Source organism: Dasypus novemcinctus, chromosome 17, assembly GCF_030445035.2.
Source record: "Dasypus novemcinctus isolate mDasNov1 chromosome 17, mDasNov1.1.hap2, whole genome shotgun sequence".
NCBI lineage: Eukaryota > Metazoa > Chordata > Mammalia > Cingulata > Dasypodidae > Dasypus > Dasypus novemcinctus.
Window position 1 is genome coordinate 55,195,283 of NC_080689.1, and position 144,179 is coordinate 55,339,461.

Consider the following 144,179-nt stretch of genomic DNA (forward strand, 5'->3'; position numbering starts at 1 on the left):
TTTTGAAGTCAGGAAGTGTGATTCCTCCTATTTCGTTTTTCTTTTTCAATATGTCTTTGGCTATTCGGGGCCTCTTTTTATTCCAAATAAATTTCATAGTTAGTTTTTCTAGTTCCTTAAAGAAGGCTGTGTTGATTTTTATTGGAATTGCATTGAATGTGTAGAGCAGTTTTGGTAGGATAGACATCTTAATAATATTCAGTCTTCCTATCCATGAACAGGGAATATTCTTCCATTTATTTAGGTCTTCTTTGATTTCCTTGAACAATCTTGTATAGTTCTTGATGTATAAGTTTTTTACCTCTTTAGTTAAATTTATTCCTAAGTATTTGATTTTTTTATTTACTATTGTGAATTTACTATTGTGAATTTGTTTCTTGATTTCCTCCTGATCTTGCTCATTATTGGTGTATAGAAATGCTACTGATTTTTGCGCATTGATCTTATAACCTGCGACTTTGCTAAACTCATTTATGAGTTCTAGGAGCTTTGTTGTAGATCTCTCAGGGTTTTCTATATATAGGATCATGTCATCTGCAAATAATGAAATTTTGACTTCTTCCCTTCCAATTTGAATGCCTTTTATATCTGGTTCTTGTCTCAGTGCTCGAGCAAGTACTTCCAAGACAATGTTAAATAGGAGCGGAGACAATGGGCATCCTTGTCTTGTTCCTGAGTTTAGAGGGAAGGATTTCAGGATTTCGCCATTATAAACAATGTTGGCTTTCGGTTTTTCATATATACTCTTTATCATGTTCAAAAAGTTTCCTTGTATTCTGATCTTTTGGGGTGTTTTTATCAGGAAGGGGTGCTGTATTTTGTCAAATGCCTTTTCTGCATCTATAGATATAATCATGTGGTTTTTTTCTCTCAATCTGTTTATATGGTGTATTACGTTGATTGATTTTCTTATGTTGAACCATCCTTGCATACCTGGAATAAATCCCACTTGGTCATGGTGTATAATTTGTTTAATGTGTTGTTGAATACGATTAGCAAGTATTTTGTTAAGTATTTTTGCGTCTAGGTTCATTAGAGAAATTGGTCTGTAATTTTCCTTTCTTGTGGTGTCTTTGTTTGGCTTTGGTACTAGGGTAATGTTGGCATCATAGAAGGAATTAGGCAGTGTTCCTTCTGTTTCGATTTTTTGGAATAGTTTCAACAGGATTGGTGTTAGTTCTTTCCGGAATGTTTTGTAGAATTCACCTGTGAAGCCATCTGGCCCTGGGCTCTTCTTAGTTGGGAGATTTTTAATGACTGATTCTATCTCTTTGCTTGTGATTGGTTTGTTAAGATCATCAATTTCTTCTTTCGTCAGTATGGGCTGCTTATGTGTTTCTAGGAATTTGTCCATTTCCTCTAAATTGTCATTTTTGTTGGAATATAGTTTTTCAAAGTATCCTCTTATGATAGTCTTTATTTCTGTGGGGTCAGTGGTGATATCACCTTTCTCATTTCTTATTTTGTGTATTTGCATCTTTTCTCTTTTTTTCTTTGTTAGTCTCGCTAAAGGTTTGTCAATTTCGTTGATCTTCTCAAAAAACCAGCTCTTGGTCTTGTTTATTTTTTCAAGTGCTTTCTTATTTTCTATTTCATTTAGTTCTGCTCTTATCTTTGTTATTTCCTTCCTTCTTCTTCCTGTTGGGTTACTTTGTTGTTGTTTTTCTAATTCCGTCAAAAGTGCAGTTAGTTCTCCAATTTTTCCTCTTTCTTCTTTTTTGATATATGAATTTATGGCTATAAATTTCCCTCTCAGTACCGCTTTTGCTGCATCCCATAAATTTTGGTATGTTGTGTTATCATTATCATTTGTTTCAAGGTAGTCATTGATTTCTTTTGAGATTTCCTCTTTGACCCACTGTTTTTCTAAGAGTGTGCTGTTTAATTTCCAAATTGTCATGTGGAGTCTGGGTCTCTGTCCCTTGCAAATTTCCAGCTTCACTCCACTGTGGTCAGAGATATTGTTTTGTATGATTTCGATCTTTCTGAATTCATTAAGCCTTTCTTTGTGGCCTAGCATATGGTCAATCTTGGAGAATGTTCCATGTGCGCTTGAGAGAAATGTATATCCTGCTGTGTTTGGGTGTAATGATCTATATATGTCTATTAGATCCAGCTCTTCTAATATACTGTTCAAATGTTTTGTTTCTTTAGTGATTCTCTTTTGAGATGTTCTGTCCAGAGTTGATAGTGGTGTATTAAAATCCCCCACTATAATTGTAGATGCATCTATTCTTTCACTTAGTTTTTCCAGCATTTGCCTCACATATTTAGAGGCGCCCTTGTTAGGAGCATAAATATTTATGATTGTTCGATCTTCTTGACAGATTGTCCCTTTCACTAAAATATAGTATCCTTCTTTGTCTCTCACAATTGTTTCGCATTTAAAGTCTATTTTGTCTGATATTAATATAGCTACTCCTGCCTTTTTTTGGTTGTTGTTTGCTTGTATGATTGTTTTCCAGCCATTCACTTTCAACCTCCATGAGTCTCTGGGTCTAAGATGTGTCTCTTGTAGACAGCATATAGATGGGTCGTATTTCCTTATCCAGTGTCCCAGTCTGAATCTTTTGATAGGTGAGTTTAGTCCGTTGACATTCAGTGTTATTACGTTTAGAGAGTTATTTATGGTAGCCATATTTTGGTTGGATTTGTGTTTGTTATATTTTGTTTGTATTATTTTATTTTCCCCTTCTATTTTTGTGTTTCTTGTTGCTTTTACACTCTCCTCCATCTCTGACTGTCCTGTTTTTTCCTTTCTTCCTGCAGAACTCCCTTAAGAATTTCTTGAAGGGGAGGTTTCTTGTTGATATACTCTTTCAGTTTCTGTTTATCTGTGAATATTTTGAACTCTCCATCATTTTTGAATGCTAGTTTAGCTGGATAGAGTATTCTTGGTTGGAAATTTTTTTCCGTTAGTACCTTGACTATATCATACCACTGCCTTCTTGCCTCCATCGTTTCAGATGAGAAATCAGCACTTAATCTTATGGAGTTTCCCTTGTATGTGATGGTTTTCTTTTCTCTTGCTGCTTTTAGAATTTTTTCTTTGTCTTGAGCATTGGATAATTTGACAAGTATATGTCTTGGGGTGGGCCTGTTGGGGTTTATGACCAGTGGAGTGCGCTGTGCTTCTTGGATATGTACATCTGTCTCTTTCAGTAGATTTGGGAAGTTTTCATTCATTATTTCCTGCAACACTCCTTCTGACCCCTTTCCCTTCTCTTCTCCTTCTGGAATGCCTATAATACGTATGTTTGAGCGTTCTGCGTTATCATTCAGGTCCCTAAGTCCTATCTGGATTTTTTCTACCTTTTTATTGACCACTTCTACTATCTGTTTGATTTCCAATGCACTGTCTTCCACATCACTAATTCTCTGCTCTGCCTCTTCTAGTCTGCTGATATTTGCTGCAAGTGTATTTTTGATTTCTTGAATTGTGGTGTTCATTTCCATCATATCTGTTATTTTTTTGCGCATGTCTGCAATTTCCCCTCCAAGTGTTGTCTTCATGCTGTTAACCTCTTTCATTACTTCATCAAATTTGTCGGTGATAAATGATCTGAGATCTTTCATTGCTTGTGCGAAGTCCTGCCCCCCTTCCTGATTGGATTCAGCCATGTTTTCCTGATTACTGGTTTGGTTTGTAGATTTTTGTTGCTGTCTTGTCAACATTTTTTCTTGACGGGTTTAATCAGTTCCTTAGCTTCTTTGTCTAGTCTTGGAGATTAATTAGCTGTTGTTTTTGCGTAAGTGTTATATCTTCTCTTTGTCACTTTGTTCTTCTTATTCCAATTTCTTATTGCTAGTTAAGCTCACTTTAAAGGAAAGTATTAGTGCTGGGGAAAGGCAATTGTGTAAGGGAGGAAAAAGTGTGAAGTAGTATTGGTGATATATGTTAACAAAGCAACAATATGAGTTCTGGGAGGATGGAGGTTAGATCATGTAAATTGTGTAGAGTTATAGTAGTAGGAAAGTACCTATAATGAGGTAGACGACTGAATATGGGAGGAATGTGGTACGTACTAAGAGGCTATTGTTTCCGTGAGAGAGGGAAAGAGAAAAGAAAGGTAATAGTTTCAGGGACGAATACCAGATGGAAAACTAAACAAAGGTATTAGAAATTAAGAGTTAGACACTTTGCGGATCAAAGAAAGGGAGATGGAATATAGGAGAGATAGCAGATGGTGGAGGATATCAAGTTGTAGGGGAAAGGGGATAGTGTAGATAGGCTAAATCTATTCACAGAAAAATGAGGCAGTGGAGGGTGAGGAAACCCAGCAAATGTGAGGTATTTCCTGTAGGACCTATTGTATTGTTAAGATAAAATAGTATAAGAAGAATATTGGGGACAGGAAAGAGAGGATTAAAAAAAAACAACAACAACAACAACAAAAATAAAATAAAATAAAAAATAAAAAAAAAACAAAAAAAAAAACAAAAGAAAACAAAAAACAAAGAACAGAAACCCCGCCGCCAGGCTCGGCTGGGCTCCGGTCCCCTGCCCTCCGCGGCTGGGCTGGGCTTGCCTGGGCTTGGCTAGGCTCGGGTCCCCCGCCCGTCGCGGCTTGGCTGGGCTCGGCTGGGCTCGGCTTTCCCGCCCGCTGCCCGCCGCGGCGCAGCGTGGCTCGACTCTCCCGCCCGGCGCGGCGCGGCTGGGCTCGGCCGAGCTCGTCTGGGCTCTGCTCCCTCGCCCGCCGCGGCTCGGCTGGGCTCAGCTGGGCCCGGCTGGGCTTGGCTTCCCTGCCCGCCACCCTCCGCGGCGCAGCGCCACTCGGCTCTCCCGCTCGCCGCCCTCCGCGGCGCTGCTGGGCTCAACTGAGCTCGACTGAGCTCGGCTGGGCTCGGCCCCCTCGCCCTCCGCGTCTCAGCTGGGCTCGGCCCGGCTCGGCTCTCCGCCCGCCGCCCGCCACCCGCCGTAGCTCGGCTGGGCTCGGCTCCCTTGCCCGCCGCCCGCCGCGGCACAGCTCGGCTCGGCTCTCCCCCCGCCGCCCACCGCGGCCCAGCTAGGCTGGGCTCGGCTCCCTTGCCCGCCGCCCGCCGCAGCGCAGCTAGGCTGGGCTCGGCTCCCTTGCCCGCCGCCCGCCGCAGCGCAGCTAGGCTGGGCTCGGCTCCCTTGCCCGCCGCCCGCCGCGGCGCAGCGCGGCTCGGCTCTCCCGCCCGCCGCCCACCGCGGCCCAGCTAGGCTGGGCTCGGCTCCCTTGCCCGCCGCCCGCCACGGCGCAGTGCGGCTCGGCTCTCCCGCCCGCCGCCCACCGCGGCGTGGCTCGGATCCCCCGCCCGCTGCCCACCGGCCCAGCTAGGCTACCCTGGCCGCCGCCCGCAGGGGCTCGGCGCGGTGCTAGCTGCCTCGGCTCTGCCTACCCAAGGAGGGAATCCTCCACACGTAGCTGGGATCTCCGTGTATATTTCACGGATGGATCCTCTCTGTTACCTTCCCTCCAAATCGATGTCTAAACACCTTGGGACCAGGAAAAATCCCGAAACAGCCCGGTCCCAAGGAGTCTCCGACGCCTCCCAGCCGATTCCCTCCAGGAGCTAGTAACCGGGAAGTTCACTCAGCCGCCATCTTGCCTCCTCCCCGGAATCATTTTTAAAGAAGGGAGAGCTGAAAGCCATTACAAACTCCCCTTCAACCTTCTTTCCTTCCTTCCTTCCTCAAATATTTACTAAGCTACTACTATAAACAAAGCATTATGCTAAACACTGAGAACATTCACTCATTTAACAAATATTTATAAGTGAGGCACTAAGGATTCCATAGTGAGTGCAACAGGCAAAATCCCCGTTCTTAAGGTGCTTAAAATCTAATGTGGCAGTGGGATGAACAAAGATGACAATAAGCAAAGAAGTGTACAAGACATGAGCTTGTGGCATGTGATTTGAAGAAAACAGAATCAGAGCAAAAAGATGGAGAGTGACAGAGGGCCTGGTGTGTGGTGAGGGCAGGGCTTTTCTGAAAAGGCAACATTTGAGCAGAGAATTTCAAGAAGTGGGGCCAGGGCTTTGCAAAGATCTAGGGAAAGTGATTTCTGAAGTGGATGTTTGAATGAAGAATAGGAGTTTGCCAGTGAGCCAGATAAAATGGAAGAGAAGTCTTGCAGCCAGAGGGTATGACTTGTGTGAAGTCTGGAAGGCAAGAAAGAGCATGGCTCATCTAAGTGACTGAAAGAAGTTTGGTTTGAAATGTGATGTGGGAGCAGCAAAAAATGAGTTTGGAGATCAGCAGCGCCCAAAACGCAGACAGCCCGGTAAGCTGGGCTCAGGGCCTGGACTTGAAGGCTTTTAAGTAGTTTAGTGACATGATCACATTTCTATTTGAACTCTCTCTGGCTGCAATAAGAGACTGAGTTGATATGGACAAGAGGGGAAGAAGGGAGATCACAGAAGGGGCTGTGGGGGTAGTTCTAGTAAAAGTCATCGCTGGCCTGAATGAGGCTAGTGATAATGAGGCTTCAGAGAAGGCCGCAGATCAAGAGATATACCATGCGTTGTGGGAGGGAAGAGAGGAATGAAGGATGATGCCAGAATCAAATATCATTCCTTGTGGGTTGATGGTACATTCTCCCAGGAGTAGTAGCAGCTTTTAGAGTGGGAGAAGGAGTTTGGAAAGGTGAAGCATTCCATTATACAGTTTGAATGAGTTCAAAATATATTTGGGCAACTAGACAATAATGTCAAGTAATATATGAGTATGAAAGTCAGATGGGCAATGAGACTGAGCCAGATACCAGTCTATGTAGCGAAGACCAAAAGGCTGTTGAAATAAAGTGTTAAGGAGGCAATAGTGAGCCTCAGGAGATCTGGGTTGGGATCCCTGTTTACTCAAACTTTAAATGAGATGGCTGGATTAGATTCCATAATCTCTTTCAGCTTTAAAATCCAGTGGCAGGGATGAAAACTAAAGCCTAATGTGAAAAGAAAAAAATTGGAAAGATTCTATGTACAAATGGAGAATTTCCATGTTGTAGTAGATGACCTTGGCACTAAGTTCAGCTTATCTTTATGGAAGCAGAAATAGAACGAGGGTGAAGAAGGGCAAACAAATACTCTATGCACAAATCATGAGAAAAACAAATCTAAGTTCTGAAGGATATGGCCAAAAGAAGGGGTCATGAAGTGGAGACAACTGAAAAAAAGAAAGTATAGATTGCAAAATCTGCAGTGAAAAATGTGGGCATCATTTGACTAAACTTACAGGAATTTAAACGGGGAGTAAAAAAAAAAAAAAAAGAAGCGGATGTGGCTCACGCGATTGGGCTCCTATCTATCATATGGGGGGGTCCAGGTTCAGTTTTAGGTGCCTCCTGGTGAAGGCATAGCTGGCCCACACCATGGAGAGCTGGCTCACTCTGCAAACTGACACAACAAGACTCTGTGACAATAACAAAAGATAGACACAGAGGAAAGACAATGAGAGACTCAACAAACCAGGGAGCTGAGGTGGCTCAAATGATTGGGTGCCTCTCTCCCCCATTGGAGACTCCCAGGATCGGTTTCCAGTGCCTCCTAAAGAGAAGACAAGCAGATACAGAAGAACACCTACCAAATGGACACAGAGAGCAGACAGACAGCACAGATGGTGGTGCGTATGGGGGAGGGGGAAATAAATAAAATAAATCTTTAAAAAAAAAAAAGAAAAATGGGCAAGATTCCTGATCTAATGAATGAAGATCCTCAGAGGCAATAGAAATGCAAACATTTACAAACACGTAAAATCAATAGTAATAGCGGCTGTAAAAAAGGGAAGAACTGATCAGGAAAAGGAAAAGCTTTAAGGAAAAGGAGAGGGTGACACAAATGACTGGAGAGAAAGTCCATTTGAGGCTATGAGCTACTGCTGTGTAAAGTTTATAGAAACGTTGCTGGTTTGCTTGGTGGTGTTAAGATAATGTTAAATACACGTGACGTTTGTGGGCTTTACTGCCTGTGAGCAACAAATGTGACGACAGAGTTGAGAGCCCTTGGAATGGTATAAGGGTCTATGCACATGTAAGGAATTATTCCTGCTTAAGCTTTTTTTTCTAAGCGTAGAGAAGAAAAACATTCCTTTTGATCAGGATACTTTGCTTGTTCCTCCCCACTTAAAACCACAGGGGAGCAGTTCAAACCAGTAAAGGTGTGCTTGCTTCTCACACATTCCCAGAGAAAGATATGATCAGTTCGTGTGCCGTAAGAGGCAATGTCGGCAATTTTGTTCCAGGTAATTTAGGACTCCTCTGTGAGTCTTAGCACAGGGAGCTATTGGATCTATTGATTGTGTTAAAAATCTCAGTTTCAAGATGGCTTCATTCCTACAGGCCCCTTCGATCAATCAATAGGTGGCTTACTACTCTGTAGGCATCACCAAGTGGGAGAGAAATAGTTAAAGGGAACTAATGCTTGGAGGTAGGATTTGGGGAGAGGGTCATCCTCCTTCTTTAGGACTTTCCCAGCCCACATGGGGTTGGGCCAATCAATCGAGGCAGGAGGAGCAGAAACATTCCACTGTATTCTGCAGATGGCAGGCATGTATTTTCATTCTGGTATATATGTTTTTCTATTGGTCAGTTAATGTACCTAATAGATTCTTGATTTTTCTCTTTAACTGAGCATAAACTCTTTGAGGTGGAGCTCAGAAAACCTGAATGACAATCAACTTATGCTCTTCTTTATCACCATTCTCTTGGCTCCTGTCTAAAACAGCTTTTCCTAAGCAGAGTCCACCATGGCCATGTGACATTTTTTATGCGGAAGAGAAAAACCTACTCTCTCCTTCCAGGTCTTGCTATATATATTTCTCTTAGCTTCTTCTCACTTTCACAGTAATTTCTTTGACTCTTTTCACCTACGTTTTTTACAATAGTGATGTCAACATATTACCTTAAGAAAATACTTCTTAGAGGTGTCATTCTTAGAGAATGTGCTTCCCTTGCCTGCTCCCCCCCCTCCACTTCGCACCCCCTGGCTTTGCTTCTGAAAGAGTACATCCTTTCCCTCTTCTTTCTTTCCCATTCTTGATTTCTTTGGTCCTCTTTCCTTCTGTTTCTTCCCCACGCATTGTTGGATGGTCAAGACCACAGAGGTCAGGGTTAGAATAATTGAACTCTTTGCTGGTCCTTCTCTTCCCTCTCCCTTCACTTGGATCCCTAACATAACTGTCTGGACTTTGTGAACTTCCACGGAGGCATGTTGCTCCCTCCCTCCAAGGCAGATGAGTAACATTCTACATGTGGCAAGCACATGGCTGCACTTTCTGTCTGTGCATGGATTGGAGGTTGATTGACAAGGCACCAATACAACTTTATGTCCCCAGACCTCAGTTCACCTGTACTCCTCACCAGGTGGCAAAGGCTGGACTGAAGCCCTAGAGAAACTGGGAGTGTATGCATGAGTTTCAATATTTGACGTTGCTCTGATCCATTTGTGGGGCAGGAGGGACTGCTTCTCAGCTGCTCTGCAAGACTGTGGGTGGCATAGAGCCTCTGGGGTGTAAGTGACACTATGAAAGCATTATCTCCTTCCTCCATGGCTGGTCTCTGATCTAATAGAAACAGAGTGCCACATGGAAAACTCTTAAGCTTTAAAGTCTAAGTGGTGCATGTTGGGAGGTGAGGGAGGAGAGGTACTCTTTCAAACTATTAGAAAGACCCCCCCAACATGGAAGAAAAAAAATTTAATATGAATATACATCCTAATATAAATAAGACCAACTTGTCTTTTCCCTTTCTGACCAAATTTTTCATGTAGCCAGACAAGCATAATCATCATACCTGGGAATCTTGGGGACTGCACAAACACCTAATGGATTCAAGACACAGATTCAGATCGCAGTGCTGACTGGGGCTGAACCCCAGTGGAAAGATTGCAAGGAATTCTTGCATATTCCCATGTATTATAATCCCCCTCCCTATATATGCCATATGTTTTTGCGTCTAAGGTGTCATCAAGTGTAATGAATGCCATTATTTCACATTCCATTGAGAAAGAAAAAAACCCCACCAATTAAACTATTATATGATGTTGATTGTAAGATGCATCCTAATTTTGGAGATGTTAATATGCGAACAGCCTTAGAATAGATGTAATACAGTAATGAAAGATCTGCAAATGCCAGAAGAGATGAAAGACTTCCTTCTCCAATCCCCTTTATTGAAATGTTAAGCTGCAATGACTAGCAAGTCCTTGGGATTATCTTCAAAAGGTCAAGTGTACCTGAATTGGTATACTTACCCAGTTGGCTATTAGGAGTGACCTCTATATCTCTTTTCCACTTTGGAAAATTAGAGTAGCCCCCTGTTTTAGTTTGCCAGGGCTGCTGTAACAAAAGCCATAAAAACATTGGCTTAAACAGACAGGAATTTGTTGTCTCACAGTTTAAAGATCTAGAAGGCCAAAATAAAGGTATCAGCATTTGGTAGTTTCTCTTAGGTCTGTAGTGTTCTGGTGGTGGCTTGCTGGCAATCAGTCTCTGCATCTGTCACATGGTGGTCTATCCCCTCCTCTCTTCCTGTGGCTTCTCCTTCTGTGTCCATATTCCCTTTGCTTGTAAGGACTCCAATCATATTGGATTAAGGCTCACTCTGATTCACTTCAGCCTCATCTTGAGAGGATCATCAAAGATCCTATTTACAAATGAGTCCACACCCACAGGACTGAGGGTTAGGATGTGAACATGTCTTGTGGGGAACATGATTCAATCCCCAACATCCTCTAAGCCCAGGGAGAAGCAAATTTATGAACAGATGGTGTATGCTTTTCAGATGTCTCCACTTTGTGGAATCTAATTCATTTTTGTGATACTCCATTTATTTTTCTTCCCGATACTACAAGCCCTCACATCCCATGCCCAGGCTGTATTGTGGAAACCCATGTGTGTTTTGGGAAAGAAAACTTCAAACATTTTCTTTTTTGTTTCTCCATATCAACATTTACCTGTTCCATTCCCTTAGGCCCTTGTAAGTTGGCTAGTTAGTTACTCAGAAACTGAATAGTGATAAGGTAATAATAGCGTAAATCATTCCTCCCAAGAAATACATTTTCAGGTTAAGAGGGACTTTGTTGAAGATCTTTAGTATTAAGTGATTACTGAGAGATCAAAATAATTGGGGAAATACTTGACCTGAAGGACTTCTTACCATAGTCTTCAAGTCAGAGTATATAGCTAGCAGCATATGCTAAGGCCTTTACCAACTTAGCACACAGAATGAGAAAAGTATCTAGGACAGGTCTAGCAAATATCAAGAGCTGTTCATCACCCCCAAGTCCATAGTAGACAGCTATTTGATCACAGCCTACTTTCTTATTGAGTTTAGCTTTACCTCACAATCCCCTTTAACAGTACTCTTAAATGAGCAATTGGAGTTGGCACATGAAATGAAGCCTGTTTCCCAGGTCTGATATAAGTCATAATGGGTATGGATATTTATCATCCTGCATATCTTCACACACTTTGGGGACACCCACCTCCAGCTGATTCCATCAGGTAAAGGTGAATGACACAGTAAGAGAGTATGTGGAATCTTGTCTTTGGAAGTAACCAAGTCTTGACGGTCTTCACATGCGTGTTGGGAAGCACCAGGGCATTTGTCATCATTGAAAATTGGTGAAAGAAATTTTCGAGAATGGCATGTGCTTGTCCTATTTGGAACTCCCCTGGACAACATAGACTCAGAGAAATCTCTGGGCCAGGAGAAGGTGGTGATTAAATGGCTGGGAAGGTGTTCTGTGTGTAGAAATGTTGACTCATGGGTTAGCCTGGAAAGGAAGGACCAGATGGGTAATGTGAGGGTAAGCATCCAGTGCCAGGTGCCTTATTGTGGAAAGTGTGTTGACCAGCTGTTTTCCATCTCACTGAGACAATGGACATTTGGCCCAAAGGAATTGTAGGTTTGCTTAAAGGAAGAGCTCCGAGGCAGGGCCATATATGCATATGGAGTGTTTAGCATCTACCATGGTGGGGTGCCATTTGTGATGAAGTTTGGGGCTATGAATTTCCTATTCTCAAGCAGCTGACAACTGGTGTGGGAAAGCACTGTATTAGCAGTGAACATTTACATAGCGCTCAAATAGAGCTTGTAGGAACTGTTTCCATGCTATCTATATATTAACTGGTTGTACCCATTTTACAGATGAAGATCTAAGGCCTGGAGAGATTCCAAAATTTTCCCAGGATCACACAACTGGTAATGAGTTATGATTTACCCAGATGCAAGACTTATATCAGACAGTCTGGCTCCAGAATCTGCACAATGAAGCTTAATACCGTGCTGGTTCTCCAATCATTATCCCACTGGGAAGAATGACAATCCTGAAAAGGAGAAATATGAAGGAAAGAATATCTTCCTGACTTACTAAATCTGAGCTCACTGAGCACAATGGCTGCTGAGAAATCCTCCATGATGGACTGTGAAATCATCTTCTAAACTCTGAGAGCAGCATCTTGCTTTCATCCTATTTGCATCACTAGTGGAAAGCACAGTCTTTGATATGAAGAATGAAAGATTGGGATGATGGATGATCAGTTGGTTAGATGGATGTGTGAATGGGCAAACAGACGTGGTTTCTGAAAGCAAAAATTGGCCATTACACAAATTTTACTAACTCAATATCCTTGGAAATTTCATTAGTGCTAAAAATTTTAAAATATTAGTGCTAAAACACAAAAGCAGTTTTTGCCCCCAACTTCGTCCCATTGCTGTATGGTACTTCAATTGAAAAGAGACTATTAGCCCTTCCCACACTAACTTTATAGCTTCCATAAAGCTACCTGCCTGCCCTCTCTTTGTTGCTTTTTATTCCTCTCTAAAATAGGCCTGAAACTGTAACATTGATGTGGAGACAGTGGCCACGGGAGTTGCTGAGGGCCAGGAGAAGAAAGAAGAGATATGATATGGGGGCATTTTTGGGACTTGGAGTTGTCCTGAATGATATTGCAGGGACAGATGCAGGACGTTATATATCCTGCCATAACACACTGAATGAACTGGGGAGAGTGCAAACTACAATGTAAACTATAATCCATGCAGTGTAGCAGTGCTCCAAAATGTATTCATCAAATGCAATGACTGTGCCACACTGATGAAAGAGGTTGTTGATGTGGGAGGAGTGTGTGGGGGAGTGGACAGTGGGGTATATGGGAACCTCTTATATTTTTTAATGTAACGTTTTGTGTGATCTATGTGTCTTAAATAAAAAGACAATAAAAAAATAAATTTAAAAAAGAAATGTATTTTGAAACACAAAAATAAATAAAACAGGCCTGAGGATCTGCCCTATCAAGCTTCTAACATACTTGTATGGAAGAAATGAGATAACTATTATGACATTGTTTCACAAGTTAGAAGAGTTATATGGGAATTCCTGAAATCTTCTATAACTGTTACATGTTTTTAGGACAGTAGCCATTGGAAGAAAAATGAGAAAAAGCAGGAGTGACAGGGTTAGGGCTATAACTCATCCTCACTGTTTAGCTTTGACCCAGGCTGACTGGCCACTTTGAGGTCAGTCTATGTTTTAGTACATGGGTAAGTGAATCGTCCTGTATACCATTCTCAGGCATTTCTGGTCAAAGTTCAAAGTACAGTATCTTCCCAAGATTTTTTCTTTCCTCTTTCCCTAGGTTTTGAGTAGAAAACTCCAGAATGGTGTAGTGATTACCCAATGACACAAAATTTTCCAAAGTTTCCAAGAGCCAAAGTTAGTCCGATGAGAAAACAAAGAAAATACTAAAATAACACTGTAGGCAGAGGCCCCCACAGAACCTTCCAAAAAGATATGAAGTTTGATTAGAATAATTATTTTAATCAAATTATCACTTTAAATCAATTAAAGGGAAGGATTTCAATGGAAGGATGACAAATCCGAGGCATGGGATCCATTTGTGGGACAGTGTGTTGGGAGCCTAAATGACATGTTTGATTGCAGGGCCTGCTCCTGCACTCTGTAATAAACCTTCTCACTCTCACTCACAAAACCTCTCACAAATGATCTTCACACCCAAAGCTGAAGACCTCAGCTCTGCTGAGCCCTGTAATGGGATAACTCAAGTGATTATGTGGTTCAGTAAATATCCATAAATTAAATATAGTTTCTGAAGACTGCCAATAACGACCTCAGTTTCCCCGTATTCCCCAGAGGAGGGAATTAATTCTTCCTAAGAGTTCGGGGCAAAGGCAAGCCAGGACAGAGAACATTAGCTCCTTCTATTTCTCCCCTCCCATAATTGGTCGCCCTCTTGGTCCCTTTTGGCACTGGAAGCGTTTCATGCAATCTCTGGGTCTCGACAATAATGTACTTCGAAAAGGAGGTTGATTACATTGACTGAAATCTGAAATCCATCCTGGCAAAAGGCTTTTGCCGCAGCTGGTTCCATTTACATTTTGTATTTTTGGAGCTTGTGCCTGTTCCAGGGAGGGATGGGATAATTGATTTAAATCAAATTATGAAACGTGATACTCTGAATTCCTAAAAACATGTTTCCTGGCACTGCTTTCAGCAATGGAGCCCTCACAGGTACTGCGAATGGGATGGGCAAGGCTGAGGGGAGCCTCTCGTGAATACTGTGTCTCTGAGTGCGTGCCTGAGTGTGAGTGAGAGAGAGAGAGACTTCAGACTTCTCCTTCCAAGCCTGGGCCTGGGGTCTCTGTCTGAAACTCTCTTTAAGAGAGTCTGGTCTCTCTTGCCATACGTAGGTGAGAAACAGCCAGCACATCGCCGCTGTTCCCCCTGCCAAGTAGAACCATTGATCTTACTAGTGAGCCTCTCGAGTTCCAGCTCTTTGATCATGGAGCTGAAATTAAAGACTGTACATTGTGTAAATGACAAAGGAAATAGATGGGGGCTCAGCATAAGATGCTAATAATTTTAAGACTTCACTGCGTCACACATGCATTTCCATTTGGAAAGACAATTTGCCTCCTAGATTTTAAAAGCTATTTTAGAACGGTTTCAAAATCAAGATCCTTAATGTTGCTTTGCTCCCATCTGTAGCCGAAATTATTTGTAATTAAGTTAAATAGCTTCATATAAATAGTAGACCTGTGCAGTCGGGGGAATGATTGTTTCGCATACATCCATGCTTGAGGAATTATGAGCAGCAACAGAATCTTTGAAATGTAGCCCCACTCTATCTGGTGGACAGAACTTTGGTGTAGAATTTGGGCAAATGTTTCTTATCCCAAATATTGCCACGACTGCATTATAGGTCCTTGGTTCCAACATTATAATTCAAAAGCCAAGCAGTCGGATTTAAATTGCACCTCTGCAATTTACTATCCCTGCAAACTTGGGCAAGATATTTAACCTCTTGGTGCCTCAGTTTCCTTATTTGTAAAATGGAGATCATAATACCAACTGCATGAGTTCATACATAAAGCACTTAGAGAACATTTCCTAGTACATTGTAAATGGTATTACTTTTCTTTTTTAAAAAATTATTTTTGAAAAAATAATAACACCAGTCCTAACCATCCATAATTGCTGGAATGTTTCCGGCCATTTATTTTCATGACTTGTTGAGTCTTGCCATTTACACTCTCATGGGTAAGCATCCCCAAAGTTGATCTTCTTGTAACTCAGCTCAGCCCAGCCCAGGGGGCAGTCTGAGAGGGTTGGAAGGTCTTTGCAGGTTATTTTGAACTATTTGAACTTTGGGGCTTTACCTCATCGGAGCTATGAAGGCAGCAGCCCAACAGAAAGGGTGGGTCTTTTTGAAACCTTGACTTTGACTGACTTTGTATTTCTCTGTGGATAAACTTATGATCAAAGGTGGAATTCTCAGAACAGGAGTTAATGTCAGAAGACCAGTATTCGCTGTACTGTCAGGCATTATAATCCCTCCAGAAACATGCGTGGCTCCTTCCATCTCCTCCCCAGCAGCTGCCTCGGTATTTGTTCTGCAAGGGCGTTATTTTTCAGAGGAGTCAGACTTGATACTGCTGCACTCATGGGGAGCCCATACACCTTTGCTCAGGTCTGATAAACACATAGCCCCTGATCCTTGTTAATACCAGAAGCAACAGCAAAAAGAAGGCAGTCCAGGAGAGGGCCTAAGAGATAGGATGGGAAAGAATTTACATAACATTCCCTTCTAGGGCATGAACTCAATGAAATGGGGAGAAAACTCTACCTAATGTGCAACTCTTTTAAAATAGAAATGCTATGAAAATTAATTTTGATCTAAGTGATGCATGTATTTAAGATCAAATGGTACTAGACAACACATAAAGAGAAAGAGCAGTGCCTTGCCCCTCCTACTCTTATACTACATAGTTCCGTTATCCAGAGAAAATCTTTTAGCACTCTAAACTGTTTCTCCTGGTGTTTCTCTCCACATTGCTAAAACAACATATGCTAACTTATTAAATTTAGACATTATCTGCTGGACTCTTTATAGTAGATAATGATTAAGTCCTCTTAAACTGCCATCACCCTTATTTCTTCTTTCTCCATCCTCCCAAATTGTCATATCAACATTTAAAAATTAAATTAATAGTTAACATTACCATTATTATAATGAATTCATTATCACTGTGGAGGTAGCAGTGTACTATGATTCTAACAAGTGCCCTGTGTAGCCATTACGATGGGCTAGGCCATGTTGTAGTAATAAACACCCCCAAAATCAGTGGCTCAAAACAACAGAGATTTCTTTCTTGCTCATGTTTCATTTCTACAATAGGTTGACAAAGGGGATGGAGGGGGGACTGTACTCATTGTAGTCATGAAAGGTCCTGGGCTCTTGAAGTAGCCACCACCTTGAACCCTCTCTGTAGGGCAATGAGCCAGCATTTAAATACTGTGGCCCAGAAGTGATGTACACCACTTTTGCTCACAACCCATTAGCCAGATCTAGTCATATGACTGTATGCAACCATAAGGGAGCTTTAAAACACAATTCCACCATGTGTCTGGAAGGTAGAAAACTAAAAGAATTTGGTTAATAGTGTTTATGATGACCACTGAATCTTTTCTTAGCTTTTCCCAATTGAGCTCTCTGATCTATTATACATTTCTCAGTTCTTTGTTTACCTTCAATAATTAAATTTATCATTTAGCCAACTCTGTTTTGCTTTAAATTTGGAGGCTTCCTATACAGCCACTGCACAGCTAATACATTGGAGACATCCCTTGCCATTCTTTTTAGTTGGGGCTCTTTAGATCTTGCTCTTTGTTGGTTTATTTCTTTTCATCAGTGGGATACTATTTCAGTAGCTTCCTCAGAAAAGGTGTAGGGGAACTACAAGATGCAAAGAAGCTGAGTCTTTCATAGCAGCCTTCCCTGCTTCCCCCAGCTCTGCGTCCACCTAATTTTTGGTTTGGCTGGGTAAAAAAAATCTGGGTTGGAAGTTATTTTTCACTAAGAATTTTAAAGTCATTTTTTCATCGTCATCCAGCATCTTGTTGCTGTTGAGAAGTCCTATGTCACTGTGAATCTTATACCTTCTCGTGTGATCTGGCTTTTCTCAGTGGAATCTTTTTAGAATTTTCACTTTTCTCTTATTCTGAAATTTTACAATAATATGCCTTAATGTAAGACTTTTAAAAATAATTTTTCTGAATATTCTGTGGTCATTTGGGGTTCAAAAAGTATGTGAGCTATGGAAGGTTTATGATTTTAGTGCAGTGAAATTTTCTTGTATTATATTTGATAACGTCCATCTCACCATGCTTTGTTTTATTTTCATGGAACTTTTATAAATTAAATGTTGGATTCACCAGATTGATTCTTTATTTCTCTGTTTCTTATTTCACATTACTTTATCTTTTTTAAAATTTCTTTTTACAAGGTTTCCATGATTTTATCTTTCAAACCATCTAGAGTTTTTTTTAAAGACTTATGAATAATAATTTTAATATCAATGACCCTTTTTCTCTGATTGGTGTTCTTCTATGGCATTCAATTTTTGTTTTATGGGTGTAATATTCTCTTATCTCCGAGGCTATTAATTATATTTACGAAGCTTTACTTTTTTTCTACCTTATCTGTACTTCATCTGAGTCTCCTTTTCTCTGTTGGTTTGTTTTTATCTCTTCATTCTAGAGGATTTTCTCAGTTATCTGGTAATCTTCGAATATCTGCTCTTCTTTAAGAAGGGCTGATTGAGAGCTTTGTGGGCATTCACCTGGCGGGCTTCCCTGTGATGTAACTGTGCAGACGGCAGCCAAGTGTGTGCCGTTCAGCATGTGGAAGTCTGGGGCTGTTCAGTGTCTCTGGTAAAGAATCTGACAGTGGAGCTCTCAGGGTGGGGCACATGCTTTGCAATAGGAGGTCTGGGTACGGGATAGCTAAAGGAGGCCAGTTGATGGGCCTACAAAAGTTTCTCCAGTTTTTTGCTCTTCATCCTGCCTATCCCATTTTTTGCTGTGCCTCGAGTCTTTCCTGCTTATTCCCTTTAGTGGGATAAACCTCCAGCCTTCTTTCTTGGGACAATATGTTATGAGGGAAGGGATTTAGAGACTCAACCACTTCATACACGCATTTCCCCCTCCCGACCTCCGACCTCCGTATTTAAACCTGGGCCTCATTCCTGCCTCAAGTCGTTGTGTTTAACTCTTTTATTTCCTGAGCCTCTGAGGATTCTATATGGGAGAATCACTCTTTTCAGTTGGTTCTAACTTTTCCTGATCAGCCAGATTTGTCGCCACATGTCCTTCATGATTATTTTCCTTCCTTCTAAAAGGACATTAAAGTTTCTCATCTGCTGATGTCGTCTCTCCTGCTTCTTTGTTTTGATAACTTAAATCCTTTTTATTCCTTTATCATCATTTTAGTGGGGACTCAGGAAGAAGAAAGGACTGCTATATCTAACTGGACAGCTCTTCATGAAAGACATTACTTCATAGTTTTGGTGACAGATTCTGCTCCTTCGCATGCATTTCACAACAGTTATTTTCTCTCTAGGCAATCTGAGCCCTGAATGAGATGGGTTACGCCTTCCTCGGGAACCCTTCAGATTCCAGGTTTGGGGCTGTGACAAATTCCAGTGCTCTGGCTTACAAGCAGCATCACCTTGTGGTTTAATGAAGAGCTTTATTTGAGAAGGCTTGGGTTTGTGTTCCAGCTTCATTGCTTCCCAGATGTGGCCCCCTGGGAAAGTGTCTTATTCTTTCTAAATCTGGTATCTGGGTTGTAAAATATGGAAAATAATAGTGCCCACCTACTAGGATTGTATAAAAATTAAAGGATGAATTACATTATATGTAAAGTACTTAGCATGATGCCTAGCAAATGGAAAGTGTGCAATGATAGTGGCCATTATTATCCTTAATTGAAACCGTTGGGTATTTTTGGTTGCATTCTGCCTAAAAGGAAATTTTGGATTAATTAAAGAATTCTCAAAAAGTGGCAGGCTGAATCTTAGGACTTTGGCTCACTCTCTAGTGCAATTTCTGGAACCCATATTCCGCTTCATTTAGGTACTGAGCTTATTCTCATTGGCAAGTTTAAATTAAGGTTTGGAAATATTTTGAGCTAAGAAGAGCCAAAACATACCCTGGGAGGTTGAAGTGAGGTTTAACGCATAGTTCAGAGCAGGTGTTGGCAAGCTTTTCTGTAAAGGGCCTGATCATGAATATATTTTAGGCTTTGCAGTCCATATAGTCTCCTTTGTAACTACTCAACTCTGCCATTGAAGCACAAAAGTGGCCCTAGATGATACATACAATAAATGTGCCTGGTTGTATTTCAATAAAACTTTATTTAAAAAAAGTGATAGCAACCAGTTTTTGGCCTGCTTGTTATACTTTTCTGGACCCCTGGCTTAGAGCAATGGGGATATGAGAGAAAGAAGGGAGGAGGAAAGAAGGAAACAGAAACCTACTTATGAAGGATCATGCTTCTCAAAAGTAATTTGGTGATTTAAAGAAAGTTTAAGGTTGTTGAGAAGGCTTAAGGTTGTTGAAATCTCTCCCCTCTCCTCTACTGAGCTGCTCGATAAGGGACAGCCATTGGGAAAAGGAGCCCGAAGGAAACATTTTTGAGTTGTGTCCTGAACATCTTCATGCCCTGTCCTTTTTCCTTCGTGTCTTTTTTTGACACTTCAGACTATTTGTTACTATCAGGGTAAATTCCTTATAATAGCTTAGATCATTATTTCTCTCCTAAGGGAAATTGCACCCTAGAAAGAAAATAAAATGAAAGAGAATGCTATTTACTCCTAAGAACTAGTTTTTCTCTTTAAAAAACTTACCATGTAATACATACTACGGCCATACCTCTTTTTCTGAGCCTCACCTCATCCCTTATGCCATCTGGGGTGCGGTTCAGAGACTGGGTGGAGATCTGTGGTTTCTTATGCAAATAGTACTTGGTAATAAAAACTGTGCTTCAACAATTTGAGTTGTTTTGAAACAGTCATGTCAAAATGTCCTGTTTCACTAACTATATTAGCTTAACTTTATTATAGAAGGACTTGACTGGATAATCCTAGTGGGATATACTCTAATAGCAAAAAGAACTTCAAAGAAATCTTAAATTATTTTCAGTAATCAAATTATTGGTGATAATACTGATATTGCTATCTTGCAGTATAAATGCAGTAAGTCAACTGAATATTGGTTGGTTTAGAATTGAGGTTTTTCAGAGTGGTTAAAGGAAATAAAGATATATGACCAATGAGGAAAAGTAAAAATCTTACAGTTCTGAATTTGAATTGAGAGAACGCGTGTGAATTGATAATATTCCTTCTAAAAAAAACTCACATAGGTTCAAGCTTATCCTTTAAAAAGACATATATAATGACCACTCTAGTATCAGCATGATCCCCAGGTGTCTGGATTATGTTCATTAAATGTCACTTCCCAGTAAAGGACCACAACTCCTTGGAGAAATGGACGATTCCATTTATGGGGAAAGAAATATAAAGGGTGTACTGAAAAATCTTGTTAGACCAAATAGCAATAAAGCTCTTGGTATTATAGGAATTATTTCAAAAGACTCAAAAACAATTTAAAGATGCTCTTACTTAGAAAAAAGGACAATTTGAGCATTAATAAGGATGAATGCAATGGATTTAAACAAAAATATTTCTAAATCTGTGAGTTCATAAGGATGTTAACAAAACAACTGCAGCAAAACATATACATATACACACCAAAAAAACCTTTACTGGTCACCTTTGGCGAATGCAGGAAATGACCTCACTTTAAAAACTAGCAATCAGAGGGGAAAAAATTGGCATGCTCCTGCTTTTCCCATATGAACCACACCTCAGATAGGAAACTAGTTGATGAGAGAAAGTTTCTTTTTATACAAGTATTTCAGCTTAAAAAAAAAAAAAGAGAGATTGTAGAATTAGAAAATCACTGTTTTGCCATCTAGATGAATCTAGATCAAGGGCCAACAAAATTTTCTGTGAAGGATCAGATTGTAAATATTTAGGGCATTGCAGGCTATATGGTCTCTGTTGCAAATACTCAAACCTGCAGTTGAAGCACAAAAATAGCCTCAGAGGATGTGTAAACAAATAGGCATGATTGTGTTCCAATAAAACTTTATTTCCAAAAAACAGGGAAAGTTGGATGGATTTTACTCACAGGCTGTTGTTTACAGTTACCTGATCTAGATAATGATAATTAGTGTGTGATAACATCACAATAAAAAACAAACAAACAGATTATGTGCCTCCTAATAGACATATGCAACTCCATCTTGAAAAAATTAAATCCAACCAGAATCTGATGAAGCCTCTAGATTTACCTACCAATTTTCAAAAGAGGAAAATGTTAAAGACCCAGGGAGAGTCAATCAGCAAAATCCAGACATTGGGAAACTCTACAGAACAACCAACTTCATAAACAAACAAAAGTATTGTGAGAGGCAAAAATATATGGAAGAGTAACCTATAGATTAAAAATACCTTAAAAGACATATCAGGGAAGTGGCTGTGGCTCAAGCAATTGAGCTCCCATTTATCATATGGACAAACCCAGTTTGACCCCCGGGACATTGTGGTATTAAAAAAAAAAAAGGACATATCAAATAATTTCAATGAGTGGATAGGGAAGTTTTTCCACAAAGATGGGCATCAACTATCCCTCCCATCTCTACGATCATATTTCCCTCCTATCAATAGATGGAGCTCCTGGGGGTTTCCTCCTGACAGCCTTCATGTTACTCAAATGTGGCCACTCTCACAGCCAAACTCAGCGTGTAGATGTGATGCATTCCCCCCAGCATGGGACACGACACCCGGGGATGAGCCTCCCTGGCACCGAGGGATCACTACCACATACCAGCTGAAGAAGCAACTAGAAAATGACCTTGAATTAAAGATTCAATGCGGAACAGCAGAATATACCTATCTACATATAATAACATGACTTCGGGAAGCGGTTTGACCTAATGTAAGGGGGAAATGGAAAGGAGAAATGAGATTATAAGGCTGTGAGTCTCTAAAAAAGAGTCTGGAGGTTGTCAGAAGGAATACCCCTATGTACAACTGAACAGAGTCTAAGAGACAGATAAGGTAGATACAACCCCAGGTATTGGTTCTTTTGAGGGATAAAGAGACCCACGGGTTCTATGGTCATGGCAGAAGGGGTTCACTGCCATGACAGATAGCCCTTCTTTGGAGCTGGTGTTTCTGCGTGATGGAAATGGACTCAGAGGGGATCTCTTTTCACAAGACTTGCATGCTACTTTATTGGAATTGTAGTTGGTGCTGGGTTTAAGATATATGTAGGGGATTTGAATCTCTGGACTGATAATATGACACCCAGGCCCAGAGCCTCAACAGACTTCAGCTCCTACACTTTGACTTATTGGACTTACTCCACTCAGCTAACATGGAGTTGAAGAAGGTCAACCACCACAACATGGAGCCTAGAGTGTCTACAACTAGAAGCGGGAAGAGTGCATCCAGTACCCATGTGCAATCTAAGCCCTCACTTGACATAGGTGTGCAATGGACACAACCAATCCAATGTCCACAGAGAAAATGTGGAATGGGTGTGGGAACGGTAGCCATGGGGGCTGCTGGGTGTGGGGAACGGGAGGAAGAGATGAGATGTGGAGGCGTTTTCGGGACGTGGAGTTGTCCTGGATAGTGCTTCACGGACAATTACGGGACACTGTAGATCCCCCCAGGGCCCACTGGATGGAACGTGAGAGAGTCTGGGCTATGATGTGGACCATTGACTATGGGGTGCAGTGATGCTCAGAGATGAACTTACCAGGTGCAATGGATGTATCACGATGATGGGAGAGAGTGTTGCTGTGGGGGGAGTGGGGGGCGGGGGCGGTGGGGTTGAATGGGACCTCATATATATTTTTTTAATGTAATTAAAAAATAATAATAATAATAATAAATAAATATTAAAAAAAAATAGATGGAGCTTACTTTTCTTCCTCTTAATCTGGGCTGGCCTCTAAGTACTCTCATCAAAAAAATGTGGTGAAATGTGGTCTTAAGAAATCTGGCAGATTCTGATTTTGTTGTCTTGGAGCTTTAAGCCATGATGTAAAGGGGTCCAGCTAGCCTGCTGGAGAGATCATGTGGAAAGACAGGTCCCAGTCCTTTAGCCATCCTTGCCAAGGCCACAGACATGAGAGTAATGCCAGCCCAGTCAAGACATCAGCTGAATACAGCTGCATGAGATCAGCAAGGGAACTACCCAGTCAACCACAGCATCATGGGAAATAATAAGTGGTTATTTTAGGCCACTAAGATTTGATGTAGGGGAACAGCTGTGGCTCAAGTGATTGGGCACCCACCTCCCACGTGAGAGATCCCTGGTTTGTTTCCTGGTGCCTTCTAAAGAAGACAAGCAGACAACAAGCAGAAAGATGAGGAAGTTATCTTAGGGGAATAAGGGGAAATAAAAAATACATATATTGAAAAAAATTTGGTGTAGTTTGTCATGCAGCAATAGGAAACTGGTGCATTGAGTCTTATTTTCACTTAACAATACTCAGCTGTCCCCTGTACAACAGGAAACACACTAACTCTCTCCAGAATAGTATGTAAGTCCTGGGGTAATATTCACTCTTAAACATGATATCCTATAACTTAAATACTATGACATGAAGCTAATATAATTATGACCTATGATAAGAGAATAATATAGGGAAGAAAATAAAAATATTAACCTTACATATATATATACACACACACACACACACACATACACACAAACATACAACAAAACAAGGAAGAAATATTCAGAACCATTATAGTCCTAGGTACCAAAACTGTATTGTCTAGGATTCTCTAGGAAAACAAAGCCAGGAAGATACATAGATGATGTAAGTATTACGAGATTTTTATAAGAATTGTCTTAAGCAACTGTGGAGAAGGACAAGTCCAAACTCTGTAGGGCAGGCCGCAAGCTGGAAATTTTAATGAAGGTTTGTGGTGAATTCACCAGGAGAAGCTGGCTGGCTGAAGTGTAGATGGAAATATGCTTTTCTGACTGCTGAAATCATCACTTCTCCTTTTAGAGTCTTTAAATGATTGGATGATACTTCTCTCATTGTTGAAGGCAATCTCCTCAAATGACAGTGGATGTAATCAACCATAGATGCAACCAATTTACTGATGATTTAAGTCCATGAAATGTCCTCACAGTAACCATCACAGTAACCATTGCTTGAATAAACAAATGGACTCATAACTCGGCCGAGTTGACACATGAACCCAACCACGACAGTTGGGGTAGAGATGGAATAAGGTTGACTCGATGCTGATAATTGTTGAAGCTGGGTGATGGGTACATGGTGGCTCATACATAACCTCTCTACTTTTGTAATTATTTGAGAATTTTCTTATCAAAAATAATAAAAGGAAACAAAATAATGCATTGGTTTAAAGAACTTGTGTTCTGAGGGTAAAATTCCAACCATCCTACAGCAGGCAGAGAAGCAGAGCACTTGAGTAGCAGAACTTCCCTGATTATCTCAAAATGAAACCATGAGGGTAAACACCTATTCAACAAGATCAGTACTTGTGCTTAAATTGTCACCCTAAGAGTTACTCTTTTGGGATTAATTATATCTAGAAAATTAACATTAACTTCCATTTTTTTAACCCTAGAGATGACATGTTAACTTATTTTCACTAGTTCTAGAAGAGGCTGTATGAAAGTTAGAAAACCCTTTATCCTTCAACTAACAGAAGATTGCAGTCAAATCACTTGGACGTCCTGAGTCTCAGCTCCCCCATTGGCCTCACGTGGGGAATTTCATGACTTGTTTCCTAAGGACGTCTCTGTCCTATTGATGATTTCCATAGGAAGTAGTCAGGGAGCAGGTCCCAGGAAAGCGGCAGTTTCTGCCCATGGACAGATAGAGCTGAGAGGTACCTAGAACATCCTTCAAAGTCTTCCTCTTTCTACAGGGAATGGAAACACGTAATCGGAGAAGTTTAGTGACTTGGATATGATTATACAATTTTCACTATCTATACTTATCTTCATGCTCCTCAGCTTACCAGCTCTGGAATTAGCCTTCATGATTGAATTACTTCTCAAACTTTTAGGTCCAGCTCAAAGTGTCCCTCCCCCATGTAGTAGTCCTGGAAGCCCCCTGCCTAAATAGTAAATAGAGTGATAAGAAACCTGACAGTGAAGCCCAGAAAAGAGACTTCATGCTTTTATATTTTATCTTCTGGTTGTTATTCATGTGTTTTTCTTTCTTTTGGGATTAAAAGCTCTTTGAAGTTAACTGTCTTAATATTTATAGTCCATATTGCCTAGCATAGGATGCATTGACTGTTGACCTTCCAAAAATATGTATTAAAACATGTTTTTTTCTTAGAGCATTCAGGAATTGAGAAGCAACCATAGTCTGGTTCTGATATGGTGTTAAAAAAAAAAAGCTTCACCTCTTTATTTTACTCTATTTTATCAGAATGAATCACTATCAACCTCATATCCCTCTTCCTACAAAACAGCAGAAAGTATCAAGGGTTTGCTAAGCATTTTGGCTCCTTTCTTTTTTTCCTAGTCATCCTCTCTCTCGTGATTTGACTCATTGTCACCTTTTACCTACATGGTCAAGTAAGAAAACCTCATCAAACAGAGGGTCAGATAAAATTAAAAAACAAAACAAACATGTTTTCTTCATTCCCAGCAATCTCATCTTCTTGTTAACTTATTGCAAGCAAACTAGGGCAAAGAAATTCTCTCTTTTCATTTTTGTTCCTTATTTGTCTTTTATTAAAAAAATATAGGTGATTACCATTGCACAGCATCTTTTTCCTTGAGGCCCTAAGGATTTTGCATTTCACCACTTGCCACAGATTTCAGTATAAAATGATTCAACTTTGTTTTCCTTTCTGAGCTCTCCGAAATGTTTCTGATTGTAATATAATAGGCCAGTAATTAAATACTGATTTAGGGAGTGATTTTCTTTTGTCCCATTTCATCATCAGGGGAAGAAAACAGTCAAAGCCATCAATCTGTGAGGGCTTGCGGTGCTAATGAAAGTTTTGGATTAGAAACTTTTCATCTACCATTCTTGAACTATTTTATCTGCCCTTGGAATTTTCTCTAGCTTTGCCTTGGAATCCCCACAATGCCTTAATGGCTTGGAGACAGATAGGATAATGCTATACACCTCAGGGTTTCCTTACATCTTCACATGTGCACTCTCAATAGCCTCTGGGTCCAGGTAAAACGCAGGCGTGGGTGGCTGGTTTGAAACATGAGCTTCCCACACATCTGCTGAGGACACTGACTACAGCAGAGAAAGTGACCCTCTCCAAGTTTTATTTGGGTCATAAAAATTCACGCTGTGCACCGCCTCTTTAAGAATCTGTGCCATTAAATGTGGCTAGGACCAGAGTATGCTCTGGAGGAAGCCAAAAAGGACATTAAAATGCTTAGTCTATGACACACTTCCTTATTTTTGTCATTTTGACATTTATGTGTTGTTTCATTACGGGTTTTTAAGAGAAGACCCTTTTTCCGCAAGAAGTTTTCCCCAGATCTCTATAAGAATCAACAGTTTATAATCAAACAGCTGTCTGGTTTGCATTTCAACTGAGCAGGACCACCTGCCGGCTGTTAACCTCTGGAAGGTTATGATGATACAATTGTTGTTGTTGTTTGTTTAAAAAGTTTCGGAGCTCAAGGAAAATATTCGTAATGAGTTACTTAACCTGCAGTGTTTACTGTTCCTACTCAGCTTGCAGATGGCGTGCCAGTGGCCGGCGCGAAGCCGGCGAGAGCAGGGACTCATCTGCTGCCAGCACTATTTTGCACTTGTTTTGGAGACTAACCATAAAAACATAGGCTTGGCACTGAGGAGGCCTGCCCTTGAGGGAGGAGCAGGAGGCAGCTTTACCAAGAGGAAACACGACCGTTTCCTCCAGGCTGAGGTTTCAAGGCATCATCCCTTAGGTTTGGCACACGGTGACCTTTCGGGAGAGGTTGGGTGTGGGAGCAGATCTTTCGAGCACGTGTGATTGAGCCAGGCATCTTGAGGTTTGCTCACCATCTGCTTTCTTCACTTATCTGCACCCTCTCCCCAACCCCCTGACTAGTAGAAATGATGGCTGCAAATTCTCTCAAATGACTGTACGTGTACAATTTTCTAGGTCCCATAAAACCCCAGTCCCTGGACATCGTGTGGGCATCTGGTTACAAGGCAGGCTGCATTTCCTCTAGACATGGGTGCTAGAGAGCCGGAGTGTCGATTGGAGAGGTGGGGATCCTCTGTGGGAGTGGATGGGGTGGCCGTAACGAGGTGATAGGTCCCCAGGGGACCAGGACTGGAATAGAAACTCCAGAAGGATCGGGAGTTTTGTCTGTTTTGTTTCCTGCTTTATCCCCAGGGTGTAGAAGAATGGCCAGCATGCGGTGATGACAGATAGAAAGAATAAACTAATCAAAATCTTTGTATTTTTCTCTTCACCTACTCCTTGTTTATCCCCTAATCAGTGTGAGTAGTGGTCAAGTAAATGTTCTCTCCTCTTCAGCACTGATATCTTGAAACAGCCGGGATTCTTTCAGGCCATGTATATCAGAACTCAGAGTGAAGATTCAGGCAAAATAGCATTCAGGAGCTGATTTGGGATAATTTGTCAGGCAGGTTAGAATGGGAGAAATAATTCAGATTTTAGCCATGGACAGGCTTGGGTTTGGAACTGGACTGTGTCTCTTTCTTGCTTATGATCTTGGACAAATTAATTAGCCTCTCAGTTTCTTCATGTATAAAATGGGAAAAATGATAAGTATCTTACAGGTTGTTGTAATGGAAATTAAATGAGTAGAGCCTGGCAGAGGACTGAGAGGCAGTAAGTGCTTATTAGGACAATCATGATCTACTACCACCTCATTGCTTCTCTTCATTCTCATACTCGCTGTCCACCAAGAAATGGACTCCCTGGGGCCTGCACATTTTGTGGCAGAGACTATCCAGGATTTTACAGGTTTTGGTGCTATCTCCAGTAACTTGTTGTATAGCCCAGGGCAAGCCACTGACACCTTTTTTTTTTTTAAGATTTATTATTTATTTATTTTTCTCCTTTCCCCCTCCCCACCCCGCCCCCGGTTGTCTGCTCTCTGTGTCCATTTGCTGTATGTTCTTCTGTGTCCACTTGCATTTTTGTCAGTGGCATTGGGAATCTGTCTCTTTTTGTTGCTTCATCTTGCTGTGTTAGCTCTCCATGTGTGTGGTGCCACTCCTGGGCAGGCTGCACTTTTTTCGCGCTGGGTGACTCTCCTTACAGGGTGCACTCCTTGCACGTGGGGCTCCCCTACATGGGGGACACCCCTGCATGGCACAGCACTCCTTGCACGCATCAGCACTGAGTGTGGGCCAGCTCACCACATGGGCCAGGAGGCCCTGGATTTGAACCCTGGACCTCTCATATGGTAGGTGGATGTTCTATCAGTTGAGCCAAATCTGCTTCACAGCCACTGACACTTTTTGAGCCTCACTTTTCTTACCCATAAATTGAGGGAGAGAATAATGCCAGTCCTACCTGGTAGGGAGCACTCAGGAAAGTAGAGCTGTGGGCATGATTACTTTGCAAGGTTTTATAGCCCTGGGGTAATCAGTGTGAAGCTACTTGGTCAAATGTTAGCTCTCACACCGATGCCAGTTGGTTGGCTCAGTTCATTTCAGTTCTACATATTTGTTGAACACCACCCTATGCCAAGCATTGTGCTAAGAAGTGTTAGGTGAAGAAATATAAGACTTGACTCTTACTTCTGAGGAGCTTTTAATCTAGTGGAGAAGACAGTCGACCCACAGATCACAGTTATCCCTATGATTGTGAGGTTCATGTGTGTTCACTTTGTTAATTGCTCCACGTTGGCATCTACAAAAAGGATTTGGTGAGGACAGAATTTGGGACACCTGGTGTGGGTTTCTCTTTCCTCTTGGGTTTGTATAGAGAGTTGGCAACAGGTTGTGTTAATACCTTATTTCTCTGATTGCATAGATTCTTCTGTGACCACTTGCATTCTTGCCAGTGGCACGAGGAATCTGTGTCTCTTTTTGTTGCATCATCTTGCTGCATCAACTTTCCACGTGTGCGGTGCCACGCTTGGGCTTTTTTTGTACAGGGCCGCTCTCCTTACAGCATTCCTTGCGCGTGGGGCTCCCCCCCCTCAGGGGACACCCCTGCGTGGCAGGGCACTCCTTGCATGCATCAGCACTGTGCGTGGGCCAGCTCACCATACGGGTCAGGAGGCCCTGGGTGTGAACCCTAGACCTCCCATGTGGTAGGCGGAAGCTCTATCATTTGAGCCAAATCTGCTTCCCTTTAGGTTTCTTAATGAGACTTTAAATGGTTCTTAATGAACCATTAAGCTCTTGTTTGTCTTTCTAGCTTCTTTTATTGCTAAACTACCACCCCCATCCCAGCGTCTACTCTTCAACTACAAGGACTTTTTAAAGTCCTCTGCACCTTCTTCTCTCCTAGGCTTGGCACAAAATATTCCTTCTGCCCAGAATTCTCCCTTTTACCCCCTACCAGTCTTGCCCAGATAACTTCTATTCATTTTTGATGTTCCAACTAAGGTCTCCCTTCCCCTTGAAAGCCTTCTTTGATTGCACTAAGCCCCCAAATGCCATGTACTCTTCATCTGTGCTGCTTCTCCTGATTTTAATATGTATTGTTATGGATTATAATTGTCTTCCTGTCTGTAAAATACTGTAAGATCTTTGAAGACAGGGGTGCTTCTTGTGTATGTTTGTCTCCCTAGCACCTAATAGGACACCTGCTTCATGGTAGATAACCAATAAATAGTCGCAGAATTAGTACTGAATAATAAGATCATGACCTAGCTGAACCTTCAAAGTTGAGGCAAATGTAGGAGTGTGAAAAATCTATGGAAAGGGCAAGGCTTACCTAAGGAATAAAGTGGGCAAGATAATTCATAGGATAACATTTCAGGAAATGGTAGGAGTTTGTTGAGAAAATGAATAGAAGCCTAGAGAATTTTTGAAATTTATGGGATTTGGATTTCTGGATGCTGTTGTGCAGAATTTAACAATCATTTCAATGAACCAACGGATAGTTGCTGAATTGATGAGTTGTCTAATTAATTGGTCAGTTCAATGAAATAGTACAATAGGCTGTAGACCTTAGATTATAAACACCAAGTGACGGCCCAATCAATATTCTTAAAATAAGGAACAGTTAAAAAGCAGGGAATTAAATTCTCTCTTACTATCAAGTCTTACTTTAATTCTAGAAAAATTCTTAATTTGTAGTCTCTTTCAGTATTTCTTCTCTTCCAACTCCTCCTTTCTTTCTGAACCTGGGATATTAGTGCAGGGATCTGAAATTTTTTTCTGCAAAGAAAAAGGTTTGTCTCCAGTGCAACTATTCAACCCTGCCATTGTAGCATGAAAATGGTCATAACCAATACATAAACAAATGTGACTGTGTTCCAATAAAGTTTTATGTATGAAGACTGAAAATTGAATTTTCATCTCACAAAAACATTATTATTATTCTTTTCATTTTTTCAACCATTAAAAATTTTAAAAACGTTTTTAGGTTGCAGGCAGAGAGCTGAGCTGGCTCCAAAGGGCATAGTTTGCTGACCCCTGAGTTAGACCATCCTAGCCTATATTCTGTATCTCTTAGGCTATTCTTTCATGTTGTTATTTTTGTCTCTCTGTGCTTTGCTCTGGATGAATTACTCAATAATATCTTACAATTCAATAATTCTTTCTTGGTTGTGTCCAGTCTAGATTTTAACAGTCTTCTCTTATAATTTTAATGAATATAATTTTTGTTTCCAAGGTTCCTAATTGGTTAATTTTCAAACTTAGATGTTCTTATTTTAATTCAGTCTGGGTTTGCTTTGTAATTTCTTATGAAATAGTCTTTTAAACAAAGACTATTACTTCATTTTCAATTAAGTATCTTAAACATACTTATTTTAATTCTTTCGTCACATTGTTCTATAAAATTAATTTTCTCTGCTGTGAATTCACATTCCTATTTTTAATTTTTTGATGTTTTTCTTAGCTCTAGATTGTCTCATATAATTTGAAATTTTGTTATATAGGCTCATTTTTAATAGATTTCTCCCCTACTTTTCTCTCCCTCAGTGATCACCTCTCCTTGTTTAGTGGGGTTCTGGTTGCTTCTACCTTATCCTCCCCTCTCTCAGCCCCAAGTTTAGAACCAGATCTTACAATAATAGCATCCTCAAGATGATATTAGGGATGTGGCAGTTTCGGTGACTGAGTCAATGGATGGCTGAGCCAAGTTCCTGTTTGTGAAGCTAAGTATGCCTCTATCCAGTGCTGTAGACCAACAGCTGTAGCTCCAGGCACCATCAGGCGGGAGTGTCTTGGCCTCACTCTCAGTTTCAGTTCATTAAAAGAGGAAGCCTCACCTTGTTCTTTAGCTCCAAGCTCTCATTTTGTATGGAACATGTGCAGTTCCATCACCCTGCTGGTGCTGCATTCTTTACCCCAATGCCTACTTCCAATCATGGCTCCCAGTTGGCCAGTAACTCCAGCCAAGTTCACCACTTTCAAAAAATAGTTATGAGTGCTGTGTGCTTGATGCTGAGGATGGAGACCACCTAGACCCTTCCTCTAAAGTGCTTTTCATCATAAGCTACATCAGAGTTCCTTTTGAGCATTTACTCCCAATATCATGGTGTGTGCAAAAACTTTTGGGAGACTTCCAAGAGGAGACTGAAGTTCATTGCTAATTCCCTAAGCAGAGCTGTGAAATGGTGAAGGCATTAGCTTCATGCATCTCCTAAGTGGCTCTGTCAGCAGTAAGGAGGATGGTTTGGTGGAGGCAAGGCAGGGAGCAGAGGCTGCTGTGATATTCATGGCAAGAGATGGTGGTGAGTGGAACTTGAATATTGATGTGGAGGAGAAAGATGTGGACAGAGTTGAGAGATATTTGAGAACCAAATCAGTGACTCGGGTTTAATGGCATTACGAAAGTGGAATAGAGAATACAAGAAGAGAAGCAGGTTGAAAGGCGGGTAGTCTGGTGGGTTAAGTCTGGAACATGTTGAGTTGGAGATGTCTGTGAAATATGCAAGTAGAGATGTTAGATAGCAGATGGCTACATGAGCGGGCATGCAAGAGAGGGGTCTGAACTGGAGGTACAGATTTGGGAAGTGTGATGGTTCATTTAATGTGCCAATTAGATTGGATTGTGGTGTCCAGTTGTTTGGTCAAGCACTGACCTACATGTTAAGGTGAAGTAGTTCATAGATGGAATTTACATCTATAATCGATTCATTGCATCAGCAGTGTGAGGTGTCTCCCCATGCAATCTGTTGGAAGTCTTAAAAACTGAAACTGGGGATTTCAAGGGTCAAAAGAAGAACTTTTGCCTCAACTTCAGCATTGACTTTTGCCAGAATTTCCAGCCAAGCAGCTTCCCCAGGGGAGTTAGGACTGTGGACGTCAACAGACCTTTATTGGAGTTTCCAGCTTGCTGCCTACCACGTGGAGTCTGGACTTGATAGCTGCATGGTCACATGCGCCAATTCCTTACAATAAATCATATATACTCATTGTATGTGTGTATAAATCCTGTTATTTCTATTTCTCTGGAACAGAAACTAAAAGCATCAGCACTTGGATGGTAAATGAAGTCACGCTGTCCAGAGTATATGAGTATGTATAGAATCATGAGAAATACCTACTTTTTTGGTCTTTATTTTTTTTTTAATGTTACATTAAAAAAGTATGAGGCCCCCATATACCCCCCACCCCCCTCACCCCACTCCTCCCCCCATAACAACAACCTCCTCCATCATCATGAGACATTCATTGCACTTGGCGAATACATCTCTGAGCCCCGCTGCACCTCATGGTCAATGGTCCACACCATAGCCCACACTCTCCCACAGTCCACTCAGTGGGCCATGGGAGGACATACAATGTCCAAGAAATATCCACTTTTATGGACCCAGAAGAAGAAATAAAAATCCACAGAGAAGAGCTAGAAAGCACTACCAGAAATATATCAGATGAGCCAGGAAATGTAGTTTCATGAAAATCAAGAGAAGAGAGGAGCTTGTGGTGGGATAGGGGGATATCTACAGCTTCAAATAGTCACTTATGGCAAGTCATAGAGGAGAAGAGGACATTTAATTTAGTAGCAAGAAGACAGTACTTTCCAGGGAGTGGTGGGAGTAGAGGACTGTTTTCAGTAGTGCTGCTTCTCCTGATTTTAGCACTTACTATTGTGTGTTGTCCTTGCCTGCTTGTCTGTAAAACAGAGAAAGTGATTTAAAGGCAGGGGCTACTTGTTTACCTGTTTCCCCCGCACTTAGCAGAGCACCTGCTATGTAGCAGATACTCAGTGAATATTTGCAGAATTAGTACTGAATGACTAAGACCATGTCTGAGCTGAGTCCTGAAAGTTGAGGCAAATGTAGTAGCATGAAGAACTACAGAAGGAGCAGAAGGAGCAAGAGAGCTCGTTTCTTTGCCCAAGCCTTTCACTGATTACTAGACTTAGCCATGTGTGCCAAAAGCAAGGGTGAGATATCTGAGGTCAGGGAGGCAGAAGACAATGTTCTGAGGAGATATACACACATCCCAAGAATAACAGAGATTGGGCAAGACAGAGAGTGGAGGTGAAGAAAAGAGACAGTGTGGTAGCTAATCACCTCCAGCAGTTGGCTTTGAAGGCCAGGGGTAAGTGGGCATGAAGCTATATGGGGAAGTGTCACGAGTTATTGTTGTGGTAGTGTTTTGTTTTTCATGAATAATTGTTTGATTATTTAAATATTCATAAGAAGGAATTGGAACACAGGAAAGAGCAAGTTTCCTGAGGAGCTGGCAAGAGAAAGGATATAGAAGTGCATTATCCCATAAGATAGCCACTCACTAGCCACATCTAGCTATTTAAATTTAAAGTAATTAATTTGAATTAAATTTCAGCTCTTCTGTCATAATAGTAGCCATATTTCACATGCTCAATAGCCAATGTGGCTACTATTATATGGCTCAGATAAATTACTTTTATGTCACAGCAGAAAGCTCTGTTGGAGAGCTTTGGAGTCTAGACAACACAGGCAAATCAATTTTCCTCAGTAGGAAGAGAGAGCCTTCTCCCATTGTGACAGGAAAAATACAGAAACAAATAGGCTTAAAGCAAACAGGTAAGTCAGTTTGGTGGCGGGAAGCTGAGGGAGATACTATCTTATGCCTTCTTTTTTCTCTGTGAAGGCAGACACAAAGTCATCTGCTAGGAGAAAAAAGAAGATGGTTGGCTAGAACATAGAAAGATGGTGAAAGATGCTTTTAATATTAATAGCTGCCATGAAAAAAAACAGGAGAAAGAGATAAAGAGCTGACTGTAAAAATACATAACTGACTGGCAAGCAAATCAAAATTGGAGATTTTTAAATTAGTAGCAGCTATCTGGCAGAAAGAAGGCAGTTTCTGAGTCTAGAACCCATGGTTGGGATTCAATGTGCACAAGTGACAAAAGGATAATGAATCCAAAGAGCTGAAGACTTTCAAAAGAGTGATTGTATAAGTGATATAGTAGTAGTAATAATAATAATAATAATAGGCTGAGTTGGGGGGAAAATACACCACATGTAAGATACTTTGGTAAGTAGTAATATTTTGAGGATGCTCTTTAATCATTAGCTAAAAATGTTTTACAACAATGCAAAGTATTGGTGGTAGGGTGAGATGAGGTATGAGAGCCCTGCATGATGTTATGTATGTTTGTTTTGTAAGTTCACAACTATTACTATATACTTATTGTTTATGTATGTTTATATATGAGTGATATACTTCAATAAATTTTTGAAAAAAAGGAGTGATAGAAAAATAACCATGGAACTAGGATGAGTAGGGAAGTAAGTGATGACGAGAAAAATCAGACCTCTTGAGGTCTGGACAATGCTAAGTGACCTGAAAAAGAGCGACTTTGAGAGGCCCTGGGAGATAGGAAGACAAGGTCAGATTGTCGCATGGCAGCAGTTTCAGCAGTAGTGGGTGATGGTCAAGATCTACAGAGCAGCCATGGAAATGTATGGGTGAAGCCAAGCAAAGGCTAAAACTGGGAATTGAAGTGATCAAGGAACTGCATGGCCTGGTAATAATCATCCATGTGAATGAGGTTTCCACCCTGGTTGATGGAAGATCTTGGCCTTGGCTTTGCGATGGAGAGGGAGTCTGAGCCAGATGACAATGTCTTCAGGAAAAGGAGGGAATGGATGTGGAAGATCAAATGTTACAGTAAAGAGGGCAGTATAATTTGCACAAGCCTCCAACTTAGAAAGGTGATTATATAGACAGAGATAGCGATGTAGATATGGATATAGCTTTAGATACAGATATGTGCAGATATAGATATATAGGAAATGATAGCGGCAGGGTGATAGTGCAACCTTCAGCCGTCAAGCAGATGCTGATGGTACCTCTCAGACTGGAGTCAGGTCACAGGGTGTTAGAAGCTGGCTGCAGAGGAAGTGGTGCTCAGGGGAAAGGTGGGTATTTAGCTCAACTAGGAAGCAGATACCAGTTTAGGGAAAAGATTGAGAATGTATAAAAAAATCATTTACTCTAAAATAGGGATTCCAGGAAGCAAAGTGGAAAGGTTTAGAAGGGAACCCTGGAGAGTCAATTCGGTTTGTATTAGCTTACTATTGAGCTAACTTATGCACTTGTCTTATCTCTTAGGTATTTGATGAAAGGAACTGCATGAAAGTGTCACTCCTCTGAACTGTCCTGACTGGGAATATAATAACTTGTATATCATCTGGCTTCACTATAAGAAGACAGGTAACTTGAGGGCAAAACCTGTGCCTAATCTGTTGACCTCTGTATTACTAGTGCTAAGAACAGAGTGCTGCTAAATGAAAGCTTTTGAAAGAAGAAATATTGAGGAAGACATAATATAGATAGTAACACAGGAACAGCTAAGATGTATATTAAAATAAAGTCCTGTTCTTTATGCCAGTGGCAATTTCATTTGATGACAAGCGTAATTAGGACCACCCTCATCCATGCATTTATTCCATGTACTCAGTACTTCCAGGAGATATTTGTGGAAGTAGAGCAGGGCCATCTACTCATAAGCTATTTTTCTGCCTCTTATTAACATTAGTCTTTGCACCTGTGAACCAAAAGAAATACTACTATGTAAATACAGGGTGTTACATCATTATAAGCAGCGCTAAGGCAGGGACAGAGGCATTTCTTGAAGTGCAATTTGGCTGTTGTTGCCCTATGGGAGACTTATAATAATGAAGACCTTAAATGAAGTTCTAGCTCTTCTGTAGCTTTATAAAGTGGCTTTCTGCTAGTTCAAAAGCATTTGTGGAACATACATAGCCTGTCTACACCCCGACTTCAAGACGCCAATGAGTCCACTAGGGCTAATGGTCTCCTGCCATCTCTTGGGAAGGTCAGTCTTGTGGAATTCAGAATCTGCCCGGGAGATCTGCCCGGGAGGACCTCACATTATCCAGCGAAGGCCCTCTGTGGTCCCTTCTTTGTCTGATTTGACAAGGCTGCAGAGACAACAACCCCTTCTCCTGCTTTCTCTTTGCATCCCAGAGTATAATGCAGGGGTTCTTAATCTTTTTTGTTCCATGGACCCCTTTGCCACTCAGGTGAAAACTATACTGTGTATTATTTAATAAATACATCCTACCCACACCAGCACATCTCCACAAAAATAAGGTGGGTTTTTTTTTTTTTTGAATTTCAATTCAAGCTCACAGAGCCCTGGTTGAGAACCCCTGGAATCATGTTTCCACTTGTGCCAAGAACTTCTCAGCAAGTTGAGAGACAGCTGCATTTCCTGGAGAAGTGGCACAATCTGCCTGTGTTTGCATCTCTGTTGGATATGTGTAGAGCTTGTTGAACCCATCATGGGGAGATTTATCTGGCAGAGAGGCAATGAATATGTGTTAGGTACTATTATTAAGAGCTAGTTTGCCCTGGTTCTAAGCCATGCTAAGTGTCAGAGAACAATTTATATTGGCAACCAGAATAGTAATATCAGGAGCTTACTGAGATGACAGAGTAATCTTGTTAGCTAGACTACTTTTCTATGTTGAAAACATAAAGTATTCTGCATCAAATCATATAATCTACACGTTCCCTTTCTCTCTTTAATTTGATTATGAACTATTACTGTGCTTTGCCATAAAATATGAAAGTTTTACATTTTGATAGTTTTTCAAATGCTGATTTTACTTTCTGTGCAAATACTTCATATCTTTCAGCATAATTATTTAGCAGCCTTTTCGGGTTAATTATTGTCATTAACAATATGAGTCCTATGAGGGAATATCAATTAAAATATGCACAGCTGAACTTTCAAATGAGTAAATAATTTAGTTTTGGAAAATGACTAGAAACAGCAGGGTAACAGTCAAAAGGGGAACAATTATTTTAATGCTTATTTGACAAATGAGTCATTTTTACAGCAAATTAGATTCTTATCATAGCACCCCTACTGGTTACCACAGGAAAGCTGTTAACATGAGTTTTTAAAATAAAAGCTGTTAAGTTATGCATGCAAAGTTAAGGAAATCATTTGTATGAAGAAAAGGTGATTAGGATATGCATTGTTAGCTGATGGAATACTGCCACTGGGATCTAATTAGGGCCATAAATCACGCAAAATGATGTGTGTATATAGGGCTTGAAGCATCGGAGTGATGCGTGCCATTGACAGTGAGATGGATGCCTTTTTCCTCCCGACTTTCATGGCTGTCCTTGTCTTCTGCTGGCCAGACCCTAAAGTCCCACCTAATGATGAGGTGGAGTGGGAGCCTGAGCCACAGGAGTGCACCGCTGTGAAGGACACAAGCTTCCAAGACGGACCTCCCTTCCTTCCCATTCGGAAGAAGCTCAGAGAAGACGGGCTGGTGCCGTTCAGGGTGCACAGCCTTGAGACTGGTTCCAATGTGAACTTTGCTAACTGAATTTAGTTTGTTTTTTATTTTGAATTCAGTGATTTCTGAAGGGAGGGAAGGAGGGAGGAGAGAAGGGAGGAGAAGAAGGAAGACATTTAGGGAAACCTGTATTATTTCCAAGATACGAACATTCCCTACCCCAGCCCCATCTCTTGAGTTCAGCATAGGGTTGAAGCAAAGGCTTTTTGCAGTTTCCCAGAGCTTTGAAAGCAGGTAAGCTCAGACACCTTTTCCCCAACTTTCTTGCTCCTGTGTTTGAACTGAATGGCTTACCTAGCTCTGCTCGGTTCCATCTGGCCATGGATGTCATTCTACCAGCCACAGAGGGGGCTCCACATTCCCCACCCTCGGTAGGAAGCTGCCTGCACTCCTCTGCCTGGACAGCCTACTAGTCGCAAAATCAGACCCCTGGAAATGAGTGAGGGAAACTGACCACCCCACGGAAGGATCTAGGCCAGTCCCACAGCTGCATCAGCATCACCTGGGAAGGTGTTGGAAATGCACATTCTCAGGCCCCACCCCAGACCTACTGAGTGAGAACCTCTGGGCATGAGGCTCAGCAATCGTGTTTTAACAGGTTCTTCAGGTGACTCCGCTGTACACTCAAGTTTCAGAAGCACCGATCTAGGCTAGTTCCTGGGAGAACTGAACTGGCACCAGTTAAGGACTCCAAGCAGTTTCCAGGGTTTAGGGGCACTTAGAGGATGTGGTTGTAGCATCTTCACTTCTCCCCGTCATTCATTGCTAACTCTGGGAATGACTGTGGGTGCGTAAATTAATTTTTTCAGGGTCTTAGCTCTTTATGGGTAAATTAGACCAAAACTTTGCCTCCAGGAAGACCGATAACTACTTACCAGTTCCTAATTATTATTTTTAATATGGTTGGGAAGATTAAAAAAACAATATGACTACATATCAGGTTAAACTTCCATTATAATTTTCTTTAACTCTTTCAAAATGTTACTTCTGACCTATCTCCCCTCTTGTCTGTTTTTTGTAGAGAGACCCGGACTTCAGGTTCTACCCGATAAACCACTATACTTCATGTTTGAAGAGTCTACTTTTGGGAACTCACTTTGTGTCAGCTTTTTTAGAGCTCTTAGCCTCAGAGCAAGTTCCTCCTTCCTTATACTGCCGCACCCAGTGGGATTCTGACTTCATCCCTTTCTCATCATTAAGAAATATGGTGTTTGTGTCTGTCTCTAAATTCATTCCAAATCATGTTCTTTTGTTATGTACCTTTGCCTCCCACCTAATGCTAGACCTGAGTGATTTTCTTGAACTATCTAATGTTGAAGAAATGAACTTCTCCACCCAACAACTTCACCAGACTAGTTCTGCCGAAGCTCCAGGCTCATTGGGATGGGGATTGGGGAGAGCACTGGTGGGAATGGGGCAATAGGGCTCAGGTTAGGCTATACCAATTTTTTAGCAGTGACTGTGGAGGGTGGGGGGCATCTATCAAGAGCCCAGCAGGAAAAGTGGATATGAGGTTTACATTTTGGAAATGCCATGTTTAGACATTTTCTCTTGGACAAAGGCTAGGAGTGTCTAACTCATGTCTGGGTGAGCTTTGAAGATTTTCAAGATCACCTTTATCTGGGGCTTTGAGGAGGTATCCCTTAGATCTGGCCTTTCTATGACAATCACGAATTTTTCCAAATCCTTTCAAAAACAATATATTCCCCAGAAGAATCAGTGTATTTCTTATCAGCTAACTCAGTGTCAGCTACTTCAAGACTTTCAGTTCACAGATGGGAAAACTAAAACCTAGGTGGACCAAAAGGACAAAGCCAAGGCCATGTGGCTAATCTATGGTAGATCTAGGCATTGGACCCAAGCTGTCAGCCTTCTGGCCCAGTGCACCCCAGGAGCTTCCAGTACCTGGCAAGTCCTAGTCATTACAGCCATAATACATACCACTTGTATGTGTGCATGGACATATATACATATATACATGTATACATATACACATACACACACATATATATATATATATAAAAAGATAAGTTTTAAAAGCTCAGTCCTTTCTCAGTCTTCTAGGAGTTTTTCCCCTAGAAATGACCCTCAGAGGCCTTGGAGAGTTTTTAACTCATTTTAGTTCTCTCTAGAAGAGGCCTGATGTAGCCATGTAATTACAGCTACTGACATAGGATCCTGATTTGACAGGGACATCAGGATTCACAGAGAATTCTGGTTTCTGTTAAAACAAGGACTACTGCTGGAATTGTGTCAATTTCCAGCACCCCAGGCAGATTCAGAGCACATCCGTGCTAAAGACCTTGCTGACAGAGGCAGTGCTCTGGCAGCAGCTGACAAAGCTAATAAACACTGGGGCAGTGGATATTTGGGTTTGGGAAAGGCACACAAGACTAGAGCCTTAGAATGGCCATGGAAATAACTGTGTCCTTTGTCTTTCTGCCACTTGGCCATTGCTAGGAATTTCTGCTCAGCTCAGGCCACACCTCCCCATACAGCCTTCCAAGGTCATATGTGTATTATGGGCTGAAGCACTGGGTTTTTTCTTCTTTCCTTCCTCCTCCCTTGCTTCCTTTCTTCCTTCCGTCTTGCTTTCCTGCCTTCCTAGCTTCCCTGCATTCTTGTTTTCTCTTTGTCCTCTCTCCCTTTTTCCTTCTTTCTTTATTTCTTTGACCTTTGAGGGTTTTCTTATTTTAAAGAAGTCAGTACTGAAAATCAACTTACCCCTTGCACAAGCAGCTCCAGTGATGTGAGCTCAGTCCCATGAGACGCTGACAGTTTGGAGTGGGTCCCCTGAGGAAGAGCTGAGTTATAGGAGGCTCCTTGTAAACAGTGTCACATTGTCCAGAGGAGTAAAAGCCAATGTCCAGAATAAAGCAAGTGAGTAGACTGGGCAACCCACCCCCCGCCCCCTGCAAGGGATGGACAGTGTGTGTGTGTGTGTGAATCAAACCAGGCTTTTTCTGAACAAACATCAGACTTTATTCCCTTCTGGGGCTTTCATTGAGTGGCCTCTTTTAGATCTTGGGAATTGGATTGATCCATCTTCCTAGAACATCACTTTCCTGATGCCAAGGACACCACATTCATGTTCAGAATATTTTTTAGAATGATGATACCCAGAGTCAGCCCAAGGCAAATGTACACAGTATATATTCTTTGTCTTAAATGTCCCTCCGACTCCTAAATCACTTCCTTTCAGCACCTTTCCCACCCCTCTCTTAGCCCTTTCCGTCTCTCGGCAGTTTCATGTTCTTGCCAGCCAGAACCTTCACAGGCATGCCAGAGTTAGTCCTACTGTCCTCACTAGTGTCTCCCCGTCATTCAAAGCTTATCTGTCCTGCATTCCTTTTCCTCAAAGCCCCAACAGGTAACGAAAGCCAACACGACCACCACCTTGAGCTTTTGATGCCTGATTGTCATTTATGAATAACATGCTGCATTTTAGGGAACTGCTGCAACAGATCCCTTGGCAATCTAGGAGAGAAGAGATTTTCAGCTCACGAAGGCCTTTCTACAATATCAGAATCCAGCATTGCACAGTCTGGGCCATCAAATTAATTATTTCTAATTGGTAGGGCTGACCTCAGTGATATGTTATTGTTTGCTGGTTTTGTTACCTGCTGGATATTGGCACATGCTTTGATGTAAAGTCAAAACAGGTTAACATTAATCTTGTGAGGAAGATTTCTAAAGAATGTCAGAGCAGTCTTTGAGGTTGCTGAAAATGTTCAGGGATAGCTCACAGCCAGGAGGTGGTTTACATTTGAGGTTGGCTGTACACGTTTGGGATGCTCTGGATATGGCCTCAGATTTTCCAATGTTTTGGGCAGAAGTGTCCTTGATTTGGTCCTCTGGGAAAAGTGAGAGGTCATCCATCTTCCAACTGTGACTCTTACTGCTTTTGAGTACTAGGGGTCACGTTCCCACACATGGAACAAGTAGATTCATCAGACATTTCAGAATTTGTGGCAAGCAAGCATGCTAAGGGTTTCTGGACTAGGAATGAAAGCTGAATGAAAATTGATTCTTGGCTTTTATATAGAGAGACCTCATTCAATCAGTCAAAGGATCCATGCATCTTAATCAAACACTCATTTCACCAAACGAAGGTGATGTGCTAAGCCATCATAGCTAGGAACAAGCGTGGGACATTGTCCTTTCCCTCAAAGATTTCACCGTATGATCAGTGCAGGAAATCCCAAAAAAGTGTAGGCAAGGTGGGGAAAAAGGAGGGTGAGCATTCATCAGAATCACTTGCAGAGATTTTTCAAAATAGAGCTTTTTCTCACCCTGCAGCTTCTGGATAGTCAATAGGAACAATGCCACCCCGGCATCTATACTTTGAAAGCACTCCTCCAGGTAACTCTGATGAACACCTCTGTGGAGCACACAGTGACATTAAAGGTTAAATGGTAACACAGATGTGGGAAAAATACAGTTAATGTAACTTATGGACTATAGTTAACAGCAACCTTGTAATATTCTTGCATCAATGTCAAAGAAGGTACTACATTAATAATAGGTGGGTATGGAAAAAAAATATACCAAATGTAGGCTATAGACCATAGCTAGTGGTAATAGTCTGATGAAATTCTGTCATAATCTGTAATGAATGTTCCACAGCAATGTAAGGTGTTGGTGGAACGGTGTTGTATGGGAATTCTGCACATTATGCACGATTGTTTTATAAGTTCACCACTTCTCTAATAAAAATATATTTTTAGGAGGTGATGATGGACAACCACCCTACCAAGGAACTGAGAGAGTCTACAATTGCAAGCAAGAGAGTCCCATCCATCGGCTGTATGAGACTGAAGTGCCCACTCAGAGGTGGAGTGGGCATCACCATCCCAGAATCCTCAGGATTGGGGAATGAACAATGGACTAGAGTAGACTAATTGGTATTATAGTAAGACTTATTGTGATTCCAGCAATGGAAGAATTTATATCATTGATGGGGGGGGTAGTGGCCACTGGAGGTTCTGAGGTCAGGGAGAGGGAAAACAGGTGTAATATGGGGACATTTTCGGGATTTGGGAATTATCTTGAATGACACTTTAACGGCAGATACAGGTCTTTATGTATCTTGCCATAACCTACAGAATTGCGTGGGAAAGTGTAAACTGTAATGTAAACTATAATCCATGCATAGTGGCAATGTTCTGAATGAACCACACTAATGAAGGATGTTGTTAATGTGCATAAATGTGGGCAATGTGGAGAGCAGAGCATATGGGAATCCCCTATATTTTTATGTAACATTTATGAATTTAAATATCTTTTAAATACAAAAAAAAAATTTTTTTTCAAGAATCTTCTTAAAAAACAAGAAAAAAAATTTTTTTGAATGGTAACAAGGGACACAGGAGAGACAGCCTAGAGCCAAGTAGAGGTGAGCGGAGGCCCTGGCTAGAGAACTGTCACACCTGTAGTTGTCTGAAGGGCCTTGGAGATGAGAAAGTTGAGCTAAGTTTTTAACAGAATCAAGGTAGGATGAGGGCATTTCTTCCTCTTTACTATTTGTCATTATTTCCTAAATTTATTGAACCATTAAAGTCACATTGGATACTTGTGAAAATGCAGATTCCCAAGTCCTGTTTGAAAGCTAAAGAATCGGGTTTTCTTTTTTTTTTTTTTAAAGATTTATTTTTATTTATTTAATTTCCCTCCCCTCCCCCGGTTGTCTGTTTTCTGTGTCTTTTTGCTGCGTCTTGTTTCTTTGTCCGCTTCTTTTGTCGTCAGTGGCACGGGAAGTGTGGGCGGCGCCATTCCTCGGCAGGCTGCTCCCTCCTTCCCACTGGGCGGCTCTCCTCACGGGCACACTCCTTGCGCGTGGGGCTCCCCTACGCGGGGGACACCCCTGCGTGGCGCGGCACTCCTTGCGTGCATCAGCACTGCGCATGGGCCAGCTCCACATGGGTCAAGGAGGCCCGGGGCTTGAACCGGGGACCTCCCATGTGGTAGACAGACGCCCTAAACACTGGGCCAAAGTCTGTTTCCCAAGAATCGAGTTTTCTTGGAGTGGACCGTGGGAAACTGAAATTTGAACGACTGCCCCAGTTAATTCCAATAATTAAACAATTTTGTCAAATACTGCCCTTTTATTGACTTCGGGAATCTTGCTGGGAGCGTTTGCAAAGCAGGAAAATAAAACAGTATGGTTCCAAGGTTTCACCTGGGGAGTGGGGGAGATGATGGGAGGGGAAGGTGGGGTTAAGAAGGTGGTGAGCCTTCAAAGCCAGTTCATAACATTTGGCTTTTACAGGCACAGTAGTGCCTTTGAACTTTTTTGAGCAGGGGAAAGTCAAGATACATTATTTTGCAACAGAGTTTGAATGGCTGTCCTGCCCACTAGAGATCCCAAGGGAAGACTGGAGAGTCTGACTCAGCACAGGGAGCCCTCAGTTTCTGCGTGGAGATAAGAACCCAAGCAAGAACTACTGATGTCCTAATGCAGGCTGGAACTCACAGGCAGAGATTAACCTGGGGCATGCACAGTTGCTTTCACTTGCCCTCCCAAGGAGAGGCCCCCAGGAGAGGTGTCCCAGCTGGACAGGAACTCTGCTCTCCTGGGTTTTTTTCCCTTTTTGTAGTGATTTTGAGAGTGGGGAGCCCTTGACCAAGAGTATGAGCATGGAGGCTTTTGTGGTATTGAATGTGGCCCTGCTGGAGATGACAGATCGCTTGCAGCCAACGCCAGCCGCTCAGGAGCAAGGCAAACCCATGCTTTCACACCTGGAGACTTGATGGGAAGGTGAGATATTGAGGGCAGGGAAGCCGCTGGAACAACTCTCTCTTTGCCAGGCAATCCAGTAAAAGTTGGCAGAGTCAGCCACAGGTTAGCCTATTTGTGGCTTCATCAGCCATCACCCAAGATTGGGAGGGGAAGATGGGCTGGGAGTGCAGAGCATACTTCTTCTCTAATACCTGTCCTTAATCTTAAGTGTTGTGCAATTCTGTTGAGAAGCAACTAAGGTAGAAAACTTTCCAGGAAATCATTCAATGAAAGCTCTTCGTGCCTCTTACATCATGGGCGCTACAGTGGGTTGTACAAGCTCTGAGAGTTTTCAGTCACAGGAGGCCACACCTTCAAGTAAGCCACGCTACAGATCCCTTCCCAGGCAAACTCCTCACTCTGCAAGGTAGCACGTAGTCACTTTCACATAAAAGTCTTTAATGTATTGGTGTCTTCCCCAAAATCAGGGCAAAAGAAAACAGGATCTAGTATCATGAAACAGAAAGCCGGATTTTGTGGCTTAAACAAATTAGGAGTTCATTTTTCTGACACAGCAATAATGTCAGAAGGAAATGATTGCTGGAATTCTTTCACAGGCTCAACAATGTCAAGGCCGACACCTCTGAGACCCATTTGGTTAGCCTTTCTCTTAGGGTCTACGGCAGATCCAGCCAAACACTGACGTTCAAGGCAGGGAGGAGGCTGACGGGAGATGAGGTGCATTTGTCTCTCTCTCTCTCTCTCTCTCTTTTATTAGAACAGCAAGCACATTCAAATAGCCTCTCCTCCAAACCCACAGACTTCAGACTCATGACCAGACCTGGAAGCACAGACACTTACTTCTAACTTTAATGAGGGCTGGAAAAGTGAGTACTTTCTCCTTTCAGTCTTCATGGAGGGAAGTGACAAGGGAGAAAAGGTTGAAAATGACTACCAGGTTGCCAAATACAATAAATTAGAGTGGTGATTCTCAATCTGGGCTGCACAATAGAATCGACCAGAGAGTTTTCAAAGTACAGAAGACCAGGCCGCACCCCAGACCAATTTCATTAGAATCTCTGGATGTGGAACCCAGACACACGTATTTTTTAAAGCTCTTCAGGTTAGCTCAACGTGCAGGCAAGACTAAGAACCACTGATCTAGTTGACTCCCCAAGATATATTTTTAATAAGTTCCCTAAATGATTTTGATGCAGGTGACCCAGGTACGACATCTCATTTTGAAAAGCATGTTAAACTCATTTATTGACCCATTTACCTGTTAATTCAGAAGTGTCTTCTGATTGCCTCCTATGTTTACAGGTAGAGGGGAAAAATAGGAATGTATTTATCCTCTTCAATTACTTAAAACACCTTCCAATTTTATAGTGCATTACAAAGGAAAGAAAACACTTTTAAGTATATCATCTCATTTAAACTTCAGAGCAATACTATGAGACATGATTATTTCAATTTAAGAGCCAAAGAAACCTGACACTCCATGTGACGTGAGCTGCTCCAAGTCACTTAGCTTTGCGTTGATGTGTGGTGGAGGCATCGCTGGGAGAGGGATTTGCAGGCTCCGCATTCATCATCTTTCCGCTGGAAGACAGAACCCATGCATTCACCACGGCTAAGTCATTGTGCGAATGGAAATATGTTTTGCAAATATGCTGAAGGTGAGCAATGCAGGAATATGGAAGAAAAGCAAACATTAGCCAATTCTGGAAGGAAAAAAAAAGAAATTGTGTTCTCAGTGCCTTAGTATGTGCGTTCAGTCGCTGGCTTTTCATAAGAAGCCTATTTAAGAGGAGCTGTTTTCCCTACTTTACTCACTTAAAAGGAAACTGGAGGTTTAATTACTTGCCTAAGGTCATAGAGAAAGAAAAGGAGAGATTGATGAGGGACCAAGGGGAAGGGGATGGGGAAAAAGGGAGAGATAAAGAGATAGGAGGAGAGAGAAAGAACATGTAAACGAAAAGAAAAAAAGAGGTTTAGATAGTTCGTATTGGGAGAAGAGACGCTACATTGCTGGTTTACTAACATTACTTTTTAAATCGCCCCAATTCACTTTCTAGGAGAGGCTGTATGTGAAGTTGTTTTGAGGCTGAATGGATTGTATAACATGCCCCAAAACAATATGGCAAATTCCCCTATCACAAAACCAATTTAAGCCTCGGTTCAAAAACATTATATAACTCTGCTTTGTAAAAGATATCTGCTCTATGTGAGAGATATAGGTGCCTTCAGAAAACTGTCTGAGGCTTATTTTTTGAAGTATTGCTGAGACCGTTTACAAGGCTGAAAGATGTGAGTGTATTGCTAAGGTAGTTGAGAGCGTGATGTAACTAATTAAGTGCTCCATAGAAATTACTTTTAACAAGTTCTGCCAGATGCTCTTATTGGAAATAGCTCCTTGGGAATTAGGAAAGTTGGAACAAAAATGAACAAAGTGGAAATTTCACTCCTTGCCGTTGTAGAGAAATGGAAAAGAAGGCTGGTGTGCTCTTTGCTGTCACATGAAGAGAAAGGAAGAGGCTTTGAGCACTGAATTTGGTGGGTGAAGTGTCTAGAATATCTCTAATTGAGACAGAAAGAGACATGGATGTTAGCAAAGCCCCGAGGGCCATTTGAATCTGAGGGAATGCAGAAGTTCTGGACAAATTGTTGAGCAGAGATTTTTATATCAAGCTCAGCGATTCAGACAAGGTGAGTTAAAGAAAAGTTAAGAATTGGTAAAAAAAAGGTATTTAGTTGTACTTAGATGTTTATTCCTTTAAAAGTTGCTCTAAAATATAATCTTTGAGATTATCCATTGAAAAATGTCTATTTTTCAATATCTGGAATAAATGTCATATCTGGAATTGAGTCTATTCCACATAGTATTTTCATTTTTAAAGAATTTATACTAGAGGACAAGGAAACATATTATTAGGCTACTGCAAATATAATTTTTGATGTAGAAATTAAGTTTGTAAAGAGGCCCAATAAGTCAACAGAGAAAAGGGGGTTTGTAGAGCTGTTATTAGAGATCCGCTTCTGAAAACAAGTAAACCCAAAGATTTGGATCAGGGGACTGTGGCAGGACTGCCACTTGGTGGCAGCATACTTAAAATGTGCCTACTAGTTTTGAGATGGGGTGATGAATAAAGTTCTTTTAAAAGTTAAAACTGTAAAATAAAGGTTATGAAGTGACAAAAATGTTACAGCAGTAGTGCTCAAATGGCTTAAACATGGCCAAGAAAATATAAAGTATCGCTTGTACTACTAAGAATGAACACAGTGCTGGAAGAGAGTTTTAGCCATGTTCTGTCCAGTTCTTTAAATATGTCTATTTATTTTGGGTTTCTGCCTCAGATTTTTCATTTTGCATATCTATAGGCCTTATATTTACCTATTTAAAAAATTGTCATAATCCTTCCCTTTTTTGGAGGGTGGGAGACTAAAAAGAAAAATGATAAACATGAATTATGACTAATTAACCTTTCGTAGACCAGGGAAATTATTCTTTCTTTGTATTCTTTAATCACTGAATCACAGAATTTAAGTGAGGGCAAAATATGGATATTCAACTTTACTTTTTCCCTTTTTATTTCCCTCTAGAGGGGAGAACTATTTCAATACCAGAGAGGTGTTTTTCATCCGGGTGCTCATTTTTGTTTGTTCTTAACATGAAAAACCATGAGCTGAGCTAAATGGCTTGTTTTAGGTTTAGCTCAAAGATTATTTTGTGGCTTCAGATTTGTCTGGTTCAATATATAAGAGAAATATATAAAGTCAATACTAGCTAAACCAAGGTATTGGCACAGGGTCTAGATATTGGGAAAAATATATTTCCACTCGTGACTTTACTCAAAATGCTAATTTTTATATTTGCTGCATTTTACTCTAATTTTTTGTTCCTAGTTTGCTTGGTAGATTCAAACCCTCATAGGAAATAACAGGAAGAGTGAAAACAAAAACATAAAGATAGAAAGCATATTTAACTTATGATATCCTGAAATAAATTATTTTATTTCTGCTGATACTTATCTTAATATACTAAGTACCTCTCAGCCTTTTTCTGCACTTGGACACATGATTTGTAATCCCAGATTTATTGGGTTCTTCTAGTTCTCTCTCATCCTTTAAAAAATGAGGCACCTGAGGCACAAAGAGGCACCCAAGCAGCAGCCTTCGTCATGTGGCAATGGGGTTAGGTGATAGATTCTGCCAACAAATCAAGCATGGGATTTTATCTAGACCAAACAGTTGAGTACTTGATTCATTATAAGAAACCACCATACATCCGGCCCAGAGTAGCTTCTAAATAAATGTCTCACGATAGAATAAAAACCTGAAGAGTCTCTGTCTGCTCATCTTCTGAGGCCAAGCCATTGTGTCTCAGTGACAAATATCTAAACTAGAGAGAAATATTATTATGTGAAGTTAGTGGTGACTTTAGCCTCTTCTGCCTTCTAGGAAAGGGTGGCAGAATTCCTATTAGTGGGACCAGGAATATTAACACTGTGTCCTTCCGCTCGCTGGGCCTCGAGGCAGGCTGCAAGGTGAGCAGCCTGGAGCAGGTGTTCAGGTGCACAGGAGTCTTGAGGTGTGCAAATGGCAGGCCACAGTTCTGGGGGCAGGGACTGGGGACGGTGGTTTTCCTGCAAAAATGAAATGGAAGGTGGTTTTTTGCTTTTGCTTTTGCTTTTTTAGAGTGGCTAGAAGTCAGGGAGACTTGGAGGAAAGGAGAGAGTCAAGCAACCTGACAGAATGGACAGAAAACCTTCAAGAAATTAGGAAGACTGACATTAAAGTGTACATTATTTGCAGTGCTTTACTGTAAACATCTTGCCTCACTCCAGATCTTCTGTAAATTCAGCAACACATACACATTCTTTCTGAGAGTGCTTTTTGTTTTTTAATTTTAGTTCTGTAGCAATCAAGAAAAATGCCGCATTCCCTCACAGAAATGTTATGAAGCATGGAGAAGGGGGCAGCACGGGGCTTGAAGGTGGTTTGAGATTGAGGATGATCGGGCTGTAGGAGCAGAAACTCAGTCCACGAGTGCCACGTGGACCCGGGAATGTCCAGAGGTCTTGGGAAGGATGTGAGACAGACGCTCGACCCTAGGGTTTATCTCTATCTATATACATATGGCATTTATCTCATCAGAATGTGGCTGCCACATCTTCATCAAGAGCCTTCTCTGCCTTCCAAGCATTTAGGTACACTGTAATGCCCGAAAAAGTTTAACACATGGGCCTTGCCCTGAAGAGACCATGAGCCAAGCTGGAAAAACTGATTTATCACACATGATATAACAGCAATATCACTTCATATTTCTTATGTAGTTAAAAACAGAAAGTGCAGATGGAGAAACAACTTGGAAAAAGCATAGAGAAGGGAATATCTGTGGCATTCTTAGGAGAATTACAGTCAGCAAAATCATGGAAATCTTTGTTCCGGATCATGAAAGATGCTTTCCATCTCTTAGGATCTGCTTCTGCCCATGCTTTCTGAACAAACAATAGAAAAGAACACTCAGATTTAGCAATAGCTTACAGACTGAGCAATGATGACTTGGAGCAACTACAGTCTGATTCCAACCCAGGAAGAGCACACAAAAACTAACACATGCTTGGAGCTTTATATGTAAGCATGAACTAATTGTTAATGTACGTTTGCAAAAATATCCATGAGGTAGGTAGTGCTTCTTCCCCATCTTACAGAGGAGGAAGCTGAAGCTCAAAGAGGTTAAGCGAGTTGTTCTCTGCCCTACGGTCAATTGAAAAATAAAAACTATTGGTCAGTCCATTGGTTGGTCATTCTACATCAGCAGTTCTTAACAGGGCTGGCATCACCCTCCAAAGAACACTTGGGATTTTGTGGGAACTCTTTTTAGTTGTCACAAGGATTATTTGGGGGGAGCAACCTGCAATGCAAAGACAATCCTGCACCACAGACACCTATCCCACACCCTATATGACTTACAAATATCCCTCTGGACATTCACGTAGATGAAAAACTTGTTCATGATCATATCTGAGCCACCAGCCAACATACCTGTATCACTCTGCATTTGTAGCTGGCTCATTCTCTCTGGTTTGCTCTAAAGGGACAAGCATCTGATGTCTCCCAAGGCAATTGTATCCCAGAATTATGGCATGGAAATACATATTATTTTAGTATAAATGACTCATCTTTTGTTTCTTCTTTATATTATAGTTCAGACAATATACTTAACATTTTAAAATTATGTATATAGGTAGGTTATGTGACCTGCACATTTTATTTTAGGACAGGAAAGACGGCGTTTCAAAATATGTGTTAGAAGGTGCACTGGGGATGTTAGAGACCAAACTAACGGTGCTATTGAAGCCATCACTACTTAGGCAAGAAGTTGAAAACTGACGACTAATAAGCCAATCCGCATGCAAACACATTTCGTGTGGTCTGCAGAATATTTTATAAGGTGTTCGCATGTGTTGCCAACATTTGAAAATGGAGATATTTTTACCCATAAAACTTCAGCCTTTCTGACTTTTCTTGGAAAATCTGATGACCCGGCAATGCAGGGACCATGTTTCCCCTACGCTGTAACAGACCGACTGGTCGTGGAGGCCCCGGCCCCGTCCACAGCTTCTTCAGCTCTCGGGAACCACCAGGGCCCCCGTCTGGCCAACCTGACTCATTTGAGTTCCTGTCTCGTCCCAGTGGGCATTTACTGCTGTGAGCCTTAGACACAGGGTGGCTTGTTTGGTAAAGATGACTTCGCTGCTGATCACCCCTCTGTTTCTGTTCTGCATGATATATATTGTGCTGAAAAGCCTAGCACCCAACTTCCTTCACATGCCATCTAAATATTCCACCACTAGGTCCCTTCACCCAAATGCTCTATGTGGTTACTGCTTCCTGAGACCTGTGGTTTAGAGGTAAGGGGACTTGCTAGCATCAACTCTAAATCATCCTCTGCCCACAACCACCATAGCTAATACATTCCATAACCACCAGTATCTCTTTGCTTTTCTTGTCGTATTAATTTGTTCCTTGAGTTTTCAAGTTAACATTAAAAGAGATCAAGCTTAATGGTTAAGAGCATTTTTTAAAAACAAGGGGAAAGAAATGTTGAGAAAGAGAATTTGAGATACTCTAAAATCATGCCATAGTTTTCTTCTGCACAGGCTTCTGTTACTATATCTTTTGGCTGTAGAGAATGAAGAAATAAGTTGAAAGGAAATGGGCTATCTAGAAGGAATCATGAATGCCACACATCTGAAATGAATCTGGATAGATTTGGAAATCAAATTCATGAGGTGTAATAGGACGCTCTGGAAGTTTGGGAAGTAAATGGTCAGGCAGATGATATTATTTTATTTTTGACCCCAAGGACTGGCCTCTCAATGGTGTTTGGTTCTCCTGGGGGCCGGACTAGTTGGAGGAGATCCTCTCCACCTGTTAGGGCCCTGCCCGAGGCATCAGACAGGCTGAGTAGATCCTCTCCTCCCAGCTAAGGTGAGGCTCGGCTGGTGACTGACCGGCATTCTCTGCTTCACTTCAAGAGCTAAGTGGCTTGGCCACTGCTGGGAGCACACACCCCACCCTGCTTGAAAGCACCAGAGAGGGGAAAGGGTATAGTTGGAGAAAGAGTTAAAACCCCATTTTCATTAAATCCCTTGTAGCAACTCACATTCCAGGGGACAGCCACCACCGACCAAGTCTATCCAATAGGAAATCAGGGAGTAGCATGTCCTATTGCCTGTACCAACCTGGATTGGTACTTGAGAAAATCTGTGAAGGGAATGAATGAGCAAGTGAATGTTGGTTAGCCTCTAACCTTCTCTCCAAGGTATCCATTTCTTTCTGGTTTCATTCATTTATTCATTCATCCATTCATCCATCCAACAAATATGTGCTAACCATCCACTCCCTGCCCAGCACTGCTCTAGCTGCTAAGAATGGAGTGGTGGATAAAAAGGCAGGTCATACACTCACAGAGCTTTCAGTTTGGTGGGGAGGGAGACAGACTCTGAACAAGGAAGCAAATACCCGAGGCAATTCCAGATAGAGAGAGGTACACCGAGCAGAATGGAACGAGGGGCAATGGGAGCCTGTGGCTGGGTGTGGCAGGGGTGAGATGAGATTTAGGAAGGTTTGAAGAGAAAGAAAGAAACTGGGCTACATATATCTGAGGACAAAGTGGTCCAGGAAGGGGTACCACATGTGTCTTGAGTGGATCCAACGAACACCAAAAGTATAATAAGTCAGGGAAATAGGGATGAAGTGAGGTGAGAGAGAGGTAAGGGTTGGTTATTCTGAAGAGTGTGACTTACTAAAATTGTAAGAGGAAGCCAGTGGCGGGCTTGGGCGGGGGTGGGAGGAGGAATATTATGATGGGATTTGTGAAGAAACAAATTGTGGCGTATTCATGCAGTGGAATATACCATAGCAGAGAAAACAAATTAACGACAAAAACTGTACTTGCAACAATACATATGACTCTCAAAAACATGTTTAGTGAAAGAAGTAAAAGTCATACAAGAACACAGAAAATGATTCCATTTGTGTAAAGTTCAAAAGCAGACAGACCTAAACCATAAATTTTGGGGGAGCAATTTGAGTTCACTAAGACATAAAAACCAAGTGGTATTTTTCTTTAGTACATCCATGTATACATAAATGCATAGCAAAAGGACTGGGCTCAATAAAAACCAAACATATGTGATAATGGGAATAAATGGAATGAGGTCAGCGAAGAGGGTATAGTTGAGAAGTATTTGGATCTTATCTACTTATTTTTAAACTTTTTACATCAATGGCACATGAATTAGTGTAAAACATTACCACAAATTGGTGGCTGAAAACTACAAACTTGTTCTCGCACAGTTTTGGAGGCAAAACATCCAAAATCAAAACCCCTGGGCTGAAATCAAGGTACTGACAGAGCTGTGCTCCCCCCAGAGGCTCTCGAGCAGGAGCTGGAGCTTGGCTCTTCCAGCTTTGGGTGGCTGCCAGCGGCCCTTGGCTTGTGGCCACGTCACTCCAACCTCTGCCCCTGTGACCGCATCACCTTCTCCTCTTTCGTCTATCAACAAACTCCCTCTGCCTGCCTCTTACAAGGGTAACTGTGATGCAATTTAAGGCCCTCCTGGATAGACCAGGATAATTTCCCTATTTCACGATCCTTAACCTAGTCACAGCTATTAATGAAAAGATCCTTTATCCAAATAAGATAACAGTTCCATGTTCCATGTAATTAAGATGTGGATATCTTTTGGAGGACTATTTTTCAGCCTACCGCAGTGCATTTATGCACTTGTTATATAGTTGAAAACAATTTTTGGAAGAGTGGGTGGGAAATGCTGACTCTGGTTACTATGTAAAGACCAGGAAGGAAGTGAGAGGTGACAGTAGGTGGCAACGGAGACAGGAAGATTGGAGAGAATTGAGATGTGATCTGGTGACAGTGTTTGGAGTTGCCGTTGGGTCAGATGAGGAAGAGGGACAGAGGAGACAGGGATGACTTTTTATGATTGACACTTGCAAAGCTGCACGTGCCATGTACTAAGAGGGGGGACATATCAGCAGGAGTTCGTTTTGAGGGAGATCCAGGAACTTCAGCTATGGTACATAGCTAAATATATTTTCAATCTCTTGAAAAATGGTCAAAACTGCTGAGCAGTTTATTTAGCATTTTTTCTTAAATTGGGAGATTTCTCATTCTGGGTTATCAAAGAGGTTTAGTAAGATCACAAAGAAGGCAAAATATTTTGTAGATGGTTTGAAGAGCACCTAGCTCCTTTGAAAGATTGTGGTACACAAGGATTATCGACAAGGACTCTGAATTATACATCTACTGCCTTAGCAGCCAATGGAAACTTGAAGGTCTCAGTTCTGAGCTCTGGGAAGGTAGCTACCCAACACCTGCTCTCTCTGCAGGAACAAGAAATCTTATTTTATAGGCTCCACTTGTCTATGTAACTATAGGGCCAAAAGATATTCCATTTGCTTCTTCCCCCAAAATATCTACAACACTGTTTAGGAAACAAATTGCTTGATTGTACAATATCTTGTACTGTTCTCTGGGTTAGCAGGACTTTAGAGTCAGACAGACACAAGCTGGAGAAAACGCTGCAGCTTTCCAGGTTCCAGTCTGTCCAGGCCAGCACTTCCCATGAGATTGGTATAAGGTTCAGAGTATGTGTTTGGCAAATGTCTGGTTTTATTATTATTATCAGTTCAGCTTCATGGCCTTGAGATAACTCCGGTATTTCAGATGATACAATGTTTCCTTCATATTTAAACAAGCCCAAAGCAACGCAGGTACCTTTTTTTCTCCACCGGAGGCAGAGGCAGATTTTAAAGATTGCTTATAAATGAACAATTGCAAGTCCTTCAAACTCTTTCAAAGGGCATTCAACATTTTTTGCTCTAATAGGTTTTTGTTGTTGTTGTTTTGTTTTTTCGTTTTTTATGCTTCCAGATATACTCATCTGCAGTTATTTGGGCAAATTATTGCAAAGCAACCCACTTGATTTAGTCTGAATTATCCAGATTTCTGAGGCAAAAATGGGGATAATTACTGAGAGGAATTATCAGGGAAGGAGTGATATCACCTAATCCTTTCCTAGGATTCTTTAGTGCAGACTTTGCAAACAAAGCAGTAGAGAGCCCTTGAGATGCTATCTGGTCTGAGCTCTCTTTGTTTTTAAAGCTAAATAATATCCTGATAATCTCTTTGACACTCTGTATTAGTCAGCCAAAGGGGTACTGATGCACAATACCAGAAATTGGTTGGTTTTTATAAAGGGTATTTATTTGGGGTAGGAGCTTAAAAAAAGCATAAAGCATAAATTATGTCCCTTACCAAAATCTATTTGGAGCAAAATGGCTGCCAACATCTGAGAGGGTTCAGGCTTCCTGGGTTCCCACGTTCCTGGGGCTTGCTTTACTCTGGGTTCAAGGTTCCTTCCTTCCTGGGGCTGGCTTCTCTTTCCTCTGCATGCTGACTTCCTGGGGCTTCAGCTTAAGACTTCAGCAACAAACTCCAACATCAGAAACCCCCAACTCTGTCTTTTGCCATGCCTTTTATCTGCGACTCCCCACCCACCAAGGGGCAGGGACTCAAAACCCTAATGACATGGCCCAATTAAAGCCCTAATCATAACTCAGTGAGGCCCAGGTACAGATCAGTTTACAAACATAATCCAATATCTATTTTTGGAATTCATAACCATATCAAATTGATACACACCCCTTTCCCATTTTTTGTTTTCTTAAAAAACAAATCCAGCAAACAAAGTCAATGCAACCATTGTTGTCATACGAATTGCCAAGTAAGAATCTGGCCTACAGTTTCCAAATGAGGACAACCCAAACTGAGTTTGGCAAATACCATTTTATATCCTACCTGTAAAAGTTAAATAGATGGCAGAGATAAGAATTGTTGAAGGAGAAAAGACTTGGTCACGGGTAAAGGTGGAAACATCTTGAGCCGTTATTCCTATCTTTTTCTTGCTCTTCAAGTGAGATGGGATGTCTCCACTTTGGACATGGTGACTTGAACAATTTAGAGTCTTTGCCCCCAGATGCTAAAACCTGAGTTCCTGAGCTGCTTCCATTCTCAGGCAAGGGCGCTTTCCTTCCTCTAGCACTATGAGCTGGGGGCTCACTGTCTAGACAATAGGACCCTCTTACAGGGGACTGCTATCCTGAGAGCAAAGGACCTCTCGTTCTGGCTTCAGGGAGACCTAACTTCTCCCCTTTCCCCCTTATTTCCCAGACAGCTCTGATGGAGTTAGATGAACTCAAAGTTCTTCAAGGTCACAATTTATCTGTGCTTAAGGAGATAGAAGCTTCATAGGTTTAGGTTGTGAGTTCTCTAAATGCAGTCCCCACCCACAACATCAGCACCTGGGAACTTGTTAGAAGGACAGATTCTCAGACCTCACGCCAAAACTTCTGGATGAGAAAATCTGGGGTTGGGGCCAGGCAATCTGTGTTTTAACAAGTCCAATCATCTAGGAAATTCTGATACATTCTGAAGTTTGAGAACCACAGGTCTAGTTCTTGTAAAAGTTCAGATATGTTTAATAAAAAATTATTTTATACTCTGACCTCTTCTTGGTTCTACTTTCAGACATATGCAAATCTGTCAAGCAGAGTCAAATGCCAGCAATGTTTTATTCTGGCAGATATACATCTTTCAACAAGACAAACATCTGGAATCTTTATTTCTGTATCTTCAGTCTGGGTGAGTAGGTGGTAGAGTGGAAAGTAACATTCCCTCTTCCATTGGAAAATATTTAGCTTGAATGATGTAAGATTTTAGTACATCTGTGACAAGATCAAAGACCATAAATTACTTAACAGTGGTTCTTTTGTGGAATTATTTAAAGTATTATAATTGCAGTTCAGCTTCCCAACCTTCATTTTCAAGTCTGAAATTCTATTGGGAGCTACCATAATCACTGAAGAGTAAAATATCACAGGCTGGGTATAAAAATATCTTTTTATTGACTAGCAAATTAGTGAAATGTCTTGACCCAAATGGAGACCAAATAGAAGGTGGTGTTTTTATGAGGGGGGGTGGGGTGGGAGGCTGAATTGTCATCACATTGCTATTCTTATTGAATTCTCCACACCTTAAAATGTCAGTTGATTAGATAAAAGATGTGACATTCTGTATGGGTATCAGTGATTTGGTCTGTGTGGCATGCAGAGGTGTCTTGGAAATGCTGCAGTTTTGTTTTGGTTTTAATTGAGCATGCACAGTCTGACAGGCAGGCTCAGGGCATACACTCCATTGATCCCATATGAACAGTTCTGAGGACCCTCCTCACCCCACATGGACAGTAGGGACAGAGCTTGTAGAAAATTTGCTTTCTAACATGCCAAGCAAATGAGCCCCTTTACAATTTTCCTTTGTAAATCAAATTACTTGCTAAACATATTTCCCAGTTTGTTTGAACTTCTCTAACATCTAACCTAAGGAATCATACATTGAAGGATGGATCAAAATCACAGTTGGTTTGCGTCAATTTATATTTCAAAATTGTGTGTGTTCTGTTCACAGCAAAGCAGAGCAGATTTTGCAAAGTTTACAACCTCACAGGTTTAGAGTTTTGAACCCAAAACTTGAAATGCTTGAGGTATAAAAACTATTTTCAAAAGCAACTTAGAGTCTGAAAGTCAGCTCCTAATGCCAATTAACACTTTTTGAGCAAGGGTTTTAAAGAATTAATTTTAGACCAATCAACCACGGATGGGCTATAGTTTCCTCAGAACACACATGCATTCAAAGTGATGGGTCAAAGGAACCTAATTAGCATTGTATTCAAGGATTGACTCCATGCTCACTTTTTAAAAAATCAGAAATAATTAAAATACCTTAAACATGTCTTTTGTTGAGTGGGTCAAGAACAAGAAATAATATATTGTACATTCTACACCATGGGTTCTTAACCTTTTTGTTCCATGGACCCCTTTGCCAGCCAGGAGAAAACCATGGACCCCTTCTCAGAATGAAGTGGCAGATAGTTTTATGACTTTCAAGTAGCGTCGGGTCTAACAACTACCGAAATTTTCAAGTATGGATGAATGTAAGTGATTTTTTGAGATATGCAACAAGTATGAAATTAATACTATTGTAAGTTATTGCATACAGTCATAGTTGAAGGAAATGTTAGATTTCAATTAGAGGTCAGAAAAAATAAAGACAATAAGTTGATAATTTTTTTCAATTCAATCTCACAGGCCCCTGAAATCTTGGTTAAAAACCCATGTTCTACACAATGTTTAAACCCATTGAGACTATGCCTTGCGCATTTCAACTCAAGGAAGATATTCTGTGCTGGAAGTTGGAATATTTTATTACTTTTTCCCCAAATAGAAATAATTTGGGGAATAATCTGACATTGTTGGGCAAATGGCTAGGTGTTTCTTTTTTCTTTTTTTAAAGATTTATTTCTCTCCTTCCATTGTCTGCTCACTGTGTGTTCTTCTGTGCATCTCTCTCTTTTTTTTAAGATTTATTTTTCATTTATCCCGCGCCCCCCCTTTCCTCCCATTGTCTGCTCTCTGTGTCCATTCGTTGTGTGTTCTTCTGTGTCTGCTTGTATTCTCATTTGGAGGCTCGAGAGGCGATTACTTTCTTGTGCCACCTCAACTCCCTGTTCTGTTACGTCTTCTTATTTTCTCTCCTCTTGTTGCATCATCTTGCTGCGCCAGCTCTGCATCGGCCAGCACTTCTGCACAGGGTGGTTTTCCCACGTGGGGCGGCACTCCTGCGTGGGGCCACATTCCTGCGTGGGCTGGCACTCCGCATAGGCCAGCTCGCTGCATGGGCCAGCTTGCCCTCACCAGGGGGCCCTGGGCATCAAGCCCTGGACCTCCTATATGATAGATGGGAGCCCAATTGATTGAGCCACATCTGTTTCCCTGTTGCTTCTCTTATTGTCTCTCCTCTGTGTCTCTTTTTGTTGCATCATCTTGCTGCATTAGCTCTCTGCATTGTCCAGCACTCCTGTGCAGGGTAGCCCTCCTGCACAGGACAGCACTCCTTGCATGAGGCAGCACCCTGCATGGGCCAGCTCACCACATGGACCAGCTTGCCTTCACCAGGAGGCCCTGGGCATTAAATCCTGGATCTCCTACATGGTAGACGAGAGCCCAATTGCTTGAGTCACATTTGCTTCCTTCAGAGGACAAACCTACAGGCTGGTGGGCCTGCAAATTCCATGGTCTGACAATGAAGAAGGGCTGCCCTTCCCTGGAATCTGTTTCCTTGCCTCATCTTTCTCTGGCAGTAACTCCTCTGTTAGTCACAGAAGCTCAGGAATCCAGGCACTCGCAGGTCCTGTTATCCTGAGAGAGAGAGTCAACCACATGATTTTCATACCCACATGGGTTGATCATAGGCTCCCAGGAGAGGTGGGAGCTGGGAGTTCACCCAGTTCCAGTTCATTTGGTTCATTTAAACTCACTAGAAAGATTATCTTGAGACTCTTTGAAAGGCTGTGGTGACTAATTCCTGAGGAAGGACTCGGTTTTTATTTATCCTCTTCTGTTCCACAATAGTAGCTCTGTACTAGGCACTTAAACTCACATCATCTCAATTAATCCTTCCATTTACAAATCTTGATGGACTACTGGAGCCAAGATTTAGAACAAGGGACTCTGACATTAAATTTAATACCATACCATGCTCTACTGTCTCTTATTAGGTCCTAAATAACAGGAATTACTATTTTGAGGATGTCTCGGTTCAGGGACACTTCCTCAAGTGCCTGATGTAACCCCTACAACAGCCCCAGAAGGATGGGTACTATATCCAGTTTACAGGTTAGATTATGCATTGGAGTTAGATCAGGATTAAGATTAGATCAAGTCTTGAGAGGTTAAACAACTTAGGTAAGATCACCTAGCTATGAGGTGAAGCTAGGATTAGAACTCAGCTTATTTTGGCCATTGCAGAAAAACATTTTCTCTCATGTTTATACAGATCTCTTGATACCTAATCCAAAACTCATCTGCCATTATTGTTTAGTCACTCTTAGAGCTCTAGTGCCTAGCATGGGGCCTGAAATATTTTAAGTATATAAAGATGCTTGTTGAACATTTGTTTTGTTGGCTGTCTGAGTGGCTCCTATTTACAGTGCACCTGTAATACACCTCTTTCCTTCTATACTGTGGAGACAGAGCCTCATCCTTGGGAATGGCTGGTGAGCTGGCCACCAGGTCAGTTCCCTAAAGGCCCTGACAATCATAGGAAACCTGGTTACATAGGCTGTATCATTTAATTTAATCTTCTTTCCAGCCCTATGGAGTTTGAATTTTTTTATTTTTAAGGTAGGACAGGCAGATTTGGTTAGGTTATTTTGTTTTTGGCTAATAAAGAAGAATTGGGATTTAAACCTAGTTCTGACTCCAAAGCCTGTGTTCTTAACCACTTCAGCTGCCCCCCACCTCATTTTCCAATCAGTGCCTCCCCAGTATCACCACTTTGAAAGGAAATGTAAGAGCTGTGGACTGTATCTTTGTGATTATCTTCAATGTACTCCTTCCTGGAAAACTGATGTTGGGCCATGCAACCAAATTTGCACAAACTGCAAAGGAGAGGGTAAAGAGAGACGATATTATGGATCTTCCTGGCTTGACTTCTAGTAGGTCTCCATAGAAACTCTTTTTGTATATATGAGAAACAAAGCAAATAAATTCCTCTCCTCCAATCTCCTCTCCCGCCCCCCCCGCCCCCACCAAAAAAATTATGACATAAGAATGAGAGCAGGAACATAGCAAACATGTTTCTCCAGCTCATCAGAGCAGAAAGTACGAGAGTTCTGAGTAAAGACTGGGTAAGGTCTGAAGCTGGATTTAATGGGGAAGATGTAGAGATCTCCAGATTTCATCATGCTGCTCCAGCCAATCAAAAACTGCATTTCAACTCTCTTACTGGGGTTTAGCTCTTTTACCATCATGGAGACAATCTCATTACAGTTGGGTTGACTGGAAAATGATCTTGCAACCAGAAGATAATATCACATTTAAAACATAGCCTTCTCTTTTGCAGTTGGCTTAGTCTCCAGGTATGTGAATACAAGGAACCCTTTGATCAAGAAATTAAATTTCATCAAGACAATACAAGAGACCAGAAATTATGAAATGTCTAGAGATGATGTAAGACCCCATTCCAAGGGACAGATGGCACAACAAGGAAGTGAGAAAAACTTGGGTTTTCAGAGTCAGACCTGGGTCCATAGCTTAGTTTTGCTACTTGCCACCTGTAGGATATTGGGAAAATTCCTTAAATTCTTTGAGCTTCAATTCCTACATCTATACAGTGGAAATGATACCTACCTTTTAGAGTTACAATGTGGATAAAATGACATAATACATATAAAACCCTTGATATCAAGTGTGTACTCAAGAAATGCTAGTACTTTTCCTTTGTTCCCTTTCCTCTCCCTAGAAGATAATCCATCTCTCTCTGTTAGAGGATAACCCTTCCAGGGCAAGAAGGTTTGATGCCGATTGGAGAAGTAACAATATAATGGATTAGAATTTGAATGTTCATCTGGGGATTTTGTCTATGTTAGCTGCTGGTTGATTTAACTACATAGTGACTTTCTTTATATCATGGCTCCTTTGGGGAAAATGGAGTTATAGCAACAAGAACAGGAAATAAGTTTCTAGTGAGCCATAGGGACAAGCCTCAACCTGCAATCAGAATTTTAAGGCTAACTTTATATACATACTTTAATATGGGGCATCCATAATGAATATTGCATGTATAGCTTAAGAAATCACTGCACGTAAGAAATTACACTGCCACATAGCAGAGAAGTTAGAAATCACTGGTTCTGGTTGGCATCAACAGTCCCTTCCAATTCAAACATGAAATCATAGCACTTTATAGTTGAGACTTTTAAATTCCATGTAACAGAGACATTTATGTTATCTTATTTGATTCCTAAAACAACTTGTTAGGTAGCTTTTTATAAACTCATCTTACAGATAAGGAAACTGAGGCTGAGAGGTTAAGAGGCCTGTGGATTTGGGTCCTCTGATTTCAAGTGCTTTTTCTGGTATCATAGTGGCCTTCACTGAAGGACTTTCTCTGGGTGAAAATCCAGGAAAAGCATGTTCAGGTAGAGTAAGCACTGAAATTTAGCAAGCGTCTCGCCTCAACAAAAATTACAAGGCTATTTGCATGTGGCGGTGTAGCCCACTGGAGATCATTCCAATTGCAACTAAGCCGATCTTCTCATCCATGGTTTGTCTACACAGTAGCGCATTGGCACAAACACAGGAGTATCAGTTACTCTGATTACAGTGTCTTTGGGGACCATGACTGATCAGTTTAAACCAAAGTTCCAGCCATGATAGTTCTGGAAAACTGTACCGCCGTGGCGAAAGTGGAAACAGCCACACTTAGAAACAGTATCAATCACACGTACGCTGTGTTTGTTATTGGAACCTAAATGGACTGATGGTTTTGGCTTTCCATAGTCATCAATATGCTTAAGACAAGAGTTTCGCTGTGGAGAGAAGGCATCTCTTTGAGGGCCTTAGAGTCATGACTTGCTCTCTGAATAAGATTATCAGTGACAGGCTTGGTGAATTTCTAATTGAGGTGGTGGAAGCAGTGGAGAAAGGCCCCTCCTTTCTTGTAATATGTAGTAGGCAAGGAAACTGCAGGAGGACTCTTCAGTTGTTACTTCCTAGAGCTGTCTGGATTCCTCCATTGCTTTGACATTTAAATGCATAAGGTGCCCTGCAGAAGCCCTTATCATCTTGATAGGAGAATGCTACAAAATTGTCAACTGAGATTTGAGGAACTGAATCATTTAGTACTGCCATGTTCAATCTATCCCTCCTTGTCAATGTCCCCATACGGAAGAAGAAAGGGTGTCAGTCATCATCACACACCTAACATCATTTTTTTCTTTCTTACATTTTAAGTTTTAGAACAGACAAATGGTCTTAAATTTGGACAGAGCCATGGATTTTGCTAAATGCCACAGGGGCAAATGAAGGTTGTTGTTTACTCACCAAACACAGCAATTTGGCATTTTGTGGCATCGTTAGGGCTCTGGTGTATATTGCGCCTTTTGGGATTTGACAAAGGTGTTGGGGTGGCTCAAATCTGGGGGTAGTTACCTGGGTGGCTGGGATACAACACGGAATCCTGCCACTTCCCCTTTCCTTGACTCAGTCTCAGATTGCAGCTGACATTCCTTGCCACAGGAGGTCCTTGTGGCAGCTGCAAAGCCCAGATGTGCAGCTGGAGATATGTAGTCTACATCCTGTTAAGCTGTCAGACGTGTGAGTCTGGGACAGGGAAGGTTGGCAGCTGGGTTGCCACCCCTTGTAGTCCTTTGAGTTGGTTAAGAGTGGGCATGTGTAGAGTTTCCACTCTGTTTCCTCCACATCTAGAAAGATCCAATAGAGAAAAAATAATCAACTGTTCAACCGCAGGAATAATCTGAGGTGGTACGCTAGATGGGATGATGATCAATGGTGAAAAAATGGATATAAAGAAACTTCTCCAAAATTATCCCCTGTTGAAATGAGAAAGAACAGCATTAAATTAAATGCTGAAGAAAAAAAATCCAAACTAATAACTATGATATGAGGTAAAAAGAAAAATGTGGGCAGTATATCTGAATATTTAGAACTGATCAATGATGTAAAATATTTCTTTTTGAATTAAGTTAAAGATTTAAACTCTAATTCATGCAAAAAGAGATTCATGGCTCTAGGAACTAGATTCCCCCAAAAGTTGAAAATGTTTTGGAACCTAGATCACCCTTTCATTCTACCAGATTTTACTGCTTTCACAATTGAGACTTTATGTGCTGTAATAAGAGGATATTTTCCATGTGTAGATAATTTATTTATACAAAATTTATGGAATAATTTTAAAATCTTTATTGATTTATGAGTCTGTCCATATCCCTATCAATTACACTGAAATTTTTTAATCTTTAATTAAGGTTCTAGTGACTGATATAACAACCAAGAAAACAAAAAATGTCAAGTTACGATTTCAAACCGCACTGTCCAATACAGTAGCCACTAGACTACTAGACTATTAAAATTAATAGCCTAAAATACTGGATTATTTAAATTAAATACAATTTAAAAATTCAAGTATATTGGACAGCACAGATATAGAACTTTCCAGTATTGCAGAAAATGCTTTTGGATAGCTGTGATCTAGAAACCATCTTGGCTCCTTTGAGTTAAGAATTGTTTGAAAAGCTGCCTTCCTTTTCTAGCCAGACATTTTAAGAATAGTTCTTCCTGCTCAGTCCAAGATAAAGGAAAAGCAGGTCTATATTGCTATACAAGAAAATATTAAATGGATGTTGTTTGTGGAAAACATAATTTTCTATTGTGATTCAGTGTTAGAATGGTATGGTACAAACTAGTTAGTGGCAATCAATCTCAATTTTGAGAACTGACCTCAGTGTTTTTATATATGTGGTCCCTGCTCCACTTAAACAGGGGTTGGCTACCTTTTTACTCCAATGCAGGGGTTCTTAACCTTTTTGTTCCATGGACGCCTTCGGCAGTCAGGTGAAAACCACGGCCCTCTTACAACGTCTACGCTACACTGTGTATTATTTAATAAAAGCATCACACCTGCACCAACACATCCCTAAAAGAATAATGTTTTTTCAAAATTTCAATTCAAGCTCATGGACCCTGGTTAAGAACTTCTGTTCCAAAGGGTCTAGATAGTAAACATTTTAGGCTTGTGGGCTATACCATCTCTGTTGCATCTACTCAGTCCTGCCATGGGAGGGTGAAAGTAGCCATAAATCATAGGTAAACAAAGAGGTGTGGCTGTTTCAATAAAACTTTATTTATAAAAACAGGCAGTGGGATGGGTTTGGCCTGTGGGCAGTGGTTTGCCCAGCTTGCCCAGAGAGTATGTTTAATGGCTACCTCCTGTCTCAGAATTTGATTAACAATGCAATTAACACATTGACTGTGACCAACCAATATTTGCTCACCAATTCTCACTACGTTGATGTAATTATAGTGTGGACAGTTATCCATTTTAAACTTCCCTCCCATGGGATCTGCTCAGATAAATAGATACTCTTAACTCCCCTACAAGGTCTGTCTTTGACATAAGAAAGATTACCTTATTTTTAGCTGTGTTTGCATCTTAGGATGCCACCTCAGGATAGGAAGAATCACAGAGAAAAATGTGGCTTGGAGAATGTGAACAGGTGTCAGGCTGAGATGCTTTGTGAGGTTTCTCCCTTGTAATATCAAAGCCTACATTACATGAAGCGGGTCCTCAGACTAGCGAGACTGATCCTCCTTCGTGATGCTTCCTAAATACATAGGCTGCTGCCCTACTAGCCATATTTCTTATCTTTCCCTTTGTATATCCGTGCTATGGGATTCTGGGACTCATTCCAGGAGACCCAGCTAAAATCTGTTCCTTCAGCCCTTTCAGGGATTTGGAAAGTATCTGATTTGTGCTAACTCTTTTCCTGCTTAAAATATCTAGAGTATACTGTTGCTTACCCTAAATCCAGACTGACACAAAGGTATACATAATTTTATAAAGGTATACATAATTTTATACATAATTTTTATACCTTTGTATCAGTCTGGATTTAGGGTAATCATCTTTTTTGGAAGGTTTTATCTTGACATGAGCCCCCAGCTCCATCTTTTTTGAACTCTAGGTTTACCTTTTCCCTATCATCTGTTAAAATTATTTTTCACTTATCTATTTTTTATTAGAGCATTTATAGGCTTACAGAAAGAACAGAGTTCCCATATGCCCCCTCCCTCACACAAGGTTTTCCCTATTATTAACATTTTGCATTAATGTTGTACTTTGGTTACAACTGTTTACATTAGGGTTCACACTTTGTGTTGTACAGCTCTATGTATTTTTATGTGTGGCAACCTAAAATTTCCATTTTTTAATCTCTTTTTAAATATGCAATTGAGCGGTGTTAATTATATTTAAAAAGTCATGCTCCATCACTATCATGAAATTTTCCATTACCACAAACAGAAACTCTATACAAATTAAACATTAATTCCTTATTCCCTTCCTCTATCTGGGCCATGGTAACCTGTATTCTAGTTACTGAATTTTTGAATTTACATATTCTGTTTATTTCATATCAGGGAGCACATACGGTATTTGCCATTTTGTGTCTGATATTTCACTAAACACGATGTCTTTAAGGTTCATTCATGTTGTAGCATGTTGTACCATGCATCAAAATATCATTCCTTCTTTGGCTGAATAATATCACGTTTTACGTATATACCACATTTTGTTTATCCATCCTTCTGTTGATGGACACTTGGGATGCTTCCACTTCTGGGCAATTGTGAATAATGCTGTGATGAACATCAAATGCAAATATCTGCTCCAGTCCCTGCTTCCAATTCTTTTGGGTATATACCTGGAGGTGGGATTGCCAAGTCATATGTTATGGGATCTTGGGGTTATGTTCTTAACCTTAATCCTTTCCAGTGGATGCAGACCCATTGTAAATAAAATTTCTTCAAGGTGTGGCCCCACTGAATCTGGTGAAGTTTGTCTTTTTTTAAAAGATTTATTTTTATTTATTTCTCTCCCCTCTCCCCCCACCCAGTTGTGTGTTCTCTTGTGTCCATTTGCTGTATGTTCTTCTGTGTCTGCTTGTATTCTTGTCAGGTGGCACAGGAATCTGTGTCTCTTTTTCATTGCGTCATCTTGCTGTGTCAGCTCTCCATGTGTGCGGTGCTACTCCTGGGTGGACTGTGATTTTCACACGGGGCAGCTTTCCTTGCAGGGCACGCTCCTTGGGACACCACTGCATGGCATGGCACTCCTTGAGTATGGCAGCACTGCACGTGGGCCAGCTCACCACATGGGCCAGGAGGCCGTGGGTTTGAACCCTGGACCTCCCCTATGGTAGGTGGATGCTCTATCAGTTGAGCCACATCCACTTCCTCAGGTTGGGTTTTAATCCAGATTACTAGAGTCCTTTACGGACAGAGTGAAAGGCAGAGAGAGAAAACAGCAGAGGCTGCCGCATGTAATGCCAGGTAACCAAAAGCCAAGGACCAAGGATGGACAGCAGCCAGCCCAGAATGCCTCAGTCTTCAGGAAGACAGCTTTCCTCGCTGGCACCTTGATTTTGGACTTCTTGCACACTTGAAATTGTGAACCAATAAATTTCCATTTTTTAAGCCAATTCACTGTATAATATTTGTTTAAACAACTGGGAAACTAAAACACCGTAATTCTATACTTAACTTTCTGAGGGATTGCCAAACTGTCTTCCACAGTGGCTGCACCATTTTACATTCCCATAAACAATGAGTGAGGGTTCCTATTTCTCCACATCCTTTCCAATACTTCTTACTTTCCTTTTTTTTTTTTTTAATAGTAGCCATTCCAATGGGTGTAAGATGGTACCTTATTGTGGTATTGATTTGCATTTCCCTGGTGGCCAATGAGGTTGAACATCTTTTCATGTATTTATTGGCCATTTATATATCTTCTTTGCAGAAATGTTTTTTCAAATCTTTTCCCCATTTTTAATTGGGTTGTTTGGCTTTTTGTTGATGAATTTTAGGAGTTCTTTAAATGTTCTGGACGTTAAACATTTATCATATATAGTCCACTATCATTTCTGAAGTGTCTTGGACAGTAATCCTCAACCCCTTTCTAGATAGGGAATTTTTCACTAATGGTTGGGAGCCTAGACTCCAAACTACCTTCAAGAGCTTAAGGCACTATTACATCCTATGGATACAAGCTTTGGACTGGATGTGGATGTTGAAACTGACTACAAAGGTCGTGTGGTATAAGATCACCATTAAAACTGGAGAAGACCACAATTCATTGGAAGGAAATACCTATCAATCTTCAGCAGAACGTACCCCATACAGTTCCATGGCTTAATTATGCAGTGAGTTTCAAAGCCTTTGCTACGTTTGCAAAATGCATTAAAGAAACAACTCATCATCTGACTTTTATATTTTTGAATAGATTGTTTCTGTCCACTGGGGTTCAGACAGCTCAAATGGTCTTTTCTTTGATCTGCTTAACTTTTCCCCAAATGTCATCTTAACCCTCTTGTCTGAAACCCTAAAAGGGCCTTCCTTGTGCAACCCTGTCGGGAAAGAATTCCCAGCCTGCGCGTTTATGTGACAGTCACAAAGCATCACGGATAGCTTTTTCTTTTCATTGTGATTCAGTGGAATGTCAACCAGAAGGGGGAAAAAAAAACATTACAAAGCATAAAGCTTTATGATTAATTACCTTGAGTTCAGATATAATTTAAACATATTGACTTGTCTGAAATAAGTGCCAGACAGTAGAGCTGGGGAGACAGGAAGCGGCTGGGTGAGACTGCTGAAACAGGCTGGAAGAGAAGTCAAGAGGGGGTAAGGACATCATCATTTAGCTGTTCTCCACAGCCGGCCAGAAAACGGCCACAACTGCTGATGGTCAGTGGAATCAAAGGGATAAATTATGGCTGAGTCCTGCCTTTGAAATTAAAGGAAAGTTAGAGTCGATACTTCAACTTTGCACAATCCTAAAAAATATTGGTTCTGAGACAATCCATTACAAACGATTTTTTTTTTTCCTTCATACACACGATCTGTCCAGAGACTTCTCTGAGGGACTAGAGCTGCTTTGCTAATTCCCAGCCTCCTCGCTCTGATCTGATGGGGTTTCAGACTCCCTGCTTTTGATGGCTCCCCAGGTGAAGGTGGTGAAGAATGGCATGAAGGAAGGTGAAGAATGGCATGAGCCGTGGGGAAGGGCTGCGAATTCTTTAGCATGAATGAATGAAGCCTTTAGACCAGCAGGAGGGCCCTTTATTTGGTGGAACCAGGCCGCTCCCAGTGCTTTCTGTGTAGCTGGACTGCATAAAAATACAAAACCGATTTCTTTGCAGCAAACTGGGACCAGATGCGTTTCTCTGTGTAGAAAGTTCAGAAATCCAACCAGCTGTTTTCAGTTTTTGATAATGGATTATGGTGTCGAGGGGCCTGCACTAACTTTGATACCCATGCATAAGAAAGCAGAGTGTGAGTGTTTGGGCTAACCTTCCAGTGGATTTCTAACATGCACATGTGATTCAAGGTCCCCTTGAAGCCAAGCATGACTGTTTAATGCCATTTGTGTAACAGTGACATCATCTGCCGAGGCCTGGCCACAGGTTCCTTTACACCCCACAGCCTGCTCCCTGGTCCTTGTGGAGGTTCCTCAGCTCGACATAGAAGGCTGATTTCTGATTCATGCCTCCGAGGTCTCTAGAGAGGTTGGGCCCCGCCTGCCCCTCCTATCCCTCACACCAATGCTCCTGGAAGCCTACAGCTGTGCAAAAATTTCACACGTACAGTGAGAGGAGCAGCATTTGCTTCTTGGCTGCCTTTTCAAATAAACTCCCTGTCCTGTCTCGGATACTGAAAACCTAGTTCCAGGATGTGGGGGAGAAGTCCTCTTTGTAGGTGAATTCACCCTTCCTGAGTGAAATGGCAAAGAGAACGAAGGGGGAGGCACATTCAGCTCATTGAGGTCTCTGCTCAAGGCTAGGTATAAATATGGAGTCCCACACACTTCCTTTAAATCAAGACAGAGGTCAGAAAACCACATGGAACTCAAAGAAGTTTCCAAGAGGGTTTTAGGACCTGTTTAAGCAATGTAAAATAGAATAGAATTTGGCCATGTTAATTGGTCAAATTTTGGAAAAAGACCCAAGCATAAAAATGTTCATGTGTATTTGCTTTTCCCTGAAAGGAAAAAGAACTGGAATGCAAAGGGAAAAGTCTCCATATCACACCCAGTGGTAGCATCAAATGCACTCATCACACATCGGCATAACACACACTCATACATGCACACACACACCCCTAGGTAACCCCAGTGCATACATTTGAATAAGCCTCAAGACAAAGAATCCATCAGTATAGAAAAGAAATCAACGGTGCACAGGTCTCTATGTCCCATACATATCCTCCATCTGGATAAGAAATGGAAAATTTGGTCTTGGAAACTCTCCACAGCCTTTGCTCTTTCCTGTTGGAATTTCCTAAGATGAAAGTTGTTTTTTTTTAAACAGTTGCAGCTCAAATATCATGATGTCTAGGGAAGAAACCTTCATACAGTCATTCTCCCTTTTGCTTATGAAAGCCCTTGAAGATGATGGATCACCATACCTTAATGAGAACTCTCTTCCAGGAATCCCAACCTAACTTTAGAGTGCAATGGTGAGCCTCATTCCAATGAGGAGAAAATCTAGGTCTGAGAAATCACCAAGATTTTGTTTTTGAATATCCATTTTTTTTTGTAAAATTAAGTACGCTTTTATGATAAATTTTATTCATGAATCAAAAGCTTCCTCTTTTTCCCATGCCCTAGAAGAAATCACTGCAAACAGTTGGTGATGTTGAATAAAACCTCTGTGACAGTTCTCTTTCTTTCCTCTGCCATTTGGCCAAGATTTGGGCTGCCGTACTACAGGGACAGCCTCTGGATACTTCATCTATGTCCGAAAGCAAAGATATTGGTCCAGGACCTGGCAGGGTCATTTTTTTTCAATCTGATTACAACTGAGCCATTACTTTATCCATACTGTAAAATTTCTGCAGGGAGTGAGATCAGGTGGCTTGAGGGTCCCCTCTCTGGCCCAAAGCCATTGACTCTGTTGTCAAATAATTTGACTTCGGCATTTCGGCATCCCTACCCTACATTTCTTTTTTTTTTTTTTTTTTTTTGGGAGTTACTGGGGATTGAATCCAGGACCCAGTACATGGGAAGCAGGCACTCAACCACTCAGTAAGTGACATCTGCAACCCAATCCCTGCATTTCTGATGGTTGCAGTATCTTGCAAATCTTTTCCAGAGTTTCTTTCCTCCATACTGGAAAAAGAAAAAGCCAGCATTTTGCTACAGGGCCACTGGCTAACCTGGAGTAGGGTTGCCAGATTTAGCAAATAAAAATCCATAATGGTCAGTTAAATTTAAAATTTCAGATAAACAATGAATATCTTTTTTTCTTTTTGTTTTCTTTTTTGTTCTTGTTGTTTTGAGTACTTTTTAATATAAGAATATCCTGTGCAATATTTGGGACACATCTGTACAAAAACATTATTCGTTGTTAGTATGAATTTCAAATTTAACTGGAAATCCTATATTTTATTGGTAATCCTAGCCATAAGGGGTCCCATTCTGACTGCACCCAGAGCAGCAAGGAACAGAGAGCTCAGTTTATTGGCTGTGTGTTTGTCTCCCCGAGTCATTTTCTCATGACATTTCTGCCTCCTACAGTTCCACAGAGAGGCCTGGGTAATGTAAATATTTGAAGCCGGACAGGTAAGGTCCCATGGTTAGTGGTAGGGTGTGTTGCCAACAGCAGAGTGCAGGCCCTTCCTAAAACTTTCCTAAAGATTTATAAATCACCAGGCTGGCCAAACAGAGCGTGTCTGCTCAGTCTCCTATTTAAGGAAAAAATGATTCCCCAACTTTTTTCCTTGAAACACTTGGGTCTTGCAAAATATTAAAATACGTTTGAGAAACATTGCATATTTTATCCCCCTCTTGAAGCGCATCAATGTAAGGCCCACTAACTAACTACACCTAAGCTCCACGAAGGCAGGAACCATGTCTGTTAGAGTCACCATTTCAACCCCCATGCCTAGCCTGCAAACGGCTCTCAATATGTATTTCTTGAGTGAATAAAAGAAGAGTGAAGAATTAGTCATTTTCTGTCCTCACTCCCCATTTGTCATTAGACACCAATATTTTAAATATAAACTTTGGATGATGTATTAGTCAGAATTCTGTGGAGAAACAGAACTGACAGGATATATATGTATGTAAATATTATGAGATTTATTATAGGAATTGGTTCATGTGACCATGAGAATTGGAAGACTGAACTTTGCAGGGCAGGATGCATGTCAGTAATTCCCATGAAGTTCTTGATGAATTCCCCAAGAAAAGCTGGCTGAAGTAGAGCAAGGAATGCATCAGTTCTCCTTTTAAGGCCTTCAACTGATTGGATGAGACTTCCCCTTGTACTGAAGGCAATCTCCTTTGCTGATTGCAGATGTAATCGGCGATAGATGAAATCAACTGACTAATGATCTGCATCCATGAAATACCCTCACTCTAACAATTAAGCAGTGCTTTCTTGACCAAACACCTGGACGCCATAACCTAGCCAAATTGACACATGAACTTGACTGTCACAAATGAAAACCAAGTTGCACAAAATTGGTAAAGAGTTTTGTGGTGAGAAATTATTAGAATTTATCATATGCTATCTGAACTTTTAACCAGGGTCTTGCAAGATACATCTGGCCCTGGAATGTATTTTATTTGGAACTGATACAGTGTGGCCCAAACTGCTATCGTAAATCACATTGTTAAATTGCCCAGTGGCCAAAGCCCTCAAGTAAAAGAAGACATTCCTATCAGGCAAGACATTCTAGGAACCTAGACATCACCTCCCAGTAGCTGAGGGCAAAGGCCAGCTATCTCTTTGAGTAAAGTTAATTCTTCACTGTACAATAATAGAATTTTTTATAGAGCTGTTAAGCACATCGGATGATAAAATCAATATAAATAGCTTCACACACACCTGGCATGTAGCAAATGTACAGCAAATATTGTTTATATAATAACAATCTCAGTTATTGTTGTTTCACATGTACATAGCCTGGTTTTCATGTTAGTAGAATGACCTTCAAGGAGCCCAGAAATCAAAATCTGGAGCCATGGGCTACATATAATGTGCCCTAGAAAGCCTCCAAGATGGCCCATATTACCCACTCCTGGTATTCATGCCCTCGTGAGCCCCTCCACTTTGAATCAGGCCTGGTCTGCATGACCAAAGTGATGGTGTGTGATTAGGTCAAAAAGGATATTGCTCTTTTTTGCCTCCATCTCTCCAATTGCTCGCTCTGGAGCCGCCAAGTTGTAAAGACATCCATGTGGAGAAGCCCACGTGGAGAGGACCTGGGCTTTGCATCAATAGTCAGCCACAACTTGCTACCAGTTAGGGCTTCAGGTGACTGCAGCCTAAACTGACACCTGATGCAGCCTCAAGAGGGACCCTAAGCCAGGACCATTAGGCAAAGCCACACTGAAGTTCTGACTCACAGAAACTGTGAAGTCTGCCAAGAAAAATAATTGTTGTTTTAAGCTGTCAGGATTTGGGGGGATAGTTTTGCACAATAAATAAGTAATACAAAAGGGATTTAACTCTGACTGGCATTTCAGGAACAGTGTGTTCAAGTGAGAGTCCTCACTGAAGAATGATGAACATGGACATAAAATAGTTTTATGCCCATTATTGACAAGTATTTCATAGACCTTTCATAGACACCTTTATCATTAACCTAGTGGGTACTGAGGTACACATGGCTTGTAGGAGCCACCCTACAGTGCTGATCTCAACTCAAGCCTGTGGTTTGGAAAACAGAAAGAATATGAAGGGCTTCCAGGAATGGCAAGAGAAGAATATCACCGAACAATAAAGGAGTCAGGTAATCAAAAAACACCATTGAACAACTTCTATTTGAAAGGGGCTTTGGGGATAAAAAGAGCAATGAATTATGCGCATGGTTCTTAGAGTCTGGTGAGGGACAGAAGATACATTTGAAAAGCGGGTTTACAATTCACGGTGTTCAGTGTGTGGCCCATCCACAGATGCAGTGCTGTGTTTCATTCTGCCAGTGACATCTTTGGAGGGTCATTGACATGAAAGAAGATGTCCAGATGAGAGTGACTGGGATGAGCTCTCTCAAGGAATAGGGGTTGGGCATGAAGAAGGAAAGCCCAAGTGTGGGCAAGAAGCCTGCCTTCAAATATCTGAAGAGTACTGTGAAGAAGACAGATGAGACTGCTCTAAATTGCTCTTGACCACAAAACAAATACAAGTGAGTGAACTTACAAGGAGGATAGATCACAATGAACTTTTCTTTAACGCCACCCATCATGAGGGAGAGACACATTGTCAATGATGGGTTGCAAGCAGTGGATGATGGCCAATGTTATATTCATTGTGGGTGATGTTGTATATGGATTTCCTACATGGGGTAAAAGACTGAATCAGATATCTCTGTGTTTCCTCATAACTCCAGAATTTGATAAGACTAAGATTGAAAATGATAAGGGAAAGGATAAAGTCTTATGTGCCACATGGCACTGTAGGGAAAGTGGGAACTTTGGAGTCAGACAGAAGAACTTTTACTCCTGGATCCACCATGAAAAGCTGTGTGAACCTGGGAAAATTACTTAACCTCCCAGTCTTCCATTTCCTTGACTGTAAAATGAGGTATAGTCATGCCTGCTTCATGAGCTTACTGTGAAAAGCAGAGATAGTGAAGCAGCACATGTAAATCATGTGGCACTTCTAAGGAATTCACTGTTAGCTCTTAATATTACATCATGAGATTTATTGGGCTTGAATACAGCAAAGATCTCTTAACCAGGGCATCCTTGGGGCAGTTGGGGGAGAGCCAACTGTGAAATGATTCAAATACTAGCACACTGTAACTTTGCCTGAGCTTCCCAGCTTTCTTTTCAAGCGTTCCTCAACGCATTCCCTGTCGTCTCGGTAAATTTAATTACTCATTACTATTTCAGTGTACTCCACACTCCTCACCTATCAGAGCAGGGTATTTCCAATTTTTAAACTTTTTAATTTATGTGTGTGTGTAAAAAGCATATGAACAGCATGAAGATTGATAAAATTAATAACTGTGTGCCCACCATGAAGATCAAGAAATAAATGCCCTCTGAGTATCTCTTTCCAATTTTATCTGCTATCTTCTCAGAGGAAACTATGATAAATTTTGTTTTCATTTTCTTTTTTCTTTTGGTAGCTATTCCACCTACTTCTGTATTCCTGCACATACACATAGACACACATACACACACGTACACATTTGCACAAACCTAGCTGTGTAAAGGGCAGTATCATCACTTTCTGATGGAGGTTCCCAGGAAAAGATAAGCTGAATAGAGTCTCTAGGCTGTGGTTTGGTTTTAGTCTACCCATTGTTAGTATTACCCCCTCCCTTCTTCATAATATTCTTCTGAAGCTCAAAGGATTTTACTGGATGTGGCAGGCACCATGTAAATGTAATGTACTGTGAGCTATCAGTGAGTATTTTTTATGACTCATCTGAGTCTTCCCTAAAGAGTCCTGCAGAGCACCTTTCACATAGGAGGTATCTGAGAATTGTTTGTTGAATTGACTCTAACATCTCAATATTTAGGGAGATGCTATGTATAAAAGCACAAACATCCACAGTCATGCGTATATGTTTTGGTGACTGGAAAAGTTGGTATGCTCCATCTGTTCCAGAATATTGGCAGAAAACAATTCTGCTGGCAATTTAGCCTATTCCCTTCTAAAGCCCCTGCAATGATATGCTGTAGTCCTCCAGCGCTGGAAAGCAGAGCGGGGTTTGGTATCATCACATCATCTACAATGGTAGGATGTTAGGTAGTCTAGTTGTTTTAGAAGCTTTATAAGCCTTGAAACACTAAAGACCACTGGCAACTTTGAAAAATACCCTGCTGAACATGATGCTCTCAATCTCTCTGTAGCTCTCATCTCTACCTGCCCTCATGTGTGTGAGCAGGTAATATTTAGTATTTATGTTTGCCTGCTTACTAGGGCTATTTACATGAACACAGGAGATTTGCTCCTTAGGAGTACTACTGCTGCTTCCCCTTCACCTGAGTCTTCTTCTCAGTTTATAAACTCATAGTCAATTACCATGGGGACAATCATGATGTCACAAACAGAGCACTCTAGCTTTAGGTGGGAAGCTAGGTTAGAAGGAGCAGATGGACTTCTAAGCAGCAACGATCCTATTCTCATGTAGATGTTCTTAGCAATCAATATTATGGAAGGCATGGAGTGAAAAGACTCTAGCATATCAGCCTCCAAAGTGATGTCCAATTTGATCCTTCCCAAAACTTTCCAGGTAGTCTTTATAACAGTAGGTAAAAAGTAGAAGAGGAAGAACAAAATGCCCTTTGTTTCTGAGGGGCAGAATCTACGCTTCTAAAGGGTCTGATTAGTGAGTTTGGAAAATACCTAAACCTTTTGAGTTGTTAAATTTTAACACCTGGTTCTGCTCGCTCTCCATTTTCTTCTCCCTGTGGTGCCCTAAACCAGTGCTTCTCAAGCTTTAATGGACATGCCAGTTACTTGGGGGTGGTAACAATACAGACGCTGCGTCAGCAGGTTTGGGTGGGGCAGGAGTCTGCGTTACTGATCAGCTCCCAGGCAATGCGATGCTCCTGGGCCTTGGACCACGTTGGGCGGTGAGACCTCAGAAGTCGGAATTCAAATTACTCTTAGGTCAAAATAACGATCTTATGGTTGAAAATGTGCCAGAGACATTTAGCCTCTGGTTACCAATAATAGTACTGTTACCCAAATTCTGAACCACATCACTTTACATTTTAACTTTTCTGAGATGGGCATGTGACAATCATGACAAAAACATTTATAGCAGAAGAGTGAGTTGCAACATGTGGGTTGTTATCTGAATGTGTGAAATTAGTGATATGTAGGACCTGTTCATCCACTTGTCACCTGTTCACAGCACTGGTAGCAGCACATGGGGGTGAAACTTTAACTTACATTTGCTCATGAATAGTTTCATAAAACACTTCTTCTCAACATTGGTTACACACTGAATTCAATTGGAAAACTTTTAAAACTATTGATGCCTGGGATCCATACCTAGAATTTCTGAGGCAGTTGTTCTGAGGAATGGCCTCCCCACTGCCCAGATAATTCTAACACGCAGCAATTTCAGAGAATCACTGTGTTAAAATAGCGTCACTAAAAATAACATGTGTTAGAGAGGATGTGGAGAAATAGGGCACTTGTTCATTGTTGGTGGGAATGTAAAATGGTGCAGCCACTGTGAAAATATTTTGGGGCTTCCTCAGAAAGTTAGGTGTAAAGTTATTTTTTGAAAGACCTGGCAATTGTACTTCTAATTATATACCCAAAAGAATTGAAAGTCAGGCCTCAAACAATTATTTGCACACCAATGTTCATAGCAGCATTATTCACAACTGCCAATAGGTGGGAGCAACCCAAATGTCTATCAACTGTTGAATGGATAAACAAAATGTGGTATATACACACAATGGAATATCATTCAGCGGTTAAAAAGTTAAAAGGAACGACGTTCTGATATACGCAACAACGTGGATGAACATTGAAGACATCACGTTGTGTGAAATAGGCCAGTCACAAAAGGACAAATACTGTGTGATCTCACTGATATGAAGTAATTAGAATAAGCAAGTTCATAGAGCTGGAAACTAGAGTACAGGTTACCAGGGGCCAGGGTGGGGGTTTGAGTGAGGGCTAATGCCTACTTGATATAGAGTTTCTGTTTGGGGGGAGGAAAAATTTTGGTAATGGATGGTGATGATGGTAGCACAACATTGGGAATGTAATTAATACCACTGAACTGTATATTTGAGGTTAAAAAGGAAGATTTTAGGTTTTATATATGTCACTAGAATAAAAGTTTTTAAAAGCCATACATAGTGAACTCTAAAGTAAACTATGGACTATAGTTAATAGTATAATTATGATAAAACTGTTTCTTCAATTGTAACAAAGCTACTAACACAAAGTTAATAATAGGGAAAATTCTGTGTTGGGGAATTATATATTGTAGTTTCTGCATGATTTTTTGGTAAACCTATAACTTCTCCAATAAAATACACACATAGATACTTAAATACATACCTAAAATAATATAGAAATATCTTCCCAATGATCAAGCAATGACAAAACACACCAGGCAATATCAAAGAGAGGAAATCACCACATTTCTTTAAAAAAACTCAGAGATTAGCCGTGCAAGAGCAAAAGTCCCAGTTAGGTGGTGATCATCTCTTAATGACGAGCTTCCTGACTGATTTCCAGAGATGTCATTTTGCATCCAGAGAAACAGCAACATTATGAGTTTACAAAAATAGAAATTATGGATGAAATCTTTATTTTATTCAGAATGCTGCAAAATCATGTCAGCCCGGAAGAGGCAGAGTTAGTTAGTCCAAGCCATGAGCACAGGTTACAGAAAGTCACGTTATTGTGATACTGAGCATGGTTACATATGACTGATGTGAAGAAAGCTTGGATTCAAATTTTGTGACCTTTAATAAGAGAGTTATATGCAATCATATAGAAATATATATATAATGTTTGTTCATAACATTGTATACCCTTAATTGAGCATTTATTTTTATTAAACAATGGTGTACATTTCCACTCTGGGAGTCTTAGATTTGAGGACAAAACAAAATCAACAAATTTATTGTGTATCAGCAACCAGCCAGTAATTTTATATTAAGGTATTTAATTTGATTCTTGGGGGGAAGCAGACTTGGGCAAGTGGATAGGGTGTCTGTCTACCACATGGGAGGTCCACGGTTCAAACCCTGGGCCTCCTTGACCCATGCGTAGCTGGCCCATGTGCAGTGCTGATACGTGCAAGGAGTGCCCTGCCACGCAGGGGTGTCCCGCACATAGGGGAGCCCCATGCGTAAGGAGTGCGCCCCATAAGGAGAGCCGCCCAGTGCAAAAGAAAGTGTAGCCTGCCCAGGAGTGGTGCTACACACATGGAGAGTTGTCGCAACAAGATGACACAACAACAAAAAAAGAAACACAGATACCTGTGCTGCTGACAACAACAGAAGCGGACAAAAACAACAACATGTAGCAAATGGACACAGAGAACAGACAACTGGGGCAGGGCGGGAAGAAGGGGAGAGAAATAAAAAAAAAATTGATTCTCATGAGAGCCCTCCTGCATGATACCCCCATTTTATGGAAGCAAGAATTAGGGCTCTGGGGATCCATTTACATTTTCTGTAACCCCCTCGCCGCTCCCCCCCCCAAAAGAAAAAAAAACAAGCCTGCAGACAGTGGCTTTCTTTACAGGTAGTAGAGACCTATCAGCTGATGGCCAGGAAATCAGTGAAGCTCTCAGTTGGAAAAATGAGGTGAATAGTTAGTTTAATGCCTTACAAAGCATATACCCCAGAATCCTAAGATTTGGAGGAAGTCCTAGGAATATATGTTGTGTGAGCAGAGAACAGGTATCTGCAGTTAGAGGGAGGACAGCTTGCCTGCAAACCCTTGCAAGCCACTGACTTAAACCATTCCAGTCAGACAGTTATCAATTCTCAAAAACCTTCAGGTATTTTCCAAAAATCCAGGGCAATTGGCACCTGGAGTGTTTTAACACTGATTATTTTAAATATGACCTGTCAAACTTGCTGGGTGTAAGAGGGGAAACCTTGAAAAGTATCCTTATAAAATTTATATTAATCTTTTTTTAAAAAAAAAACCTTAGAAGTTATTGATCTAAGAAGTACTCAAGTTTATTTCAAAGGGGAATGCTTTTCGCAAACAAATCTAAGCAGAATCCTGACCTACAAAAGACATAAACCAAGCTGAGGCGGAGAGCTCCATTAGATTTCCCACTAACCTCCCAACCCCATCCAAGGCAGAGAAAGGGGCCTCTGTCCAAAAGCACAGGCCTTCTCTCCTAATTCCTGCCTGGCTCCTGGGTGCTAGACTTGAACCCATTCCTACTCCTTCAGGAAGCTAAGTAGTCATCCACCCACCTGACATTTAACACAAAGGATCATATCTCTTTTAACCAAAGGATCCTTGTTCCAAGAAGAATTCTATGTAAGTCAGCTGGCGACAAGGTTTTAGGTGCCACTGGAGGGACTGAGCATCACTAAGCCCTGCTTTTCTGAGTCAGTGACCATCTTTGGGGGGTCTCACCTGCATCCTCCTGAGAACAGCCAAGACAGGGACATCAGAGTCTGGTGCTCAGGTGAGGGAACGTTCAAAACTGGAGTCCCTGACCTCAGCAATCATGAATGATTTCTTTGGGTGGGTCTGTTTTTTGTTTCTATGGAATAAAGGTGGGGACTCTTGGATGCCTCCTGGCTCCTGACTCAGTGTCAGGCTGAGCTTGTGCTGCAGTTGCTCTTCCAATCATTAGACTCTTGGGTGTATTAGAAGGAAACAAAATGACCAGTTTTACCATCTCATTCTTAACATGCACAGACACTTGCAAAGGGGGGACAGTTCTTGGGAGAGATGCAATGAACTTATTTGCAGGATGGTAGTAGTTAGAGGAGGAGAAGATACTGGAGAGATTCCCGAAAGAAGAGGAAAACAGATGGCAGGTTTGGTAATTGAGACACACAGTCAGCTCCTCCACCCTGAATATGACCTAGGGACGAACTGGACCTCAAAGGGTCACTGATGCATAGAGAGACTCAGTGAGGCTGGATCGTAAGAGTGGGATTTTCCAGCCTTAGCCAAGATCCCAGTCAGCAGATGCTGTGAATGCCATGTCCTGATCCCCGGGTCACCTCTGGGTTGACCTGTAGGCACACTGGGCAGTTCACATAAACACTGACTACTTCCCACTCGTGTATCTGATGTTGTCCAAGGCCAACTTCCTTTGTGCCCTGCTTCTCATCCCCTTTCACCTTCTCAGAGACTGTAATTAAAACCATTCTTCCCTCAGTCATCATTTCTCCCTAACTACTGGATTAGCCCTAGTGACATATTTTAAAACTTGATATCATTTCTTTAAAAATAACAAAAATAAAATTCCCTTTCACATCAAAACTTCCCCAAAGTCAAACTAGATTGACTGAAAATCACAGTGATGGTAGGAACTGGTTTCTTTCACCCAACTGGCCTGCAGCCCTAGACTAGGCTTCAACCCCACCTCTGGCAGGGAGGAGGATGGCAGGCCCTGCACCAGCCTATCCAATAACTTCAGGTACATTTGGCTGGCACAGACTGAAAATCAGAAGTCTACCAGGGCAACTGCGGTCATTTTGGACCTGCACTGCATAGATTGTTGCCCACACCTGCAGCTCCATCCCTGCCCCAGGCAGGGGAAAAAGGGGCTTGAAGCTTCATTAGTCTTTCTGGGCAACTACAGACTAGGCCTGCTCAACTTGGATTATCCCGCACAGTTGTGACTCTGTCCCTATCCCTGGCAAAGGAGAAAGTTGGAAGAAGCTTCATTGGTCCCTGGTGCAATAAGGGCAGCTTGAGTCTTCACAGCTTACAGCACCAACTAAACGCATGGCTCCTACTGCACAGCAAGGGAGAAAGGGCAGGAAGCCCTAAACTAAAGAGAAAAACTGCACCCAGAATAAATATTCTAGTAAGCCAGATGCCAAGACACCAACAAAAAATTACAATCCACACCAAGAAACAAGAAGCTATGGTCCAGTTAAAGGAACCAGATAAGCTTCCAGGTTACATAAAGTAGTGGAGACAACTAATCATAGATGTTCATACAAATCTCCTTAATAAATTCAATGAAATGGCTAAAGAGATTAAGGATATTAAGAAGACACTGGATGAACACAAAGAAGAATTTGAAAGCATACATAGAAAAATAGCAAATCTTATGGGAATGACAGGTGCAATAAATGAAATTTAAAAAACATTGGAATCATATAATAGCAGATTTGAGGAGGCAGAGGAAAGGATTGTGAGCTTAATGAAATGGCCTCTGAAAGTGAACATACAAAAGAAAAGAATGAATAAATGAAGAAAAGAATGGGAAAAATTGAACAAGTTCTCAGGGAACTGAGTGACAGCAAAAGGCATGAAAACATACATGTCATGGGTGTCCCAGAAGGAGAAGGGAAAAGGAGCAGAAGGAATATTTGAAGAAATAATGGTAGAAAATTTCCCAACCCTATTGAAGGACATAGGTACCCATGTCCAAGAAGCACAATGTACTCCCATCCAAAAAAATCTGAATAGACCAGCTCTGAGACACATACTCATCAGAATGTCAAATGCCAAAGACAAAGAGAGAATTCTGAGAACAGCAAGAGAAAAGCAATACATAACATACAAGGGATACCCAATAATATTAAGTGCTGATTTCTCACCAGAAACCATGAAAGCAAGAAGACAGTGGTCTGATATATTTAAGATACTGCAAGAGAAAAACTTCCAGCCAGGAATCTTATATCCAGCAAGACTGTCTTTCAAAAATGAGGGTGAGATTAGAATATTCACAGATAAACAGAAACTGGGAGAATTTCTAAGCAAGAGACCAGATTTTCAGGAAATAAAGGGTGTGCTAGAGCCTGAAAAAAAAAGACAGGAGAGAAAGGCCTGGAAGAGAGTCTAGAAATGAAGGTTATATCAATAAAAGTAACTAAAAGTGTCAAAAGAGTGGTGAAAATAAAATATGACAGATAAAACTCTAATAGTCAGGAATAAACTTAATCAATGATGTAAAGCACTTGTATTCAGAAAACTGCAACTCAAAGTTAAAAGAGGGAAATGGACTTTGGCCCAGTGGTTAGGGCGTCCGTCTACCATATGGGAGGTCCGCGGTTCAAACCCCGGGCCTCCTTGACCCATGTGGAGCTGGCCATGCGCAGTGCTGATGCGCGCAAGGAGTGCCATGCCACGCAAGGGTGTCCCCCGCGTGGGGGAGCCCCACGCGCAAGGAGTGCGCCCTTGAGGAAAACTGCCCAGCGTGAAAAGAAAGTGCAGCCTGCCCAGGAATGGTGCCGCCCACACTTCCCGTGCCGCTGACGACAACAGAAGCGGACAAAGAAACAAGAATCAGCAAATAGACACCAAGAACAGACAACCAGGGGAGGGGGGAAATTAAATAAATAAAATAAATCTTTAAAAAAAAAAAAAAGTTAAAAGAAATCAAAAAAGGTCAAAATAACTGGAAGAACATTCCATGCTCATGGATTGGAAGACTAAATATTGTTATGGTATCAATTCTATTCAAATAATATACAGATTCAATGCAATCCCAATAAAAATTCCATCAGCATTAAAAAAAATTGAAAACAAGATCATCAAATTTATTTGGAGGGTTAAGTGGTCCTGAATAGCCAGAAACATCATAAAAAAGGAAAAGCAAACCCTCATCTCCAGATTTTAAATCATAATATCTAGTTTTAGAGACAAAAACCAGCATGGTGCTGGCCTAAAGACAGACACATAGAACAATGGAACCAAATTTATGGTTCAGAAACAGACCCTCACAAGTATGGTTAAGTGATTTTTTGACTATCTTGTCAAATTCACACACTTGGCAGAACAATCCGTTCAACAAACGGTGCTGAAAGACTTGGACAACCATAGCTGAAAGAAGAAAAGAAGACCCCTATCTCACACCTTATCCAAAAATTAACTTAATATGGATCAAAAATCTAAAAATAAAAACAAGAACCATAAAACTTCTAGAGGAAACTGTAGGAAAATATCTTCAGGACCTGCTGGTAGGTGGTGGTTTCTTAAAGGAGATAAGAGGAGGGCTGAGTGGACTACTGATGGTTAATATATGTAGAAATTTTAATTAGCTTTACTGTAAAAGTGTGGAAATGTATAGAGTGGATGGTAACACATTGTGAGTAACAGCTAGTTTATAAATGGGAATGTGACTGAAAATGGTGGTCTAGGTATGTAAATGCCAATGGACAGAATGGTAGAGAAAAATCTAGGAGCCAAATAGCCCAGTAAACCAGGAGGTGGATGAGAATTGTGGTTGATGGCACAGATGCAACAGTGTCCTTTGTGAGCTAGGGCAAATGTATATCACTACTGCAGAGTGTTGGGAATGTGGAGAACCCTGGGAAAAACACAGCTGGAGTGACCTATGGACTGTGGTTAGTAGTAATAATATAATATTCTTGCATCTATGCAAAAGATCTACTGTGTTTATGAGGCAGTATGGAAAATGTGAGCCAAATGTACACTACGGACATGGTAACAATCAGATGACATTATCTTATTCTGAACAAATGTTCCACCACAGCATGGTGTTTTGATGGAGGGGTGTTGTTTGGGAATTCTGCACATGTGCAAGATTGTTTACAACTTCTGTCATAAAAAATATATTTAAATAATAGTAATAGGGTGGGTTGGGGGAAAAACACACCAAATGTAAGATAAGGACTATGATTAGTAGTAAGATTTTGACAATAATCTTTCATAATTTGTAGCAAACTTCTCAAACAATGCAAGGTGTTGGGGAGGGTTGATATATGGGACCCCTGTATGACGTTATGCATGTTTGTTTTGTAAGTTCACAACTTTTACTATACACTTAATTGCTTATGTATGTTCATATATAAATGATATAAAGATAGTAAAAATAGGGTTGGTTGGGGGAAAATACTTTGGTTAGTAGTAATATTTTGACAATGCTCCTTAATCATTAGTTTAAAAGGTTTAACAACAATGCAAGTTATTGGTGGTAGGGTGAGTTATGAGAGTCCTGTGTGATGTTATATATGTTTGTTTCGTAAGTTCACAACTATTATTATACACTTATTGTTTATGTATGAGTGATACACTTCAATAAATTAATTAAAAAACAAAAACAAAAACAAAAAAGAACTTCCCAAAAGCCCTTTCTGAAATTATTTCCTCACCTCTTATTCTTTCTTCAAACTATTCGAACACCCACCCGCAACTCTAAAATGGCTGTTAATGGGGGTCATCAATGACTAAATTTTTGCTAATAATCATTTCTCTCTCCTCATTTTACCCTACTTTTAATAGGTTTGGGGTTTTTTTTGGACAAAGTAGGCCACACCCTTTTTCATGAAACCTTCTCTTCTCTGAATTTCCCCAGTTCCGCATTTACCTGGCTTCCTCCTCTCTCACTGGTCTCCTCTACTGCTCATTCCTCCCAAATTCCAAACTTCTGTTAAAATATCCCAGATCTTTGTCCTTAGCCCATTTATTTCCCTTATTTATTCCCTCCTTCCTTTGGTGATCTCATCATATCCCATGAGTGAAAATAGCCACCACATGTTGATAACTTGCAAAATTTAACCCTGGAGCAGCAGACATCCATGTATAATGGACTTTTCAATATTTCCATTTGGATATCTGAAGACATGTCAAAATTAATACTGTCCAAAAGGAATCCTTGGTTCCTTTCAATTCTAAAGCTACTTCTTCACCATCATTCTAAGCTTTTTCCATCTCTGCATATTTGACCTGTTGCTCAGGCCAAAAATCTAAGTTGATTCCTTCCTTCTCTCACTCACCTTCCATCAGTAAGTCCCATCAGTGTCACCTCATTATGTCTCCAAAGCAGACCACTTCTTTTCAACTGCAGTATTACAATCCTGGTGCAAGCCACTATCATCTTCTGCCTAAAGGATTTCAACAGCTTCCTAACCATTCTCCCTGCCTCTGTCTTTGACTCCCAGACTCCCTTTCTTCCTTTCACTCATCATCCAGAGGAATCTTTCTAAAACATAAATCATATCGCTCCTTTCCTTAAAACCCTCCAGTAGCTTCCCATTGCCTATCAGACCTGCATAATCCAATCACTTTGCCATGGATTACAAGACTTCACACAAACTGGCTTTTGTTTACCCCCTTTTTTTTGTATGTATCTTTAGAGTATTTGTCCAGAAAAACTTTCCTACGCTTCTACTTGCAACATCTCTGCACCTTTATATTTTAGGTGAGTCTCCTGAAAATGGCAAATGACTGGATTTTGTTCATTTTTAAAGTTTGATCTGCTAAACTCTATTTAGAAACTGATTGATTCAATTCATTATTGTTCTTGTTATTATAAATCTATTTGAATTAATTCCTACCATCTTATGTTTGGTTTTTAAATTTGTCCTAATTTTTCTATGCATCTTTTCCCTTCTTGGATTGAGTAGATTGTTTCAGTTAGTTTGATTTCCCTCCCTTTTCTTGTTTGCAGCTAGCTAGCCACCATTTTTCTGATCATCCATGATTTTTTAAAAGCCAGGTTAATTGAGCTAAATTTTACATGCATAAAATTCACCCTTTTAGGGCACAATTCTTTTAATTTTGATAAAAACAAACTGTCATGTAATCATCACCACCATTAAGATGTAGAATATTCCCATTATCCCAAAATGTTACCTCATGACTTTTTAATCAATTCTCCTGTCCAAGTCCATCCCTGAGCTACAACTGATCTGTTTCATGTACCTATAATTTTGCCTATTGCAAAATGTTACTTGAATGGAGTCATAGAATTTGTTGCCTTTTGCATTTGGTATCCTTGAGTTAGTGTAATATATTTGAGATAAACCATAGATATACCATAATTTGTCCATTCACCAGTTGCTGGACATTTAAGTCCTTCCAGGTTGGGGTGATTATAAATAAAGCTGTTAAAAACTTTTGGTACAAATTTATATGCAAAAATACATTTTCATTTCTCTTGGGTAAATACATAGAAGTAGGATTGCAGGGTTGCCTAGAAAGCGTATGTATAAGATTATAAGAGACTCCCAAACTGTTTTCCAAAGTGGCTATTCTAATTTATTTGAATTACCACAAGTAGTGGATGAGAGTTTTGGTTGCTCTGCATCCTTGTTAGTACTTAGTATTTTCAGGGTTTTCTGATTTAGCCATTCTAGTAGGTTAATAGTATATCCCCTCATATTTTTTATTTGCATATTCCTGATGACTAATGATACTGAGCATCTTTTCATGTGCTTAATTGTCCTTCCTATATCTTTTCTTGTAAAGTGTTTGTTCAGATCTTTTGCTCATTTTTAAGTTGTACTGTTTTCACATTATTGAATTGCGAGTTTTCTTTATACATAATGGGTTAGTCCTTTATTACATATAAGTTTTGAAAATATTTTCTCCCAATCTGTGGCCTGTTTTTCATTTTCTTAATAGAATCTTTAAAGAGCAGATTTTAAAAAATTTTATGGGGTCCATTTTATCAAATTTTTCTTTATGGCTCATCCTTTTAGTGTTCTAATAAACCCTTGCCTCCCCGCCACGGTCCTTCTGGACGCTCTCCACGGTCCTCATCAGACCGCCCCCGGCAGCCAAAATGATGAAGCACTTCGAGAGCTGGGACGATTTTCAGAGCTGGTGATAAACTTGTAGTAGTTGATTTCTCAGCCACATGGTGTGGGCCTTGTAAAATGATCAGCCTTTCTTTCATGCCCTCTCTGAAAAGTATAGCACAATGTGTTCCTTGAAGTAGATGTGGATGACTCTCAGGATGTTGCTGCAGACTGAAGTCAAATGCATGCCAACATTTCAGTTTTATAAAAAGGGACAAAAGGCGGGTGAATTTTCTGACTCTAATAAGGAAAAGCTTGAAGCCACCATTAATGAATTAAGCTAATCATGTTTTCTAAACATATAACCAGGTGTCAGCTGTTTAAAACTTAACTTGTAATTTTTTTTATTTACAAAAAAGATCACCTATGAAGACTATATACCCAACTGCCATCTGATTATAAATGACAATAAAATATTAATTCTACCCTTAAAAAAAAATTCTTGCCTAACCCATGGTCACAAAGATTTTCTCCTCTGTTTTATTCTTGACATTTCATAGTTTTGCTTTTACACTTAGCTATATCATCCTCTTTAAATTAATTTTTATATGGTGTGAGATATAGGTTGAGATTTGCACTATGCATTAAGACATTCAATTGTCCCAACACCTTTTCTTGACATAGATGTCAATTTATTATGTATGTATTGGTCTATTTCTGGACTCTGTATTCTGTTCTATGGACCTATGTGTCTATGGTTTGCCAGTACCAAAGCATCATGATTATTGTAGCTATATTATATTATAGTAAGTCTTGAAATCAGGTAGTATGAATCTTCCAAATTTGTTTTTTTCTCCTAAAAAAATTGGCTATACTAGTCCTTTTGCTTTTCTATATAAATTTTAGAACTGGCTTGCTAATCTCTACAAAAAAAGTTTACTGGGATTTTAGTCAAGAATGTATTTAATCTATAGATCATTTTGTGAAATTCACCCTTTTAACAATATTGAGTCTTTCAATTCATGAACATGGTATATATCTCCATTTATGAATCTTTTCTTTGGTTTTCCTCCCAAAGCTTTCTGGTTTTTAGGTTACAAATCTTGTGCATATTTTGTCAGATATATAAATATATATATATTATGTGCTTTTTGGTACTATTGTAAATGGTGCTTTTAAAATGTTCACTTTTCAATTGTTAGTTGCTAATATATAGAAATACAAAAAAAAATTTGTTTGTTGACCTTGTATCCTGTGACCTTGCTAAACTTACTTTAGTTCTGGCAGCTAATTTTGTAGATTTTTAAAGAGTTTTGTGTAGACAGTCATGTCATATGAAAATAGAGACAATTGTATTCCTTTGAAACCTGTATTCCTCTTATTTCTTTTTCCTGTCTTATTGTACTAGTTAGAACCCCAAAAATTATGTTGACTAGGAATTGTACCAGAAAATATACTTGTCTTTTTATAGATTTTAAGGTAAACACATTCAGTATGATGTTAGCTGTAGGTTCTCAGTAGATACTGTTATCAGACTGAGGAAGTTCCAGTTAATTCCTAGCTCCTTGGGAGTTTTTACCTTTAATAGATGTTGAATTTCATCAAATATTTTTCTGTAATTATTTAGAAGGTTTTATGAGTTTTCCTATTTAGGCTGTTGATACAATGAATTATATTGCTTGAGTTTGGAATGTTAAATGAACCTTAAAACCAAATGAACCTTGGTTTTAAAACCAAGTTGGTTTTAAAAAAGTGTCCTCAAATTTTTTGATACTTCTCCCTTAAGGAGGTAAAGCTTAATTCTACATTTGATTGTAGGTTGGATTTAGTGACTTGGCTCTAACGAAAAAAAAAAATGACTGAAGTGATAAGATGCCATTTGCAATTTTAGATTATAAAAGATGGTTTCCATCTTGGGTGCTCTCCTGTGTCCTTAGTCTCTGTCTCTCTGTCTCTGTCTTGTCTTTATCTTCCTTTCCCTCTTTCTCTCTCTCTGGTTATTCACTCTGGGTGAAGTCATGTTATAAGCAACCCCACGCCTTTAGAAAATGAAGTCTTCTTTCCATAGTCATGCGAGTGAGCTTGGAAGTAGAACCTCCAGCTCTAGTGACTCTAGAGACTGCAGTCCGAGTCTAAAGCTTGATTGCAATCTTAAGAGATTCTGAGTTAGAATGACTCAGTTATGTCACTTCTGGATTCCTGACTCTTTAGAAACTGTGTGAGATAATAAATGTTTGCTGTTTTAAGTTGCTAAATTTTGGGGTGATTTGCTGTACCTCAAAGGTAACTAAAATACACGTGTACTCCTGAGATAAACCCCATTTGGTGATAATGTATTGTTTTTGTTGTTTTTTTTGCTGGATTTAATTTGCAAAAATTTCTTGAAGAAGTTTGCATTTATGTTTGCAAAGGATGCTGGTGTGCTGTTTTCTTGTAATATATTTGTCAGGTTTTGGTATTAGGGTAATGCTTGCCTAATAAAATGAATTGAGATGTGCTTACTCTACTGTTTCCTGGAAGGATTTATGTGGATTTGTGTTTTCTTCCTGAAATTTTTGGTACAATTCATCAGAGAAGTTTTGGCGGCCTAGAGTTTTCTTTGTGGGAGATTTTAAACTATGAATCCAATTTTTAAAATAGACATAGGGCTATTAAGTGATCTATTTCCTTTTGAGTGAGCTTTGGTATTTTGTGTCCCCCAAGGATTTAATTTATCTAAGTGGTTGAATTTATTGGTGTACAATAAATATTTACAATATTTCCTTATTATCTTTTTAATGTCTCTATAATCTTCAGTGATATCTCTCTTTTTATTCCTAATATTGATGATTTATCTTCTCTGTTTTCTACTTGATCAGTTTTATTAGAAGTATATCAATTTTATTGATCTTTCACAACTTTTTAAAATTCACTGATTCTCTTTATTGTTATTCTATTTTCTATTTCATATAGTTTTTTTCTTTATTACTTCTTTTCCTGACTTAATTTGGGTTTAATTTGCTCATCTTTTTAACATTTATGGTGGAAGAAGAGATAACTTTTTTCTATTCTGATTCTCTGTCCAATGCTTTAAAGTTTCCTCTAAACACTGCTTAAACTGCATCTCACAATTTTGACATACTATTTTGACATACTTTTCATTTTCATTCAATTCTAAATATTTGCTAATTTCTTTTGTGACTTTCACTTTGAACCATGAGTTATTTACAAACGTATTATTTAATTTCCAAATATTTGGGAATTTTTCCAAGTGTCTTTCTTCTACTGATTTCTAGTTTAATTTAATTGTGGTTGGAGAACACATGTTGTTTAATTTCAATTCTTTTAAATTTGTTGAGGTTTGTTTCGTTGCCCAGAATATGGTCAATCTTGGTGAATGTTCCATGTTCACTTGAAAAGAATGTTTATTCTGCTCTTTATTTTTGAAGATTCTTTTCTGTCATCAATACTAAAAAGTTCTCCAAGAAAACTTCAAAATGTAATCTCTCACACTCACTAGGATGGCTATTAATCAAAAGGTCAGATAAAATCGTTCCACTCATTTATAAATCCCCTCATCATCATTCTTCGACTTCTTTTGTTTGAACACATAATTTTCAATTTACCTGGTAAGTATATTTCTCCAAGATTTAAAAACCCTTTGGATTGTTCCTATGCTTGTTGAACCCTGAAACCCAACTCCCACTCTCCAGGTCCTCGGACTTGCCCTGGACAACTGAAAAAACAATGATGATGGACCAGCCTGACCCCAAAGCAAGGAGTATCTTCAATTGCAAATGAAACAAATCCATTCCTCTGCCTCAAAATATCTATGTCCCTTCTCAGCCTGAAGCAGTCAGAATGGACATCATACCAAATCCCTCAAGATTAAGGAATGAACAAAAATAGGGGTGAGCATGACCGCTGACTAAAGTAAATTTATTGTTATTATATTTAGTAATAATGATATAAAAATAGATTTTTAAATTAAAAGGTAAATTAAAAAAAAAAAACAAGAAACAAAACTTTTTAAAAGTCATATAATAAGAGGTATTAGTGAGGATGAGAAGAAAGTGCTATCTTCCCACATTGCTGGTGGGAATGTAAGATGGCACAGCCACTTTGGAAAACAGTCTGGCAGTTCCTCAAAGACTTAAGCATAAAGTTACCATGACCCAGGAATTCCAATGAAAATCTATGCGCAAAGAATTGTACATAAATGTTTCATAGCCTCATTATTCATGCTAGATAAAATTGGAAACTACCCAAATATCCATTTGTGTTTGTGTGTGTGTGTGTGTGTTTTTCCAGGTGAGTCAATCTGGATCTCTCTCTCTGCACGCCCACCCACCTCACTCTTGTTGGACCCTGGGTGAAGCTTAAAGCTCCTCCCTTCCAGGAGACTCTCCCAGCCCTGGGAACTTCACAATTCAACTCAGCTGCCTGGAGCTCTGCCTTTGTCTTTTCCATCAGGCCTAATTCCTGCTCCTGGCCAACTAAAAAAAAAAAGAGGTTTTATTATCCATATACTGGAATGTTACTCAGTCATAAAAAACAATAAAGTATGATATGTGACAAATATAGATGAAACTTCAAAACATTATGTTAAGTGAAAGAAGCCAGGCACAAAGGACCACACATTATATGATTCCACTTATGTGAAATGTTCGTAATAGGCAAATATATCGAGACAAAAAGTAGCAGTTGCTTAGAGATGGGAGAAATGGGAGATTGAATTATGTGCCCCAATGTGGACATGATCTTAAATAATCCACATTTCTGTGCATCTGAACCCACTGTAAATAGGATCTCTTGATGTTGTTATTTTGCATTAAGGTGTGGCCATGTGAATGAGGGGTGGGTCTTCATCTGGATTATTGGAAGAAATGGAAGTCAGAGAAAGCCACATGGAGGAGTCAGAAGCTGGAAGTCGGCAAGAACCTGGAAGAGGAAGGTGAGAACATCTCCATGTGACAGAGGACCAAGAAACCCATAGACTGCCAGCCAGCCAAAACACTGCTGACCCCAGGGAGAAGCAAGCCTCCTGCCTCTGAAACTGTGAGAAAAGAAGTTCCTGTCATGAAATCAATCCCTTGTGTGATATTTGTCATAGCAGCTCACTGAAACAAGACTGGATGGAGAGTAGGGGAGATGGTAGCTAAGGGATATGGGGTTTCTTTTGAGGTGATGAAAATGTTCTAAAATTGATGTAATGATTGCACATATCTGTGACTATACTAAAACCATTGAATTGTGTACTTTAAATGGGTGAATTTTTTAGTATTTGAATTATATTTTAATAAAACTTTATTAAAAATTCTCCCTATTCTTTACAGTCTCTCTAGTCTTCTGGGACTACAGAGAGATACATAGGAATTGGTAATAGCATCTTACAGCCTACATCTTTCTAAAAAGGAAATTAATAATAATTTAATACTCCCATCTAATTCATAGTCCATGTTCATTATCCTCACTTGTCAGCAAAATGTCCTTTATAGAATTTTTTAAAATGAGCATCCACTCACACAAATTACATTTGGTTATTTGGTTATCAAGTCACTTTAGACTCTTAATCTAAAATAATCCCATCTCCTTTTACTGTTTTTATGATATTGCCTGTTTTTGAATAATCCAGTTTATTTATCAATGAGAGAATATCTTTCGAGTTTTTAATTTTAAATATTATATATTTTATTTCCAGAAATTCTATTTTGTTCCTTTTTTTTCAGGTTGGTTATTTTTGAAGTTCTTGTTCTTTGCTCATTTTTTCTATTCCATTTTTAATTTGTTTAAATATATTATGTATAGTTATTTTATATTCTATATCTAGGAATTCTAACATTTGAAGGTCTTGGAAGATTAAATGTTTGTTTGCTGTCCTGGTGGCACTTACAGTAGATTGCTTCCTCAGGAATTTTAATTTCTCAGTTTGAGGTTTCCTTACTAGGTAGGGTAAGTGTAAATTTGAACAACAGACTGTTCTTTCCTCCAGCTAAAATTGCAATCGAGAGATACAAATTTTCATTGTGGCTGCCTCTCTAACCTGTTTTCTTAGCCTATTCTCTCATAGTGAGGTGGGGGCCTTATGATCATCTCCCATCTTGTTTGGCTCAATCTGGTCTCCTGCTCCCCCTTGTGACCTTTACTCCCCAAAACTCTAGATTGCTAATAACATTTGCCCCAAGGCTGACACAGCTTCCCCATTAGCTCACCACTCTAGCTTCCATTTACTAGGCATCTTTTCACCCTTGTGGATTTACCTCACTTTCAGGAAGTTTTAGCTATGTGTCACACGTATGTTGCAATGGATTCTGGTTAGGGGAGCTGAAGTAGAAGCCTTTACAGAGTAGCTGGTCTGCCATACTGCTGGTGGAAAATCTCCTACCTACCCTTTTGATGTCATCTCCCTCAGTTCTCCCTTTTTCACTCTGCTCCAACCACACTGACTTTCTATCACTCGGACTTACAAAGCTCAAGCTGTCTCTTTATTTTTCACCTCCTATTTTCCTTAAAAGCCTCTTTCCCTCAGTTCTTCCTTGCTGACACTTTATCGCTATTCAGGTCCCAACTCAAATGTCCAGCTCCTATGTCACATCTCAGACTCTTCCCTGATCACTCCGCTATTTTCTCCCATATTAGCTTAATAGAATTTCCTAGATCTAAACTTATTTTGTTTTTCTGTTTGTCTATGATTGCTTCTATAAAATGCATACTGCTTAAGGAAAAGTCCCAAGCACACATAGGCACCCTAAAAGTATGTGTTGACTGACGGGGTAATTAATACCTTTGTTCTTTACCTTTGGCTGAGATACCTCCCTATTGTCTCCTTTAAGCTGGTGACCAGGGACATTTTCATGCCAAGTCACCATAGAGGTGCCATCCTGTGTATCCTAAGGGGCAAATGCCCAACCTGTGTGTGTGCATGTGTGCTTCTATATAAATGTGTTGTAATAAATATGCACAACCTACACCCACGATGCCTTGATTCATCAAACAAACAAAAACTATGATTTAATCTCTGTCTTGGAACTCCAGGGAAACCTTAGGGAGGGGATTCAGTGGAAAGATCTATTTCTTTAACACATAGTTCAATGCATTAGTCAGCATTTTAGACCATTGCAGTTATGACTACAAAAGAATCTCCCAAATTTCTCCTTTTGTCCAAGTCTTTCTGACTGCAGGCAAGAGCATAGCTCACATAAGGTAATCTTTTTGAAACTTACAATTTGATTTTTGATTATGAATGAGTAAATGGTTATCTTCTCACTGTTAAGTGCTGAATATTTTTATGTATACAATCTGACCCCAGTGATATTAGTGATGAGAAGGCATTTAAGTATCCAGGAACTTTGAGTTAGGCTAGATGCATGAGTCATGTCTTACACAGGGGCGATCTTCAAAATATTTAGCAAAGGTCATGGCATGGACACCAGCCCTAGCCCAGGAGCAGGAAGCCTTCTCTTGTGCCACATAGATGGGTGGGGAGGCAACAGTGAGTTCCAGGCAGCAGCTCTCCAACAATCAATATGGAAGTATGGCCATAGTTTTATAATCAGCATATATTGGGCAAAGATAGTTTGGGTATTAGGTAATTATGGCTGGTCTGAGCTTTGAGGGTCCTAAAAGTCATCTAGTCAAGAGGTTTTCATATTTATTCTTAAATAATGGAAACTGATAATAAACTACAGATTATTCATAAACTATCCTTAAACTTTCTCAAACAATGTCTCCCAGGCCCTTCCCCTTGCATTAGGATTGGTTTCATGGATATATGGTCACCAATTTTAGAGAACTTAGCTGTTCACAACTCCTTCTCAGAACGTGTCAGCTTTTGAAAACCTTTTTTAAAAATGACTAACCAGGTAGAATTATCCCTGCAGAGAATCTCCCATCTACTAAGTGAAAAGATCTAACCTCTTTTACATTTTCCCATTATGGGAGAATATAAGGCACAGTTAATCCAGAAGTCTCATTTTGGCCTAAGTTCTGGTTTAACCTTTTCTTTCAAGTCCTTTATTAGAACTGCTGCCTAAATCCATGACAGTCACTTACCCTCTTTCTTCTTTTCTCCTGACCACCTGAGATGGAGGTTGTTGTGTAACTGGAAAGACCTAGTTCCTAGCAATAGGTAATATGCAGTAAGTGCTAGAAAATGTTTGTTGAACCTGAGGCATAAGTGGACAGGGCAAGGGCAGCCAAAAGGAAATGAAGAAGAGTAGATATGCTTAATAATTCACAACCTGGATAATCAGACCCAGGATTCAATCTGCCACAATCTCATACAGTCATTCAATTGAAAGCAGGAACAGAACAGGCTTCCAATTGTATTGTGCATGTCACTTCCAGAAATGAAGTCCCAACACTTTTCCCGACAGACCTCTGGAGGTCTTCCCCAAAACACTTTTTAGGGTTCTAATTTTTGTGGTTCCCCAAATTCAACCAATAGGACAAATTGTTTAACAAGCTTATCAAATGGAAATAGTTTCTTATAATTTAATAGGACCTTTAGTTGTCTTTTTAAGTAACTTCTTCATTTCATCATTATGAGCAAAGGAGTGGGGATCAGTTTAGCATTTTAGCTGGAAAGAAACAATGAATAGAAATACTGGGTTCACAGTAAGACAAACAACAAGTGAAGTTTGGGAGGGGGGTATGCTAAGAAAAGGGCAGTAAGGTAAAACTGTTTTACAAATGAGATTTCTTTAGCTTCCAGAAATAAAGTAGTTTACATACTCCTGCACATCTGTGTAGACTTGCAAAATGTGCTTTGCCTAATTCTTAGGTTGTACTGTTTATGCTGCTGGTATGCAAAAGACTGATACCGTTTTAATATTTATGTCATTAACAAACTCCTCTCGTCCCAGCCTTGCTTATAATAGTGGATCAGAACAAGCACTAGAATTTGAAAGAATCATGGAATTTCAAATCAGAAGGGACATGAGATATTAATTGCTCTTGAGGGGAGGGTCTCTTTTCTAGTTTCCTTGGAAAATGCTTTTTATTTTCTGGGCAATGTCAGCGATATGGTCAATATATTGACCAAAAAAGTTCCTATTTGAAACTTCAGGAGTCTTTAGATGGACCACTGGGCTCAGAGATTCTAATCTAAATGTGTCGCCGGGTTATCGTAAGTATGTTCTGCCTGAGGAAAGAGCCTCCTCCTAGATGGAATATACCTTCTGGGCTCTCCCCACATTGTTTTTGTTGCTTTGTTCAAGATTTCAAATGCTGCAGCCCTTCTGAATTCATTTTGCAATTCTTCCCCTCCCCTCAGCATGTCTTGATTGTGTTCTCATGTTCAATTACTTGTGCACATCCATCTGTCATTAGCTCATGCTCGACAGAGGGCCCTTTGCTCCACATCTTTCCTTGCAAATCATAAGATCCTTCCCCTTGGCCTGGAGTTTGTGTGACGGCAAACGCCAATTACTGGGCTGCAGTATCTGTCACCCTTCCTCGAGGTGAGGGCCTCCCTGGTGGTCCGTCCTGGCTCCCCATCTCTTTGACCTTACTACCGTCCGACCATCAACCCCTCTAAATGTAGAGCGGTGCGTGGGCAAAGCCATGACTCTATACCCAAAGAGGACTTTGCTAACTTTCCGAGTTTTCCATGATTTCTTGTGATGTAGATAGAGCTCCGATTTCTTTTGAAAATAGCTTTTGTTAAAAAAAGAAAATACACTGAACCACTTAATGCATTTGCCAGTTCATTTCACTTTTGATCAAACAATGATCTATAACAGTATAATGAGCCCTGAATTACCTACTCATCAAGAATCGCGTGTGCGGTGAAGGGTTGTCTTTGGGTGTGAATAAAGAGCTGGGGCTCTCAGCCTCAGTGACAGCAGCATCAGCCAACAGTCACCGCCGCAGGCAGCGTCTGAGCCAAGGGGGACCACACACCGCCTCCTTTTCATAGCTTGAATTCTCTTTCCTCACATTCTTGAGGGCTACACATTTCTACAGAGTTCCTCTCCCGTCCTCATTCCCTTTTTCCCTTTGATCCCCTTTTAGTGCTTTATCTGGGAATAATTTTAAAGTGAATGAGAAAGAGCAGCCAGGCAACTGGGAATTTCATTTTCCTTTTCTTCCTTCCACCTGACTCTCCTCTCATGTTTTCTACACCCTTTGTCTTCGCCTCCTCTTATCTCTCAACTTCTCCCTCTTACTCAACACTGAAATCTCCCTGGTATAGTTAAACCCTATCCCAGCTTATCCGGGGGTGCTGGGATGGAGGCAGGGGAGTGGCGGGCACAGAGCCCGGCAGGACCCTGACTCAGAAGTCACCTCCCTGTGAGGACACACACACAGCCACAGAGATGCACCAAAAGGGCTGAGAGAAGCCATTCCTGTACTGCCCAGCCTGGAGTGTACTAGGCATTAATTTAAAGCAAATCCCTGATTAGCTTGTAAAGAGCACAGTTTAATTTGTTAAATAAAATATATAAAATATATCCAAATATTTGTAAACTTATTTCTTAGTACAGTCCAAGCCACCCCTCTAGAAAAAACAAAAAACAAAATGCAGGAGGGGATGGGGGAGAAAAGACAGGAAAGAAGCAAAGGGAGAGAAAAAGAAGTGGATGTGACTGGCGCTCTCTCCCCCCATGACGGGCTCTGCCTGGGGAGTAAAGGCAGCAGGAGAGGCTCGCTGGGGCTGGTCCTCCTCCCAGCTCCAACCTCCACCAGCCTGAGACCTTGACCATACCACTTGCTTGCCCCAAACCTGCTCAGCTGCGGGTTAAGGAGGTGTTCATTGTCTGCTCAGAGGCTGCAACTGTCCATAAGTCTGCTGGACCCTTTGAAGAGATATGTTTAAAGTTAGGAATTCACAGTCTGTACTTCTGCAGAGAGGGGAAAAAGAACCCAGTTATTTTTCCCTGCCTTGCCCTGGAGACCCTTAAAGAGCAAGTGCTTGTCAACCATCACGTGGAGCAGCCGGGGTTAGTAAAATGGTTAAATCAGCCTTCCATGAAGGAAGCCAAGCAAAGGAGGAAGAACTAAACTGAATTCTCCAGCAGGGGCCTGGGAAACTCAGTCCCTCTATCAGGGATTGAAATGAGCTGGAGAGGCTGGGGAAAGCAGGGTTTCTCATGACAAATGCAGATGTGACCTGCAGGGAGGTTTGCCTACAGGAGAAGACAGGAGATCCTTGGAAGTGGCATCATAGCGACCAATATTTCTTTAAAAGCTACCTTTAGATAATGGAAAGTGCATTCTAGTGTGTGTAGACAATAGAAGCCTAGGATAGGCCCTTTTATTGTACAGTATGTGGAGTAAGAACCAAGGCTTGGTGTCCATTGAAAGCCCAGATGTCTGCAGGGACTGAAGCCAACTATGAAATCCAGGACTGTCTCTTGCTTTGTCCATCACAGCAGTTCTGATGGTGAATAATTCCCTCTTCCCCCTTCAGGGGATTCCAATTCCACACTATTTATCCATTCAACCAATAGTGGGCTTCAATATTTTAACAAGACCTCCTAATTATCTTTTGTGAGCTTGGCTCCAGGCTGTGGTAAGGTGAGCAGATTCAGGCATAGGGACCTAACAGTGGATGCAATGTATTATTTGAAATCCAAGTCTTGTGAGCATTTTCCAGTAAGGTTTATATTGATGTTCTCCTAAATTAGGTTTCCCATCCCAAAATCAGACAGTCAGGACAGATTTTGATAAAGTGAAAATTTTAACAGAGCAGGATTGACTGATGTAGTCATTGCATTACTATCATTGGGATCACACTGAGAAGAGTGTCTCACTTGTCAAGAAGCAGTAACTGAACCAGAAGATAGTCTGTGTTCCCTTCAAAGATGATGATTTAAGCATTCACCTGTATGCCATAGCCTAACTGGTACAGACAGAAGAAAAATTATGTTTGTATGTTTTATTTAGCAAAGGTTTACTGTGTTCTAGCCACTTTACCCACTTTATCCCCTTCGTTCCTCAAAATAACTCCATAATCAGGGAGCAGTTGTAGCTCAGTGGTTGAGCACCATTTTGCATATACAAAGATCCTGGGTTCAATCCCTGGTACCTTCTTAGGAAAACCAAACACCAAGACCAAAAACAAAACCTATGAAATCTACATGCAGTTAGTCACTTCATCTGCAGGTGAGAACACTGAGGGTTTCTCACACAGCTAGTAAAGGGCAGAACCAGGATATAGTTTCCAGTCTGACTACAGAACCTGCCTTCCCACATAATTCAATTCCGCCCTTGGGCTCTGGTGTTTCTTTAGAGAAAAAAAAGAGCATGACAAATGAGAACAGAGGATTCGATTTCCAAAGCCTGGAATTGTATCTGAAGGTCCATCCAAAAATCTCATCCTTAGGAAACTCAAGAAGGCAATAAAAGGGCTCATTTGTCACTTGTGGTTGTCACGTCATTCTCCAGAGAGTCTGTTTTCGAGAGAGCTGTTCACCAAAACGTTAGCCATACTGTGTATCACAACCAGTCTCTAAAATGGCACAATCCGTTCAAATCTCCCCGCTAGACCTTGTGGTTTAACAGCCTTGGGCATTAGTAAGGCATCTGGCCACCACCCATCGAGGTTCTGTGGATGTTGCAGGAGAGGCTTCCAGTAGATGGTTAGAAGGAATTCTTGGGTAGAGCGCTAGTATGAATAGCCAACAAAGAACATGGAATCTCCACTTTCAGGTCTTTAAGAAGGGACCAGTACCATCTGTTTGGGATGGGACCTTGAAGAAAATCAGGCATTCAAGTTCCCTTCCCATTCTAGAATTTCCTATTAAGAGCCTCCCATTGTCTTCTGAAACCCTTCAGTAAAGTTTTACATTTTCTCAACACCTCTTCTAATGTTCAAGAGAACCAATGGCTGCACATAGCTACCTCATTTGTTGTGACATTTTATTGGCTACCTGACATGCATGCATGTTTTAGCATCACATAGTCTGTAACCTCATGAAGATCAAGGGCCATTTCTTAAATTACATTAGAATCGTTTTTCTCTGATGTTTCACATTCATTCACATAACAAATATTTATTGAATGCCAACTGTGTGCTAGGCACTGGACTTAGAAAAATAAATAAGACTCTACCTTAGTCATTAGTGAGCTTACAGCTCAGGCACACAAACAAAAAGTGAGATGCACTGTGATTAGTGTTATGTATACAATGTACTCTGGGGAAAGAGGAATTCTGTGTTACACAGGATTGATATTCAATAAATAGTTGTTGAATGAACGAAATATTCTGAATATTTTCTGAATGCTTGCAGAATATAACTAGTAGTGGAAGATGTGTTATATTAGGGATTGTCATGACATAAAGTGACCATTTTTGGGTAAAAAACAAAAGGCTGCATGCTCATATCCTACTCTTCCTGTGCCTTATAGAATCCTATAATTTTACAGTTGGAAGGGGCTTTAAATCATTCAATTGAACTCCCTCTTTTATACCAAGAAGAATCCTGAGACCAGGGAGGTTGACTCGCCTCAGTTTCCCACATTACCACAGCTTCCGCTGCATTTTCTCTTTTCTCACCAGCTCTTTCCTCCCGATGACACTAACTCAAAGGCCAGCAGGCCAGCACGGCATCCTTAATAACCCTAGTTCTTGCCTTGATTGAGCTTTCCCTAATCAGAGCACAACCCTCATGGAAGGGAATTTCCAAAAAGCTGCCTGAGGCTGCTGATCAACAATTCATTTTTAGCATTTCTTTTTAAATCGCTGTAAGTCGTTGCACCTGGGTCACGGTGACAGCTGAATAAGGGGCTGAGCGGGAACTGGCGGGCACCAGGTTGGCGAGCCCCCTCCGCCATGTATATGCATGAGCTTGCCATTTGCATGCAGTGAAAAAGCACCGCTCCCATTAATCACCGCATTCATCTTAATAATTAGTGGCAATAATGTTGAGGAGCGGTGGTCTCCACATCGATCCTGGAGCCACCATGGGCTATTTCTGTGGCAGATGAATGATCATCAAGAGTGACAAGTTGATGTCTTTGGATCGACCACCCCAGTTCCGCATGCTTTACAGCCTGGCAGCTGGTCAGGAGGCGCAGGTGATATGTGGGGCTAACGCTGTCCCTCTAACAAGGCCAGTAAAAAGGAGTGATGTGACACCTGGGAGGGGGCTTGAGAGAAAAGTCCCTGACCACTTTAAGGGCCCTCTCTTAGCCATATGCATAGTAAACTAGCCGTAACTGCAAAGCAAGAGGCTATTTGTCATAAAGATTATGACTCGATGGTTAAGCACGTGAAAGGCTACCACTTGCTCTCAGACCTTCTCCATAAAAGATTGGCTTGGGGTCTGTAATTTGCCAATACTTCTGGGTCAAGAGAAAGCCATTTCAGATCAGAAATGTAATAGAATGTTTTAAGACCTGTGGTACAGTGCCAGAAAGAATGGAAGTATTAATAATTTTCATGTTTTTTTTTTAAGGCCCTATCAGATAAAACAAAACAAAAAAAGTCACACCTGAATCCAGTTAAAGATTTGAAGAGAAACTACAAAGGGCTTCATTAATACAAAAGGGAAGATTAGTCTGAGAACAAAAGAATAAGGAAAGAGGCAGCAAACGGAAAAAGGAAGGAATTATAACCATGTAAGACAGTGGAGACTGGTGAGTAAAAACTAGGGAGGACTTAAAACAAAGGCCCCTCAACTTTTTAGGTCGGCGAGATCATCCTGGATATTTCCCTTCTGTGAGGAGTTGAAGACCAAGTGTGAGTGGCAGGGAAATTCAGGTTTGAGATGTAAATGCTTTTAAAGTGTAATAGCAATTGGCATTTCTCCTCAAGTCTGACTTAGCAGAGAGAGGACTATCAGCACAGTATTACAAGTAATTTGGGAAATTTGATAATACTTATTCTTTTGCTTTCTCAGCTTACCTTCACCAATAAAGAGCCTGCTATTTTTGTTGCCTCACTCTGCCTTCATCAAAAATTGAGGTTTAGAGTATCGATGGAAAATAGTTGCAAACTCCTAAAGAGGGTACAGGTGTCCCCAGGGACTATTTGTTTCCTAAGGGTTGTACTCAAATACAACATTCTTCCCCACTCTTTCTAGCCCTCACCCCCCGATGACATAAAGAGACTTCTCTACACCACCCCCCACCCCAATGCCTGTTGAGTCTGTGAACTTGGCATTCTCTCTGAAAGGGACAATGCATAGAATCTGGTTCCTGCCTGCCACATAAATCATCTTGGAGAAAGGAAATGGTTTAATTTATTCAAACAAGTGGCTATTTTGTACACAACCCGTTGACCTCAGGAATTCTTTTTCTGAGGTATATGTGGGGTGTGTGTGTTACAAGGAGCTTTGTGTGGAAACATACCCAACTCAACTTTCAAGACAAAATATGACTCACTCTCTCAAAACCGCGCACTCATAATTATCACTTGTTGCTACACTTGTTTCCCCTCTTTGCAGGGTTATCTGATTTTGTTATCTAGAGAGAGGCTTTGTTCCACCTCGGTGCTGGGTTTTGAAGGGAAGGGAAGGGCACAATTGTAAAATATCTGATCAACGTGTGTGTGAATAGATACCAGGGCTGATGCTTGTCCTCCCAAATGAAGTCAATAAAGGTCAGGTTTTGCACACTCCCCTCGGCCAGTTCCTCTACCTGGAGAAAGAGAATGCTGAAAAGAAAGGATTTCTTTTATACAGGTTTGAAAACAGGACAAGGAGGCTGGACTGTGCTCTGAGAGTTCTTACTTTGTGGTAGCAGGAGGGGAAAAGAAAGGTGCTAAGCGATGGCAGGATCTGGCATCTCTGACCCAAAGAACTACAGCACTGGGACCAACAAAGGAGAAGCACAATAGACCTCCATCCGAGGGTCACTTATCTGTTCATTCTGACCTTCGACTAAGTTGACCCTCATCGGCCAAAATGGCCGTGTTTCTAGGCCGTGTTTCTAGAAGCTGTGCAGTAAAGTACTTGCTTGCATCTTTGCAAGACTAGACCTTCCCTTCTTACCATGCTCCCCAAAGTGTCTTGCTGTGTGCCTGATTCCTTTGCCCTGTGCTCAGAGTCTGGCATGTGGATGGGTGTTTTTAAGTGGATTCTCTGAAATGCATTTCTGGCTATGCTTTGGTTACATTATATTCTATTCTGTTATCAAACAAGTTTGATGTCAAACAAAAGATCAATGTTATTGTAATGTCCTATTTGATGGATTAAATAGGGTATTATTCAACTCTTTTATTAAACCATCAAGAAAAACACCCTGGGACATGCTTTCATTTGCAGCTGCTAACAAATACAGTGCATCTGATCTGTGATTAAGAAATGAAGTAGGAGCAGTTATTTTCAGATTAATTAAACAAACAAGTAGGATTTGGGGACCAGGATTTTTAAAACCCAGAACAATTCTTTGAAACATATTTGGAAAAGGACATAATTTACTTTAACTCTGTGAGTGAACACTTAATATAAAAATCTTCCAGTGACGCATTTCTGGATTAATTGCCCGGAACTATCGCAGCGTCATAAACAAAACCATTCTAGGGATGGACCTTTCAGAGGAAAACATTTTTTTTCCCTTGTGAGTAAATGTCCATTTAGAGGGCTTTTCTAAATTTAGAAGCAGTGCTCATCAATCATTTACAATAAGCACAGAATAACTCCACTCATCTGCCTGCCCGAGATGCATCTTCCCCCCCACACACACCCAGGGAGGATGCTCTCCTCTGAGTGCTCCCTGCTGGGCTGGCACCCGCTCCATTATAGTCACTGACCTTTGTGTTTATAGGAGTTCACTCTGAAGATGCCGAGGGAAAGCAAATATTAAATCAGTGGAAATCTCTCTCTTATCTCAGCCTGCCTGGCTCTATATTATCTTTAGCGTCCCCCCACCGTCCCCATCCCCCAGCTTTACATACAGTTGGATACATTTTGGCTCCTTCTGTCTGATGCTGTTTCCGCTAATGGCTGAAGAAATGGAACATTACACCATTTAACGTGTGTGGGTCACATTAATCACAGAAAATTCTTTTAATGTTTCAGAAGTAACTGTCAAACTGGACATACTGAATCTATTTAAACTAAAGCATGCCATTTTTTATCTACAGTGATCTTTAATTCCCATAAAAGGGTCAAGAAAATGTGATTAAGTGACAGTTTTAAAATGTACTATAATATTAAATAGCTTGATTAAGTGACAACTATAAAATGTAATACAATATTAAGTATCTGGCTATGTCCCAAAAGAACTTTAAAGTATTTTTGAACGGTTTGGGAATTCACTAACCCATAATGGGTTACTAAGGAATTTTTTTTTTTTTTTTTGGTGGTGATAGGATGGGGGCTAGGGGCATAAAAACAGCTGAACTTAAAACACACACTGAAAAAAATGACAAAAGCCCTCAGCACTTGCAGGTTATCCAAAGTCAGAGAGTCTCTTTTTGGAGTGCCAAAGACTGGGTTTTTCGGAACTATGTAGTGATTCTTTTAGGATTCTGAACTTATTACCTGCAACACAAAGAGTAGGATCAAGAGGAGTTGTGGGAGGAGATCTCACAGCTGGATGGAAATCCACAGGCTCAGTTGATGACCTCTCTGGTTTCCTCCGTGGGGTGGAGTGGGCCATCTCCTCCCCAAGAACCCAGCTTACCTCATGTATTTATAGTTCAGTTTCTATTGGGGACCAAGTAGTAAACAACAGCTTGGCTGGCCTCAAATCCTCCAGTTTGTCAGCTAAGTCCAGCAGAGTCAGTCTGCGGTGACACAAAATATAAGACAGGGCCCAACAAAGGGACCTTTCTGTGTTGGGCCTTTAAGGGAGACACTGCTGGGGGGCCGAGGCTGGAAGAGGATGCTTGTGCACAATTCCTAAGGTAAGTGTCTGGACTAGGTACCCAGGCCAAAAGAACAAAGAAGTTGATGCCATTACTGAGACAATTTTGTAGTTCTTCTCTCCAATTATTTGGCCAGTCTTAACCTGGATTGCCCTGAGAAGTAGAACCGGAAGCAAAGGCCATTGTGCTATAGTTGTGATAGGGAGTGCAATCCTGGGAGCAAGGGTGAGGTGAGAAGATGATGAGTCAGGGAAGGAGGGAGAGCCTACACGGATGTCTTATCACCCTGGCTCCCACTAAGTCTGACAGTTGACTTGATCTTGCACAACTGTCCCCAGGGAAACCATAACTGCATAACCAGACAATCCATCTCGGGGGAGAGAGGAGAACATACTTATCCACCAGCTCCCATCTCTCATAAGTCAAATTTTTTTCCCACTGTGCATCAACTCCTTACAGTTTCCAAGTTGTAGGTGGGTAGGTGCTTGGTTGGTGTCCGAGGCATTCTATACCTCTGTAGCAATAGGGAACTCTCAGAGAAGGTGGTGAGGTGACCAGGCGAAGCCCACATGAAGGCCCTGGAGCCCACACAGAGCTGGTCACTGCAGTAGAACCAGATAAGTCTGAGAGGACCTGAGGTGTCACATAAGAGGTTCCCAATATGGGTCAGCACTCTGTAGGTAGTAAAATCACCAGAACACTTCCATGTACCCTTGCAGAGAGGACATCAATTGAATTATTTTTATTTTTATTTTTTATCTTTTTTTAAAAATTTACACCTCCCCTCCCCCTGATGGTTCTCTTTGTCTGTCTGCTCATTGTTTGCTCACCTTCTCCCGGAGGCACCAGGAACCGAACCTGGGATCCCCCACATGGGAAGGTAATGCCTAATGGCCTGAGCCATAGCCATTCCCCACAGGCTGCACATCTGCTGGCCTGTGGCATCTGCTTATTTAGGTGGCTGCTTCTTGCAGAGGGGTGCAGCGTCTAGCTCTCGTTGGGGTGGGTGTGGGCTTGTCTTCTTTAGGAGGCACCAGGACCCGAACCCAGGACTTCCCATGTGGTAGGCGAATGTCCAAATGGTTGAGCCACATCCACTTCCCTCATTTGAATTTTAAAGTGTCTTCCTAGATTTTCTCCAAAGCATATACTCCTTTCCATCCCTAGGGAGTTTCTGGACAGGTACCACTATGGAGATGCGCACTGTCTCCTCTAGGAATTGTAAGACAGATAATTATTCAGTAGCTACACCTAGAATTTAGGACGTGGGCCACATGCCCTTAGAGAACCTTCTAGAACTCCATGGATATCTCAGAAAAGGGTTAGCGCTTTCTTTAAGGACATTCTTCCAGAGAAAGATGGAAAACCATGCCTGATATCACTCCTGGTCCCACAGTAACAAAGAGACAAATGGCCATGACACATTTATGTAGGCTCACTCTTTCTTGGTGTGATGATGAAGCTTCATTTGGAAGATTTGCTCCTCTCTCTAGTAAATCAATGAAGAAAGTTTCCCTGATATTTACTTAGGACCTTCCTTCCCATCTTTATTTCATTCCATTCCTCCAATTGCTCACCCTCGTACCAGGCTACATAAATCTCTTCTCTTTCTTCTGCCCCTTTGTCAACCATTAGCCTGCTCCCTCTCTGTCATTGTTTCACCAGACCATAGATGTAACTCTTCTAATCTTCCCTGATAAATCAGGCTCTTGGAATCACTCCTTGTTGCTCCCTCCAAGTCCCCAGAGCTGGGATATAGGGCTCCAAAGGCCTGGTGCAGACGTTCTTTTATAATGGGCCCTGAAAGGTTGTCAGCTGCAGATAATTAGGATCTCACTTCCCGCCATCGAGCTGCATATATCTTCCATGCAAAGAACCCCCATCACCTTCAAAAGAATTAACACATGCAGAGGAAATATATGAGGGGCTGGGTGACCGAAGGATGGAGCCAGCTCTTCTGAAAGCCAAAACTGCTTCATGTTTCATGTGAGAGAGGGGCACTTTCTCTCAGGAGAACCTGACCCTTCTCATACCACTTTATGGTAAAAATCGCATGCCATGTGTCTGGATTGTGCATCATGGAGGAATGAGAATATCTTTTAAAGTCAATTATTTTTGTGACAGGGCAGTGCCTTTGTGCCCTTCCCTTCCCCCTCTCTCTCCCTGTTGAGCTAAAATTTAGTCTTGTGAGGTAAAATCAAGAATTGTGTCTGTGGTTTTTATTTTCTAACTCTGATTTAATTGGCCCACATCACTTTTAGACATATTATTCAGTTATTATTTAACAGTTCCTCAGAAACATCACAGATGTAACTTTGGGAAAACTGGGTGGGCTGTCAAATGGATATAACATAAGAACACAACGTAGGCCCCAAACATAGCCTAGGAAAGAGAAAAATCTTAGGTAAGTGACCTGTGAGACCTAAATGTCTTTCATGGTTGGTGGGGGGAGGTGAGTAATATTTGAGGAAAGGAAGAAAGGAAGTGGGACAGGCTCTGAGACCCTAATCCCCCATCTCTCTCGGAATAGATTTCTTTTTATCCATGTCTTATATTGAGATTCCTCAGCAGATCTTATTTCTTAAAAGAGGGGGAAATAACTTTAAATACTGCAGATTCCAGACTACAGCCATTACCTTGTTCATGAGGAAAAAGGTCTGGAGATGTTAAGGTCACATGGCTTATTAGTGCTAAGCCAGGGATAGTGCTCAGGACCTCCGATGCTGGGTTTTTAATCTTTCTCCACCATCATAATCCTCATAACAATATTCTTGGGTATTATATTGGACTCATTAGGGAGTAGACAGGCCTATATATCCCCAATAAAGTGCTATTCCTGGAATGACATGTTCCCGTTGACCTGTGCACTTGGAGAGATGATTCTGGTGATGGGGACAGATAGGCACTGAGTTAGCCTCACAATCACCATTAGTTCAGAGATGATTGGTGAGTCTCAGAGGTGTGACCTTTGACCATGAACCTCAACAAAGGGAATTGACGCCTTGAGGGAGAAAGTGCAATTTGGTCTTGGCCTCATTAGGGTCAAGACTAATCACAGAATTTCAGAGCTAGGCTGGATCATAACCGTCTCCCACACCAACCTTCTTTTTTTAAAACTGCTCAGGTCCAAAATGTCAGATGATTTTCCCATACAGAGGAGAGAATTGGGACAGGACTGGTGGACAAGGCATTGGTTCTTGTTTCTTGGCTGGATGGAACTGGATTTGCTTATTTTCCTTTTTCTCTTTCTACCTGGACCAGTTCAAGACAGTGATGCATGCTTCAGACTAAAACTACCCTTGGACTGATTCTTCCAAGGTCTAGATTAAAGAAGAAGTAGATGAAGGCGGTTATAAAGACAACTTGCTTCTTACACCAAGCTATATTTTCTCCCCAGACTTGATCAGCAATAAAGATGATATATGAGCCTTAATATGGTAACTCATTTTTCTTATTTCATTCAGTTCAGAATTTGAGTGAGGAAGAAGGACATTATTTATTGGGTACCTTCATACTCCAATTTTCAACATCCTACTTTGTAGAACTTCTATTACCAGCAGTCTGCATGCTGGCACTTCTTAGAATCTAAACCACCTTCCCTGTGGGGTATGGAGCCAGTTGGGGTTGTTCTTAATAAGAATCCCAGTGGTTGGCATCATTTCTTGAAATGGGTGAAGACTAAAGTTATAGTGTGTTTTGACCGAGATTCCTTTTCTGAGCAGGGTTTTGAAAAACATTTCTTAAGGGTAAAACTTGAAACAAATGGGAGGCCTTGTTCCCACCAGGACTTAAAATACCAACATATGTATCAAGAAATCTACTCAATTTGATAAGTTAGTTCAAAGTGACCAGGGAATAACAACAAGAAGCCAGGCATGGAAACTAGCACTTGATGTTTGGAGAACATTAAACACCATCTGTATGTGGGTTGTTCTCCCAAACCTGCAAGTTTGGAAACATTTCTCCTCTCCTTCTGTTTTTTCTTTCTTGTTGGACATTCATAACTAATGGATTTATTATTCATCTAGATTGCTTTCTCTGAAAAAGTCAAGTTGTCACATAAAAAAGCAAGAGGATCCACCTAGCAAGAAAGTATGGTGGCCAAAGACAGGATAGACAAGGGAGAGAGGCCCTGGAGGTTGTAGGATGAGGTAGGTAAAGTATCTCTTGGAAAGCCACGCTGCTTTGGAAAGAGAGGGAGTTATGGGTTTACAAGAAGAGTTTGAGTCCTGATGCTGTCACTTGTTATTGAGAAAGGCAATCAACTGCCTTGTCTCCATTTTTAAAAAATCAGTTTCCTCATCTGGAAGGATGCAAGTAATACCCAACTCAGTGAGCTGATGAGAGTAACCTGAGACAATTATGGTAAGAGGCTTCATGAGCTGGAAAATGCTGAGAAAAAACATAAAGTAGGATTAAGAGATGTTGTCTAAACCTCTGAAAACACCACAGCCTTCTCAAGGAGTCGATAATAGAGAAACGCTTACTTAAGGCCTTTTGAAAATACGAAGGACTCCCTGTAAATGCAAATGGCCAGACAGTTGCCAGTATCTTGAGAACAGATGTTTCTGCCCAATCAAGAAAAACAAAACAAAACAAACTAGATAACAAAGTAAGAAGAAATGGGCTGGGAAAAATCTCACTTGATTGTGGTAGTCTCTCCTGGTGGGACAGGGAAGGTTTTCTTTTTTCTGCCTACCAACTAGATTAGTGTTGATTATAAGTGAATTAAATTTTATTAATATTTAGCAAAAAACAGGCACCTCCCAGAATGTAGGTGTTTATTCACTTCACACAGATTTGTTGAGCACAGATATGTGTTGATATCAGTGATATGAGCTGGGAAGATTCAGCTATGAAGGAGGACAGCACTGTCATGGAGTATATTCCCTAGGAAGATGGCAAAAAGGAAGGCACCATCTCAAATTAGGTGTGATTTGCTTCTCCCATGAATCTCTAACAGGAGTTCTTTTGTGGTTCTCCTTAAGCAGCATAATCTGTATAGCCTGATCTCACCCTGCAGGACAGGTGAGGTGTGTTTTTGTTTTGTTTCTTATTTTTTACCTACACCTTGTTTATTCTTTGTGTTCTTTTTTTTTTTTCAATCAGAGAAAATTGTTTGCTTTCCAGTGCCATTTTAGCTTGTTACTAGTGAGCATCTGGCATGGGTGTTTTCTATTAGCATGAAAATTCAGGAGGCTATAGAAGGAAATACCTACAACTGAGCAGTGAGAGTCACTTCATTCCCTTGCCAGACAATGTGTCTTGCATTTCTCTAGTGTAAATAAAATGATGATTCAAAGAGTGGTGCCCATTAATGAGTATCTGATTTAGAATAAAATAAAATCCATGCTGGGAAGCTGATGAGCTTGATTTTGCTGACTTGCTGCTTGCATGCAACTCATATTTATTGGTCCTCTTCCTTCAACAATTGTCACCAGTCATCAGCTGTTCTTTCTGCTGGGTGGAAAGGGAGTGAACACAGGGTGATTTTAGCTCCTCATAACTGAAGATGATATTTGAAAGCTCAGAGCTATTGAAGAGGTTGGTGATTATTAAAATGTACTGTGTTTCTGTTTTCCTGACCATGACCTCCCGTCTTGCAATTTGCTGCCAAACACATGCCAAAGCACAGGTGGTGATGCTTCTTCCCAGCTTGGGGCTGGGGGGAGGGGGTGGGGGGAGGGTCTGTTAAGACCATGCTAACCATCTACTTGTTCACCTTTCCTGATTGTTTTCAAAGCACATATCCTGAAAAATTAAAATACAGGGGGAGAGAGATGCAAAGTCAGCTACAGTATCTTTACTGAAGAGGATAGAAGGCAGGGGGATGGGGAAGGAGGAGTAGAGAGAAAGAAAATAGCACATCATCAGAAATAGCACTGAGAAACAACTGTGTGGAAGGGTATTCCCACAAAGCAATAGAGGTTTTCTCATTCTCATGTTTGGGAGGGAAGGACTAGACTAAGAGGCTCTGGAAATGCTGCATATAATGCATCCTCGAAAGCAGAAATCATAGTCAAATGAGAAAGGAGTTTTGCTGGAAATAAATGATGGGATGCCCAGCTCAGGGGACTGAGGACATAGATCATGGTTTCTTCTGGAAGGGCTTTGGAAACCTACTGTTAATTCTGGCAAGGCTGTTAGAATCGGGCAAGTTGGGGCAATCAAAAGAGTAAGTAGGAGCTCTGTAGTTGGTAGCTGGGTAAGGTTCTTTGCCTGTGGATACCTCTGTTTTCCCATCTATAGAGTGGAACTAATAATTATATCATAGGAGAAGATAAGTAAGAAAAAGTTTATAAGCACTAAGAATAATTTGTGGTACACTATGTGTACCAGGTGTACAAACCTGGTCATTTTTAACTATGATGCTGTCTCTGAGGGGTATTTTTAAAGCTCTGCCCTTTGGTATTTCATCAACAAATGACTTGGATATTTAAATCAGGGTGTATTCCAAGACAGAACACATTCTCCCTGGGCAGTATCTGTAGGGACAAACAAAAGAATTCTTATCCCAAGACTCCTGCCTTTATAGCTGTTTTCTATTCTCATGCTCCATTCATTTGATGATGGATTTATGTTCATAAATCCTATACCCATCACCCCTCTCTACTCCCCTACAAAACAATGTTGAATTAAAAGCTACCAAATCATAATCTCTTCTCCTGAAATGGGCAAGGTATATGCAGAACTCTATCCTTCACTTAAATTCATGGAGTCCAGAACCAAAATGACTCCATAATTTTAAAACCATCCATGCCTGTGCCATGGCTTCCTCACTTTTCAGGACCAGATGCCCTTCTCATCCACAAAGGCCATGGGTCAGGTTCATGAGAGGGCTGATTCACAGGTCTAGGTGGAGTGTGGCACCCTCATGATCTTCATGTGTACCTCCCTGGATTGCACAGCTCCTCCTCTGCTCCACACTGTGACAATGCTGCGGACTGGACAGGAATCCAGGGAAAGAGCCCCTCTGGCACCGGGCTCCAGAGGGAACGCACATGACAAATGTTACCCCTCTGTGAAATCAGATCCATCTCTACCCCTGTGGAGCCAAGGGCCACTTGAACATGCTTATGGTTGGCATAAATCACTTGCAGAATGTCAAGAAGCAGTGAGCTGGGATTAAAAGTAGCCGCAAAGTTTCACCACCTTGTATGTTTACATCACTTCACGTATGCTTCCAGTTTGGAAAAAGGGAGGATTACAATTGTTTTGAAGGCTGAGGCACAGGAAAAAGGCAGTCCTTCACTGTGGTGTCTAACTCCCATACAATGCAATTTGAATAGTCATAGGCTTGTCTTCTTAAAATAAATATATACCAAAAAAGAAAAGGAAAAGAGAAAAGCAAATGAATTGATCCTTCTTATCTGACAATTCATAGTGCTGAGAAAAGAAAATGATTAGATAGATATAGAAATAGAAATAGAATAGATATAGATATAGATATAGATATAGATATAGATATTGATAAGGGAAGATCCAAAAGAATCTTCAAAAAACTAACCAGCCTAAGAACAAAATTTCTATATCTCTTCAGACTGCTCTATGCCTCCTTAAATTTATATGCCTTGTGTTATCCACTCAATCATTCAGTTACTGTTGAGCACAGGAAGAGCTCATGAAAATGTTGAGGGTTGAAGAAAGTTTCATTTTATAAAGTGCTACATGAAAACCATTGGCTTCCCTTTTGGAATAGTATTGGATTTTTTTTTTCCCTTCTAATTATAAAAGCAATATAAGTTGATGGAAGAAAATTTGGAAAATGCAAGAAATATATTAAATCATGAAAATCTTCTCTAGCTCTACTCTCTGACTTTTTGATGTGCTCTTTTAAGTGGGCAGATCCACTTTTAAATCATCCATATCTTTTCCATATTCAATGGCATTGGCAGGACCTTTGTTTTAGGGACCCATCCTATCAAGCCAGATAAAAGCCTCTATGATATTGCTGGCAGACAGGACTGGGGATGCAACAAAGCCAGAATTAGATGAACTTTTGGCTGTGTTATGAGGTCCAGTTTAAAAAATCTAGCCAGTTTGAGTTCAGCAGTTAGTTTTTCATTTAAAAATATGAACTACTTTCTACATGACTTATCCTTGTTATTTCTACCAAAATGAACCTGTGTTGTATAACTTTGCTTTTTAGGAGATTTCATAACCTATCCCCGAGTCAGACAAAGGAAAGGATAACTGGGGAAATGGTGCTTGGGGGGCTTTTGGTTTTCATGAGTATCTACACTTTTTCTTCTCTAAGGAAAATGTTTTCTTGTCCTTTGGCCTCAGTTATGAACAACTGGATATCTAGTGGCTAGTTACTGATATTTATGTCCTAAAGTTTTATATTTAAATAGGAGGTCTTTGATTTAAATAGGAGATCTAGTTACTCAATTACCCGATATGGCAATAACAACAATTGCACAGATTTAGATGTCAAATTGTGACAGGAGCCTCTGAGTGACATCAGGGACACCTGAAGCCAAGGTGCTAAGGAAATATGAATGGAACCAATGAGTAAATAAATGAATGGGTGTGTCCTGATTGTGGATTGAACAGAGAATAGACTTGAAAATTGGTATTGGGGAATTCTTCACCATGTTATAGCATCAGATAGTCCTAAAAAGGGAAGGGCGTGTGATGAATCAAAGGCATGCCATTGGAGTATTGGGGCTTAAATACCATCTCTGGCCCTATGTGAATGTGAACAAGTAATCTTTCTTGAGGCTTTTATGTTCACCTATAAAGTGGTAATGCAGACCTCAAGGGTTGTCCTGAAGGTAAAATGACATGACCATATTCTGCACTAGATGTCAAACCTGGTGAACAAATGTGCCATCAAGGTTACTATTTACCACTGTGGCTATTACTGATGTCAGTGCTTCGGCCACATCTGTCCCATAATAAGGTGTTTCTTTCCACCTGGAAGGGCCTCACAACAGAATGCAGTAGGGAGGGAGTAGGACGGGGTCAAAGCTTTCTGAGAAGGGAGTGAGCATTGGAAGCTGGAGGTCAGGTTTCCTGGTCACCCAGTCGAGTCTTTTGAAGGCTGGAGCTCCTGGGGGCTCTCTGCCTTATCCATTTCTTTGTCCAGAGCAGGAGTTTAGGTCATAGTCCCAGCCCTTCAATTCCTTAAGATTTTTATGGACCTTAAAAGCAACTTCAATTACCCCAGAGGTGGGGGAAAGTGGAATAGAAATGTTTAAACTTCTTTGTTTCTTTGCTTTCCTCTTTAGGGACCCTGAAGGATATTCTTTTTCTATACTTTTTACTGTTTATTTGACTTTAACTAAAAGCCCTTTGCTTACAATGGGAGGAATATTTTGGTAGAAACAGCCCTGCACTTGGAAGGAGGGGGCCTGGGCTGCATGTGCTCCTGAGCAATTTTACCTCTTTGGGGGGTGGATGTGGCGAGTAGAACCTAACTAAGCCAATGGCTCTTCTGTGGCGATGGGAGCACGGAGCCCAGCAGAGTCACCTGGGGGAACTTTTTGCCAAATTAAAGAGAAGAGCAAGATCTGTAAATGTTCTCCCAAGTCAAGACCTCTGTGACTCACTAATCTTGATAGGCTTCCTTTAAAGAAGAGAGTTTCACAGCTTGCTGAGGGCCATAGAGCTTCCATCTTGATTTTTCATCTATGAAATGCAACCCCTCCAGAGACTGTGAAAAACAATTAAGTGCAGGTAAGTTCTAGGTGCTGTGCTCAACAGCAGAAGAGGACTTCTTGGAATGTCTACTGGATATGGACCTCCCTGTGTGTTAGTGCATTACAGCAAGCCTAAATCACTCATTCTTAGCACTTTATTTTACATGGTGAGAACCGAACGTAGGCCCCATGTGGAAAATGAAATTGAAACCTATTGCTTACTATTCAATAGGTCGTCTACAAAAGAGAACTATGTAAAAAGCACTGAAGAAGCTCCTTCTGTTTTTGAAGGAGTTGGTGTTTCACAGCTATCTCTAATGGTGCCTTCAGGAGTTGAACCTCTGTGGTAATTTTTTTGGCCCTAAGCTTGCCTTCTCAATTATTATCACCATATATTGGTTGGTTGAATTCTTGTACATAAATAAACTTAATTTTAGTCATATCTGTCCTTAACTGGAATTGACATGGTGATTGATCTTATAGACTTGCACATTAAAATACGTTTTTAAAGCAAAATAACTGAGAAGCCTACTTCAAGCATCCAGATCAATTTTTCAATACATACCATGGAAAAACCTTTTTTATTATGGTAAACTTCCTTCACAAAATGGCTTAAAGTACTCCTAGTTCCATTACATTAATCCTAGAATAGACCTTTGCTGACAAAAGATTTGCACTTATGTCTTAGGTTTAGGGAATTTGTAGATACGAACCCTACCTGATCTGTCACCACCACAACTCACTGCCCTCAAGAAGATGGACAATTTGAAGAAGTGTGAAAAAAAAAAAGGCTTTAAAATATTTAGGTGTCCCAAAGTAGATTACAGAGAAAAAACTGACCAAAAATTTTGCCTAGTTACTTATTGTCCTACATGTAATATTATGTACCATAAAAGGAATCGGTTCTTTTGAATTAATACTGGGGGCATATTTTATGACTTCTCTTGACTGTCTCTTACCAGATAACACAAAGTCTTAAATAACCAGGGAAAATGTTTCAAGTTACTGTTTTGACTTTGTGTGTATGTGTGTGCATTTTTTTAAAACCACTAATCCATTGGACCAAGTTAGGCTCTTCCATTAGGAACAAGGGTATTGGGTCTAAACCATGCAAGGCTGAGGGAGCAAGTTGTATGGGCAGCATGTTCTCACTGGTCACAGATGTATATGCTCCTTTCAAGGTGACTGGGTAACCACACAGCCATTAAAGGCTACTCCTCTAGAGCCAGCTGGCATTTACTATTCAGCTATGCTTCCTGTTGAGTCTCCAGGGTCACAGTGAGAAGGAAAGAGTAATTCTGATCTGACCTCCACAAATTCTGAAGTGCCATCACCTACTACTATTTCTACATCAATTTGTCAAGTAATTCACAACTTAAAAGTGTGTCAGTGGCCACGGGAGTTGCCGAGGGCAGGGAGAGGGAAGAAGAGGTGTGATATGGGGGCAGTTTTGGGACTTGGAGTTGTCCTGAATGATATTGCAGGGGCAGATGCAGGCATTATATATCCTGCCATAACCCACTGAATGGACTGGGGGAGAGTATAAACTACAATGTAAACTATAATCCATGCAATGTAGCAGTGCTCCAAAATGTATTCACCAAATGCAATGAATGTGCCACACTAATGGAAGAGGTTGTTGATGTGGGAGGAGCGTGGGGGGGTGGGGAGTGGGGTATATGGGAACCTCTTATATTTTTCAATGTAACGTTTTTTTGTGATCCGTGTATCTTTTTTTTAAAAAAGACAAAAAAAAATTTCCTAAGAAAAAAATTACTTGGTAGGGAATCAGATGTGGCTTGAGGAGTTAGGCACCTGCCTACCAAATGAGAATTCCTGGGTTTGGTACCTGGTGCCTCCTAAAGAAGATGAGCATGACAACAAGCTGATGCAATGGGCTGGTGTGGTAAGCTGGCGCAACAAGATGACAAAAGACGATGCAACAAGATGACATAACTAGAAGAAGCAACAAGCAAGGAGCAGACGTGGCTCAAGCAATTGGGTGCCTCCCTTCCACTTGGGAGGTTCTGGGTTTGGTTCCCAGTGCCTCCCAAAAAGAAGATGAGCAGACACAGAGCACAAAATGAATGGACACAGAGAGTAGACAGGGAGAGCAAACAATGAGGTGGGGGGACAATTAAATAAAATAAATCTTTTTAAAAAGTCACTTGGGTAGCTTGCTAAAATAGGAGATTCCCATGCTCCCCCACACAAGAAGTTTCGATTTATTAAGTCTGGGATGGGGCCCAAGAATTTTAATTTCTATTGAGTTCCCAGGAGGTGGTGATGCTGCTGCTGCAGCTGAAGGGACCACACTTTGAGAACCAATGGCCTGAAAAAACTCAGAAAGAGTTTTGCTAATGGACACCTCTTTATAAACTGTTGGTTATAAAGGCAGGATCCTCTTTGGGAAAGAAAGAAAAGGAAAGGAACACTTACTGAAGATCCACGAAGGCAGGTGTCTGGTACAATGAAATAATATTTATTTTATCTTGGTAGCTTTTTATTTTATTTCTGTTTCTTAACAAATGAGACAGCCAAGGGCTGGAGCAGTTACTACTTTGCTAAAAGTCACGTAGCTAGCTAGAACAGGAGGGACTATCTGGCCCTCGCAGCTGTGCTCTTTCATGAATTCTCAGTTGCCTCCAGACGCATTGTATTGCAGGGACAGTGTTGTATTCCTTTGAGTTTCTATAGTTATATTATATACAGCAATTTAGAGTAACTTTTGGCCCAGTGATGAGGATACTTTTTTTTACTGTCCAATTCAGCCCAGACTTAACTAGCCTTGTCATGTCGAAAGAAAATGGCATTCAGGTCATACATTTTCTGTGATAACGGGAACCTCTTCTCTAGATTTGGATTTCATTGCTTCCTTTACCATTTCAGGGGCCAAGAAGCCTCTCCAGAACAAATCCACCAAGCTTTGTCCTAGACAAGTCAAGTCCTAGACACTGATTCCATTTATTTGTAAAGAGCATTTATTTATATATTTGTTCACTTGACAAGTACTACTGAGAATAGCTGTATTTGCCAAATATTGTGCAAAGCACTGAAAGAGTAGAAGGAGTAGTGGAGTGAAGCCAGTAAATCAGAATTTGGGTATTGCCCCCAATACTTACAAGTGCCATGTCCCAGTGTGTAGCAGTTTGATATAATTGATGAATTACAAAAAGAAATATTGGAGTATGCTTGTAATCTGATCGGTACCTGGTCAATATTGAGCTATAATTAGGGCGTTGCGTCCCCACCCTTTCATGGGTGGGAACTCACAGATAAAAGGCATGATGAAGAACGGAGTTGGGGATTTCTAATGTTAAGAGTTTGATGCTGGGTGGCGGACTTGGCCCAGTGGTTAGGGCATCCATCTACCACATGGGAGGTCCACGGTTCAAACCCCGGGCCTCCTTGACCAGTGTGGAGCTGGCCCACGTGCAGTGCTGATGCGCACAAGGAGTGCCCTGCCACACAGGGGTGTCCCCTGCGTAGGGGAGCCCGACGCGCAAGGAGTGCACCCCGTAAGGAGAGCCGCCCAGCACGAAAAAAAGTGCAGACTGCCCAGGAATGGTGCCGCACACACGGAGAGCTGACACAAGATGGCGCAACAAAAAAAAGAAACACAGATTCCCGTGCGGCCGACAACAGAAGCTGACAAAGAAGACGCAGCAAATGGACACAGAGAACAGACAACTGGGGTGGGGGGGAGGGGAGAGAAATAAATAAATAAATCTTTAAAAAAAAAAAAAAAGAAAAGAGTTTGATGCTGAAGATCTGGGAAGTCAGCACCCAGAGGAAAAAGAAACCAGCACCAAGGAGGAAGGAACCTTGAACTCAGAGATAACCAAGCCCCAGGAACGTAGGAACCCAGGAAGCCTGAACCCTCACAGACATTGTCAGCCATCTTGTTCCAAATAGATTTTGGTGAGGGAAGTAACTTATGCTTTATGGTCTGGTATCTGTAAGCTCCTACCCCAAATAAATGCCGTTTATAAAAACCAACCAATTTCTGGTATTTTGCTTCAGCACCCCTTTGGCTGACTAGTACACAGTGTATAAGCCCGTTCAGCTCTCTGGGTCTTAATCTCCTTATTGGCAAAACTAGGGAAAGAGACTAGGCAATTTCCAAATTTCCTTTACTTTTGACCCCTCCCTGAATTTACAATTTAACCTTCACAGTGGGTGTAACCCTTGTGCTATGAGATGTTTTGCTTTGTTTTTAGGGGAGGAGGTAAATAGTTTTAATGTGTAACAGTAGGCCAACTGGGGAGGGCAAGGCCCCCCAGGCCTCAGCCCTCTCCCATGATGTCCTAGGACCCGTGTGCCTGGGTCAGTTCCATGCCTGCCCAGCCCTGAGGCTGCAAGTCCCAGAGAAGGGTGAGAAGGAAGGTAAATGGCTGGGGGCTGGGCTGGCAGAGCTCAGGGAGACAAACACAGGGGCTAGTTGAATTTGACCTTGGAAAAATCCAATTCTGGATGCTGATCCTTGAACTTCTTTAAAATCTGTTTCTTCTGCTCATTGGAGGTGGGCAGCCCTATGAACTTCTGTCTCCAGTCATACATCATCTTTTCCACCATGCTGCAGTTCTCATTGTCCAGAACAGCTTGGAATTCTTAGGGTTGATATTCTTGGTGCTAACCTCAGGGTCACTGGACACCACTCTATCTTGTTGATCTTCTCCAGATGCACAGTCATCACGTTGCCATACTCAATGAGCTATGAACTCTCCTCCACCTTCACTTCATTGTAGAGCTCCTCATCAATGACTGCTGGCTGCCCCTTGAGCCTCATCTGGAGGTGCCACCACTGGATGTCCACCTCCATGTCCTTCCCCTTCAGATGGAAGATGACAAGGGGGCCACTGCCAGGTCCAGGTCTGCCAGGGTCTGGATCCATCGGTAGTTGGGCAGGTCTGCCCCATTGTCCTGGGCTGTGTGTAGGGGGGAGGGCAGGGGTGGGTAGAAGGGGTGGTGGTTAATAGAAATGGAAGCCAATCTCTGTCTTTGAGAACAGAAAATTCAAAATGTACAAACATGATTCCAAGGGAGGTCAAGGAGTACAGCTTCCTGTGGGTAGGGTGATCAAGGATGGTGAGAAAGAAGGAATGAGGAAGAGGGAGCAAATTCAGGAAGTGTGTGAGCTCAGAAGCAGGCAATAAACCCTAGAATGTTCATGATCTGACAACCTCTGATAGACCAGAGTCCTCTTTTCTGTGCAGGTCACCTCATCAAAGACCTTTGAGCTGTGTTGACAGGCCAATGAGTAGCATGACCAGGTTTAGCAAGTAAGAATACAGTATGCCCAGTCAAATTTGAATTTCAGATTAACACACATTTTTTTAGCATCAGTAGGAGCCAAATTTTTTTATGGGGCCTTCTTATACTTTAAAAAGCATGCAGTATTGATTTGAAATTCAAATTCAGCTGGATGTCCTGTATTTTATTTGGTGACTCTACATTATGTGACATCTCTCAGGACCTGGGCTTGTCCATAGAGGGTGAGGGGACAGCATCTTGAGCTATTATTAACACTTTGGGCATTCTAACTCCCTGATTGCTACCTCACTCAGAATGCCTAAGTACCCAGATTGCAGAAGCCAACTTCCTTTCCCGTTACCACCCACACCCTGCTCATGAAGGAACCCTCTTCTTGCATGAGCCTGCTTATCACCAGGATTAGCATACAGTTGTCTATTCCTCTAGAGTTCCCTTCCTCATGGCTTCCGAGGCTCCTGGAAGTATGTGAAAACCTCTCTGCTTGCTCTCTCTTGCCCTACTCTGATTCCCATCATTCCGCAGGGTCAAGAGTGTGCAAAGAGGAGGAAGGGCAAGGACAGCTGGAGGAATCATTTTTTGACACCAGTGATCAGGACAGGCTGAGCTCTTTCTTATAGTTAATTGTTAATTTTTTTTGTTTGTTTGTTTGTTTTTAAGAATAAGAGTCCCTGGCTCTCTTTCCTCCCAACCCTATGCAGAGGCTGATTGAGGGGCCTGTGCAGTGTTAGCCCTGTCCTTTTCCTGAGTCCTCCTCTTCTCTGCAGTGCAAGTTAAAGGATTCCTCTGGAACATGGATGGAGAGCTGAGCTTTTTCCCTAAGTTCAGAAGCCGCTGCTATCTTGATCAAGAGCTTCTGATGGGCAGACAAGCCCCACTCATTAATTTCTTTCACCAAAATCTCTTCAGTGCCCACTTTGTGCCAGAGCAAATGTCTTCAAACCAAAGCACCCTCAGTGGTTGCAGGGCTGTATATCATTCAAGGCTATAATCTACTTCCATGTCTTCTGCCTGGGTGTGACTCATTTTACCACAATTAGATGCTGCAGACTGAAAGAGACTAGAATTGAACTTTGACTTGCCTTTTGGAATGGGGGCAAGTGCAGGGAATTCCAGGTTGGTGTGTAAAATACGGCATCAGAAGAACAAGGCAACAGAGGGCTGTGACTGTCATGGCAAGATGCCAGGTACAAAAGGTCCCATTGTCCAAGGAAGCCTGTTAGCAACTAGGACCCCAGCCGTAGACTCAGGTTCAGGGGTAGGAATTCACCTGAAAGGAAGAAGAGACGCCAACAGGGGGAGGTAGGGTCTAAAGGGCCTGGAGAAGACTCCGGTTTCAGGCCAAGACGTGGGCATAACGATCTAGGCAGAGGCCCAGTCTGCTGAGCTCGGCTCAAGAGGGGCCTGGTCGCAAAGGCATGGAAAAATCCTTATATTGGCCAAACAGGCCACAAGTTTGGAGCCACAGTAGAAGCAAGTGATTTGAATGTAATCAGAGTTAGGACTGCTTAAATTCTACCTTTCCATGGTCAGAATAGTTTCTTTGGGCTCCATGAAGCTGAGTCTGCAAGTGTGGGTTAAGTGGTTTTAGGAGGGGGGCAGAAGGGATGGCTGGGAGCTGGGCAGGACCCGCCTTTTCCATCAGCTTCTCATGGATTTCCATGAGCACAGAAATTTGAGTCTTTTAAGCATTGAAAATGATTTCCGTTGGGTGAATCAGCCTAATCAAATCAGATACCCGCAAAATATATGGGGCAGCAAATTTAAAACTTCATCAAGAAAGCAGACAAGTGGGCCTTGGCTTCCTCTGCAAATAGGGACATTAGTCTGGTTCCACGGTTAAAGGAAGGAAACTAGGAAATGATCTCAGAAGAGGTCATTCATGCCTGGTGCAAGTTGAACTACGATTCAGAAAGGTGTTTGCCAACTGGTAGTGGAATCTGCTCCCACCAGAAAGCAATGCTCTTGCACAGCCAAGTGCTGACTAGAGGAACCCACAGTGGACCCAGGGCCTGGAAGATGAGTAAAGGGACCTGAAGGCCAAACAGGCCAGACCCTCAAGTAGCAATGAGGCAAAGTGCCAGCAGGTGCTCCTCCCCCTGATCTCCTGGGGCCATCGCGTGAAGAAGCCATTGTGTCTCTGGTGATGAGTGACTGTTATCAAGCTCTCTGACCACGGAGCTCCCTGAGCAGAAGGATCAGTCTACGATTGAGTGCAGGTGAAGCAGAAATACTGGGTGCCCAGCAATAGCTTAAAGGGATGGGTGAGACCCACAGAGGCCATCTATCTTTTCCCCTGAGGAGAGAGAGAGAGGCACAACAGTGCTGGAGGAAGCGCCACAGCTTGAGAGGCCAACGTTCAGGACAATTCTTGGCATCACCTTTAGGCGGAGACGAAGTAATCATGGTAGCGACTGATCTTGCCCACCTTGCCAGGCCTGTCCTGCCCCAGAAAAGCCGTCCCTGTGTTGAGAAATGATCTAAGCTGTTACATTCCCTCAGAACTTGAGTCAATAATTTTAAAGGGCCTCTGAATAGATATTTACAGGTGAGGCATCTCTTGGGGGCTGTTACTAAAACTTATCTGGTTTATAAAGCTAGGATAAATATGGACCCACATTTGATGCCAGGTAAACACCCTGCCCCAGCCCAGCCCACCCACAGGTAACCAGGTGCAGGCTGCTGGTGGCTGGGTTCTGCAGCTCAGGGATTGGGAGGCACTGGGTTTTTCAGTGGAAGATTCTGACATGTGGGGTCACTGTTCTTCATCCTGTCCTGCTGGACTCAGTGCTCCAGACTGGAAAGAGTGAATTCAATGTCAAAGGATGCTTAGCCTGGGAGAGGACATTATGGTTATCCTGGACAATTGTTTAAGTGTTTTGACTTTGTGAAAATAGAATGATGTCTAAAAGCTCCACTTGATTCTCAAAACAATCCAATGGAGGAAGCAGGGCCATTATAATTATCTCAATTATAGGAGTGAGGAAACTCATTTGTATGAGGGAGGAAACTGAGGCCCAGAGGCTTTCAGTAACTTTCCTGAGGCCACACAGCTAAGACTCAGCTGGGCCAACATAATCCAGCACTCTTCTCAGTACAACACAAAAGCCCCTAAAAGCAAGCGTGTGTCTCAGACACAGGTAGGGTGACTGGTTCAAACTTTTCTCTGCATTTTTCTCCCACTGTCATTTAAAACAGGTGGACAAAGTCTTTTGTTTTGTGGCCTGGGTTGGAACCCTCAAGCCTAAATTGACTAACTTCTTACTTCTTCCCAAGGATGTTGGTGTCTGAGTCTCTTCTTCACTCTTTTCTATTTCATTCACAGCTTTAATCCTGGGCAAGAACCTTAATTTTTATTTCAGCTCATATTCTGTGTTAGACATTGTTATTAGTTCTTTACAAGTTCTTATCTATTCCTTATAGTAATAGTATGAGATAAATGTTAGCATCATCTGCCTTTTATAAATATAAGCCAAGGTCAACTACTTGCCCAAGGTCACGTAGCCAGAAAGTGGCAGAGGTGGGATGCGAGTGCAAATTGGCATGCTCACAAGGTTGTGCTCTTTTCTTTTTTTAAGATTTATTTTTAGTGTTTTATCCTCCCCCCTTTGTAGCTAGTTTGCTGTCTGCTCTGTGTTCATTCGCTGCATGTTCTTCTGTGTCTGCTTGTCTCCCTTTGTTGCATCATCTTGCTGCACCAGCTCCCTGTGGATGTGGGCCATCAGCTCTCCACAGGAGGGGACCAGCTTGCCTTCACAAGGAGGCCCTGGGAGGAGAACCTAGAGCCTCCGATATGGTAGATGGGAGCCCAATATGTTGAGCCACATCCGCTTCCCAGTGCTCTTAATCACTGCACTATGTTGGCTGTTTTCATCGAGGGCAGCAGTTATCAATCCTTGTCATGCATCCGGGTCCCTGGAGGATGTTTTCAGACACAGATTCCTGGATGACTCTCAGACCTTGGATTTCAGGATGTCTGGGGAAGGACCTGAGAATTTGCACTTCTAACAAGGATGATGCTGATGCTACCAGTCAGGAGCCCACGCTTTGAAAATCACTGACCCCTGGGGGCTCCCAAATGTAGCTGCTTGCAAATCAACTGGGGGAGATTTTGAAAAATGAAGACTGCAGAACTCTAGTCCTAGACATTTTGATTTAATGGGTTTGGGAGTAGGGACAAGGAATCTGCAGCTTTACAAATGCCACTGAAGAGTCTGATGCTCAATTTCCCATCTACAAAATTAGCATGACCATTAGCTTGCCTACACAAGGTGGTTGACTAGCTCAAATGAGGTAACAGGTGAACAGAAGTGAAAGTGATTTGCAAAGATAAAAGTTCTATTTGGAAGTAGTTTATTGTGGTTGTTAAGTAGTGTATTGTGGGTTTTGGAATTGCACCAACTTGGTTTTCATGCTAGCACCTTCATTATCACCTGTAGATTCTCATCACTAAAATGGAAATAGTTTTTTAGTGGGTTATTGCAAGGATTAAATGAAACAATTCTACTATTGTGCTTAACACTAAGTAACTGCTCAGTAATGTATAGCTTATGTATTTTAATTATTATTATTTATTTATTCTATTGCTTTTCCTAATTATGCATATTTGTAAAATATGCATAATTAATGCACCTTGATAGACCCCTTCCTCCTTCCCCAAAGCCCACCTGCTCCTAAAACTAGTACAGCTCTTTTGTTTATTTTCTTCATTATATGATGTTCAATCATCTTTTGAGCATCTCTACATGTCTATTAAATGACTTCAGGGTCTTATTTTTTATTTTATCCAATTTCGGATGGGAACAATAACTAGCATTTGTGTGTCTTTTTAGAGGTTTATGTAACACTTTAATGTACATTATCTCCGGATGCCATGGAATATGATGATGATGCCAATGACAGTGATGACAATGATGAAGATGGTGGTGATGGTTTCTTTTTACAAGTGGGAAAAGGAAGCCATAGAGAAGAGAAGTGATTTGCATTAGATGACCCAAAAGCTGTGAGAGACATGATTCAATCCAGTTTCTACTCCAATCCTTTGCTAGAGTACGGAAACAGAAATATTTCCTCTGATGGGTGTTTATTCCTTATAATGTATCATTGTCTTTGGTCATGACCCCCTTTTCTCTCCCCTCACACACACACAAATACTGTTGGGATTTTAAGTTGCATTCTAATAACTATAATAGTTACTTTTTTTTTTCTTGTGAATGCTTCTTTTTTTTGTCTTTATTTATTTTTTTAATATTACATTAAAAAAAATATGAGGTCCCCATATACCTCCACCCCCCTCACCCCACTCCTCCCCCTATAACAACAATCTCCTCCATCATCATGAGACATTCACTGCATTTGGTGAATACATCTCTGAGCGCCACTGCACCCCATGGTCAATGGTCCACACCATAGCCCACACTCTCCCACATTCCACCCAGTGGGCCATGGGAGGACGTACAATGTCCAGAAACTGTCCCTGCAGCACCACCCAGGACAAGTCCAAGTCCTGAAAATGCCCCCACATCTCATCTCGTCCTCCCACTCCCTACCCCCAGCAGCCACCATGGCCACTTTCTCCACACCAATGCCACATTTTCTTCGATTACTAATCACAATAGTTCATGAACAGAATATCAGTAAGTCCACTCTAATTCTTACTCTATTCCTCCATCCTGTGGACCTTGGAATGGTTGTGTCCACTCCACATCTATGTCAAGAGGGGGCTTAGATTCCACATGGATGCTGGATGCAATCCTCCTGCTTTCAGTTGTAGGTGCTCTTGGCTCCCTGGTGTGGTGGTTGACCTTCTTCACCTCCATGTTAGCTGAGTGGGGTAAATCCAATAAACCAGAGTGTAAGAGTTGCAAGTCTCTTGAGGCTCAGGGCCTGGCTATCACATGGTCAGTCCAGAGATTCAGGTCCCCTGGGTATATATTAAAACCCAGCACCAACTACAGTTCCGGTAAAAGTAACAGGAGAGGCTTGTGAACAAAGATCCATCACACAGAAACACAAACTCCAAAGTAGGACCAACTGACATGGCACTGAACTCCATCTGCCATGACCATAGAACCTGTGGGTCTCTGTAGCCCTCAGAAGAAGCTATACCTGGGGTTGTATCTACTTTATCTGTCTCTGGGACTCTGCTCAGGTGTGCATAAGGGCAACCCCTCTGATAACCTCCTGGCTCTTTTTGGAGACTCATAGCCATATAAACTCATTTGTCCTTTCCATTTCCCCCTTTTATTCAGGTCAAATAGCATTTTTAACTCCTGGTATTATATGTAGATTGAGATATTCTGCTGGTCAGAGTTGATCCTTTTATTCAAGGTCATTTTTTTACATAATCAGCTGGTACTTGGTAGTAATCCCTCGGCACCAGGGAGGCTTATCCCCAGGAATCATGTCCCATGCTGGGGGGAAGGCAATGCATTTACATGCTGAGTTTGGCTTTGAGACTGGCCACATTTGAACAACATGGAGGCTCTCAGGAGGTAACTCTTAGGCACCTTGCAGCCCTAGGCCTTGTTCTTATTTCAGGTGCACAGGCTTACAAGCATAGTCATTAGTATCAAGGGCTCATTGTTGGACCTTCATTCTTTTTTGGTCTTTGCCATTGCACTTGGGGGATTGTTGCTGTTCCTTTAGGGACTGTGATAGAGCTCCCCTGGCTAGGAACTCAGCACTCCCTCAGTTGTTGTTTTTAATTGTATCCACTATGAAAATATCCAAACATTTTTATGTATCCTGGATATATGCCCTGTAGAACTCCCTGCCAGCCATGTGTCCCCTGTCAATAACATCCTATACCAGTATTCCTCCCCTACCATTGCTGAACCTCTCTGTGATCCAAAACTTCTTCAAAAGTGAAACCACAATATATTGCCAGATTTAATAGTTAATTTTTGCAATATTGAAACTTTCTTTGCAAGAACATAGTTTGCCTCACCAGTTATCCAAGCCATCTATGTCCTTTGGTTAAAGCCCTGTAATTTTCTTTATACATGGTATTAATATTTCTTATTATGTCTATTTTTAGGTATTCTATATTTTTGTGCTTATTTGAATGGGCTTTTTTTTTTTCATTTTATTTTCCAGGTCATGATTACTGACATTTAGGAAATCTATGGATTTTGATTACTGTCTTGTAAACAGTTACTTTAACTACAGTCTGTTAGAAGTAATAACAATTTTTCAGCAAATTCCATTTGTTTTTTTCTTTTTCTTTTTCTTTCTCTTTTTTTGTTTTCCATTTGCTTATATAGGCATAAAATGATTTTCAAATAATAATAATTTTTCATCCTTTCCAATAATCTATTTTTTTTTGGAGGCAGCAGAGACTGAACTCAGTGCCACATATATGGAAAGCAGGTGCTCAACCATTGAGTTACAGCCATTCCCTAAACTATTTTCTTTTCTTAGTACTTTGGCATGGATATTTTTGTGGAATTGGGGACAATGAGGAAGTTAGCTTAGGCTTACTTTTTATTGGTGAGACTAAATATGCTCTGAAGATAAAACCACATGAATAAAGCTGAGTTTTATCTCTTACAAATACCTCTAAAACTAGAACTTTTGCAGGATTTGGTTGCTCTGACAAGTTTCTTAACCTAGTGTTGAGTATATTATCTAATTTACCCATAATAATTTAATTGTTCAACATTAAATAGGAAAAAGAGGAGATGGCGATTTTCACATTTAGTAGCCAGTCACTAGCTTGATATCAGGAAATCAAACAAAAGTTATATCTGAAGCACTGAAATAAGAGTGTGACAGTTAATATAAAATGACATCTATTTTTTGCATTGATAATAATTGGCATGTTTTTCATAAATATGAAAATAATATGATTGTGTAGCTCTTTGTGTCTGTGACATGGGATAGGACTTATGATTGTCAAATTTAAAAAGAATAATTTTTCATTTTTTAAGCTACATTTAAGTATGCAAATACATCAAAGTATAGAAAAGTAGAATTTTAAAACATTAAAGGAGCTCAAAGTTTAAATGAAAACACCAAGGTCCAGGGAGTTGAAATAACTTGTGGAAGTTCACATAGCAACAGTGGTAAAAGAGGACTAGAAGCCAGATTTCTTGACTTATTATATTTATCCATATTTAGAACAATCTCTCAGAAAAATGCTTTGTACATAACTACCATTCTGTTGGATTTTTTTAAAAATTGGTTAATTGCATTAATGGTCCCCAGTGTTGCTGAATCCTCATGACCTGAAGCAGCCAGTACTTCATAGATTATTGTCCTTTTAATGTACATTTAAGTTTTCAGGGTCAGCACGCTGGAAGTAAACCTCAGCCTATGCCCTTCCATGTCATGCAAGCCTTCACCTCCAGAGGGCGAAGACGTAATAAGGTCGGGTTCCAGGGCCTACACAGGTGGAAGTATGATGGTAGGAGAGGAACTATCCCTCCTCCCCAAGTCACAGACAAGGAGTAACCACTAGGTCAGTTCATCTTGCCCATGTTTAGTGGAAACACAAGAGTATTACAACTGTACTTATTAGTTGTCTTCAGAAACTGCTAGTTAATCTCTGAAATGCAAATCAAAGTCTTTCCACCTCTACCTTATAAGATAAACAGTGGCCACCAAATCTATATTTTATTTACTAATCCTTATGGATTCATTGACTGAGTTGGTTCATCCAACACCCACTCCAACTTTCTTTCAGCCTCTTTTAAAGGCTAGAAACCTAAATGCTACATTTGCCAGATTCCCTTGCAGCTAGGATAGAGGAAAATAGCCTAGGCCCTACCAATTAAAGCCATCCCATTTGTGACTTGGAGCGACAAGAGGAAGCAGTTATGCAAAGGGAAATTGAATCTTCTGGGCAGCACACTGTGGAGAGCTTCTTCTGAGGCAGTGTGCCAAAACTCTTGGAATCCAACCTCAGTGGTGGTCAGTGCTGAGAGGTGGGCAGTGGTGGCTCTGATGTTTCACTATAACAGTCCTGTAGTATAGTTGAGTGCTAGTGCTGACTGTTTTGATATGGTTATATAATACACAAGCCTGGGTCTCTGGTTATCCTGGAGATTCTATAATCTACATAGTATATTCTAATATCCTTTTCTGCTTAAATTTGCTAGACTTGACTTCCCTGATGGCTGCTAAGCATCACAATTTATAAAATCCTCTTTACTATAAAAATGACAGTGATGATGATGATAAAATGCTAACATTTATTTTAATAGATCTTACTGTGTACCATGTACTCTTCTATGTACTTTACATGTATTAATTAACTTATTTAACTTTCATCTCCATCCCTAGGAGGTTGGTATACTATGGTCCCCATTTTACAGATGTGGAAATACAAGTTCAAAGAGGATAAGTTACCTAAGGCCACACAGAAAGCAAGGGAGGGAAGTTCAGATTTAAACCTATACAGTTTGATTCTGCACCCCATAACCTAATTCCACAGGGTTCTGCTGCCAGCTAGTATTGTAAGCTACATATTATTATTATCATTTTCAAGATGCAGAGGTAAAGAACATTCAGAGAAGTTCAATGATAGCATTTACACACCTGGTAAGTGACTGGGCAAAAGTGGACCCCAGGTCTTCAGACTCCACATCCAGGGGTCTTTCTGCTAGTCAGAGCTTCATACTATTATTTATTTGTCCATTCATTTATTCAGACTATCGATCATTCATCATATTTCCATATTCCTTTGAAAGTGTTCTAGTCTTTTCTATTTATGGAAGAATATGCACCTCATATGCACCCATGACCTTTTCCTATAATGAGCTGAGACCCATACCTCATTTCCGTTGGGGTCCTATAGAGGTATAACATGGCCCATAAAAAAACACCATCTCTGCTCATATCTCATGATTTTTACAAATTAATGATCTAAGTAAAATGGACCATTGCCTTTAAAAGTGTGCAATAAAAAATGATAATAAATGCCAGGCTGAGGATCATAATGGAAAAACAACTGTTTGGGGTATTTTGCTGTGGTACAGTTCCCCAGCCTGAATGCTGTAAGTGGTGCTAACTGGAGTTTTTGGGTTCTATGTTCATATGCCTAAAGACTTTACACATGGTTGTGTGAAGAAGACAAACTGCCTGTGGAATCACAACAGGCTGAAATCTGAGGCCTGCCAATTGCTGTAACAATTAGACAGTGACCCAGAAATTCCTGGAAGAGTGATTTCTGAGCTCCCTTTTAGCTCCTTGAGGGCTCCTTCCTTTCCTTCCTCCCTTCCAAGACTTCTTGGTAGGAAGCTGGGAAAGCTGGGATTTTTGCCAAGGAAGGCTTAGGAAAACAAAAGTTAGCTGCTATATCTTTGAGAAATAAATTGCTCTGTGAGGCATAGGAAAATTCAAAGATCTTGAGAGAAAAATGAAGCTACAGTTTCAATTATAACTGTTAGCAGGTTTAGATCCAACATTGGGCCAAAGTGTCATCCAGACAGATGTTCTTGCAATTTGGTTTCCACAATATATATTGTACATGTGAAAATATTTTAATGATGTCTCAGCACTTTACTAAACCTCAGATTCTAGAAGATTTTCCAGGGCAGGCAAGGACCATTTGCACCATCTCACCCAGTGACCTCTTTCAATCTGCTGGGGCTCAAGGAGAACATTAAACTTGCAGATGCAATTATTATATAATAAAGCATTGATTTCCTAAAACCCTATAGCATTTTCTTCTTCATAATTACCATGTACAAGGAATACATCCAAGAACTTTGATAGAGGATTAACCACCTATTGCTATCTGAATGAGACACTTAGTACTTTAGTTAAAAAATAAACAGTCGAAAATAGCCACAACTTGCAGAATTGCAAATCAGATGCACATCCCATATAAGGGTTCTCACAATCTCCTAGTTCAGATTTTAAAATAGTTTTGATATATGACATAAATCATTCTGAAAATGTCTTTTAAAGGCAAATGGAATTATCCTCTCACAGCTGATATGGACTTTAGTTTTGCTTGGCTATGGGATAATTTACTGGCTCATATCCTATGGACAGTTTTCATCTGCAAATGCATCAAAAATAAGAACAGCATACAATTATAAAATGAAAGTCCCCCCTAAAGACAAGGAAAATTTCAAGGACAATTTAAAGATAATTTCTGCTTCTTAGACAACTGAGGTTATTTAATGGTCCAGGTAAGTAAAGGCTATGGAGACCCTGAATATATTCACAGGAGGAAAGAGAAGATGAATAAATACGTCATCTGAACAAGGCGGTTTTCCACATGCCTCCGGTTTTCTCCTGTTGAAATTAAGGAGCACTTTCCTGTTCTTCACGTATTCTATTGAAACAATCTCCTAAATGTGCTGAAGTTAGTTTTGGGGGAACTGCTGGTTCTTGAGGAATATTGTGCTAATACTAAGAAAACATGAGCCAACCTGGACTCCATTGCTAATCTCACCACTGACAAGCTGTCCTCTGCTCTATGCTTCACCTCTGCTCCCTGGGCAGCAACTTGGCATTGGCCTTGGAATCAGGGAGATGTGGTACCATTTATCCCTTCATCTTCCAAGAGCTTTTAGGAGGGGTTCATTCAATCAACCAAAAGATTTTGTTGACTCCTCCTATTTCCTTAGCACCGTGCTGAGTGGGGCGTGGAGGCAGGGTTGGAAAGAAGACATAGCTCTTGTCCTCAGGTCACTGTCAATAACAACATGCCAAATGCGTGTGCACAGGGGACCAATCCAATGTAGCTGTGATGGCAGATCTTCTGCCCATGCTGTTGCCTTTGTGTGAAAGGTCATTCCCATATTTCTTCAACCAACTAATTCTATTCATTCTTCAATACATAGTTCAAATCCTCTTCCCTCCAGGGAGATTTCTCCAAACCTCATAGTTTCAGTATTTCCCACATTATGTTGAAAATGACTTTTTGTGGATCTGGCTCAGTTATTAGAATCCAGCTCCTTCCAAGCAAGAATAAGTTGGGTTGTTTTTTATATTCCAGGACCTCGCACCTATCATTTAATACTATTGGGTAAACATCCAGCAGGGAGTCATGCCCTTTTCTCTGAAAGACTGTAGTACACCATTTTCCTAATGATGAAGTGCAGATAACACCCTCTAACTATAGTTATTTGGTCATATTTCATCTTGTCTAATAGACTGAAAAGTTAGTGCTATTTGTATCAAAAGGCATATGTTCACACTTATTAGCCAAGGGACTTAGACATGTTATTGGAATAACAATATGGACTTCATAGAGTTTTCCTGAAAGTTAATCAACAAGAAGAGTACCTTGCACAGTATTTGACAAGCCATGTATTCTCAATGAATGCTATTCTCTATACCCATCCCCTTTTTGATGGAAGGAAAATTATCTTGAATTATGTCCCTTGCACGTGGCAGATATTCAAAACAGTGAGTGAAAAGATAGGAAGCCAAGTTAATCCTATAGGCAATTCAAGGTATGAAATGTTAGAGAAAGGTGGTCATTGTGGCAGCTTCAGTGCTCAACAAATCCTTCATGCATGAAGGGAGAGCTAAGTGAATATTGAAGGCTGTGTGGAATTTCCACTGGGGCGAGCTAAGAAAAATATTTTATTGAGCACTTATTTTGTTCCAAGCACTATCCAAAGCCCTCCATATGGATTATCACATTTAGTCTTCACAATAACCCTCTGAAATAAAGTGTTATTATAATTACAACCATTGTGCAGAAGAGGAATCTTAACCTTTGAGAAGTTGCTTTTTCAAGTTAAATAGGTAGTTTATTAGTCAGTTATTGTCAAAATAATGCTGCATAACAAGCCCCTGGAAACTCAGTGGTTTGGAACAATAACCATTCATCCATATGCTCATGGATCTGTAGGTTGACTATAACTCTGCCGGACTAGGCTGGGTTCCAGGCTCTGAGCGCTAGGCCGTGGGCTCTAGCTGCTACATCTATCTTAGACCTAGTAGCAACAAGGAGCATGTGGTTTGCTCCATTTGCACATTCTGCGACTGAGGCAGAAATGACAACAATCAATCAAGGCATGTTCTTCTTATGGTGTGTCACCAGAGCACAAGAGGGCAAGGTACAAACATGTCAAGCCTTGTTCATGTCACATCTGCTGATATCCCGCTGACCTAAGAAAGGCACATGGTCAACTTCAAAGTCGGTGGTGAAGAAACTCATTCTATCCCCCAAGAAACCATACCAAAGGTTTGGATGTGTCTTTCTGTTGCAGGAGAGTAAGGAATTGAGAACAGTAATTCAATTCCACAGGTAAAAACTGGCATGGCTAGGATCAAATCTTTGTCTGTCTGAATTCAGAACACTGATCTTAATCTCTACTATATACCATCTCCACAAAAGGAGGAAAGAAAGGTCCAGCTGGAGGAACAGCACATAAAAAGGTATAGTAAAAGGAAAACAAGGAGAAACAGCCTGGAGCAAAAGCTATGCACTGGAAAGTAGTGAGAAATGAGGCTTGAAAGCAACATAGGGGTCAGAGTACAAAGAACCCTAAAATCAGCAACTGCAAAGCATGATCCAGCAAACACTCATTATTGTATTAGTGGGCCAGTACTGAAAATCTCAAAGACTCCGAGGTGATCTGGCAAATATTTCAAAATGCCATCTTCACAGGGTCTCTGCTAGTCTATCTGCTCCATTTGTGCCAGTGAGAAAAAGGGTCCCTTTATCAGTCAGAGTCTCAGCCAGAAAAAGATGACAGTCAAAAGGGTATAATAGAACAGAATTGAATAAGCAGGCTATTTACAGAGGCATAGAGAGGGTAGAGGGAACCCACAGGGATGAAGGCTACCAGACTCCAGACATAGTGAAAGTCATTATTACCCTTAGACCTGAAGGATCAAGAGGAGGAAACAGTATTCCTGGAGCTCCAAAAGAGCTACAGCATGGAAGAGGGGCTGCTCTGCAGGCCTGCAGCCACTGCCAGACCCAGAGTGGGGCAGGGAGGGAGCACAGGGTGGAGGGAGTAGGGAAGGGTGATAAAGGACACAACCTGGTCTCTCTTTTCTCCCACCTCCCCATCTCCTGCGGGTGCTTTCAAAATGGCCAACCCAGCTGGAAGCCAGATGGCCTCCTGTGTAGAAGCCACCCTCTGGGGCATAGAGCAAGGAAGGGAAAAACGATGAACGCATTTGGGGAGGATAATCAGTACCTATCGTTCTGGCCCAACAAATTAGAAGAAATTTTTCCTCTAGATAGATACAGCCCCAGGGCTGAGTATCTTCTCAAAGTTTCCCCCCTGGGGAACAACATGCCTGGCACAAGGGCCAAGGGCCTGGTTAGCGGGGAGCAGGCTGGATTCCAGCCCCTGCTCACCTCCTGGGCTTGGTGTATCTGTGGCAGGGTGAGCTTCACAATGGTATGCGACAGCCCTACCTCTAGCAACCCCGACTTGCCAGGCATGGGAACACATAACCTCAAGTACGGTTATAGTAGGAAGGTGATAAAATGGGCCCCCAAAGAATCCCTGAAATAACTCAGCTTCTATCACTAATGGAGTAAAACATAGCTTGCTGTTTTGCCTCCATCTGCTGAATCTCCTTTCCCCGGACAGAAAGTGCCTTGGACTTCTTTGGACCACTCTAGCTGCCCAGGTAGCCAAACTTCTAGTGTGCTGCCTGGGACCAGAGCACCTATTCCCACTAAAGATTAGGACACAGCTTTAAAGGCCTCAGTCACTGCATCTGAACATCAAGGGCAAGCCTCCATCTCTCCCTGCTAGTTTTGTACCTAAATCACATACAAATTCCCCATGGTCTGGAAATCAATAAATGCATCTTTCTTCTGATAACAGAGGGCCATGGGCTTAAGAGGTTTGGAAAGGAAGGAGCCAAGTTCATAGCTACAAAATGATCATCTCAAATAGCCTTAAGTCACTGCTAATCTGTACAAACAAGACAGCCTTGCTTTTCTGGGAGTGATTGCATACCTGCCAGTGTTCTCAGGTGCCCAAGATCTTTGAAAGGTAGGAGTGTCCCCACCTGTCTTCCTTTTCCTCATTGCTTCTGAAACTCTGCTCTTGACTGGGCCCCTTGGAATGCAGAACTGTCTGGCTGAATCTCATTCTTTGACAAACAATGTTAATTGGATGGCTGCACTGTGGTTTATTTGCAAGGAATACATTTTTCTTGAGCATTAGATTTGCACTTATTTAATCATTTCAGCATTAAATGATTTCCTACCATCTACCAAGTACTGAGATTATTAAAATAAAGCAAGGTCTCTGCCCTCAGGAATACACACAAATATTCCTTAAATCTAACCTCTTCAAGCTCGGAAGAACTACAATTCCATTGTTAGACCCTTAATTTTCAGCAGTGAAGATATGATTATCCCCAGTTAAAACTGCCCCATGTGAAGGTCAGAGAGTAAAGAGTTCGCCTTGCCCAAGGTCTCATCGGCAGTGAATGGTAGTGAGGAGACTTTGCCATGTCTTGTTTTGTTTGTTTTTTTCCCCAAGGTGTACAATCAGTGGCTTTTTTTCATCTTTTTTAAAGATACATAGATCACAAAAAATGTTACATTAAAAAATATGAGGTTCCCATATACCCCACACCCACCCCACCCTCACTCCTCCTACATCAACAAGCTCTTTCATCATTGTGGCACATTCATTGCATTTGGTGAATACATTTGGGAGCACTGCTGCACCATGGATTATAGTTTACATTGTAGTTCACTCTCCCCCAGTCCATTCAGTGGGTTTTGGCAGGATATATAATGTCCGGCATCTGTCCCTGCAATATCATTTAGGACAACTCCAAGTCCTGGAAATGCCCCCATATCACACCTCTTCTTCCCTTTCCCTGCCCTCAGCAACTACTGTGGCCACTGTCTCCACATCAATGATACAATTTCTTCCATTACTAGACTCACAATAGTTCTATAGTAGAATGCCAGTAAGTCCAATCTAACCCATATTTTATTTCTCCATCCTGTAAACTCTGGGATAGTTATGTCCACTCCACCTCTAAATGGAGAGGGGGCTTAGATCCCACATGGTTGATGGATGCTATTCTTCTGCTTACAGTTGTAAGCAGCCTCATTTCCCTGGTGTGGTGGTTGACCATCTTCACCTCCCTGTTAGCTGACCTGGGTAAGTCCAATGAACCAGAGAGTAGGGGTTGTAACTCTGCTGAGGCTCAGGGTCCAGCTGGCACATGGCCAGTCCAGAAATTCAAGTCTCCTGAGTATGCGTCAACCCCAGCACCAACCACAGGTTCAGTAAAAGTGACAGAGAGGCATGTTTAGAAAGGTCATATCTGAGTCCAATTCGGTCAGGAGCACAAATTCCAAAGTAGGGCCCACTGACAAGGCACTGAACTCCAGAGCCGTCTGCCATGACCATAGAACCTGTGTGTCTCCATAGCCATCAGGAGAACCAATACCTGGGTTTGTATCTACTTTGGCTATCTCTGGGATTCTGCTGAGACATGCACAAGCGTGACCCCTCTGATGACCTCCCAACTCATTTTGAAGTCTCTTAGCCATAAAAACTCATTTGTCTTTACCATTTCTCCCTTTTATCCAAGGTCTTTTTCTAGTTGCACCACCACCGGGTGATTGGTAGTAATCCCTCAGCGCAAGGAAGGCTCATCCCCAGGAGTCATGTCCCATGCTGGCGGGAAGGTAATGCATTTACATGCTGAGTTTGACTTAGAGAGTGGCCACATTTGAGCAACATGAAGGCTCTCAGGAGGTAACTCTTAGGCACCCTGCAGCTCTAGGCTTAGTTGAAATTTCAGGCACACAGTCTCATAAGCATAGTTATCAGTATCAAGGGTTCATCTTTGGCCCATCCTTCTTCACTGGTCTCAGCCCTTGCACTTGGGGGATTGTTGCTGTTCCATTGGGGAATGTGACAGAGCTCCCCTGGCTAGGAATTCTGCACTTCCTCAGTTGTTGTTTGTAACTCTAACTACTATGACAATACCCAGTGAATATCTAAATATTTTTATATACCCTATATTCATGCCCTGGAGAACTCCCTCCCAACCATGTGTCCCCCATCAATAACACCCCACACCAGTGTTCCTCCCCTGCCATAGTTGAACCCCTCTGTGGTTCAAAACTCCTTCAAAAATGAAGCCTAATATATTGCCAAATTCTATTAGCAGGAAAATGAAATAATAACGATAGGTTTAAAGATTAGAAATAGAATACATACTAATTTAGAAAAACTAAAATAAGTGAAAAATAAATTAGGGTATTAAAAAAATGAAAAATACCATAAAACTTTGTTTTTGACATTTGCCTTTCATCACTGTAATAGGTGTTGCCCTGTATGTACAGTGGCAAGGCAATTTCTTTCATTCCTTCCTCAGTGTCTGCATCATTTTTTTCTTTTTTAATTTTTAATTTTGTCTTCAAATAAATTTTAAATCACAGTAAAGTCACAAATACAATATAGGGGACTCCCATATATCCAACATCAAATCCTTTTCCCTCTTGCCCGGCAATGATCTTTTTACATGTTCATGCTGTATTTGCTGCAGCTGATATACAGATATTGAAACATAGCTAACAAACATGGTTCCATTTTGGTTTACAATATGGTTTATATTTTAGACTGTACAATTTTTAAATTTTTACTTACATTATGGTTTACATTATAGATTATACACTTTTATAAATCTTTGGTGAAATTTGACATGTCCTATATCCATCATTGCACAACCTTGTGGAACACTTCCTTTGCCCCCCAGTTACCCCTGCTTCCATCTATTCTATTCTTCTCTCCCCCTTCCCTCAGGGCCCATAGTGACAACCAAGCTTCACTGCTTGCAGGACCAGATTCACAGATACTTGCAACAATGTTGAGGGCTTGACATACTAGACTGTCCTCGCCCATTGGGAGCCACTAATTCTCTTGAGAAATACCCTTCCCTTTGTTTGAGAACATCAGGCCTCTCCAGGATGGGGGGTATACCTTCCCAGTCATTGTATGGGTCTCCACCCAATGATATAACCCACTATGACAAGATGAGCACTCTCACACTCCCTAGAAGCCTGCCCCTGTGCCAGATGCCCCCCATTAAGCACCTTAAACAAGTAACCCTTCCTTATTATATTTTCTAATGAGTTTTTTCAACATTAGAGTTTCAGACACATACCCAACAATCCTCCATGTTCATCTGCTCCCCTGAACCCTCCCACTTGCCATGTCTTGTTAACAGAGAACAACACTACCTTTGGGTGTACTGAGAAGTTCCCATCACTTGGCCTGGAGTAACCAGAGCATATATCACCTCTTCACAAGTAGAACCACAAACAGGCCATTTTTGTTAGATGCTGCATTGGTCTGTAACACTTCAGAATTTAATGCAAAAATCTAAAACTCTGAACTGGGTAGTGATCTCATTTCCAAAGTTAGACCCAAAGCCTCCAGAGGAAGGTTTCCAGCTTAAACATGTTTCACAAACCTTGCTCTCGGGCCAGGGCTTTTGGCTCACCTGGTAGACCAGCTACCCCTGGACTGTTTCAGGCTCAGTTCACTTCTTGGTTGAGAGGAGGCAATTGACAATCCCTAGCCTAGAATGAGGTGCTGGGATAACAGATACGATCTTGGCTGAGAGATGCTCAAAAGCGCCTCGACCCCGCAGCAACAAGCCTCTACTTCAGTGCCCCCCAAACAACAATAGAATCCTGTTCCACAATCGTGTGGTTATACTTAGTTACAAAGCCACAAAATTAATGCCACTTAATGTAAAGTGAAAACAGAATTTCTGCAGCTGCCAATTTCCTCTGGCTCATCCAGTACTATATGCTGACTTCATTTATAAGCATTATTTTCTTTTTTATCATGCTGATTGCAGAAAGAAAATCAGTCCAAGAAAGAGAAACAGACATCAAACTTCAAGTGACAACACACAAAATACAAAATTTAGATTGCAGGTATTGATTTCCACCTAGCATCATGCCAATTGCTCCATAAAATTGAAACCCTTCTCCCATCTTAGTCAGCAGTCAGTTTGAATGTATCAGGGCAATGAGTCTGGTGGACCCCAGCAAGGGCTCTTGCTTGGCTGGACTTCACATTCTATCCCCTCCCCAGATTCCCTGGCAAATGTCTTTGAAGAAAAATGAGACTAAATGATAACTAAAGGAACTTTGGTTTTCTAGTCATCTGGTCATTGCTGTGATTTCATTAGCAAGGACCTGGATGCCCCTGTAGACATTTTCCTACATCCCTCTATTGTGCTTGGGTTTGGAAAAGATGAATCAGCAAGACTGGAAAGAGGTTGATCTATTGGGCCACTGGTTTCAAAGTGTACAGGGATAGGCAAAGATGCTGAAGGGTGGAGTCAGATGTCACACTGGTGTTTTTACCATCTTCCTAGTTCTGTTTCTTTACTATAGAAAATAAGCTGCTTCTGGGCATGGCATCACTGTGGAATTGTCAATTCCCAAGGCTTGGAAAATGGGATTTTCCCAAACCTTGCTTCATGGTAATAGAGATGACATGAATTTTTAACATAAGATTATAGTAAGGGTGAATATGACTTTTGTTCTCAGCCAAGCTGCTAACTAGGGTGTGTGGTTTGGTGCTGGGGAGGAAGGACTTGCAAATCTGTTAACAGTAAACACGTTACTTGAATTCAATACTGTCTCAGAAAATAGATGAGATCTGACTGGATGCCATGTTTAGTTATGAAACATTCCTTCCAGTCAAAATTCCAGCTCCAGCTCTAGCTCTTTTGAACAATTATTAATACATTGGTTGCCCAAAAGCAGTTTCTTTTCTGCAGTGATGAACCAGACCTAGGAAGATGATTAAAAGAATAAACAAACAAACAAGCAAACAAAATCAACATGAATATTATCTGACTCCACACTTCAGCATCCTTGCTCTACTCTCTGTAACCTTTGAGTACATAGTTTCACTAACAAAACAGATACATTGGAGTGGGAGAGTGGGTTAGAAATCAGAATGTCCCTGGAAATGAAACACCACCAATAATTAAATTAAGTACTTTGTTGATGCACATTTTCCATAAGTACTGGAAATCTCAGCAGAGTGCAATTAGAGTTCTCTTCAACAATTGAATTTCCCACATATTGCTTTAGCTTTCAAGGCACATGAAAATGCTAATGCCTATTGTTATATAGAAAGAAAGATGGGAAAATTCCAAAGCAGACTCCAAAAAATAACAAACAAAAACGGCTTCTTCCCTCTGTCCTACTCCACTGTACTCTGGTGGTGTGCCCTTTGAGTGGTACAATGGACAGCACTGTTAATCCTATTCCAGCCTTCATCCTTGGGCCTCCTCACCCACTCAGAGCAGAGTCGAGGAAGGCTCTGTGAGCAGCTGTGCCACCAGGAGACTTGTGTAGGAGCAGTAACAGATATCCTTGGTGGTTGTTTCCACTTCAAAGGAGGATTTCCCTTGTCCTGTAGAATGTGTGATCTATGAGAAGATTCAACTCTACTTGTTCAACACCTAAAACCAAGTCCTTCGCCAGGTAAAAGAGGCGAATTTCTTCCTCTGTGTTCTTCCATCCTTTTGTTTTAGTTCCACCTCTTCCACACCGTCCCCCAGCAGTGCCGCCCCATTGAGTGTTGCCGGATCCATATCTCTGTATTTCCAAAAACGTTCCCTCCATGCTTTCTCCCTGACCCTCTCTCACTCAACAAAACTTAATTTTTCTTAGTTCTGTTTTCTTGTTCTTGCTCCTTTCAACTCAACGGACTCACTTATTTAAGTTAAAATATTAATGGCAGAAAATGCCTTAAGGTAGTAGTCCAGCCAGATAGCATATGTGTAAGGAAGTGAAAATTTTATTATCTTACCCGCCAGCGTTATCCGTCTTCTTAGAGAGGGAGCTGTCTTTCTCTGGGGAAAATAACTTATGAAGTATTGTGGTGGAAGGGGAGACTCTGATGCAACAGTTTCAACGAGAAGGCAAGTTTTTAAAAATATGCTTCAAGTGCTCTCTGCAAGAGAGAATGAAAGAAACTTGTATTTAGTTCCTGGGAAGAACCGGACAGAAATGAGGTGGAGGAAAGGGGATATGGCCTGAACTTGGGGTCTTTGTAAGATGACGAACTAGTGAAATTCCCACATAGGGGGGAGGCAAAGTAGATTTTAACAAAGAGGGTGTCTAATATTTCATTTAAAATTGTGCTCATTATTGCAATGTAAACTCTTTCTTCCAACATTCCCCAAACCTTCACTTAAGTCTCCTAATCCCACAAATGCTTTGTGAGAGTAGCTTTTTTTGCCTGTATGGCTTTCCCTTTACAGCTTATTAGGACCTTGTCTCCTTGGAATGGGAATGAGGGAATAGATTCTGGACTCCTGAGGCCAAGCTTGAGTGGAAGTTGGGAGGACTCCATGTGGTAGAGTTGGGACCATCATTCTTCATTGTGCCTGAACCCATACAAATGACTGGACCGTGCAGTGTAGACAGGACTCCTGGTGAGTGGAAACTTTTGAATGACAAATGCATGAGCCAGTGTGGGGCTAATAGTATGGGAGATGTGACTTTTCTTGGAAGCTCATGGTGGGTCCAGGTAAGTTAGAGATGGTTGTGGTCACCAGGCAACGGCATGAAAGCAAGGACTATGACAGTCTGTGAGGCATTTTCAGGGTCTCCCTTCACTTTCCCTCCCCTCCTTAGCAGTGGGTGGGATGGAGATGGAATTTCCTGCCATTGACAAAAAGAGGGAGCAGATAACTTTTACAGAAACACATGTTCTCATGGCCCCAGGTGTAGTCTGGAGGGAAAAATCTACTAGGTGAATAGTTTCTAATTCTAATAGAAATTTTAGGAAGAGGTTAGGTTTTCCCACCAATAGGATGAGGCAACTTCCTCGTGCCAGGTACTTTCATGGTTATTTACTAGACTTTATTTCCAGTCTTCACAACAACCCAAAGTAGTGGATATTATTTTATATTTGACAGATGGAAAAACAAGATCAGAAAGGTTAGAGAATACTTATCCCCAGTGTTAAAAAGTTGTGATGTTCAGGAGAAGAAGTTATCCAGTTTTAATTGTTCTGACTCTAGAGCTGATTTCATCTTTCATGCAGAGGTCAGCAAATGACAGTGGTAACTCCCAGTCTGTTTTGCAAGCTATAGTGTTTTTGTTTTTTGCCTTGAAAGGGATATTACAACAACATCAACAAAGAAATACTCTTGGCAGAGATTGTATATGCCCACCAAAGCACAGTGCATTTACTATTTGACTCTTTGCAGTAAAGGCCTGCTCACCCCTGTACTGTGGTGTAAACCAACTACTCTTCCTCTGAGCCTGGATAGCCTTGACCATGACTGTTGCCACCTCTGCCTAATGATGTGACAGCTAAAGTACTGTGGGTACCTGGGGCTTCCTGAAAAATCCTGGTTGGACCATTAGGGTGGCTACCAGCAAGGACTTTATTACAAAAAACTCAATTTGTACAGGAAAGCAGATTTGGCTCAACTGATAGAGCATCCGCCTACCATATAGGAGGTCCAGGGTTCAAACCCAGAGCCTCCTGACCCATGTGGTGAGCTGGCCCACACCCAATGCTGATGCACGCAAGGAGTGCCCTGCCATGCAGGGGTGTCCCCCGCGTGGGGGAGCCCCATGCGCAAGAAGTGTACCCTGCAAGGAGAACCGCCCCACACGAAGAAAGCGCAGCCTGCCCAGGAGACCATACACAAGGAGAGCTGATGCAGCAAGATGATGCAACAAAAAGAGACACAGATTCCTGGTGCAAACTGACAAGAATGCAAACTGACACAGAAGAACACAAAGCAAATGGACACAGAGAGCAGACAACAGCCGGGGAGGGCGGGGAAGAGAAATAAATAAAAAATAAATCTTTTTTTAAAAACCCAAAAAACACAATTTGTATAAAAGGCCTCGGAAACAATAGGATTACAAAACTAGTTCTTCCCCATAGAACAGGAGTTTATGACCTGGAGACTGTGGACCACTAAGGGGTCTAGGCATAAACTCAGGTGGGTGGTACCTGCTTAGCTTATAGTAAACTTGTGCAGTTGTTCAAAAATGCATTTTATTTTTCCTGAGGAATGGTCCCTAATTTCCCTCTCGTTTTCAAAGCAGAGATTACTGCTAAAATGTTATGAACTATTCTTCTAGGGTTCATGAAGGTGTGGAAATAGACTACCAGAACTGGGAAGGGCTGTGAGGTTTACCCCTCCAGGTTTGGACCTCTCCCCTTTTCTCTTCTCGGTCTAATCCTCTTTCCCTATGTGATTTCATTCACATTCAGGGCTTATTTTATAATCTAGACATATATCTGTATGATCCACTTTCCAAAGCCAATGCCCTCCTTCAAAACACCAAGTAGAGGTTTCAACTCAACATGGGCCTAAAGGAAACTTTTCATCTTTCCATCATACCTGATTCTGTCAGCGTTTTCAGCCTGTGCACGCTAGAGACTGAGGAGTCACATTTGATGTTTCATGCTCCACCTTCACCTTTCCCTATATCTAATTCCTCACCAAACCCTATTATGTTTTACTTCTTAAATGCCTTCCCGGTCTTCCTGGTGCACCTCTTTCCTCTCTCCATTGTTCTAGACCCAGCTGCCACCACCCTGAGTTTACCGCTACAGAGCTTCTTACTTGGGGTACAGGAACCACTATGGACCCTCTCTGATCATTCTCCATCTTACATCCAGACAGTCATATTGGGTTTTCTAAGAATAAGACTAAAGATAGAGATTAGTCTACCAGAGATCTATTAGGGAGTGTTTCTTATGGAAAGGAGGAAAAGAAGTAACCTTGTGCAGAAGGAGACGTTGAACTGCAATGAAGTCTCATGATGAACCTTCAGAGCTGTCCCAAGGTGGAAAAAGAGACCTGGGCATTTATACACCTGAATTGATCAAGCTGTGAGTCCTGGAAAGGGCATGACCTTGGGCGTGTTGGCTCTGTAGTTCCGGATTTCCTAAAGGGAGTTGACCAGCTGAGGGCTGTCTTCTGGCAGGATTCACAGCAGGTGGGGGAATAAATTCTTCATTTTTGAAAGGTGATATGTGTGGTGCAGTGGCCTTTCCAATTTTGATCATGTCATCTGCTTACTTAAAACATCTCAATGACCTTCCAGTGGCTCTTAGGAAAGCCAAAACTCTGTAACATGATCCTCAAGGCTGTGCATGGTCTGACCACTACTTGACTTTTCCAACCTCATCTCCCATCCTACTCGGCTTTGCTCTCTGGGCTCCA